Raw genomic sequence first — 142,677 nt, 5'->3', positions numbered from 1 at the left:
TGTAAGGCAGGGAAATGTGGTGGGTCAACTTCCACACCACCTTGGCTGTGGGATTATTTACAGCTCCCACAGCACCAGAGCTGGGGACTGCCACAGAGGGGCTGAAAACATGGAGCAGAACATAATTATGGTCAAGGGTAGTCTGAGTGTGGGCAGATTGCCTTCAAAACATGCTGAGAATTGTTATCTGTCTGTGCTGATCCCTAAAATGTTTTTCATTTCAGGTCCGTGTTGTCCTCAAATACCGACACTGTGATGGGAACCTCTGTATCAAGGTGACAGATGATGTGGCTGTAAGTACAGAGCACATTCCCCTTGCAGAGCTGCTTGTGCCACTCACAGACCTGTGCTTTGCTGTCAGTCACCTTGGGGGCTCTTGCACACTGCCTTGAGTGCCTGACAGTTTGCTAAAAACTTGTACTCAGCCTTCCCTCATTGCTGTGTCTGCATTGACACTGACCAGTCCAGGAGCGTTTTCAAACTGGTGTTCACTGGTGTGAGTGGGTCTTTTTTACCTGCTCAGAGTGGTGAAATCTTCCAGCCATAGGTGAAGTTCCCTCTTTGTGATTATGAGGCTGAGTGACAGCAGTGTTACAGCTAAGGAGTTGTTTTTCTGCAGTCCAGGCTATTCTGGTATTCTGCAGTCCACACAGGGTATTCTGCCCTTCTCTTGCCTTCAGACTTGGAAAAGAGTCAAATTTCTTCTTTCCAGGAAAAGTAGTCTGGCATTGGAATGTCAAGTGCCTGGAATGGATGTGAAACTCCAGTAAAGTCACTTCTTGATAGGGGAATGGGGCTTGACATGGGTGAGCTGCTGGGTGTGGGGCACTGATAATGGGGAATTTAAGGGTCATTTTGTGGAAATCTGTAGGGGAAGTTGGGGTCAGGTGATTCACAAGCATAAACTCTTCTGGGGTATTAACTACCTTACCTGCTTTAAATCAGAGAAGGATGTTACACCAGGTGGGGTGAAATGGGGACTGGTTTCAGGATTTTGGTTGGGTTGTTTTAGTGATTGGGGAGTTTTTGTTTGTTTGGGTGTTTGTTTATTTTAATGAGATTCTGTGTTCCCTATTTAGGGCTGTCTTAGAAAAATAGGTTTTGCTTGGGATAGGAGAACCCCTTCAATGGGAAACACTGAATTTTATGTCCCTGGCAATGTAACATTAAGGACTGTGAAGGGCAAAGTAAGCTTGCTTTCAGAATATAAAGAATTGGCAAGTAACTTCAGGTTTAAAATCTGTTTCTATGTTTAGACAACACAAAAAAAAGAGTGCAGCTTTAAAACCTAAGTTTCAACAGCTTTTTGGAGCTGGAAGAAACTAGAATAAATTCTGAGTTTCCCTGTTTTCAATATGGGAGTCATGAGCATTAGGGAGAAGCTTAAAAGCAAACACAGATAATGTTTGTGCTCTGAAGCAGGGTGGATGTGTTGGTGCTGCCTCCTGGTAACTGCTGAACACTTCAATGCTCTCCTTGTTTTGTGTGCTCCAAGCACAAATGAATACATAGCAGCTACAAACAAGATAAAAAACAGCAGAAGTGAGATCTGATATCAGCAACTTTGTCTTGCAGTGTTTGCTGTACAGAACAGACCAGGCACAAGACGTGAAGAAGATTGAGAAATTCCACAGTCAGCTCATGCGACTCATGGTGGCCAAGGAGTCCCGCAGTGCTGCCATGGAGACAGACTGAAGGGCTGCCAAGAAAATCACTGCTCTGCTCATATTTCACTGGAAACAAATCTTTGGGATTGCAAGAAAAAAAAAAAAACAAACTGGGGCAGGAGATGCTTTTATGTACTGAAGTGGACTGATGGCAAGTCTGAAGCATTTTCACCCCTCAGACTCCACTTTGGGAATCTAGGAGAATAAGTGCTTTCAATTGAAAGCTTATATTTATTTTTGGGTATTAAGCAACTATTCTTACACGTTAGGTATGCTAAGAAGACAAGTAAATATTTTAAATCTACAGTATGTTAATGCTAGACCACAGGCATACTTCTGGAAAGTTACTGTAAAATCTCATATAGACTTCATTGTGTTCATACCTGGTATATTCTCAAAATGAGAGGGTTTATTAATCAGACACTGTAGCATGGTGGCTGGGTTTAATAAATACTTACATACATTATATAAATCTCTTGGGTTTAGAATAACAGATGTTTTCTGAACTGAAATGTTGAAATTGCCAATTTGTATTACCACTGCCGCTGGCAGCACTCAGTCACAAGATGTGCAACATTATCCATAATGCAGCTTGCAGAACTCCTATATTGGCTAAGTGATTAAACTTCTGTATCTTAAAAATTAAAACAGAACTTCACTTGAATATTCCTAGAGATCTGTGAGAAGCTGGGAGGGTTTTTTTCTGCTTGTGCAAATACTTTTACTGAAAAACAGTCAGTGGCTTTTTTACATACTTGAACTGTTTTGTACTAGCAGGGGTTTGTTTTCCCATCCTTGCTTCAGACAGAGTTGAAGTATATCAGCAAGACAAATTCTAGAAGCTATTGCCTGTTATGCTAATAGAAAATATCCAGCTGAACAGTACCCAGATTCCTTACTCCAGCAGCTTGTTAACTGCAATTGCAAATCTTACATGTGGCAGGTGGATGTCAGCCAAATGGATAAATGGATGCAAACACCTTAATAAATACTTAAATACCACTGTCAGAAATAGACCAATGCTCCTGTAGCTTAGATGTGTTTCTTTCAGTAACCTCTGGTAGGCTGATGGAAGCTTTAATTGTGTCTTGTAAAAAAGCTTTTTGTTTGAAAACCCAGTAGCTAAAATTGATACTTGCTTTGACTAGGTCTTGCATACTTGAAAACAGAGAAGCATTTTCATGTAATTAGGCTATTGGTATAACTAGGTGCTTTCAGAACTGATTTTTTTGGGGTTAAACCAAGCCACAAAAGTAAAGCAGGACCATACTTGTAGTGGCATTTTTATGTAACAAAACAATCTATTTAGGTAGCTACCTGCTGTCACATAAAAATAATGGAGCTACTGGGAAACAGTAGACTTTTCCACATTTGCCAAAAGCTTGGAAAAAACCCACCAGGCTTGAATATTGCATTAGAGTACCCTTGCAGCTGAACAAAGAATGTTGCACGTTGTTGGAAAATTGCAGCACTAAATTCCTGGTGACTGCTCAAAATTCTGGTCTGCAACAGTGACTGGTATGTGTGTAACATTTTTGTATTGGCTTTTGAAATATAAATAAAGCTAGAGAGAAGGCTGGACTTGTTAATTGTTAAGCTTTCATGAGATACTGTAATACTGAAATTTTTATTTGGTGCTCCAAATAACTTTGCTAATATTTGCAATAAAGTAGTAGAGAGACTGGGTGTAGCAAGTGGCTGAAAGGCTTCATCTTTATACCCCAGCAGGTTTTAGAGGAGGAGCAATTACAGCACTGTATGTTAGAGCAGCAGTTTTCAGGCAAAACAGGCAAGGGAATGAATTTCTGCTTTTCTAAATTCAGTAATTATTTCCCCAAAACCCTGGGGAAATACTATTGCCACTTTTGTAAGAGTGATGTGTTGTTAAGCTTGTTCTCCGTATACTCAGAAAAAAACTGGAGTGGTTCTGTGCAGCCAGAATGCAAAAGAAAATATTACAAGGCTGCTGCTTAAGAAAATGAAATGGTATGGAAACTTGTTCAGAAAAATAGAAGTGCTTCATAACTTAGTCCTGGAATTTCAGCCACTTCCATACTGTGTCCATGGAGCAGTAGAGAAGCTCTGAATTCCAAGCTCTGTCTCTTTCCTGCCTATGCTCTTGCTGAGAGTTTGTGTGCTTATGTACACTGATCCCATCCCTAATAAACATCCCCTGAGCTGGTCCATCATGTTGCCAGCTCCTCGAGTGTCTCCGCTGCTTTGTGATTAAAAATCAGTGTATTGTGGCTGCTGCAGCAAAGGGGGGCTCACAGTCCCTGAACCTGCCAGGGACTGCTGCTCTCAGCCAGGAGCTGTGCCAGTTTCAGGCTGCAGTCAGGCAGGAGACATGGGCAGCCTGTGCAGTGACAGACAGGTGACCTTTGCAAAAATGGAATGATGGAAAAAATAGGATGCTTTTCCCTGCTACAGCCAGTTTTGTTGCTTCCTGTTAGTTATCTTCAGTAATTGTTCTGTTTGGTGAGAGGAGTTGAGTAAAAAGAAGGGGCCTTGTTATTGCTCCAAGAACTTGGGTTAGTTTACCCATGGAATTTATTCTGTTTCTCTGGGGTTCTCACCTGCTGGGTTCCCTGAGTGTCTTGATTTCAATTCTTTGTGCAAAGCACTTCATAACTGAGCTCTCTCTTATATTCAACTACTTACATGCAATCACTTCTGTTTCCAATATTAGGGGCTTGAACCCTGAGCTGCTCCATATGTAATCCATTGTGGAAGGGTATTCTGGAGTGCAGGAAGATTTTTAAATTATCTGGAGAAGTGAGAAACGAGAAGTTTAATCACAGATCTTTGTTTTAGAGAGCGTTTTGATAATGGCCTTCCTATTAAAGTCCTGACCTAACTTCTAGGAGTGACAGGTTTATTCTGGAAAACTGGATGCTTTGGTGCTGGAGTCTGTCAAAATGGGAAATGGAGCCAAAGCCAAGCAGGTGCTTTTAAAAATGTTTTAACTTGTCAAAAGAATTATGCTTCATCTCAGTAAGTTTCTTCACACAGTATAAAAGTGGGTAACACTCAGCATTTTGCTGGAACAAATGTGAGGAAACTGTTTTCTGTCAGTAGGACTGGGATGATCACTTGTTACTGTAGGCTGATCTTAAGGGATTAAGTCATTTTAGATGCTCTTCTGTGGTATTTGCTGGGTCTCCAGGATGAAGGAGGAATTGAAAATTTGACTCTATGTTCTTAGAAGGCTGTTTTATTATTTTATTATATTATATTAAAGAATGCTATATTAAAATTATACTAACAAATAGAGAAATGATACTTACAGAAGGTTTAACAAGATACTAATTAAAACTCGTGACTGAAACAGCTCGACCTTGATTGGTCATTAAGTAAAAACAATTCACATGTTGGATAAGCAATCTTCAAACCACATTCCAAAGCAGCAAAACAGGGAGAAGTAAATGGGATAATTTTTTCCCCCCTTTTTTCTGAGGCTTCTCAGCTTCCCAGAAGAAGAAATCCTGGCAAAGGGATTTTTCAGGAAATATAACAGTGACATTCTGAGGTGTCCATTCTGCTCTAGGGAGAATGAATCCCCTCACTTTGATCACCTGGAAGGACAGAACCACAGTTACCAACTCACCTGTGCTTTCTCACTGCTGGCCTGGGGCAGCACAAAGCTCTCACAGGAATTACTCTGTAACACCTCTTCAATGAAGTTTGCATCTGAAGTGGAAGTACAGAGAGAATAAGTGGTTTTTTTTCTGTAAATTTATTACCTAAACTGCAGATTATGCACAAGTCCAGACCCTTGAAGATTCTGTGAGCATTAGTGGGTGTCCTTAGGGAGAAGAGCTTAGTTGGAAACTGATATTCCTTGTACAGTGCTGTGTGCTGAGGGACCTTCAATTGACTGAAGCAAAGCTGTTTTGATCAAATAAATCCAAGGAGTCCTTTTGTTAGATAACTGTCTTAAAGGAGCTTCACTTTTTAAAATTTTTTTTAGGAAAAACTAGTCTATGAAGAACTACATCTAATTCCTTGCTTGTGTTAATAGTGATTTGCTTTTCAAGACATGGGGGTGTCTTGAAATACTACTTTAAGGGTAGATGCTGTGTGACTCAACACAGCTTTTGTTTATAAAGATATTATCTGTTAAAAAGAGCTTTGGCAGTTCAAGGACTGGTATTTAAATACAAGCAACGGTTGAATTGTCTTTGTTGCTGGGGATGACATAAAAACATGCCTTTCATCTCTCATTACTTTCACATAAGCAGATCTTTAGTCTAAGTGGACTCTTCAGGCTGGCTTTCAGATAAACCTCCCCACCCTGATGCTGGGCTGAAGTGTTTGAGTCACTACGGACTGGAGACAGATGTGGGCTTTTTAGTCTGCAGAAATGTTATTTTTGAGATGAGAATGATGCTTAAATGCATTTTAGCAGCAGATTAGTTACTCAGCAGAATGCAAAGCTGCTAGTTTGTTAACCCCTGCTTGTTATGCAAAATGTGTGTGTGCCCAGTACCAGCTCCAGCAGAATAAATGCACCTGGGAGAAAGTGGGCTTGAACTGAACCATGTAACACTGAGATCTGTGGGAACTGAGCAAATAAAACCATGGTCATGGCACGATAGCAGTTAACTGCCTTCCTGCAAGCCCAGGCCCATGCTGTGGAGCATGATCTTTGTTCCTGGTGAAGGTGAGTCCTTATGTTCCTACACTGTGCCAAGGTGGTTGTAGGGGTGTGTTCCTGGAGCCCTGTAATGGGAAAGCAATTCCCTTCTGCCATTCTAAAAGCATTTTAAGCCCTGGGTGCCATCCCTGAGTGCTCTGGTTTTCCAGCAGGAGCCAGTGTGCTGGACCCACTATGACTCCTCAAACAGACAGTTCCTGGCTGCTGGGAATATTTGGATTACAAAACCAAGAGTATAGAGTTTCTCCTGAACTGTAATGCTGGTATTTATGAAAGTGTTTTCCATTTAAATCAAGACCAGCTCTGAAGATATTTTGCTTTGTGTAGCAAGTTTTGGTTTTGTGCTCACATTCTTTTGCTGCCTTTTTGGTGGCAATTCTTGGTATTTTTTTTTTTTAGAACTTAAAACATCAGTCATACCGTGAGATATGGGATAGATTGGTTTGGTTTTTTATAATTTCTTTTGAAGCTGTGTGTGCGTGTTGGGTTCTTTTTCTGTCTAGAAGACGTGTTCTGTTCATGAAAGGACTGAGCTGCATTGTCCTGCCTTTACTGAGAACCTTCCTGAGCTACAGGCTGTGCTTCCAGCCAGATTCCAAAGACTGGCTCCTTGGAGAGGGGCTTGAGCTCTCTGCACACCTCCTGATGGCTGTGCTGGCTGGTAGTGAGCAAAGGAGAGCTCAGGCAGCTGAAATATGCATTTTAACTGGGCTGCTCATGCATGTAAATGCAGCCAGCTCCACTGCAGCCCTGCTGGCATTGTGTGCCCGGGAGATGAAAGGCTCGCCCCGGGCGCTGACAAATGAGCCCTGGCAAAGCCAGTGCGGCTCCAAATGCTGCTCTGCAAAGGCATCTGCTCGGGAAGGAGTCAGCCAGGCAGGGGATGAACCAATGCCTCAGACACGTCCTGTGAAATTCGGGGTCTTGCTTTAAGTTGCCTCAAAAAAATAGATTTTTGAATTTGGGGGCAGGAGGCAAACTGAGACGTAATTCTCTCTCCCAGAAAAGTCTGCATTGTGGGCTCTTTGGGATCAGTTATTGGATTAAAAGGGAAAATAATCTAGGTGTCAGTTCTTTTTTCCTGGAGAAGCACAGAGAGAAGAAAGAGAAAACAATTCTCATCTCTACTTGCTGCTCCTGTTGTTTTTGCACATGTGGAATGTGTTAGGAAGATTGTTTACCTGAAGTGATTTGTCAATTGGATTCTGCTGAAGATTGTTTTGTTTCCTTAACCAATTGGAAAAAGCTGTGTCCTGGCTGTCTGGAGACAGTCACAAGTTTTCTTTAGTAGTATTCTTTATATTCTTTGTAGTATAGCAGCTCTTCAATATAGTATAGTATAAATAGTAGAAATAAAAGTTTAATAAAGCAATTATTCAACATTCTGAATCGATGGAGTCAGATACCAATCATTCCCTACATTACTATGGGTGGGTTTTTTAAAAACACATTTTCTATGGCAGTGCTCCCATGTAGCTGAGGTCAGGAACCAAAGGAATAAACAAATTTCATCAGGGATTGTTGGTTTGTGCCCAGAGGCAAACCTTCTGTGCTCACTCACACAGCAGAGCCGGGTGACCCGTGAGTAAAACCCTGCAAAAAAGCAGCCGTGGTTTGAGCAAACAGCTGCTCTGCAAAGAGCTCCTGACCCTCCACAGATGTTGGTGGTGCCATGAATGTGCAGGCTGGGATTCCACAGAGCCTTGGCTGCTGGTCCCCCTTGCCTCTAGCACTGGTTCCAGTGGGTCTGAGCCTCAGCTGAGCTGTTCCCATTCACCAGAGCATCAGAAAACCCCTTGATGTTCTGGAGAGCTGCTGGTGTGGTGTTCCAGCTGGTTGGTGTGCTGAGATGGGCAGAAAAGGTCAGCTGAGGGCTACTGGTTTCTCTATTGAAGGCACTTGAGAAGGTAGTTTGATGTTCAGACTCAAGTGTTTATTATTTCTTATCAGAAATAGAGGACAGAAAAAAGTGCAAATTTTCATTAGTTGAAATAGCCATTCTGCTGGCTTTGGCTGGGATAATTTTCTGTGCAGTGCCTGGTGTGGGGCTGTGGTTTGGGTTTGTGCTGGAAGCAGTGCTGATAACAGAGAGATGTTTTTGCTGTGGTTGGGCAGTGCTTGCACACGTCCTCAGGGCCTTTCCTGCTCCTCACCCACCCAGCTGGGAGAGGCTGGGAGGGGTCAGAGCAGCCCAGCTGACCCCCCTGCCCCAAGGGACATCCCACACCAGGGAATCCTGGCCAGCAGGTAAAGCTGGGGAGGAGCGGGAAGGGAGGATGCTGGACTCACTGATTCCCCAGGAACTGCTGTGTGGGATGGAGCCTCTCCTTCCAGGAGATGCCTGAACACCTGCCTGCCCATGGGAAGCTGGGAATTCATTCCTTGGTTTGCTTTTCTTGCATGTGCATCGTTTGCTTTACCTCTTAAAATGTCTTTATTTCTGTCCATGAGTTTTCTGACTTGTACTCCTCTGAATCTCACCCTGATCCTGCTGGTGGGGGAGTGAGTGAGTGAGTGAGTGACTGTGGTGCTTGGCTGCCAGCTGGGGTTAAACAGTGCCAAGTGTCTGTGTGGAAGCTGTAATAAAGGGTTGTGACCCTGGCACACAACACAGTTGCGTTTTTAACTTTCATCCCATAGAAGTTATGTTTACTATGAAATTCAGCACAGTCTTGTTTGTATGTAAGTGAAATCTATGTAGTCCTACAGAAGAAAGATGGACTGCTCCTAATGTTTTTGGTGTCTCAAGAAAAGTAGTACAGAGTAGTTTGTGAAGTGAGATGCCCCAAAAGGGGTAGAACACATATTTGGTGTGGAAGAAGAAAACTACAAAAAAAGACAAAACTTACAGAACAGTTTAGGGACCTGTTGCTTTAAAGAAGACTAGGTTTTGATTTAGGTACTATTGCTGCTCAAAACAAAAGAGAGTGAGAGCTACCCCAAAGGCTCTGGGCAAAGGACTGCTTGAGCAGACTGTGATGGTTTGGGTGAAGAGATTGAAAGGTATGAAAGGAATCTTCATCTGTGATCACAGGTCTGTCTGTCTGTCAAGAGCCCAGCAATCCAAACAGGATGGCATGGAGGTGATGGAAAAGGAGGATTGGATCTTAGGAGTGAAGTAACAGCTGAAAACTGAGACTGAATGGTAAAACCTCAGAGATGATGAGGAGTTTAATGTTTGCTTGTTTTGTTTTTCCTGGTGGGATGAGCTGCTACAGCTTGACCTTCTGAGGCTTGTTTAGCTCTCTCTGTCCAAGTTTGAAGACAGGTCTTGGAGAATACAGGTTCAGAGACAACAACACACAAAAATCTAAGTTAGATGCATTTTCAGTGTTTTCCCTCTGTCTGGCACAGTCTGTCTTTCTCTTGAGTTCTGCCATCTGAACTCTTCAGTTCTCGGTCTCAACGTTGTTTATTGTGTCTTATCTATAAAATATTTTCTACTGTCCTGCCAAGGTCTGTTCAGCAAGAAAGTCTGAGGCACTCAGCCTGCCCCTGGGGGGGTGTTATGTCTTTATACTAAAAACTTCATGTACAATATTTACAGTTACTTTCCAGTACCTATCACCTGTGTTAGACAGTGAGCTTCTCCTCTAAACCAATCCAAAAGTGCCAACATCACAGCAGAAGATGGAGGCCAAGAAGAAGGAGAAAGGCTGGACACACCCAGATTCCTCCATCTTGCCCCCTGAACCCCCATTCTAAAAACCCCAAAAATCTATTTTTTCACCCCGTGATAAATTCACTGTCATTCTACTTAAACTGTCGCGGCTTGCAGGTCTTCATATAAGGTTGGTAGTTTGCTCCATGGGTCATAAAACCACAGGCATCTTGGGCTCTGTGCCTGGGTTTCCGAGTCCCTGGCAGGGATCTTGGCAGTCCAGGACAGCCAGAGGGATGTCCTGAGTTCCGACAGGCGGATCCCGGCTCCCAGCAGCTCCCGGCCGTGCCCTGACCCTGCAGGCGGCGTTGGCAGCCCGGGACGCTGCGGGGACAAACCTGCGGTGCTCCGGAGCCTCTGTGCCCGGACAGAACGACATCTCCCGGGGGCTGCGGAGCGGGGACACGGCCCCGGAGGCTCGGGGGGCTCCGTGCCCGTTCCGGCCCCGCAGGTGAGAGCGAGCGGCGGGCGCGGTCCGGGATGGGTTTGGGACGTTCCCCGAGGGATGCGAGCGGGGCCCCGGCGGGGAGAGGAGCTTCGGCTCCCCATGCACTAAAGGAAAGCGATTTTCCAAGCCAGTCCGTGTGTCCAAACCTGCCGGCGCTGAACAGAAGGTCCGTAAATGCCAGGGATCTGAAGAGGGCGCAGGGCTCTGCTGCTGCTCCAAGGATTCCTGACAATGGGAACTGTTCCAGTGTGGATGAAGCGCTGGGACCGCTGGGGGCTTTGTGCTGATTTCGGGAACAGCAAGGTCCTAGTCTGCATTCCTGGTAGGGGAGCGTGTGTGGCATCCCCAACAGCTGGAGCCAGAGGTAAGCTGGAATAAAACATTGAAAATAAAAAAGGTAATGGAATAAAAACATTAAAAAAAAAGTTTTATTTTTTATGGAATAAAAACATTAAAAAAAAAGTTTTATTTTTTTATAAATAAAAACCATAAAAAATTTACCAGTGCTTATGGAATAAAAACATTTTTAAAAGGTTTATTTTTATAAATAAAATTTTAAAAATGTTATATATATAACATATATATAGAACATATATATAACACACACATATATATAACATATGTATATGTGTATATATATGTATATATGTATATATACTCATATATATATACATATACATATGTTATATATATATATATGTAACATATATATAGAACATATATATAAAACATAATTTTTTGTGTTTTCCATAAAACATAAAAAATTGTTTTATTTTATTATTAAACTTTCCATAAAATTTTTATTTCCATAAAACTATGATGGAAATAACAATTTTATTTAGCGTTCCTCGGGAACGTGGCCAGGTTTCCCTGTTTAGTTAAAGTAAGTGGCTTTAACTATTGGCATGTAAATGGTTTCTGTATGGTTTATTTGCTTATTTCTAAATGGGGATGTGAAATTGAGGTTTTATTTATTTATGGATAATTTTGCCAGACCTGAGGGTGATTTGATTGAGTACTTTATGCATAATTCCCTTTGCTGAACAAGCATTTTAGGCATGAGAAGAAAACCTTGTAAGTTTAATGCCCATACTTTGTTGCATAACTGAGAAATCTGCAAAGACTAAGGAAATTATGTACTCTGCTCAAGCTGGGTTTAGTTTGTCAGAATTCAGCTGGGATTTTGATTGCCCAGGAGTTAAAACACACCATTTTCGAATGCATTGCTTAATTTTCTAACCCTATTGAATCAGGATGCTTTCTCTTCCCTTCTTTTCCTAGCCTAGCTTTACCTTAAATAAGAGAAATTAGTAATTTTAGGTGAACCTACAAGATAGGATCAGTCTTAGAAGCCAATGTCTCAGAGTTATCAGAGAGCCACAAAAGCAGGGTTCATATGTGGATTGGCCCTGCTCTTTGGGGATGCTGTTCTTCTCCCCTGAAGCAGATATTGCTCTGTTTGAAATGAGCTAAAGCTGAGGCCTGAGTGCACAGATTGCTAATGCACACTGAAAATCGATGGAAGATAGTCCCCAAAAGCAATTAAGCAGCTTTGAAAATCAATCCACAGTTGAAGTTGTCCAAGGACAGGGATTAGATCTTTGTCAGAGCTGAAGTCTTTGTGGGGAAGGTCCTGGCACAGTGTCAAGTTCATGGCTCTTTGTTCTGCATCTTTTCCAGTCTGAATTCATTTCCAGTCAAAAAATCGTTAAAAATTTGTTGAAACTTGTGTGTGATTTGCTAAACTCTGCTGGCTTGTTATTTTTCCCAGAATTTGTCGTTTTATTTCGTGTGATCATAGCATTGAAGTAAATAATTTGAAATAGAGCATGGTGGGTAATAACCAGTGCAGGCAAAATCCACATGCAATTTGTCTGTATGAATTGCCTAAAATAGGCTTTGGATTACTGGGTGTTTTAAAAGGCTTTTTTGCCCCCTGTTGATTTACTGTACTTTAAGTATTTGGTCATTCTGCAGGGTAACACCGTTCCTTTCAGCCTGCTTGTTTATCCAGGGTTTCAACAAAGCTTTCAGACCTGCCCAGGATTTTTAGGCATCAAATGGCAATGTTTTAATCTTGTAGGCACTGTGAAATAAGCTCAGGCTCCTTAGTGGAAGGACCAATTTGTTCTGAGTAATTACAACAGGTAAATGAAAGAGTTAGGGGTAATAATTCTGGAATGGTAACACTCCCAGAAATTCCTGTTGCTTCAGTAATAGTTTGTCAAGTAATTTGTCAGTGGAGAAGTGGCAAAGCAGAGCTGGGGGTAGTAGGTGAAGCACAGCTTATAGCTCTAGGCAAAATAAATTGATTATTTTACCTATATTGCCTAAATGTTGCCTATGCACATTTCTTGTTGGAGTATTCAAATTCTGTGGGCAGATGAGCAGAGGTAAAGCCTTGCCTTTGTGGCAGAGTGTGCACTATTTCATTGAGCCTGCAAGAGTATTTTCTCCATGCCACGCACAATCCCAGAACCAGGGCAGACTTCTGCAAAGTGCAAGTTCCAAATGTGGCAAATAGAGCTCTAATTACTGTCTAAGTCCCTGAAGAAAAGTCACTTGGAAAGTAGAGCATCTTACTTCTCTCTGAAGAGCTTTGGTCTGCTTGTAATTAATGTTGAAAATACTTTTTTCCCTTCTGAATACTACTGCTGGAAAAGTCCTGGATTCTTCCTCTGCACACATTATTTTTAATTAAAAGCATCACTGTGTGTGTAAATGGGTATTTACATAAATGGTAAAGCACAAAACATCATCTTCCAAAGTGGCATTTGCTGTAATATCTTGGTCATGCTAGACATGGCAGGATGGCTGGCAGTGGTTTGAATATACCCTGGGGTTTATGGCTGGTTCTTTTAAGCAGCACTCTGAGTTTTTTATATCTATTTGAGCATGTTGTTGTTGATTGAATGCTTTCTGATTGGCAGGGCTGGGAATATTTTTGTGGGAATTGTAGCAGCCATGCTCTGTTAGTTGCTCTCTCTGATAGTGCATTTGCCAGAATGAAGGAATGGCCTGTGATCATGTTTATGGAGGGATCCTGCTGGATTCAAGAACAGGAGCTGATTGCCAGGTTTCCTCTCTGAAAATTGAGCTGTCACCTGACATTTCTCCAGCTTTTTTCTTTTTTTTTTTTTTGAAACATTTCTGCAGGAGATCATTAGGTGTAGTCCATGGGACAAGAAAGGGCTCAGCAAACTTTTGGGTTTTGTTGTTTCTTTGTGTCTCAAGCAATTCTCCTCACATTTATTGCACCCAGCAGTCAAATCTTGCTCATCTTGTGAATTCTGCAGTTAGAACACACAGCTCTTGCTCTCCCTGTTTGTTCTGTATCTGCAGCCTGGGTGGGCTTTGCTGTCTGATAGAAAACAAATCTTCCTCTCAGGTAAAACACCCATGTTTGATGAATCAAACCCCAAGCTCTGTTGGAGGACCAAGCCCTCTTGGGAGCTTCATCAAGAGTGTTAATTGCTCTCAACTGGTGGGTACAGGTAGTGCATGTTTTTAGAAATCTAAACAGAACTTAAATATTGTTATTAAGGGAGAGATAAAGTAGCAGGAATTGTTCTTGTTACATGTTTACTCTGGAACATCCTTTTGGTGTTGCAGTTATTTGACAGAAAATGATGGCTACCATCTGTTCCCCTCCTCTGGCATCATTCAAAGTTCCTTTCCTCATTGGGAATTAAGTTTTTGTAGAGAAACAACAAGTTTTGATCTCTTCCTGTTTCCATAGTCACATTTAATATTCTTTATTCTATTTGCATTTATAGCTCTAGGCAAAATGAGTTGATTATCTTATAGATTATTTTGCACATTTCTTGCATTATACTTGGAGTATGCAGGTTTTGTGGCCAGGGAGTCTGGTGTCCCAAAAAAAGAAGGAAAACTGAAATAATAGATGAAAGAAGGAGTCTCTCATGCAGATAGATATCATTGAGGGAGGAGGGATATCATCAAGAAAGGAGGGATTGTGGCATCATAGAAAAAGGAGGAAATGTGGAAAAGTTGGACATCACAGAGGGTTGGGGTCGTCTCACACTGAAGAAGGAGAAAGTGTCACACACGGGGAAGAGAGAGTCTGGCACCATGAAGGAAGGAAGGAATCTGGCATCAATGAGGAAGGAAAGAAGGAGTCTGGCATCACAGAGCTATGATGGATTTGGACATCTCAGGGGTAAGAGGGAGTGTGGCATCACACAGGAAGGAAGGAAGGAAGTGGCGGAAGGAAGGAAGGAAGGAAGTGGCGGAAGGAAGGAAGTGGCGGAAGGAAGGAAGGAAGTGGCAGAAGGAAGGAAGTGGCGGAAGGAAGGGGCGGAAGGAAGGGGCGGAAGGAAGTGGCGGAAGGAAGTGGCGGAAGGAAGTGGCGGAAGGAAGGAAGGGGCGGAAGGAAGTGGCGGAAGGAAGGAAGGAAGTGGCGGAAGGAAGTGGTGGAAGGAAGGAAGTGGCGGAAGGAAGTGGCGGAAGGAAGGAAGTGGCGGAAGGAAGGAAGTGGCGGAAGGAAGGAAGTGGCGGAAGGAAGTGGCGGAAGGAAGTGGCGGAAGGAAGTGGCGGAAGGAAGTGGCGGAAGGAAGGAAGGAAGTGGCGGAAGGAAGTGGCGGAAGGAAGTGGCGGAAGGAAGTGGCGGAAGGAAGTGGCGGAAGGAAGGAAGGAAGGAAGGAAGGAAGGAAGGAAGGAAGGAAGGAAGGAAGGAAGGAAGGAAGGAAGGAAGGAAGGAAGGAAGGAAGGAAGGAATCTGAGGAAAGGAAAGGTCTGTCATCATGGAGGTGGGAGGGAATCTGCTATCACAGAGGAAGGAAAGAGTGTTGCACAGAGGTAAGAGTGAGTCTGGCCTCAGGAAGGAAGAAGAAAATGTCATCACTGAGAAAGGAAGAGAGGGGTCTGACATCACAGGGCTGGATATTATAGAGGTAAGAGGGAATGTGGTGTCCTGAATGAAGGAGGGGGTCTGGCATCACTGAGAAAGGAAAAAATCCTCAGAGATAAGAGAGAGTCTGATATCGCAGAGGAAAGGAATAATGTGATGTTACAGAAAAAAGCAGGAAATCTTCACTGCTGGAGGATGGATTATCATCCTAAAGGTCAGAGGGAGACTGGTGTGACAGAGGTAAGAGGAAGTCTGGCATCACAGATGGTGGAGGTCATCTTGCATCACATGGAAGGAGGGAGTTTGGCATCACAGAGGTTTGAGGGAGTCTCACATCATGGGGCAAGGAGCACATTCTCATTCGTGCTGCCCTTACCTCATTTAAATTCACAATGTGCACCTCATCTGTCTTGCAGTTTGCCAGAAAATTCCTCTGGCAGTCTTTATATTCATCGTTTTTATCTCCACACCTTCTTTTAACTGAAGGGTTGTCATGTACTTTGTTCTTATGCACCTCAAACTGCTTGCACTCTTTTTTTTTTCTCCTCTAAAGCACCACATGTACATCAATTCTGCATGTTTTAATAATTAGGGGTTTCAGTAACACAGTTTTCTAACAGTGCTAATACAAAAAGCTTGTAAATCTGCTAGCTGAAAAGATCTTTCCCTCCCTGATTCCATGGAAGAATCTTAAGAGACTCAGACTGATGGAACATCCTGCAGTAAACAGGAGGGGACGTGCTGTGCTGTACCACCAAGCAGCTTGGGATGAAAACAAGTCTTATCTGGAGATCAGGGCAGGCCAAACATTGGCAATAACACCATGGCAGGGCAGGAGGGCAACCTTTTACTGTGCACTGCTGGAGGATTTGGTGAAGCTAAAATTAGAGCCCAAATTTGCCTTAAGGCCTGAGGAACAATTACCCCGATCTCATTTCCTTATCTGTAATATCTCACTCCTTTGGTTCATTTCCACCTCCTCTGTAAAATGCAGATGCTGGCACAGGATGAGGAGGTGAACCTCATTACTGCTAGAAGTTCTAGTGGAAGGCAAAACAGAACCACGTGCTGCTCATAATTTCTTTTCAGGCTCTAGGAATGAAATGTTGAAGTAAAGCTCAAGATGTTGTGGCTAAGAATTGTTTAAAAAATTTGTTGCTGGCATGGTATCCTTTCCTCTTTTAACTGGAAGATGGGATTTGAGAGAGCTTTCAGCTGTCTTCACCCTCCATTGCATGCCAGGCTCTTGTCACTTCTCTGCACCTGTGCAAAAAACCTCTTCTTACTGGGATTTGAGTGTCATTAAATAGAGTAAAGGCTGGATAGGGTAAATAGGATAAAATCTTTGCATTATCTCACCTTGATGCATTATTATGGTAGTTTGAACAGCTCTTTCACTCTTAATTATCATGAACAGTGCTGATTTAAGAGTTCTTTCGTGGCTTTTCTGCCTGTAGAGTCTGAAACGGAAATTATTGCAGATGGAGAGTGTATCCCTTTTCTCCTGAATCATGCACACAGTCATTAGATCACATTTACGGGCATCACACAAATCCCAAGCTGGATTCTGTCAGTTTGTGCTTTTTTAGACTCTTGAAAGAGAGTGGGTTTGTTCAAACATAATAGAAGCAAAATAAATAAAATTGAGATAAACAAATCATGTTTTTAAGCAGCACAGAATAATGTGTAGGACATGGCTTTAAAAGAAGAAGTAATGTTGCTCAGATATGTGTTGTTGTAAATTGAGTCTCTGCCTCTTAGGAAAGCAGTGATTTGAATAATGATTGGGGTCTGAGCTTTGGCTGGCCAGTGGTTACAGACATTCTGCCCCTGGGTGAGGCAAAGTACATGACAGGGAACTTATTCCTGTGCTACTTTTCTGTTATGCTTAGTTAGACTTGGGTCTCAGTGCCTGTAGGCTTTCAGTGTTGTACTGGAGAGTTCACAACAGATTGTAATTGCAGGAAAAACGAGGTGGGAATGTGTTGTGCAAGGTTCACAAGCACTCCTCTGGAATAACGTGCCTGGAGGGACAAGTGCTGTAAGTGCCAGCTCCGGGTGATGCAGAGGTGAGAGATGAGAACTGACTCCAAGTTCTCAGAAGGCTTATATTATATCACATTATATCATATCACATTACATTATACTATATTACATTACATTATATTTACATTACATTATATATACTATATTTTTATATCTTATATACTATATTTTATATTATATAATATTCTATATATTATATATAAAATATAATATATAAAAGATATTCTATATTACATAAATATAATAATATATAATATATAGTATAAATATATATAATATATAACATATAAATATACAAAATATATTTTATATATTTTATATTCTATTTTAGATTATATAATATCCTATATGTCATATTATGAATTATATTATATTATATTATAGTACATTATATTATATTTATATTATATTTATTATATTATATTTATAATATAATATAATATAATATAATATAATATAATATAATATAATATAATATAATATAATATTTGATGTATTATAATTATTATATAATATAATATTTATTACATTATATTTATTATGTTATATATTAAAATTATACTAAAGAAAGAGAAAGGCTACATCAGAAAGCTAGACAGGAATGATCATAAAAACCCATGACTGACCAGAGAGCCAGACACAGCTGGACTGGGATTGGCCATTAAGTAAAAACAATTCACATGCTGGGTAAACAATTCTCTAAATCACATTCCAGAGCAGCAAAACATGGAGAAGCTGAGGCTTCCCATCTTCCCAGGGGAAGAAATCCTGGTGAAGGGATTTTTCAGGCAATGTCACCGTGACACAGAGGGGCACCCCAGAGCCTACCCTGGCCCTGCTGGTTGTTCCTGCTGGCCAGGGCACACAGCAGCTGAAGAGCAGAATGGGAGCAGTGCCTCAGTGCCAGAGCTGTGGGTGTTCCTCAGCAGGGAACCCCCAGCCTGGCTGGGAGCAGCATGCACACTCCTGGGGGAGCCCTGGGACAGTGGGCTTCACTGCTTTGGGGACGTGACCTCACTCCTTGCTCGCAGCCTTCTAATTAATTTCCTTCTGTAATGGTTAATTTCTGATTGTGAACAGTCTAGGGGAAAAAAAAAAAAAAGTAAAATGGGATGATATCATCTCTTCCTGCTGTTTTGGAGATAGCATTGTGTGCCACCTCCCTGTGGCAATAAAAAATGTAAATGCTAAATTTCTTATCGAGACAAGGCAGAAACTCTGTTGGATTTGTATTTCCTGTCTTTGATTTGCTTTGCTTTATTTCATCCCGTGCCTGCCTCTCCTCCTCCCCTCCAATGTTAATACAGCATTCCATGCTCACCTGGGAAATGTTATCACTTGTAGGCAAAGCAATTTCTGCCTTGCTAAGCTATTTTCAAGCTTGTCATGATGCTCCATAAACTACAGAAATAGGAAGATTTTCTTCTATGAGCGACTTGGTGGTTTTCTGTCTGTTTCTGATGGCAAAAATGTGGTGCCTGGAGAGGGTAGGGGACAGACTGAGGGTGAAGCTGTGGGGACTGTGCCATGTCTTAGTTCCTTGTAGGCTGTGGCAGTGCTCAGGGACTCTGTTCCAGGTGCCATGAGTTTTTGAAGTCCTCCAGTGGGGTCATTTTTCCTTCAGGTCTCTTGGGAAGAGTAACTTGTAGTTTCTGCTCTTTGGGCAAAGCAGGGTGTGAACAAAGGTGCTGCAGCAGAAAGATGCCTTTTTGGTAAAGCCTGATGTGGGATTTTATGTAGGGGAACAAAAATACACAGAAAAATCACTTCCAAATGGAGCTGTTATTTCTCCTGCAGGGTAATTATTAATCAATAAACCTTGTGTCTCTCAGAGTGTGCCAAGTGCTCTGAGCTGCCTTGCAGTGTGCTGGTAAACCAGTCCTGGGGAGAAAATGTTATTAACCCTAAAGCATGATTAGCTCTGAAAGCAGCAGAGTCACAAGTCCTGCCTCAGCCATGCAGCAGCAGTTTTGCCCTGGCAGGGCTTGGTGGCACCCCCAAAGCTGTGGGTGTTGTGCATCATTTGTGGCAGCTGGATGGTGTTTGGGCCAGAATGCATTTCCTGCATTAAACTGAAGGTCTGCACAGTTGATTATTTCTCCAAAAACATGTTTCAGATGGATTCTAATGCTGCAAGGTTGAGATGGATGGTTACTCATAGAAGGAGAGGGGGATTTTACCATTGAGCTGTTTCATAGATGACCTCTGAAAATGAAGAGCTCTGTTCTATGAGGCATCTCTTCCTGTGTATTGATGAAGACAAAGCAAGAGACAGGACAGAGCTTTGATGTAAATAATAATTGCTCTGTTCCTGTGGACCCCTTAGCTCTGATGTTAATGCACAGATGGGGGACAAATCAAAATGCAGAAAGGTGCTGAAAACCAGGAGTGTTTCCAATAGGAAGCTGTAAGATACTGTAAGGAATTTCTGGGGTTTTCTTGCAGAAGTATTTAATGAGATATTCTTGGCCTTCTTCAAGAGGAGCTTGGTTCAGGGCTATTTACTGGGCCCATTGCATTTCAATATTTTTCTTTGAAAACACGTTTTTAAAGCAGCAAACCAAGAGCATTCCTCCTTGAACTCTTTAGGATAAAAGTACTGTCAAAGGTATTTAAGTGTTGACTGCAAACAATATCCTCCCTGGGGTACAGCAAAGTCTCAGAGCCTAAGGACCATGGAATAAATGGAAATATTTCCTTCTAAGGTCTTGCCTTTGGTCACATAAAAAGAGGAAAAAGCCAAACCAAAACATGAACTCCCTTTGAAGCCCTCATTTATAAAGGCATTGTGCCAGTGCAGTTGCATCAAGAGACTTCAGACAATAAAACCTCCAGCACTTTGTTGTTGACATCTCTGAAAAATAGGGGTAGAAAAGTGTTATTGTACCTGTTTGTCCTTCCACATTCATGGTGCTGTATTGCTGCATCGTGGAACAAGTGTTAAGGAGTTGATCACTTCCACTTCACCACAGATCCCAGCAGTCATTAGCGAAGGAAATTCTGGAGCAGGTTTGTCACAACTGTGGCTGCTTTGTGCTGCTCAAACAACACACCAGAGCTCCAGAGAAGCAGCCTGAATGGAGAACTTGGGAAATCACTGCTCTGAGTGGCCTCCTCTGGGCCCAGGCTGGAGCTGCTGGCAGGAACATGCTGCATCCCAGCAGCTCATCCCTCCCAAAACAATCCCCTTGGATGAGCTGGTGAGGTTCAGATTCTGCTGACGCACTTGGTCCTTCCCTTCCCAGGCACTCACAGAAAAATGTGACACTCCTGGAGCTCTGGGGCCCATGTTCATTATCATCAGGAATTTTACAGGCACTTTCAAGGCAACTGGGAGAGATTGAATACAGAGAGTCTCTCTGTTAGCAAAAAAATAACACAACCAATATCAGAGGTGGCTTCTTCCAAGTCAGGATGACATCCCATGCAAATCAATTTGTCACCAGCCCCAGCTCTCTGCAGCGGAAGTCAGGATTCTTGTGAGACCTGAAGCTGGTTTTGGCACTTACTACTGGATGGTAAACAAGCTCATCCTCCAGTCTGAATTCATTGCAAAAAATGGATGTCTGTTCACACAGCCTCTTCTTTCCACCTGTGGTCCAGGGTGAATGCGGAACACACACGTTTGCACACAATCCCACCCCAGACCTTCTGCTGCAAAAATTCTGCTTCTCAAGTGTCCTTGAGAGGAGATGGTGGGGAGCTGAAATGGTTCTGTTGCTCAGGGCGTGGATATGAGGGTTTCTGGCTCATGGAGGTTCAGTTCCTGGGCAGAGCAGCTCTGTCTCTGTGCTGGCAGGTGCTGTTTATGCAGGGATCCCTGTGGCAGGAAGGAATGATGAATCTGACTCCATGCTCTCAGAAGGCTAATTAATTATTTTATGATACTATATTATATTAAAGAATACTAAACTAAACTATATTAAAGAATACAGAAAGGATACTTACAGAAGGCTGAAAAGATCATAATGAAAACTTGTGACTCTTTCCAGAGTCCCGACACAGCTTGGCCCCAGTTGGCCAAAGTGACCACTTTGTTTTCACTCTGGTGTGAGTGAAAACAACTCACACCAGAATCCAATGAAACAATCACCTGTGGATAAACACTCTCCAAGCACATTCCACATGTGAGCAAAACACAGGAGAAGCAAATGAGATAAGAATTGTTTTCCTTTTTCTCTGAGGTTTCTCAGCTTCCCAGGAGAAAAATCCTGGGCGAAGGGATTTTTCAGAGAATGTGAATGCCACAGGCAGGGCTGTGGTGCTGATGCAGCAGGAGCAAAGAGAGCTCTGGTTTTGGAGGTGGCCCAGCCTGAACAACAGGGCTGGCACTGACAGCAGCTCTTCTGTTTGCTGGGGTCTCTGTAAACAGATCAGACTGGCCCAGAGTTGGGATTTTCTGTGTGGTGTTCACAGTTATGGTGGTGAACCTTTCTAGCCCAGACATGGCCCCAGCTGTGTTGTGATTTTGAGGAAGCTGCTGTTTTTCTCCATGAAGGCAGAAGAATAGAAATGTTATAAAATGCTGTGGTAGGTATCATTTCTATGTAAAGTGCTCTGAGGTTTCTAGAAGCCCCTCCAGTTGTGCTTTGCAATAAAATTTAATTGTGCTCAGGATGCTCCTAAACTGCATTGGTTTGTGTGCTGAGGCAAGCTGAAATTGGATAAACTTTTTCATTCTGGGGAGAGTTATAGCCTGGGTGTTGTAAAGGTGGGAAAGGAGTGTTGTCTTGTGCTCCAGATAACAAACATTGTGAAGAAAAACAATGGCAGAAATTGTGGAAGCACCAGTGGAACAAACAAACAAATCAAGTTTTTTCAGTGCCTATCATCCAATAGCTCCATTCTCTGAGGATTCAGGCACTTTCAAGGCTGTAGCATTTGCATGTGTAAAAAATAGAATATTGTTCTTTTTTCTTCTTTTTTTTTTAGCTTGCTCAATCTGCACAGTGCCTGGACAAATGTTCAGTCTGCACAGGTGTTTTATGGGTGCTTACCTTGACTTGTGTATTTATTTATTTGTTTATTGTCAGCTATTAGAAAATTAAACTCAAGAAGTTGAGTAAAACATGTCCTGTCACATAAAGGCACTTAAGCTATTCCATTCAGTTTCATTCCTGCTCTAATCCTGTGAATTCCTGTTAACTTGTGCTAAAATTCCTGGTTTGATCCAGGAGTAAATTTGGTGCATTCTGAGGACTCTTTGAGCCATTCCAGAGCATCAAATTACTCTGCAGCAGCAAAACCAACAAAACCTTCTGGCTCTAGAGAGAATGGAGATGTTCTGGGTCATAAACAATCCTTGCCCTACAGAAGTTTTGAAACACTTGATGTCTTAGTAATTCCCCAGCAAATTAGTGTTTGAAGCATGACATTCTTTAAAATTATGCGTTAAAATGATGACAGTACTGTTCCCCAAACCACCTTGCTAAGGTTTCTTACACTTAAAGGCATGCTTGAAAACATTAATTATTAAAGACAAGTCTAAGTGGTTTTTCTACTTGCAGCACGAACTGTCCAAATATATTCAAGATATTTTTTTGAGTGTTCTGACTGAAGCACAGCCCTGCAGCTGGGTTATGCAGATGTGCTGTGAAATCAGGTTGCTCTGCACCTTGACAGAATTTTGTCACTTTTTTTGGCAATGTGACCACATTTTAGAGCATGGGCTTTTGTTTCCTCTTTAAAACAGTTCACAGGGAGAAGGAAAGGGAAGGTCTGACTGCCCTTTACTCTGCTGTTCAAGGGTTGTGCAAATATATCCCTGCTCCACTTCCTGGCTGACTGGGAGCTACAAGGTGGCTGCCCTCACTCACACTGTTGGCTTTTTATTCTGTATGTATAATCTGCCTTGCTTTTCTTCCCCTCTGAATCTGGGGCAGGGAACATGTGAGCCTTGCTGAAGAGATGCTCTGCCCTGGGATTTGTGGGGAATCTAGAACTTCAGAGGAAGAGAAGACATTAAATGTCAATTGTATAATTGTAATCATTAAGTTATATTTATGTCATATTTTCATTATAATGATTATTTAATTGCCACATTATCTCTTTAACTTACTTCGAGCTCTGTTTTTATTATGTGCCTTTTATTTAAAATAATTCTTCCTCATTTGGGTAGGTTGAAACATTCTGTTTCAGAAATTTCACAGAAGTGTTGATATCCTGTGAGTGCCAGAACATCCTGCAGCTGGAATCCTGTCTGAAAAGGGAAAAGTCTCCCCAAAAATGTGTGTGTCTCTCTGAGCTGACTGGGCTCACCAGAGTTCTGCTCTTCCCCTGCAGGCATTATGCTGCTCGAGGTGTTCCTGCTCCTGGGGACACTCCTCATCTACTACTTCTTTTCCAAGAAGAATGAAGAGACGCTGCCCTTCAAAGATGGGTGGTGGGGCAGGGGACAAAAGCCTGAGACCAAAGAAGACTCCAGTGTTAGACCATTTAAGGTGGAGACTGCAGAGGAAGAGCTGAGTGTAAGCAAATCTCTGTGCTGGGGGAAGGGAAGGAAGAAATGGCCAAATGATGTAGAATGTGTTTGGAAGTAATTTTTAAATTGAACCAACAGGGTGCCAGTGATGGCCAGGTATTGAGGGAAGGGATTTTTCAGTACTTCAGAAGATAGGTAGGAATAGGCAGATCTCAGTGTACAATTTTGTTCTCAGCTGGCTCTTGCATGATTGCTGGTAAATAAACCTACTCTGCAAAGCCTAATAAACATAAAAATCATATTACAGATTACTCAACAACTCTGTTTTTCTGTTTGTGCATTTTCCTCAGTTTGTGTAGACCAGAATAAGAACAATGTCTTGTTTTTTTCCCCTTTCTTTCCAAAGCAATTACAAATACCTCATTTTCTTGACTGCTTTATGTTTGCAGCTGTGTTGGATGCTGATTCTTCTGTAATTAATAGTCTACTTTGGTCAACACTAAATTACTGTGGTAATTACAGTAAACACATACGTTGCAGAATTTGTTGCATAGAAAGATTTTGATTGTGTGTGTTTAAGGCAAGGATTGAACAATTTCACAGAGCTTTGTGGAGTCATGGTTCAAACAATACTCCTGGGATTGCTCACATTATTAATTTATAATAGATTCCTAATTTCTCAGCAAGGCCTGGGTTTTTTAACACTTTGCTTACCCTTCTTAGTAATGTCAAAAGACATTGCTCTCCATTCTGCTTTCCCCTTACACTGCAGACACTAAGATGGATCATTTCTAACTTTAAAATGATTGAGCAGGATTAGATTTCCAGACCTGTCTTTCAGCTGCTCTGTGGTTCTGTTTGCAGTAGGGAGGAGCTCTTGGCTGTCCTTCCCTGCTGAGTGATTTTGGAGTGATCTTGCTGTGCCACCAACATCTCCTGTAGTGCAGTGGGAAGGTGACTGATTGGCAAACTTCAGTTTCAGTCTGGTTTCACCAACTTTCTGTCTGTGCAAAATCCTTCTGAGTGTTTCCTGGTGAAAGACTTCCCACCCCTGGGTTTGGGCAGGAAAGCAAAAGGTTTGGGCCAGATCCATGCATTGACTGTGAGGAAAGCACCCAGGAAAGGCTGCAGGAGTTACCCCTTGCAGCCACAGCAATGCCAGCAGAGCAGCTTGCCCAGCTCTGAGGTTCTCAGGTCAGGCAACCCTGCAGAACAAAGGCCGAGAACAGCTGGAAATGGAAGGGGAAGGAGGCCACCTGCAGGAGGAAAAAATACTGGGACAGCAGATGGAGCATCAGCAAAAGGCACAGGTGTCTAATTAGAGATGTTATTTCCGTAGTTCTCATTTCACGTGGGGATAACTAGAAACACACACAGCCCAAGACAGCAGACACAAGGGCTTTTAATGTCTCTTCCCTCTCTTTCCCTGTAGGATTTGTTTAGGAGACTGGACCAGGCTCGATTCACTGAGCCACTGGAGAACAGCTGCTTTCATTATGGAACCAACTCAGTGCACCTCAGGAAGGTGGTGTCCTACTGGAAAAACCAGTTCAATTGGAAGAAACAAGTTGAAGTCCTCAACAAGTACCCACAATTCAAAACAAAGATTCAAGGTGTGCTGCTTTTCCCCTTAAAATATAACCAGCAATAGATAAATTTTTCTGCAAGAGAAATCTGCAATAGACAAATAGATTTGTCTGCAATAGATAAATTTGTCTGCAAGGAAGAGAAGAAGGCTCTGGCCTTCCCTCCCTGGCTGCCATAGTCTGGATCCTTGGCATCACTGCTGAAGGAGCAGGGAACTCCTTGGCTGTAACTGGAGCCTTCAGGACAAGGAATGACAAATGGAATTCCCTGTGCATGAGCAGCCTGTCAGCTGGTGTTAGCAGGAGCCAAGCACGAGTGTTTGGGAGCAGAAGAGGATCTTAAGCTGTACACATGTTCCCTGCCTTGCATGCAGCCATGCAAAAACTGCCACAGATGTCTCCTCGTGCTCTGTGGAGCTGCCCAGCTGCTGCTGTCACAGTGAAGCATCAGCCTGGCAGCCCTCCTCAGCCTGGCAGGGCAGATGTGCCCTGCTGCACCTCTTCCAGCATTCCCAGGCCCAGGAGAGCACAATGCCTCTCCCCTGGGGTTGATGTGCTGCCAGCTGTGAGGGAATGGTTTCTCTTCATTCATTCTTTCCAAAGAGTTCATTCAGCCAAGGTGTGCTGGTGCTGGACCTTGGTCAGGCTGGGCTTTTTAAAGTGCCTGATTTGGGGTGGTGCTTGGGTCCAGTTGTAGGTCTAGAGCTCAGCAGGCAATTGTCTCCCATGATGGCAAAATTTAACCTTAACAGGTATTTTGTTCTGTTTTTACTTGCACCCATAATTGTGTGTTATTTCTAAAGGTGCAGTTTGCCATGGTATTTTAAATGGATTTGGGACAATAAATGGTGCTACATAGTGGTTAGAGCTTAAAGTACTTATTTAAATGATGGTTAGTGCTGAAAAAAATAAAACCAGAAAGGCTTCCTTGGAACAAAGAAGAAAGAAGCCCCATCTGAGACAAGAAAGGGAGAAGCAGCTAAGGACAATGCACTATGTATAGCAATGGAAGGGAAATCTCAGGGCTGGGAAAGATTACAGAGAGCAGATATGAAAAGACAAGGTCAAACATGCTGTGTATCAGATTCCTACCTTCTGTCATCACTTGAAAGCTTTTCAGAGAGTGCAGAGATTCACAGAAGTGTCAAGGATGGGGAAATCTCAAGTCAGTGAAAGATGGTGGGATTGCTGGTGAGCTGGAGTTGATGTGAGTAAAACAACCTTAAATACACCCAGAAATGAGGAATTCAGGGAACAAATTCCTGTTTCCTGGAAAACAAAGCCCTGAGTTAGTTTGAGCGAGAGCAGCTCACCTGAAGCAGGTGGTGCAATGCTGTGTGAAGCTTTTAAAATGGAAACTACACTGCTGATTTTACCTTTTACTGGTCAAACTGGAGACTGGTACTAGAACAGAGGTTCCTGGTTTGGTTTATTCACTTAGAGATACTGAAAGCTTTGGACAAAGGGTGGGAAAGAACTACAAAAATGAACACTTTTACTCTCTTTTAGGAGGTAATTTCAAATCCTCAATTTGGCGTGATTGGTTTATCAGCAGTTAAGATGGTGTGACCTGATTACAGGAGGCTTCCACAGACAGAGAATATTTAGTGAAGGCTTAAAAAATTCCTTTTGTGCAGCATTTAGAGTCAGTGGCTGGGGACAGAAGCCAGACATATTCAAATGGAAAGTAAGGCATGCACAAAATGAGGAAAGTGATTCATGCCCCCAGACAAACAGCTGCACCTTGTGATGGATTCCCTATCTCTTGGTGCCTTCAAGCTGCAATTGCAGGCCTTTCAGGAAGAAAAATCTCTGGCTGACTGAAGCTTCTCCCGTGCCATGTAGGGACATTTGGGTAAAATTTAAGGGCACTTGGACTAAATGATGTAATTGTCTCCTCTGCCTGCAAGCTGGGTGAGTCACTGTGTTACCGTTGGAAGATTGCTTCACTCCTATGTCTTAATTTGCCCATTTATTTTAAAACAGAAATAGCCAACCCCATTTGGCTGCTGTGGTGCTTAATTGCCCATTATGAAGTACTTTAAGGTCCTTGGATAAATGTATCCAGAGAAGTGCAGTGTGTTTGCATGCTCACCAAAAAAAAAAAAAAGACAGGAAAAAGCTTTATTCCTAATCTGTTCTGTGATTAGTTTCAGTGTCACGGTAAATTTGGCTGTGCTAATTAATGATTTTCCTTTTACAGGCATTGATATCCATTTTGTTCATGTAAAGCCTCCTCATTTGCCTGAAGGCCAGGCTGCAAAGCCACTATTGATGGTTCATGGCTGGCCTGGCTCATTCTACGAGTTTTACAAAATCATCCCCCTGCTGACGGATCCTGCAAGCCACGGCCTCGGGGATGAGCACATCTTTGAAGTCATTTGCCCATCCATCCCTGGTTATGGTTTCTCAGAAGCACCCCACAAGCAAGGTATGACACAGGAGAAGAAACTGAACCCCCACAAGCCCAGCCTCACATTGAGACTGTAACTCTTCTGTTAGCAGAACAGCAACTCCTGCTCCACACTTCTTGTTTTCCCAGTGAGGAAACAGAGATCCTGTGTGTGGGACAAGGGACATAAGGGGGTGACTTCAGGTGACATCACTGACTAGTTCCTGGAGCAATGAAGTTACAACTCAAGAGTTGTAATTGCATCCATGAACTGTCTGTGAGTGAGCAGGCAGGGGAAATTTATTTTATTACTGTTCCTTTTTGGTGTTTTGCACCCATATTCAACAGCATTGAGAAGGAAGAGTTGAAACAAAGCAGTTCTGGTGTCCACATGGCAGATTGCAGCCAAATACCTGCTTGCTCAGCTTGTGCTCTGAGTTATACAAACACAAACTGCAGCAAATTGAGGAGGTGGTGTTTAAAATGACACTGAGTTTAGTATTTAATTGCATGTGCAGATGTGGAGAAGGTTGGATGTGGTATTTGCTGGGTCGCCAGGATGAAGGAGGAATTGAGAATCTGACTCCTTGTTCTTAGTAGGCTAATTTATTACTTTATGGTATTATATTATATTGAAGAATACTATACTAAAAGTATATTAAAGAATAGAGAAAGGATACAGACAGAAAGCTTAACAAGATACTAATTAAAGGATTCAGACAGAAAGCTTAACAAGATACTAATTAAAAACTCCTGACTGCTTTCAGTGTCCCGACACAACCTGACTGTGATTGGTCATTAAGTAAAAACGATTCTCATGTTGGATAAACAATCTCCAACCCCATTCCAAAGCAGCAAAACACAGGAGAAGCAATCAGATAATTATTGTTTTCATTCTTCTCTGAGGCTTCTCAGCTTCCCAGAAGAAGAAATCCTGGCAAAGGGATTTTTCAAAAAATGTGACAGTGGCAGTTGGGTTTGCTTTTCTCTGCTTCCCTGGCTTTAAGTATCTGCTTTAAGTATCTGAGTATTCTATTTTAAAAACATCTTTTATGACTGAATTGGACAACTGAGTTAAGAGTACTGAGTACATTTTAGTTTGGTGCAGCAGCAATTCACTGATGGATTTTATTAAAAAAACCCACAATTTTCGTGGTCAGCCTTCAGAGCAGTGGAGATGTCTGCAACAAAGCCTGGAGTTTGTTCTCCTCATGGATTCTGCTTGCTCTCTGTGCTTGGATGCTGAGCAAGGGCTTGCAAACAGTCAGGCAAGGAGAAAGGGACTTGTAGCTTTTGAGGAGCTTGAACATTGCCTTGATGTGGAGAATCAGTGCTGCAGGGTCAGAAGTGTGGGTGGAATTAATGCAACAAAAGTGTTCTTTTCTTTAAATGCAGACTTCAATTCCGTGAGTGCTGCTTCTGTATTTTATGAATTGATGCTTAGACTGGGATTCAATGAGTTCTACACCCAGGGTGGTGATGCTGGCTGTGTCATCTGCACCAACCTGGCCCAGATAGCTCCCAGGTAAGTACCCCCTTGGTGCAGCTCTTTTAGTCTGATTAGTGAATAGTTATCTCCTGTGCACTTGGGAGCTCCTGCCCAAGTCCTTGCTGTGTGGCATTCATATTTTCTGAAAAACCCTTTTGCCCAGGATTTTTCTCCTGGGAAGCTGAGAATCCTCTGAGAAAAAGAAAAACAATTCTTATCTCATTTGCTTCTCCTGTGTTGTGCTCACATGTGGAATGTGTTTGGAGATTGTTTACTCACAGGTGATTGTTTCTGCCGTGAGTTATTTTCACTCATTGGCCAATTAATGCCAAGCTGTGTTGGGGCTCTGGGGAGAGTCATGAGTTTTTATTATTATCTTTACAGCCTTCTGTAAGTATCCTTTCTGTATCCTTTAGTATAGTATTCTTTAATATAATATAGTATCATAAAATAATAAATTAACCTTCTGAGAACATGGAGTCAGATGCATCATTCCTCCCTACATCGGGGCACCCAGATAATACAATAAGTAGGTTCTCCCTTTGGTGCTCAGTGTTAAGCAAAGATCCAAAATGACATAACTTTAGTTTATATTCAATGTTTTTTCTGTCAACAGTTGTGCAGCATTTTGATAGTGGCCTCACTACAAAAAGTCTGGAGAGGGACAAGTACTTTTAAAGAAAAAAAAAGGAGGATTAGTGTGTGCTGATTACTGAGAGTTGTCCCTTTGACTTGTCATTTTTGTGTGAAAAGCCACACTACAAAGGGCAGCTGAGGTCATGATGTAATTAACAGGCTGGAATTCAAGTATGTTCATTCCTGTTAGTAACATTTTAAATGTTACAGGTCACAGCACCAAGCCTGGCAGAGTTCAAGAAGCGTTTGGGCAACACTCTCAGGCACATGGTGTGATTTTTGGGGCTGCCCTGTGGAGGGCCAGGAGCTGGACTTGGATGATCCTTGTGGGTCCTTTCCAACTCAGGATAATCTATGATTCTAAATACACCAACTTTGAACTTTTGTTAACTTTTTGTTAATTTGTGTGTGGGTTTTTTTTTGCCTTTTAGCCATGTGAAAGGTCTCCATTTAAACATGGTCCTGGTTTCGAAGCTGGGGCTCCCTCACCTGCTCTCCATCCTGCTGGGCCGGTACTTCCCAGGGCTCTTTGGATTCCAGGATGAAGATGTCAGGAGGATGTTCCCCTTCTTGAAGAAATGGCTCTACAAGATCTTGTCTGAGTTTGGCTATGCTCACATACAGGCTACAAAACCAGATACTGTCGGTAAAACAAACAAAAATAACCCCACAACCTTTTTTGAGCTTGGGATACCTAAAATCTCTTCACTTTAGTTGTACTTTCATAGAAACAAAATGTACTGCTTAAAATATGCAGAAAATAGGGGGGTTTTGCAGTGTATCTGCACATCCAAACTGAGCATGCTCCAAGTTCCACTGACCTAATTTTCCAATTTTCATAAATAAAATAGATTGTTTCATATTTTTCCACTTCTGCTATCACTGGGGACTGTAATTCCATTTCAAATGCAGCTCTGCTGAGAGCAAAAGATAATTTCTTCTCGGAGAATGGATCACATTCAAGTAATGTAAACTACAAGAAGCTTTTAGCTGTCTCAGCACACAATGCAGCTTATTTATTATAGTGATAAGTAATACCTGAGAAGTAAAATCAAATTTCACTTTCACTCATTGCTCTAAATTACTTGCAGACTTTCAAGGGAAAAAAAATTGTAGCTGTGAATGTTCTTTCTACATGAGCTAGTCACTCAGATGGCTTAACTGCTTTAAGTATCTGAGTCTTAAGTGTTTCTATTTTAAAAACATCTTTTGTGACTGAATTGGACAACTGAGTCAAGAGTACTGACTACCTTTTAGCTTGGTGCAGCAGCAATTCACTGATGGATTTTATTTAAAATATAGCTAAGGGAAATATTTCTTAATGGTCTTCCATAAGCTTACCTACAGAGGCAGGTATGTTCTTAAAATGTGTAGGCAAAAGGATAATTGTATGGATTTAAAAAAATTTTGCTTCTGTTGAGTTTTGGTTCCTAAAAATTGCCATTCTTTTGTGCTTTAGGAAAGAGAGGGAAGCTGATATCTGAAAGATGCTTAAGCCATGCTCCTTCTCAATCAGAATTTTGGCTGATTCTTATCCTTACCAGCCAGGTGTGGTCTGTCAGAGCAGACTGGGAACCAGCAGCCAGTTCATGCTTTGGGAGCTGGAGCATTTCTGCAGTTCTCCTAAGGACAAAGAAGGAGGATCAGGGCAGTGGCAGGTTCCTAAAAGGGGAAAAGCACTCTGAATGAATTTCTGGCAGAAATGCCTACATTCTACCTGCTCTGAGGATCAGTGTCACTTTTTCTCTATGTAAACAGATGCACTCTACTCACAGTGAGCAGCTGAGAACAGGCTTGTCATGCCCAGCACATCTGGAAAGTGCTCAACAGAACTTTTTCAAACACTTGCTATTCCACTTATCAATAGTGATTGCTTAATAGTTGAAATCCCAGTGTCATGTTTAAATAGCAGTTACCGGTGAACTTGTGCCAGCTGCAGTGTTAGGCACCTTCCTGGAAGGCTGGGTTGCAAGGGTGGAACTTCAAATTCCACCAAATTCCCAAATTCAACTTCAAAGCTGTTCCCAAGGAACTTGCTGTTCCCTTTCCTCACGTTTTCCTGAGAAGCTGGGACAGTTTACAGTCCCTGTATTTCACAGCACTAGGATGTGGGATCAAAGTTCCAAGTGCAGGTGTGTTCTTTCTGTCCAAGAAAAGCAAACTATAAAATCTGTAGGAAGGCTTGTTCTACATGAAGGCAGTTTGCTGTTGCTAATTCAGAAGATGGACCATTTAGCAGAGCCTTGCTGTTCCTTAATGACTGTCTAATAATCCTTAAAATGTTTTTGCTGTTAGATAATGCTGCAAATCCTCCTGGTCATGTGTAGGCATGTGGGGTTTGGCTCTGTAATGCTGTTTAATACATGACAACTTCCAGATTAATGGAAGCAAACCCTCCTTGGCACATAGAGCTTAATCTTATTAGCTTACCAGAAAAAAAGAAAAGCCAGCAGAAATCCAATACTGTTACATCAGTTCAAAAAATGTTCAGTGTGAGCTAATGTGGAGCCTGCTCATTTGCAGACACTTCCAGTTTATGATTTGGCATTAAATGGCTCCAGCTCATTGTATTATTTTATTTATTTAAGACAGCAGCTGATGGAACAGCTTTGTAAAGTTATATCCCCTGTATTATAACAGGCAGCTTCTCTAAGAGTTGTGTAGTTGGATATCAGTTACAGGTAAATTTCCCTCCTCCTTTACAGGCTGTGGTTTGAATGACTCCCCTGTGGGACTGGCTGCATACATCTTGGAGAAGTTTTCCTCGTGGACTGATATGGAATTCCGGAATCTAGAGGATGGAGGACTAGAGAGGTGAGCCCTTTCTCCATTTTGCATGGGGTAACTGAGCCCAGGGTCACAGCTGAGGAGGTTTGTCTGAAGTGGTCACCTCACCCCTCAGGGAGCCTGGAGTGACCACAGCTGGTGCTGCACACAGAGAGGCAAACAGGCCATGCAGGCTGAGGGATTCCCTTCCCACTTCCACCTCCTAGGAAAGAAATACACCCTGCAACCCCAGGATATTAAACACTGACTTATGGGGAAGAATCTCATTAGGACACAAAATCCAAAAGTTTAACCCACATTAAGGTGCTGGCAGCTCATGATTCGTTGTAATACTAACAATTAACTCCCTGTGGATTGGCTTTGGATTGATTGTTACAGCTTCATCTACCTACCATTTGCTAATAGAGGATTATGTCTAGTGGGCAGCAGAAACCAGAGCTGAAATCCCCTTTGAGAACTACCTGGCAGGAATGGAGAGAGGGGACATGCTATGGAAAGCAGATTTGCATGGAATGTTTGCCCTGCATACAGCTAATAACTTTATATGAAACATGCACTGTTTACAGCACATGTTGGTGTGTCAGGGCTCTGTTGAGGGCTCACAGTAGCATTTCAGATTATCATTAATAAATGGCACAAGCTGCTGCATGTGCTGTCTGCTCCCACCCTCCCAGTCTGTGGGCAGGAGAGACAGCCATGCTGGAGCATAAGGTGCTTGTTGGAACCTCTTGTATTTGCTTTATATCTTGTATTTGTTTTCTATCTCTTGTATTCATTCATTTCCTCCCTTCATCATTTCCTCCCTTCCCAGACAACGGGAGGAAATGATGAATCTGACTCCATGTTCTTAGAAGGCTAATTTATTATTTTATAATACTAGAATATATTAAAGAATACCAAACTATACTAAAGAATACTAAAAGGACATAGAGAGAAGGCTAAAAAGATACTAAAGAAAAACTCGTGACTCTTTCCAGAGCCTTGACACAGCTTGACCCTGATTGATCATTAAGTCAAAACAATTCACATGAAACCAATGAAACAACCATCTGTTGGATAAACCATCTCCAAACACATTCCAAAGCAGCAAAACACACGAGAAGCAAATGAGATAAGAATTGTTTTCCTTTTTCTCTGAGGCTTCTCAGCTTCCCAGGAGAAGAATCCTGGGCAAAGGGATTTTTCCAGAATATATGGCTGCTACAGAATCTCCCTTCCATGTAGGAGTTAAAATGTGACATCCCAGTTTGTGTCTGACAGCCTTTAGCATCCTTAATTGGTCACTGGCAGACAGAGGGGGAGTGATAACTTCACCTCTCCACTCTTAACCACTATTTATTTCCCATATATTTTTCCCCTTACAACCAAACCAAAGTCAAGTCCCTGCAAATTAATTTTCAGTTCTAATTAAGCAATCTCTTGGGCTTGCCTTTCCAGGAAGTTTAGCCTGGATGACCTGCTCAGCAATATCATGATCTACTGGGTGTCAGGCTGCATTGTCTCCTCCATGCGTTTCTACAAGGAAAACCTGCAGAAGGGGATAGGCACGCAGAAACATGAAAAGTAAGTGTGCCTTCTCTTTTAATATTTTAATTTTACAGTTGCATGCCTTATAGATTCCTGAACGCTGAGGAAAAACACTGTTCTCTCACAGTACTCCTCTGCAAGACATGCCAGGCTGTTGAGGTACTGTGCTGTGCTTGCAAAACACGGTGCTTAGGCAGGAATCCTGAGCCCTCAGTGAGGAGATCTGACTGGAGGCACTGCTCGAGGGCCTCCCATTCATGGTGTAGCCATCTACTTCCCGATTTTATTTCAGTTACTAAATCAGTCTGTGACTGAGTCACACAGTCAGTTTTGTTAATTTAGTTGGTTGTAGTTTTAGTACTTTTCTGGACACACTTTGCCTGCATCCTTGAGAAGTCAGTGAGACTGATGTGCCTGCTGCTGCTCAGACTCTTCAGGCAGCAGCTTGGTTGCATGAGTGAAGGCTTAAACCTGCCCTGAGGTATTTGCACCCCCAGCTTAGTGCCATGCTATTTATTTAGCTGTGAAATGATGCTCCCAGGAAGCTGACTCAGTTCCTGAAGCTGTTGTGGCTATGCTGTGGGCAGTGTGTTGCTCTGGTTCTGCCTGCATTGGATGAGCTGTGTGAGCTTCTAAGTGCCCAGAGGACAGAGCCTCAGAGTCTTGTGACAAGTTCTGACCTCAGCCCTCCAGTGGCTACATGCCCAACACTTTTTGTATCCACATTTTAAAGTTTGTCACTTCTGACAAGGCAGTTTATGTGTATGGGATATTCAAACCTAGAAAATGTGGCTCTTAGAACAAGCACAGATCATTCACACCCCTCAAATCCAGTTGCTTCCTTACACTTCCTAATGTGAAGAATGTTTTATAGTGTGCATTTGTGCCAGTTAAAAGCAAGAGTCAATTTACAAGGTATAGTCCTACATATAGAAATGTTGCTTCTGAGCTAGTCTAGATTATCAGTATTCCTCTCTTCTCCCTCCCATTAAGTAATTATTCTCCTGCCTACCCTCCAGTTGTCCTGCCAGGCTTAGTATATTTGAGTGGTTATCTCCTCTGTAAATCTCTCTCCAGCTCTTATCAAATTGTGTGCTTGCCCATCAATTTGAGCCCTGTGTGCAGCAAGAGGAAATCTGCTGCCCACCACTTCCTAGGGCTCTCCTCTCCCTTTCCTTGCTTCTGAGCCTCATGCCCTGGATCCCCTGCAAAACTGCCTTAATATCACTGTATGCAAAATAAAATAGAGGTTTTTCCCTCAGGAATTACAGTGTTGTCTTCAGTTTTAGGATCTGGAAGTCCAATTTTTAATGCCTAATAAGAGTGTGCCCAACTGCTCAGGACCATTTCCTTGGGACTTTTGATTTGTTGCAGATTTAAGTGTTTGGAAGATGACAATGTTCTCTCTCCTCCCTCAGACTCACAGTACAGGTACCCACTGGCATTGCTGCCTTCCCTAATGAAATCCTGCACATACCCCAGGCTTGGGCCAAGAAGAAATACACCAACATTGTCTCCTTCCACTTCATGCCTCGGGGTGGCCACTTCGCAGCTTTGGAGGAACCTGAACTTCTTGCCAAAGATATTCTGCAGTTTGTTGACAAAGTAGAGAAAGAGCAACTCTGGAAAAAGAAAGGGGAATAACTTCCCTAAGAAACAGGAGGGTAATTACTTTTAGCTTAGCACATGTACAGGGCTTACTTAGTCTGCTGTAATCCATGTAATTAGATTTTATTGTTGACCAGATGTGAGCAAGGACAGAAAGAAAAATACAGTGTATACTGCCATGGGGACCAACAGATTTTGGGCTGTTTTTTTTTTTTTTTGTTCAGCTAGGCTAAGAAAGTAGCATGAAGAGTGCTTGAGTATCTTCTGAAACATATTCTGTAGTATTTTTGACTCTTGCTTTGAGATTGAAAAATAGACCTCACAACTACCAACGTACCTAGTAACAGTAAAATTGTTATGAAAGGTTTTTTTTTTATGGCAGCAGTAAAATTTGAGTTGCTGTGAGTATGAAGTTCCTCACATAAAGAACAGAGAGCAGTCTGGCAGGACCTAACTTGCATGAGTGCATCAATCAATCAATCAATCAATCAATCAATCAATCAGCATTGATGAGCTTACAGTATCTTTAAACTGCCTTCTGTGGCTGCCTTTCTCTTCCAGCCTGGGCTGTGAAGGAGCTGGACTGCCCTGTGCCAGGCTCCTGGGAGATGTGAGGAGCAGCTGAAAGACACAGGTGCCTGTAGCTCAACCCAGGAGGTGGGGCTGGGTAGGAGTAATTGCAGGCCCAGCTACTTCTGCACTGAATTTGTACTCTTAAATCATAGCCCTAGGTAGGCCCAACACACTGTGGCTTTGCACTGTTTTAGCAGGGTGTTGTAAATACCTCTTGCTAAAGGATAAAAATATTATTAATTCAAAATTAAAAGTGAATTCAATTTTTGAATAATTCCTGTGTGAGTCTTTTAATTCTTTTGACAACTGAGATTTTGCTTGGTACCAGCTAGGAGAACGATCAGCTCAGAACTATCAATTCTGTACCCCATCTGCCACAGAGGTCAGATTGAAGACAAACTGCTCAAAGAAAATTGAAGGGCTGTATGGCTTTACCAGCTCCTGTCCCTAGTGTGTTCAGCTGAGCTTCAAACAGGTCTTAAACCATCTCCAGATGACTGATGTCAGTGTGGTTTTGTTCTCCAGTCACTTCTGATGTCCTTCTCTACTTCTGAAAGCACAGGGAAATACAATCTATCAATAACACTTGCATGGATTAGTATTATTTCACAACATCAATTGAAATGGAAGCTAAGATCAGGAGCTCAGCAGATCCAGGCTCCATCCCACAAGGCTTTAGACTCAAGCACAATTTGTTTCACAGGAGGCAATGGACTCTCCTGCTGGGCACATTCAAATCCTAGTGCTGAGAGCCACCACCAACCCTGACAGAAAATCCTGAGGGCAGAGGGACCAGCCTGGATCAGTTTTCTGAACAGAGGTGAGACCTTTTCCTCTGCCTGCTGCACCTGAGTGCCAGTAGAATAAGGCAAAGAAGCACTCAGCTCTCCCTGCTAGATTTGATCCTCAAGTTGTTCTGCACTTAAGACAGAATAGTAGTGACCACTAATTCCATGCTTAATTGGAAATGCTTTCTTTCAGTCAAAATTTGTCTTCACATTTGCAAAATGGTGTGTGATGCATGCCAGTCTGTTTTGAGCACTCTGGAAGAAAATACAGAATCATTCCCTTTGAAATAGACTCTGTGGAGAATATCCTTCACAGACTTGTTTCAGGAGCAGAATGGTGAAAGAGAGATCCTTATTCAGGAAACTGGCTCACCTCTGACAGGCACCACTGCACACCCTCCTGCACAAGGCTGTCCTGCCCTGCTCTGCACACCAGGTGCTTTTCTTCAGGGTTTGATAAGCTACTGTCTGAAAGAGAGACAAAGCTGGACCTCAAAGGTCTAGATTTTAGGAGTTTAAAAATGATAATTGAATACCTGATATATATCAGAGTTTGTTCTGAATTTTGGTGTCACACTTCTCAAACCTTAAGCCCACAGCTATCAGCAGCTGTTACTCATCACCAAAGTTACAGTTAGATAAAAATGCAGTGAAATGCTATGACAAAGTGAAAAAGTATGAAATTAGCTATACAGCAGCTGTAAAACCTGCCCTCAGGTCCTCTTCCCTTTTCAAAATAACTGTCTGGTTTTAGCAAAACACAGCCAATCCCACCACCTCTAGTGCAAGGTTTAACACTAAAGAACTGTCTGTGAGCCAATGGTAGCATCTGCATCTCATCCTGTAGAGAGCAACTCCCCCAGGAACCTGAAATCAGATTTGACAAGCACCTTGAGTGATTCCAGATTTACTTCTGATACTCTCTGCTACTGGCTACAGGCAATTATTTGGTTCAGGTAACCAAAAATAGTTTAACAGTTTTAACATTTAATGGTTTTAACATTTCTGTTAGCAAGTAGCTGCATATCAGACTGTTGCAATAATAATAATAAGCAGTACAAAATGAGTCCCTGCTCTGTTACAATTGTTCCTGTTTATGTCAGCCAGCTGAGGACCTGCCATTCAGGCAGGGAATTTTCTCTAAAAAGGTTAAATGTGATGCTCTTGGGCTGGTTGAGCTGTTTCTTGGGGATAAGACACTGAAAGAGTAGCTACAGCCTTCAGCATAACACAGAAAATTGTGGCACTTTGATGCTCAAACATTTTGTTTTGCTCCAGCGCCACTTCTTAACGAAGCTCCAATTTCTGGTCCAAAGTTGCCCCAAAGTCTCTGCTCAAAGAAACTGCTGTCCTAAAAGCCCTGCCACATTCAATTGCTCCAAAACATGCATTTATCCCATGCTGAAACCACAAGCAGCTGACCTAAACCCTGCTTTTTAATTATCCAGTCATAGGTCATTAAGAGTCTTGATAAGGGGTTTGGAACCATGGAGATGCCACTGAAAATAAACAACTTGTACTCTTCCTCCCCAGCTGAAGTGCTTTGAAAAGTTTCTGCTTCTGGTATGGAAAAATACAAGTAAGGTCATAATCTTGTCACACAGCTCCAGATAAACAAACTCCCACTACAACCAAATTTGACTTCTGATTTTTAAACTGCAAACCATAATGTCCTGAAAAATCCAAGTCACCATATGCAGCCTTTGGACATCTTACACAACAAGACAGGACTTCATATACATTAAACAAAAGTGTCAGGCATTACTCAGATCATGAATGGAAAAAAATATTAATAGAAATCACACTTTCATAAGAAAAAGGAAGTGAAACCATCATTTGATGGAAAATAGGATGTGTTAAGCCTAGCATCAGTTAGCTCTAGATCCATTGAAGGGTACCAATCATCACCACTGAGTCAGCTGCAATTGTTCAGGGGCAGGACTGAGGCTCAAGGCAGTCAATCAAATGCACAATTCTGTTTTACAGCAAGTGCAATACATAATATGCACTAAATGAAGACACATTTTTGTCTGCAAGAGCAGTGGAAAGCTCCTCCTGGTGCTGTGGAAAGAGACAAGGAATAAATCCATATTGATTTCAGTGTAGCTTATTTTAAACCACTGAGAAATGATGCTGCTTGTTTTACTTGCTGTAATAGCACTTCAAGGAACATAAGTCACACTAAAAGTGTCTTGCTCAGGATTAGTTTTCTTTCATGGAAGAAATACCCTGTGCAGTGCCAGACAGCCCTGATGGTGTTATGCCAGTGCTGCTGGAAGAATTAGCCCCATTACAATTGTCAGCCTGTCTTCTGGAGAACAGATATTTATAAACAGGTCTGTGCTGAGTGGTGACAGCTCCTTCCCCTGGCCAGGTGTGCTCCAGAGCTCAGGCTTCCAAATCCCTTCCTGGCTGGGTTGAAAGATGCTGAGGATGATGGTGCCCTCCCTGTGTTTAATAACTGAATGTCTGCGGTTTTGAGGATATGATGAGCAATAAAAGAGATGGAAATGATGAGTTTAATCACCTTTTAAATGAAAGATAATCCTTTGCAGCAGTAGTTCAAACCACAAACTGATCAGAGGGAGTGCAGCACAGGGAAGAGGTGAGCAGAAACACCAAGGGATAAACTCCCAAACACCCAAAGAACCAAGAGCTTTTTAGCTCTTTTTCAGCCAAGGCTGCATTGTTGGGTGGTTTTGTGTGCCAACACATTTGTACCCCATGAGTTCTAGGAATTCTTGTACAGGCTTAAGGGAGCTGAGGTCCAGCCCTGCATTTTTGTCTCAGTGGAAATTTTTTATCACCCCAAGTCTTTTGTGGCTTATTAAGCTTTTTGCACTGATCAGAAGGGAATTATTAATACTTCAGAGAAACCAGAGGCAAAGAGGGTTTAAGCAATATCTCACACAAACTGCGCAGAAGAACACAGTGCAGAACACAGATGATGTCATTCTCCTAATTTCATCACTCTTAAATGATAAATAACTTAAATGATTCCTCTTAAAGGTGCACAATTGATTTATTTCTCAATTTTTGTCCTTTTCTTCCCAGCAGATTCTGATTCCCCATCTCAAAAGGGAATTATTTTTTCCTATTTCAGGAACATTTTTGAAGTTACAGATTTAAAATATGAAAGAACAAGATAACCCTACTTCATTCTCTAAATCTAGAATTCTATCATAAAGAATTTCAATGCCTGCAACCAAATTATGGTACTTAGCAATTCTTTAAATCACTTTTTTCCAGTTTCATCTGTGGGGAGAGCTGCTGGTTTTATTTCTCTGTCTCTGTAGATGGAGGGGAAAAATACTGATAATTTGCCTTAGGGAAAAAAAAACCTATTTAGAATTCCAAATATGTTTTGACATGGAACATCTTCACTTGAAAGAAGCAACTTAGTGCTTTACATTTCAGGAGAGCAGGCTATAAAAAAGCCAAATCAGTCTGAAAATCCAAGCATAAACCAGCAGCAAATGCATGAAAGATTTTCCATACAGAAGGAAGGCCAGCTGTGTACAAAAATACATATCTCTTACATTTCCTCAGCTCTCAGTCTTTCTCCTATACAGCAATTAAAAAAAATTGAATGAACATCTAAGAAGCACAACAGATAGGTACCTTTCAAAACCAGCCCCTAACTTCTCTCACAAACTTTCACCCTTTTGGGAGGTTCACAACCACACAACAGCAATGATGAGGCAGCAACAAAATCTGGTTCCTGTTTTATTTAGGAGCATCTTATGACATACCATACATTGGACTTCTAGAATTCTATTTTAAACATCACTTTTGAGAAGAGTGCTTTCATTAATTATTAACCAGCACTTAGTTAACCACTGAGTCTGGGAGCAAATACAAAAATTTCCCTCTTTCCTTCTTGGCTATTTACAGCCCCACCTATTTCCACTTGAAGTTGTATTGGCTGCAGCTGAGATGCTCCATTCTAACCAACAGGATGTGGGACACAGAGCAAATGCCAGGACTTCACCCAAGAACCAAAAAATTATAGAGAAGAATGCTCCATTATAATGACACAATCTTCAGCTTCTCCACTTTTAGTTGTTTCCTTTCTGTTTTTATCCTTCAGACAGCTGTCCTCAGAAAGAAAAAAACAACTTCTGTACTTCTGAAATATCTGGAACAGGCACTTGCAGCTGTTACAGACAGGTGACAAGCAGAATCCTTCAAGAAGTTTTGTCTAGATGTGACAGAGAAGGAATTTATGAGACCACTTTCAGATTAGACATGTGACCCAGGCCATCATTTGGAATTAAAAGTGTGCATTTCCTTATATTGTTGCAGTTTGGAGACAATAAAGGGTGTATTTTCTTTTTAGTCAATAGATTTGGGATAAAGCTCCCTTTTCTCCAAATCTTCTGCCTCTCACTTCACTTTTTGCTAAAAGCCAGGTGAAAACTCTGTGGTCTGCTGCTTCTGGGATGAAGAAGCAGCAGATTTGAAGCCTTCTCCTCTTGAAGAGAAGGCTTCCAAAAGCAAAATGCTTCCAAACCCCTCATAACCAGATTATCTGTAAAACAGACACAAGAAAGCTTCAGTTGTGCTGCCAGCAGGTGTGGGCAAGCGGAGCTGGGAACTGGACCTCTGCAAAAAGACAGAAAGAACATGGCCTACTGCTACACTGGAGCACTTGGAAACTTAGCCAGCACAAAGATCTGCTTTTGGCTCAGGATATGGGAAAAGCCCAGAGGAGAACAAAGCACAAACGTGTGCACCTCATGCAAATGAGAAATTGCAATGCTTTGGGTGTTGAGGATGTGTTGTAAGGGGGCTGGAGGTGAGCCAGATGGGCCTGGCACACAGAATCCTGGCACAGAGCTCTGGGTATCCAAGCAAGCCAAGGCTTCTGAGCCTCAGCAAACCATGGAGCATTTTCCTCCCTCTGGAAGAAATTCATCTGCCCTGAAGTCTTTGCAGAAGTGTACTCTGTGGTACAGCATCAAATGAGCTTCATCCTTCAAAGTGTCACAGGCTGCCCTGTCAGCTGTATCACAGAGAATCCCATCACAGACCGAGCTCTGGGGCTTCCACCTGTGCAGGGAGAGTGTCAGCTTGTCCAGGATTCCTCCTGTGCAGGGAGAGTGTCAGCTTGTCCAGGATTCCTCCTGTGCAGGGAGAGTGTCAGCTTGTCCAGGATTCCTCCTGTAGGGGGAGAGTGTCAGCTTGTCCAGGATTCCTCCTGTAGGGTGAGTGTCAGCTTGTCCAATATTCCTCCTGTGCAGGGAGAGTGTCAGCTTGTCCAGGATTCCTCCTGTAGGGTGAGAGTGTCAGCTTGTCCAGGATTCCTCCTGTAGGGGGAGAGTGTCAGCTTGCCCGGGATTCCTGCCCCCGGGAGCGCGGCTGGAATGTCGGGAAGGACTCAGCCTCAGCGTGGGGGAGGTGCTGCTCCAACTGAGCAATGCGAGGCAAGCAGCAGGAGCTGGATCCCAACAAATATGGGAGCTTCTGGGAGCCACAGTCAGCAACTCCAGCTGGGCCATTTGCTTAGGCTGCCTGCCAAAAGGTTTATAAAAAGAACAGTGAAGAATGTGCCATGGCTTTAAATACGAATTTCAAATACAGTGTAGCCAATATCCACATTTGTTGAGGCTTCCATGCCTCAGCTTTTCTCTAAGGCTCCGTCAGGAATGCAAGGAGTTTCTCCTGCTGATCTAATTTTATTCCCCTGCAGATATCCACCAGCAAGAAGGAATCAAGCAGAGCCAGGGCAGTTTCCTAATTACTTTCAGCTCTCAGAAAGGGACCCAAAAGATAATAGTGAAGCAAGCATAGCACAGCCAAGATGCTAAACCAGCCTATAATTTGTGTGTTGCTGTGCACAGCTCTTGTGATAATTTATTAATAGGTGATCCAACTGGTGCCTCTCCTAATACCATAGACATTTCTATGAGTTTAACTGCAACAGAGCACAGTGGCAAACAGGAATGGCTGCTACACAATAAGTGAAATATGCAGGTGATTTCCTTATCAGAAAATAGTAGTGCACTTTTCAAATATTTTTCAAATACTACTGCAGTTTTCACTATGAAAAATGCTTTGTTGTAAAACCTGTAGAAGAAGCTAGGAATCTCTTAGGGATCATTTTTCCCTGTCTGTCACTGACAGACAGCAGAGAAGGGAAGGAGTACCCAGAGAAACTGAAGTCCTAGAGTAGGGGCTGGTTTCTTTCCATCTCTTCTCTTCAGGCTCTGTAGTCCTTCAGCTAGGCATAAACCTCTGACCAACACATCCTCTACATGGGACATGTTTTTGTAGCGTTTGGGGACCTTGTCTTTTACATCTCTTTGGAATACAATGAAGTGGGGCTCCAGGTATGGATCTGTCTAAGGAGGAGCACTGTTTTATCACTGTGATAACAAGATGGAACCCTTGACACATGAACTGGTTCCTCAAATGCCAACAAAGACTCTTTAGCAAGATGTAACTTTCCATATTCTATATCTGAAGCACCTTAGCATGGCTGGAGGTGAGTTTATTCAAGTTCACAGGAGAGATGGCCCTGCCTGTGCTGAACTGGTGCCAGCCACAAGGAGTGTCACCACCAAGGCTCAGCAACCTCCCAGAAACAAAAAGGAAATCAAATCATTAAAGGAGGTTTTGTCCTCAATATGACACATAGAACCTCACAGTGAGTATCAAAAGTCATCTGTTGAAAAAAGTGAGTTATATTACAGAGCATAAAACCAGCACAGCACCAGCACAGTAAACAGGTCAAGTGTGGTAGATGAATGATTTATTTGATTCTTCAATGAGCACACACATAAGCACCCACTGCTGCTGCAGACACCTGGGTGAGATGGGGAAGTGCAGCTAGAAACAAGTCAGAACAATCACAGGCTTCTGATCTGATTAACACAAGCTGCCTCCTCCCTGTGACCTCACATCTGTGTGAAACACTCACAGATGAGTAAAAAATTGGAGTCTGTTGGGTTTTTTTGCTTCTTGATTTGAACACCAACATGGAATGGCAGTGTGTGCACAAGGTACACAAAACCTCATAATGCCATGATTGCTAAAAATCAAAATGCACACACACATGCACAAACCCCTGACTAAACTGCACCACTGAAGTGAGAGTATAAAATGGTCTGATAAATTCATGAGTAGCCAAAGCTCCTCACCTGCTTTATAAGAACCAGGAGGTGCATCTTCAGCTAACAGGATGGGTTTGTAATCAGAGGGCTCAGAGCTCCACAGGATCCTTCTTGCAGCAGGCAGATCTCATGCTCAGCACTTGTCTGAGGGCTGTTCTTGGGAAGCTGGAGGCAGTCCTGCAAGACTCTGAACATCTGCACACATTTATGGCACAAAAATCTCCTTCAATCTCAAGATGTTGCTGCTTTACAGACATGCTAGAAAAGGTCAAAGTCAGGAAATAACAGTTTAACAACAAGCAAGGAAACAGAGGCCAAAGGCTTCTCCTACCCATAGGTCACCAAGATTCATCCCCTAGAGAAATCCAAAAGTATTCAAATTCCTCATGGGACATTCTGTCATCCTAAGGCTTGTGGCAGTGCTCCTAAGAAGAGTTCATGACCATGCTGTGAGGCAGCCAGAAAAAAGACTGTTTCAACACACAGAGAAAAGAATAAATAAATCAAGACAGCCTGAATTTTTTCTAAACTCAGTGTTTTATTGCTCCGTGATTATTAGTTACACTTTGACACATTGCACTTCAGAATAGATTAGCACCTACTACATAATTTAAAAACTTAGTATCTTACAACTCATATATTTGGTACTATAGAGAAAACCCAGAGATCTGTCATTTTAACCCAAGACTAAAAGAGATAAAATGTTTACATCCTTTACTGTTGGCAGGTGAGCTTTCATTGTGGAAGCCCTTAAAAATAGTGAACAAAAACTAAGAACCTAAATGCCCTCCAAAAATATATAAAAACAGTATCAGGTAAATCACTCCCTTCTTTACACCAGTCTTTTTGCTTTGGTACTTTTAGTACCCAAGTGCACAGTTATTCCCTCATCTCTTTCAAGGAAAAAAAAAATAACATGATCAAAACTATGCTGACTACTTTGGGTGAAAAGAGGAGAGACTCCCACACACCATTCTCAGCACCCACACAAACAGTATTTTCATCAAAAGTGGCATTGTCTCAGGATTTAACACATCCCAAGAGGTTTATAAATTATAAATTTGGGTGTTTTTTAAAAAGGGAACAATTATTTGAATAAATAAATGACAGCTCTAATAGCTGCATTGGCTTTGGTGACCAGTTATCTATATGCAGCATAAGTTATCTTCATAAGGCAAGTGGTGAGCTAGCAGAAGTGAAATCCCTGAGGATCAGCATCTCCACGTTCAACTTATTTGTTTCACAACGTGTGTAGACAGCCTGGAAAACAATCAGTCCCAAGGCATCTGCTTTTTAATCTCCCAGCACAGCTGCAGACCACACAATGAATTATTTCTGTACCTTTTCTGCAGGCAGGAATACATAAATAACGCCGAATACTGAGGAGGAGGCAGGGAATTAGTTCAGCTAAACCTGGGCCAAGTGCTCCACCTTGTGTTCGTGCTCACAACACAGCTCAGAGCGACGCTCCCGGTGCCTGCTCCACCCCTGCGGGTCCTGCGCTGTAGTTTCTGATCGCTTCTGCCTGGGATGAGGTGTTGTCCATGGTGCCGTAGGACTGCTGCTCCGCGGGGGCCAGCACGGTCCTTTCGGTGGGGTGGGCACGCAGAACCTGCGGGACGTACATCTGAAATCACAAGTGAGGGCTTTTAGTGGTCTCTCAAACACAGTGCTGTGACATGGGATAGCTGGAGGCAGTCCTGAAAGACTCTGAACATCTGCACACATTTATGGCACAAAATCTCCTTCAATCTCAAGGTGTTGCTGCTTTACAGACATGCTAGAAAAGGTCAAAGTCAGGAAATAACAGTTTAACAACAAGCAAGGAAACAGAGGGCCAAAAGCTTCTCCTACCCAGGAGAACTTTACCCTTGCCACTCTTCTTTTCATTCTTTTCCCATTCTTCACTTTAACACCTCAGGCCTTTTGCACCCTGCTGGAGACACTGCACTGCCCTGCACTTCTTGTCTGTGGCACTTTCCTCCTAGCTCAGTCCTAGGTCCTTCTTAGTGACATGGCTAGCAAGACCTGTCACAACATTCAGAACTGCATTTGGCAGCTGCCCAGATGTGAGGCTCTGTCTGGGGCAGGGCACAGAACACAGCACACAGAGCTGCTGGAAGCGGTGTGTCTCAGCTGCTCCTAAAACCAAAGGTACTTCTGGAACACCACCTGGGAGCATCAAGGAGCCCAGCTGCAGAACTCTCTGGTCCCACATGCACGTGGCAAATCCCACAGTCCATGCAGATAATATGTGCTACACAAGCTCTTTGGTAAGCAGGGTGAGAAATTAGGTTTTGCTAGGAAAAGTAAGGGAGTATTAGTAACTCTTAGCTTCTTACAGAAGATGTTGGGACTGTTGGTACATCTGTGTCTTTTCCTCTTTCACCTTGTGTTTCTTCAATCTGTAACCAGCAACAGGTGGGGAAAGAGAGAGAGAGACAACATCAAACTGGTGAGTGAAAACAACACACACATCATGAGCACCCAAAACCTGCACAGACAGATCTCAGTGCAGTTCTGGCACTCTCTGCACCAGTCTTTCTACACAGAATCATAGAAAGGTTTGGCTTAGAAGGGACCTTAGAGATCATTGAGTTCCAAGCCCCTGCCATGGGCAAAAACACCTTCCACCAGACCAGGTTGCTCCACATTCCATCCACCCTGGCCTTGAGCACTTTTAGGGATGGGGCACCCACAACATCACTGAGCAGCCTGTGCTAGTGCCTCAGCAACCTCACAGCAAAGAATTTCTTATGATTACCTGATCTAAACCTACTGTCAGCTTAAAGCCATTCCCTCTTTTCCTCTCACTACTTGCTCTTGTAAAAAGCCTCTCTCCACCTTTTTTTTGTAGCCTCCCTGGAAGGGAAGCCTTTTTTTGGAAGGTTGCAATTAGGTCAGCCCAGGCTGAACCCCCCCAGTTCTCTCAGCCTGGCCTCATAGCAGAGGTGCTCAATCCCTCTGGTCATCTTGGTTGTATCCTCTGGATTTGCTCCAAGAGGTCCCTGCCCTTCCTTGTGCTGGAACCCCAGAGCTGGATGCAGCCCTGCAGAGGGGCAGAATCCCCTCCCTCAACCTCCCCACACTTCTGGGGATGCAGCCCAGGATATTTTTCCCATACTGCTCTTTTCTCTCAGATTCAGTTCCTGCAGACACAGATTTCCCACTCTGCCAAGCAGCCCACCTGTACTACAGGCTCTCAGCAGGAAGGGAGGGACAACCCACCAGGAACAGCTGGTGCTCCATCAGGCACACAGGGAGGTGCTGAAAGGACAGGGATCCATCACTTACCCTATAATTCAGTGGGCTCAGGTACTTGAAACAGCCAAAACAAGTGTAAGCCAAGCAAATAACAATGGTGATGTTGACAACCAGCAAGGTAAACATTGTTGTAGGTGCTTTAAAACCTAGAAAAAATCCAAAGAATGCAATAAAAAAACACATAGTAGAAAAATCCAACAAAACCAAAAGAAGCCTTTCTTTATCTTCCTCGTTTTCGGAAGATTCATGGATTTTTTTTCTTAGAGGAATGGGCAGCCCACTTCCAGCCACAAACAAGAGAATGTCATTATACACTAAGTTCTCCCACTTTTCCTAGGGGACAAGAAATGTTGCTGTAATACCTAAATGATAGACAAGACTCAGAGTAATTCTTCTCCTCCCTCATTCATCCATTCTGGACCCACTTCTTAAGTATTTTCATTAATAATCTCTGAAATATATTAATTGTATAGATTAATTATGATGATGGCACCAAATTGGATGGTTTGCCATCAGCTCAAAGGGATGGAGGTGGGGCAAGAGAAGAATCAAAATGGTCTTGGTGCATAAAACCATCCCTCTTGCTTTAAAGGATCAAAACAAACAAAAGAAAAACAACAGCAAGCTAAAACTGTATGTAGAAAACAGGAAGTAAGCACAATCTGGAAGGAAAAATAAATGTAGATATGAGGGATAACAACACTGCAGCAGACAACTGCTGGAAAGCAGTCAACGGTGGGATGGTATCAAAGAACATGGGAAGAGAGGAAAATGAAAAAAAAAGACAAGTGGCAACTATACAAAAGAATTCAGTGCTGGATAGTCTTGTCTACAATAAAATATGAGCAGAACTGGGAAGAATCCAAGGAAAAAGATCAAGAGAAGGAACAATAAATATGAACTAGACTGATAGGGAAGTTTTAATTCAGGGAAAGTGTAATAAACTATAGGAAAGGACATGGGTGCCTAGCATGGAAAAAGTATTAAAGGTTACAGTGACTTCTTATTTTCCAGAGTCACTAGGGAAATATTCTAAAGAAATTAATCTCATTTTGCAGTAAAGATGACTTGAATGGAATATTAGGAAAAAGTAAACATCACTGCAAGCCCTGTTTCCAAGCTTCTTCAGACAAAAGAGGCAACACCAACTCTCAGACATTTTTGTGGTAACCCCAGTATATGCAGTGGCACAGAATAGACAAGTTTTACACTTTAGCAGGTTATAGAAGCCCTGCACAGATCTGTTCACAAGGGGAAAACCACCACACACATGCTAAAAACAGAACCAAAAAGGCCCTATGAACACATCATTGTTCAAACAAAAAAAAAAAGGAAGCGAAAAAACGTCCCTGGGGTATTGTGGAATGTCCTTCAGGGGAGGTTGTTTTTATAGGGATTCAAGTGACTGTGCCAGGAGATGGGGCTTGAACTGCAGAGAGGACCTCACCTCCTCTGTGGTGAGAGGCACAGTGGTGATGGATGGATGGATGGATGGATGGATGGATGGATGGATGGATGGATGGATGGATGGAGTAAAAGCTGAGAAAGAATACAGGCACTGAGAAGGAAAAAACTGAGTACAGCCTCTCACCTTCTGTGTGCAGTCAGGGGGTTTTTGATCCTGACTGAGAATGGGGGGGGAGGTTTTTCCAGCCTTACATTAATATTTGAGGAGTGAGAAACCAGAGTATTGTCACTGGACTCTGCAACCAGACTGAAACACCCATATCAAGCCAACCACAAAAGTCAATGATCAAGCAATCAAGCTTTACACCATACATTGATCTATTTTGCAGATAAGGAAGCAGAGCTCTCTTATCCTTCCTTCCTTCTTTTTGGCACAAGAAGCACCAATGAAATCAATGGCAAAGAAATCAAAGTATCAAATTCCTACCTCTCAGACTGCCCTGTGCACTGACAAACCACTGAACAACATCATGTAAACAGGATCCTCTACACTGATCAAGCCAAACATGATAATCCAGCCTGTGTTTTCCATTATTAAGGTCCCTAACAAATGATGGTTTTACCATGCAGAACTAGAAAACATTATAATAAAGATTTAATTTTTACTTCACCAGGATTTCCTTCCTAACAATTAAAGAGGTGTATCAGATGCTGAGTGCTTGGAGTTGATTTTTCTAAAGCATGCTCAAGAAATTCTCCTGGTAATTTAGAAGACCAGATTTATGGGGTCTTCCTGGTTGCAAAAGCAGCTCTCAAAACAAGGGAAAAAACAAGCTCTCAAACACACAAGTAATGCAGGAACATCTATTCAAATCCAATGACAGCCTGAAGTAATTGCTCCAAGTGCCTCTTGCATGCACAGGGAGTTTTCCATCTCCCCAAAGTTGGATGACAGCCTGCCAGCAATGCCTTTCTGACTGCTAGTCATAAACTGGTGGTCAGAAATGCTAAAAACCACAATGCAGATGTAATCATTTCTCATGAGGGCACAATGCAGTCAACTATCAGGAGTTTCCTTCTAAAGAAGGGGAACCCAACCCTTCCAGCACCACTGACATCCCCGTTCCATGCCAAATGCTTTCTCCTGTATCATGGACAAAAACCCATAAGGTGTTGCCCATCTTTTTCTGACCTCAAAGCTGTTGGTACAGCACAGCCAATACAATCATTGCCAAGTACAAGCAAAACACAGAATGTTTGTATTTTAAAGATAAATTACATATAAAACATGAGATTTTAAACTCCAGTGTGAAGAGAGTCAACATCTCACTGCAGTCTTCCTTGTAAAATATGATGGATGATGTAGAACACACAAGGACTAGCCTTAGCCAACATTTTAGCATTTTTTCCTAAGAGATGGCTGTACAAGCTAGGCAAATTAAACTTATGCCCAGGCTGCACAAATGCAGGTAGTGAAGCCAGTGATCATCTCACTATAGAGCTAATTCTGAGTAGATTTTTGTTCTATGTAATGATTTTTACTGTCTGTCACTTCACAGCCCAACTGGCCAATTCCAGGTGTACCGATTTAAGGAATACATGATCTTTTAAGGAATACTGATTTAAGGAATACATGATCTCCTGTGAAATGAAGGAACACAGAGCCTCATGCTAACAGTTTAATATATCAGCCATCTCCATCAAAGGCTCTTGTGCAAATCTTGTGTAGTTCAGTGCCACAGAAAACCATCATGACTCCCCCTTTAGGGAAGGAAATAGAAAAGTCCACAAAGCTTATGAAAGCCTTATGAGAGCTGCCATCTAATTCAGGGATGGTGGCAAGAGAGCTGGGAGCAGCTTCCAGGTGGAAACAGGTCATACTCACCTGTCACAGACATTTTCTGAAAAATCCTTTTGCCAGGATCTTTTCTCCTGAGAAGCTGGGAAGCTTCAGCTTCTCCATGTTTTGCTGCTTTGGAATGTGATTTAGAGAATTGTTTACCCACCATGTGAATTGTTTTTACTTGATGACCAATGACAGCCAGCTGTGTCGAGGCTGTAAGCAGTCACAAGATTTTATTATTCATTCCTTTCTTTTCTATCCTGATGTCTCCTTTCTTTAGTATAGTTTTAGTATATAATTTTCTTTTAATATAATATATATCATAAAATAATAAATCAGCCTTCTGAAACATGGAGTCAAGATTCTCATCTCTTCCCTCATCCTGGGGACCCTCAGACACCACCACACTTACCTAGCCTCACAAATGAGTAAAAATAGAGCCAAAAAAGGCAGAGGATGGGAGCTGCCAGGGCCTGATTGACAGCTGCAAAGTGCATCTTCTTCTCCAGCTTGGCAGGGAGATAGGCATAGTAGAGGTTGTGACGGTCCACCATGTGCTTCAGGAGGATGTAGATCAAACCTGGCAGGGGAAACAGCAGAGCCAAGCAGAGGCTGTTGGATGTTTGATAAAAAGCAGCAACTGTGAAGGGATCTGCACTAACCAAGTGAGTGGATCAGCCCAGACATGAGGGGGGTACAGCTGCAGGACAGCACCTGCTCCTAAAGCTTAGGAGCTGAGCTTGTTGTGTCTCCATCCCTCCCCTCTCCTCACACTTCTCTGTGGTGCCTCTTGTGCCCTCAGGGAGAGCCCAGAGCTCCTTCCAGTGGCTGCCACATGAAGCCAGGCCAGTGGGGAAGACTTCCCAGCTCCCCTTGCACTGCTGCTGGTAAGGAAGGCATGACAGTGGCTCAACATGTCCCTCTCAGCCCTCACCAGATTGATGACTGGATTTCAAGTCAGCTATTCCTTATCCAAACAAACAGCAACTGCTGTGGCAGCTATGAATTGCAGCAGCTCTGGGATGCAGTATTTACAACTGCACACAAAATGGAATGTAAGTAAATATCAATTACATTGTTACAGAAAAATTGGCCACATTCTCCCAATAATAAGGTTGTTGATTAAACCAGTTCTGAACAATATCTAATTCAGATAATTATCTTGTATCTAGCTCTGTAAAGTTTCGGATTAGAAAATGAAAATACCAACTATATAAAATTATTTAGTACTACTTATGTCTGATCTAACTACTAACGCCAGTACACTCAAATTTGAGAAATAAAATAAACATCTAATAGATATTAAATGTATTTTCAACTTCTAAAGGCAGTACAGGAGCTAAGTAATTCATCATCTTTTTCACTGTTCTTCCACAAGAAGGGAAGGAAACCTGGATCCAAGTCCTAAGGATTATCAGCATTTGAATGGGAATAAGAACACAGAGCTGAGCCTTCCAAACTTCCCACATGCCCCATGTCACTCCCACAGTGCCCACTGGAAAACTCACCAAAAGGGACAATGATAGGACAGGTGATGCTGTAGGCCATGATGACAGTGAACACACACAGCATCCAGGCATACATTGCTCCAAATTCATATTCAAATGCCTGTTGCTAGGAACAAAAACAAAACACCCAAAACTCTCAAGTCATCCATCAATGTGTCAGGAGTTAAGAATAGATTCCCTAAAGCAACAATTCACCTTATCTTATTCGTTCTGAGAGATCAGTTATTTCCCTAAGAGGCAGAAATGATATAATTAGAGGAAGTATTTTGTGTTTTTATTACCTGGACATACAGAAAAGATGTTGTTTCTTTCTTAGCCTTAAAGTAATTTCTCAGAGAATCTGCATCTACAAGAAGCAGCTCCTTAAAATCACAAGGCAGAAAATAATTGTGCCAGACTCAGAACCTTCACCTTACTGTGGTAGCTACATACAGGCTTAAGTTCCCATTGTAACACCTGGAATTTCAAGCCAAAGGATGACACTTCACCTGGAAGTGAAAGTCCATCTCTTAAAATGGAATACAGGCAAAAAGATTTATTTTGCTAGGTTTATGTTCAGTTTAAAGCAAGTTGTACACACCTGATGGCTGACAGAAGAAACTAACCCTGGGCAGTTTTAAACAAAAAATCCCCCTGAAATTCAGACTATAAGATAAAATCAAAACTATTCTATAAAATCCAAATCATAAAACTCTGACTTAGAGCTATGAAGAGATTGATACCTGAAACTCAGAGCCTGGATTTTGATTTTTGACCATCTCTGACTGGAATAAATCCCTCCCTGCTATCTGTGCTGTGAATGAAGGGAATATGAACCTGCCGCGGACAAGCGAAACAAAGGCTAAAAAAAACAAAAAACAAGTCAGGAGATGATAGTTAATGGTATGAAGGATGGGTGCTGCCAGTGTTTCTGACAAGGATCAGCCATTGAAATGCCTCCTGCTCAGGAGGGGCTCCAGTACCTGTTTGATGTTTTTCCTCTCTGCTGTGGATTTGGCCATGATCATGCGAATGGTGTAGAGGATGAGCCCCGGCAGGCGCAGCAGCTCCATCCCATTGCCCACAAAGGCTGAGGCAATCACATAGTTCACAAAGAAGGCTCCCTGGTCAGGCAGGAAAACACATCTGCCAGGAAAGACACCAGACACTGGCTGGGAGGAAGGCAAGCAAACACTGGAGGTGTACAATATATCCCTATTGCCTTTGGAAATCTCTTATGGTAAGGATAAGCACTATGTAGGTTAGGAAGTGGCCAGCAGAACTTGTGATAACCTTGCTGTAAAAGAACACTGCACAATGCACACTACACACTACAAATGCAGCCAGGGGAGAATTAAGAGCCTGGCTGAGTTGCAGTTCAGATGAGGAATAATCTGCTCACAAAAAGATGCAGCAGCCTGATGGGTGGCTGAGAGCAGACAAGAGCATCATCTGATGTCTGCAACAGCTACCTGACACAAGATGAGAAGACTGCAATAGAATAATTATCTCACCTAATTTAGTAACTCCTAATTGTCTTCCTGTTACCAATTTTGAAACGACATTTGGAAATCTATATCCTAATAATTGCATTCTATTTTTTCCCTCCAGGCACAGGAACTTAAAATAACCAATATCTGCAAATTTGCAATGTAATGTGTGTAAAAACATATATTTTTCAGAAAGAGAACTGCTGCAGCTCTTTGGTCTCACTGTAATCCTTGAGAAGATCCCTTGTCAAAGATATACAACAATCCTCATCCAATTCCAATGTCTTATCATCCTTTCTGTGAAGAAATTTTTTTCTAATATCCAATCTTATTGTCTCCTCCCCTTATTCAGAAGCTCAACATCGTCCCAAAGTAGCAACCCTGAGCAAATTTTAATAAACACTAACCAAGGACATTAAACAGCAAAAAAAAAAATTAAAATCTTAAGTCCTAAGTATTTCTTTACAAAGGAATAGCAAAGAGAGAAAATTATTTACTGATATTGGTACTTACTCCAGCCTAACTGCAGAATCAGAGGATTCTCTGTCAAAGAGCCAGCGGAAAAAAAAATCCAGACTGAAAGAAAGATGGTGAATGTAATTCAGTCTCCCACACCTCAGTTCTGTTTAAAAATGCTTCTCTTTTTAAGCAGCTTAAGTCAAGACAATATAGAAAGAATTTAGTATAGCATAGAAAGAATTTAAGCAAGTAATCTAAACACTACTTCAGCTTTATCACAGTTAATGATAGCTAGAAATAAGAAAAAAGGTACAAAATTAAATAGAACAAAAATATCTGTCTCATAGTAAAGTTTTATTATTAATTTTTAGATAGGACAAATACATGTCATCCAGGGAAACAGACAAAAACTGTAAAGGTGGGAAAAAAAGGACAACTCCAACTGAAGTATAAGACACAGTCAGGAAATTTGGCTCTCAGCTATAATGGTGAGTATGGGAAATTTTAAATTAGCCATTGATCTTACAAGGTCTTAAATCTCTTTATTAAAAGAAAAGCCAGGCTTTGGAAACTTTTAAGGGCTCTGAGGATCCCAGATGTAAGATGAATATTGAAACCTAGTGTGCAATGATAAAATAACCACATACACTGAGGGAGTGGGGGTACATTGGCTATACCCCACAACTAGAAAAGAAAAGTAAAATGTCTCATTATAAAAGCACTCAGCCAAAATCTCATTAAACTATAATTCTTTACCTGGTCAGGCCAAGGGAAGGCAGAATCAATACCATGAAGATCAAAAATATGTAGACTTTATGCATCATTATTCTGTTCTCTGCAGATCTATCAACATAAAAGGGCACTGAGTGAGAAACTCATACAAAATCTGCCATATATGAAGGATCTTTCCTGGACAATGCCAGACTTGTCAGACTCCCAGCTTCCCCTACCATATCACATTGCTACCAGATAAAAACCAAACATCTCTGAGATATTCACCAATATGGACCAAGCAGAATTTCAGTACCTTCTTGGGCAACAAAAATCTTGCTGAACGTTAATCCAGGAAGATTTTTTTTTGTATAAAAGTGTTGCAAGTGGTTTTTCTTTGTATAAAAACAAGCAATGACTACAATGTACAAGCACAGCTGGTCTCTCACCCAAAGACACCTTGGAAAGAAACTGCTCTTCAAGTGCCATGCCAGGAGGGATTAAGCAGTTCAGAAAAAGGCACCACTGCCAAGAAACCAGACACTTAGACAAGCTCCCTGTCAGGTGTCAAATCTTGGGGAACACCATGACACTACAAATGCTATACCCCCACTACAGCAGCAGGAACATGGATCCAGTGACAACTTGTTGCCAGAAAAGTGGAGCTCTGTGAACACTTCAGACTCCTAGAGGGGGGATCTGATAGGGCTTTAAAACCATCTAGGGGTTTTATTATAGGAACACTTGGGCACTGTGAAAGCCATCAGTGTAACTGAAATCAGACCTGTGATCTCTAGTGACTCCAGAAAATTATTTTAACTGGTGGAGAAGGGCACAAAGTTCATGTGTGCAGCACAGCTACCAAAACAAAGATGAGGAAAAGCATACAATTGTGACAAATAAACAATAGAGTCTAGAAATGGTGTCTTAGAAAAGCATTGTGGAAAAATTCAAAAGCAAAACCACCAGATTTACCTTAGAATATAAAAACAAACAATGATTACAAGGTTTATGGATAAAGACTGAGTGGAGTTGAGGTTGAAGTGCCATGCTTTTATCTGTGTGTAGGTAAACAGGGCATCAATTCTGGTACTCCAAAGCAAGCTGTGCTGAGTTCTCCAAGTCAGCAGTTCATTATTGGGCTTGACATCTCTGGGTTGCCCCAGCTCAGAGTGAAAACCTTGCACCAACACATCTGCTGGGCCTTTGGCCCTAAATCTTTTCAGATCACCACTGATGTCCAACAGATCTGAGCTGTGAACCAGGACTTACATCCAGACCATTTTGTCATGCCAAACAAAAAGATGCATGCCCTTTTTATAAGTTGTCAGCCTGGAGGGGATCCAAGCCACATGGCCAATCTTCCCAGAGAGCAAGTTAATGATGGGATTTGAGGCACTTGCCATGCTCCTGTTGAAGCTACACCTCCTGAGCCTGCTCTTACAATATTTTTTTCTGATTAAACACAAAGAGGAGTGAGGTGGGGAGCAGAGGAAAGCATAAGCAAATCATGTGGTCATATTAGATTTGCTGTGTGAGTTACACATTACCCAAACCCTGAAGTGTAGTTATAACACTAGAAAGAGACAAGAACAGGAAAGGTCTTGCTAGGAAAGCTCTGCAGATCTGAGAGCTCTGTGAAAGATCAGCACTTCATTTGTCTCAGTAGTTCAGCTGATAAGGTAAAAACAGAGGAAAAAATTGCTTACTTTGTCCAGTGAGATTCCAGCAAAGTTGAGTAATAGACAATTGTTGGTAACAAAGCTGAGAAGGACCAGAGCAAGAGTGTTGGGAAAAACTGACTGATGACAGGATTCTAGAGGGGGAGGAAATAAGAATTAGTATTAAAAACACTTTAATGCAGTCATGGTAGAACAGAGATGCTAATATTTTGCTTTTTGTAAATTATAACAGGATGAAGTGAAAAAAATTATATTCAGATAATCTTAAATTGAGTAATGAGTGCTTAGCACTGGCATGCAAGCCAAAAAACCCAAGAGAGATTTAGCATTAAATTCCATGAGAGTGCAGTCTCACAAGTAGTTTTTACGTAGCTTACACTAGCTTGGAGAAATATTTCAAAAGAACAGCTTGCAAGTTGCTTTACTGCAAGCAAACTAGGATCAGATATATAGGTCATCTTGCTTTGAATCCTATAAGCAAAATTAAAAAAAAATTACCTCAGTTAAAAATCTTATCACAAAAATCAAAATACAAGTTGGATTTGAAATTCCATTTTTTGCAAAGATTTTTGATTACAACATTTAAAATTATTTAAGTTTGGACTGCAAATTTTTACCACAAATACATAAACATGTTATAATAATATAAAACCTCAGATAAAAATTACTTCAGACTATTATCCAGGAACAAAAGAGGGCTAAACACCTGATTATGAACTTATGGTTTTAGTCAGCAGCTACATAAAACAGTCCTGAGAATTTCAACTGAAGCTGTAAGGCAGGAATTTCAACTGAAGGTAAAACAATGAAACCCTATCAATTTACCAAAATTTTAGTCTGATTCACAGCTATATCCAAACATATGGCAATACTCACATTAAGGTAGTGAATAGGTTTAGTGACATTGAACTTGTCCATGGTTGAGATGATTATGGAAGGAGTGGTAAGAAAAAACAGCACAAGAAAAAGAAGCAAATTAATGCAAGCCCATCTAAACCACCATTTAAATCCACGCACTGAAAGATTTTTCCTGGAGAAAGAAATAAAAATAAAAAGGGCATTAAAACAAGCAGCAAGCATTTGCTGTTAAAAAAGGATATATATAATATCTGTCAAATAACAGGTGGCACTGCTTTTTCTAAACTGAGCTTTCAAAGTTATATAACAAAGCACCACATAAGTTCCAGTTGCTGTTAGAAATAAAAAGAACTGTGCAAATTCTCTTGAATGATACCATAAATTGTGCTTGCAGAAGAACATATCTAATATTTCATTACACAAAAACAATATCTAATCTAGGTAAGGTTTGGGATGAAACACTTGCATTGTTCAGTAATACAGAAGTGCTAAAAAGAAATGGAACAAGAAGAGACAGAGACAGAGGACACAGAATTTCTTCAGGAATACCTATCAGAGGCAGAATCTACCAAAAAATTGTGGTTTGAAATAAAATTTCAAATTTGCAAACACTGAATCTCTTCTTGCCATATTAAAACAGCAACTGTAGAATTTAAACAAGTAAAGTTCTTAAATGTTATTTGAGATGGTTGCCAAAAGGACTGGAATGATTTGAGCACCAGGCAAAGTCAAATATTCAGAACAAACAAAGCAGGGATACAGAGGTTCAGTGACATCCCTGATTATGACAAGTCTTCTTGGAACATCCCTGGGTCCCTCTTCTTCAAGGTGAAGGGAAGAAAAGGAAAAGAACAGGAAGAAGACAGAGCAGAGTTTACAGAATGGACCAAGTTACACTCATCACATGGCAACTCAAAAATATATACATATTTTGAGGATACCCAGCACTAAAACCAAGTTGCTTCCCTCAGATCTTAACAGTAGATGTGCACTAGCCTCAAAAAAAAGGAAATACTGAGGGACAGACATAAACAGGATTGGGTTTTTTTAAATTTTGGGGTGGAAAAACTCTAGTCCATTACCCCAATAATATCCAAAGACCCCAAGGTCAATGAAGAACACCAGCAAGGAAAATAAAGAGGCAGATCAGCCACATTCCAACACCACAAAGTTTTAGTTTAGGGTTAAAAAAACCCACACTCATCCCTGTTTGTCCTGTGCCCATTCTAATTCTAGATTCTCACCAACAAATGGATGTAAGAGAGGAATCTTACCAACAAATATTCTCAGGGTAAGGAGCATATGTAACCTCCCAGCTGGATACACACAGCTCCCTGCTGTAGGGTGATGGCTGGGGCTCTCCTTTACACTTAATGCTCTGACATTTGCAGGCATTGAAGTCCTTAAGGATGCTGTAAGGAATAAAAGGAAGATTTTTCCATTTTTTTACACCTGAAAATGCTAAATATGTAATGAGAAAGTCTGGGAATAGTGATAAAGGATTTTGGGTTTTTTTATTTTAATAACCTGTGATCAAAATAGAGCTTATACAACACTGTAATATATTATGCATTAATGACCATTATTTAAACAGTTGCTACCACAGGCCTGAGATCTGTTTTGTTAGAAATAAAAAGCAGTCTTGGTTTAAACTGTTTACTGCTTCTACCAACATGAACAACAGCAATGAGTCATATTAAAAAAAAAATTAAAAAATCAAAGCCTAAGAGCATTGGAAAAAACAAAAGACAGTTTCCTAAACACATCTTTACATAATACAGCTGTCTTCAAATCAAAGTAGACTAATGAAATGAGCTTGCAGACTAATCTTTTACACTAGTATCAAAACCAGCCAATTTTGCCTTGAGTACCAATTCTCAGAAGAATTTTTAGCATGCTAGTATCCTCACAATTTAAAATATTAGCCTCTTTCACCCACTTCTAAAATAATCACAGTGCTTAATTCTATCTTCCAATATTATGAGTTGACTGACACTCAAAATTTAAAGAAAAAATTTAAACATGCCCAGAATAAATGCTATCAAAGATCTCTCAAAGGACAGCAGTAGAAGGGTGAGGAACACATTCAGAAACTATTTTATTGCAGCAGCATAGAAACAATATATATATTATATTTAGATGGGGTGATTCCAAAATCTGTGAACATGCTTTTTTCTCAGTTGTGGTTTTAACATAGACAGAGAACCACACACAAGAACACCAAACTAACAAACACAACCCTCAACCCCCCAGACCTTTTCCTTACCAGAATTCAAGCAGTGATGTCAGATTGCCAGCATCTTGCAGCAGCAAGTATTTAAGACAGTTGATTATTCTTTGATAGTTTATTGTTAAAAATACATTCAGAGCAAGTTTTAGCCATCATTAAAAAGCTTCTACAACCACCTGAGCCCCCAGAACCTCACTTTTGGTGTCCTGTTTCTCTCATCCTATTTCAGGGCTCTGCAGAGCAGAGCATCCTAAGGGCACCAAGTAACTTTCTAATTTGATGGGATCCTCAGCTTCACACATAATTTAATCTAATTTCCCAGAGAATGGAGTCCACCAGATTAATTCCAAGCTAAACAAACAAAAATATTTTCAGGTCTTGATGGCTGAACTCAGAGATGCCTGCAGTGCAGCTCAGAACACTTGTTCAAGGAGGGACTAGCACATCAAAATTATACACAACACATCAGTAGCTAGAGAAGGAACTTCAGTGCTTATTTCTTCTTTCATTTTCACATCTCCAAATGCTATTTCATTACAAATTTAATAGAGGAGGCAGATTTCATCACACAATCACTACTCAATGAAAGAATAGCAAGCAAAACTTTCTCTGATATACCAAATCCTTGCAAGAAATTCTACATCCTGGACTTCCTTGAAAAACAGCCTCAAAAACTGCCTCTCTAACATGACTTGAAGGCCAAAAGAATGCAGGCAATTTAAACTACATAGGCTAAGAACAGAAAAAAGCATGATGTGTTATGTTGCAATACAAATATTATCCTGCTTTCCTTTACCCATTTTATGTTAGCAAAAGATGTTTACAAAATGCCAACAGAACATGGGAGGCTACATATATTTTTCTCTGCAAATGACTGAATAAAAGCAAAAAACAACTTCTGCTATTAGGTCTAAACATGTATCTATAACAACAGGTAAGAGATTTACAGAATTTGTGTATCTCTCAGCTGTGGCCAGGTCCCTCACTGAGCCTACCCTGCTGAGATGATTTAACTGGCAGTGTAATTTGTACCCACTCTGATAATTTGGTAATTGGACCATTTGCACAGCAGGAAATGGAGTTGTCAGTAACTCATATTCAAGAACCAATTAGTCTGGCCTCCTAAAAACCTACCCTGATGGACTGGATCCCACACAGAAGAGAAAGGCTCTTTAGCCCATTAAATGTCACAAAATGCCATTTTAGTCCTTTAGGTAATTTCTTCATTCAAAGCATAGAGGCTAAAATACATTTATGGAAAAACTTACCAGGAAGCAAAGCAGAGAAAATCCACAGAATGGTGAAAAAGAAGAAAGGAAGAACCAACATAAGCAAACAAGGGACATAAACAAGAGATCAGTTGTACTATTTTAGTAAAAAGAGAGCAAACAAGACAATGGACAAAACTTACTAGGTTGCCATGGATTTCTCTTGAAATGTTACAAAGGCCATTCCCAGTGGGTTATTATGAACAGCTTGTTCCTCTTTTGAATATTCTTCCTCAAGTTCATTTCTAACTTTGGTATAATAATCTACAGCATCCTCCTGTGGGGAAATTGATGGCTGTTAGATGCAATGTACCAGATGGCCAATATCCTCAATAACACACAGCTTACACAAACCATGGCCACCCTTCCTCAGGCCACTCCCACAAATTACAAATCATGCCACAAGGCAAAGACAACAGGAAGATTTTCTTCTGCTTCAGTTTGTGCACTAAGATTACATTTCAAAATTTCAGGGAATTCCTTTTCTATGCAGTACAAGAACATGGCAGATAAGCTATGAATGAATAAAGAATTTTCTGTAGGTCAATGAAACATGACACAAACACTATTTTCTAGTCCTCTAATAACCTACTTAGCTATAACTAGAGAAGAACAGAATCTCTTACCCTTTCACATCCTCTCATTTCACAGCAGCAGAATTGACCACATGGCTTAGGGTTGATTTGGACTCTCTTGCCATACTTCTGATGCAGGTGCTCATAGTAGATCAGGCTTTTTTCTGCCTGTTTTCTGCACAAAAAGAAATACATCCATAACATTTTGCAAGAGAACAGTATCAACATCAAGCTTAAAAAGATTATAATCCCTGAGAGGAAAAAATTGTGCCAAGGACTGATAGCAAATGAATTAGTCACCAAAGATATTTGCATGCACTTTCTTTTGGTTACTTATAAAATTATTTGCAAGTTTGTATAATCATTATACAGCCTACATGTAGTGAAGTTCTAGGACTACTCACTACTTGTAGTGAGGGTCCAGGAAAAATAACAACCCAATTTTATTGAGAGCCCAGAAGACAACACTTGTCTCTCCTGTGATCAGCACCTCTGGCCAAAGAAGCAGGGTTAACAGTTATTAATTCAATAGTTCAGTTTTTCATTTTGCCTGTCTATAAATAACTAAGTACATGCATACATAAATAATCAGCAAGTCAAAACTTAATTTAGGCAACACACAACCTATCACACCAACAAGAGATGGGCTGAGCCCCATAAACCCCTTTAAAACACAGCTGAATCTAACTGAAATCCAGAACTTGAAGAGCAGAATCCACCTTTAGGATACACCAGGTCAGTACTGCTGGTGCATGTTGATTAAGCCTAGCAAAACATTCAAAGAATTATGCTAAATTTGTGTAGGTTACAAAAACAAGTACCTTTTTTTGAAAAGGTTGATAAGCCTGGCTACATCATAACACAGCTGGACCTCCAGCACAGTGCAGGTTGGGTAGGCATCCCTGAAAGGAAGCAGCACATGAGAACCATAAGAACAGAAAGTAGAGTGAAGAAACTGTTTCAAGAGCAGCACTGGTATCTAACTGACAACTCATCACTCATTTCATTTCTGAATGAGGTATCAGAGAGCACAGGCTTCCACAGACAGCCATTGGAAGTCACTCAATATGAGATGCACAGCTTTATTCCAAGTAAAAGTTGTGTGGGGGCATGACTGGAAAGTGTGGATACACAGACACTTTCTTAAATTCTGATTTAAATATCAGTTAACTATTGATTGAAATATAATCTTTTCTGAATTTTAAACAGTGCAAAATTTTAAAAAATTATCTGCTTGGACAGGGAAAACTATCAGGACAATTTTACATCTCCCATTCCTAAACAAAGATGGAAAGAAACTTTTTACAAGGGCATGTAGTGACAGCATAAGGGAGAATGAATTCAAACAAAAAGAAAATAGGTTTAGATTAGATATTAGGAGGAACTTCACTGTGAGAGCAGTGAGGCCCTGGAACAGAGAAGTTGTGGATGCCCCATACCTGGAAGTGTTCAGAGTCATGTTGGATGGGGTTCTGAGCAACCTGGTTTAGTGGAAGGTGTCCCTATCCATGGCAGGGAATTGGAACTCGATGATTTTTAAGGTTCCTTCCAAGCCAAACCATTCCATGACTCCAATGTTATCACTCAAGTGTGGGACTTACGTGAAATGGTTTTGCACGATCTCTTCACTGGCATTTTTTGGAAGACCAGTTATGAACAAAGTGCACTTAACCTGGGAGAGAAGATGTAATTACATTTTTATATACAATCAAAATTACATTTTGATAAAACACATTACAAAAGAGAAAACAAGAATATAAAGAAGGCCAAGACACAGCACAGTTAGCTGTGCAGTAGAGCAGGAAAAAAGGTAGGTAATTCTGATTTTGGTGGGAGCTCATCTATTTAAGACAGCACCTTCTACACTGGTAATAAGTTACAGCAAAATTTCACAAATCCCTCCCCAACCCCCTTCTCTCCATTTGTTTTCACAATTCACTCAGTAGAGCATTGCTTTCAGTCAATTCCTTCACTTTTATGTCACATTCTAGCATGCAGGAGGCACCTTAGCAATTTTCTTTTTTAGCATTATCCATTGGCAAATACACTTTTTTCACTCCAATACAGACACTTACTATGTTTTCTTCTTTATATGTGACATACTTCATGTGATGTCTCATGAAGACAACAGTCAGAATCAGGTAAACAACAGCAAAAACTGTGTGCAGCCAAAGCAGATTATTGCTGTCAGACAAAACAGAAAGATGAGAAACAGGAAGAACCAATTGTCCAGCTGATACAAGCAGCCATCAGAATGACAATGAGATCAAAACCTCCCACTGAACACAAAATAAGGAAAAAAGCTGGTAGTCAGTCACACCTATGCAGATGCCTTGGACAGCCAACAGGATTATTTGCTTCTCATAAAATTCTATGGGGCATGGAGCTAAGAAGAAAAGGGAGGCTCTATGACATGGGCATATTTAGGCAGTGTTTGGCTTTTACTTTCTCATTCAGATGACATATGTGACATATGATGCTATTTGCCAAAATGTTTGTTATTTACTTTATTATTTACTCTGCTGAGTGCATAATTAAACTCTCCTTGAACACAATCCTTACTCAAACTGAAAACAGCCTCATACAGGGAGGAAATTCTGCTCTTCTGATAACTCCTTCAAAGCTTGCAGAAGTTCTGTTCTGTGAACAGCTCTTCAGTTTTGTGAAGAGCATTAATAATTGCAATTAAACTAAAATACAGGAACCTATTTTACAGATTAAAAAATCCCCATTAGTTACTTGGTTTCATAACATGGTTAAACAAAACAGAAATTCTACTGGCCATGGTACCAGGGATGGATGTGGCTTGATCAAGAATAAATCAGAAGATTTGTGCAGCTTTGTACTTCAACTATTTCACAGACTTTTTAAAACACATTGAAGTAATTTTAATTGTAATCTCAGATGGGAGAGATATGCACACACATAAATTTAATCTAAGGGAATTTAAATCATCTCAGCTGCAGATTCCTTCTGAAGCATAGTTTCCTTTAATGAGGAAACTTCTGAAAAGAATATCCCTGGGTGTGCAGTCATTAGCCAAGAGAAACACATGGTGTAAGAAGTGAGAGCTGACAGACCAGAAGCCCACTCTCAGGATTTCTTATCAGCACTGCAAGTGCACAGCCTGAAGCAGAACATATCCCAGTTTCAGCTGACAGACAGGGATTAAGTTATTCCAACCCCATGAGCCATGCTGCAATATCAGTTCTTGTGTTTAGAGACCATGGAGGAAACAGACATCAACATAGGGGGACTCTGCAAGACTCACCTGGTTTGTAAATTTACTATAGTTGTTCTCCCAAAACTATAGGGATCTTTATCTAAGAAGAACAAGAACAAGTAGGAAAATTAATTGGTACAACACTTACTGTCAGAAAGTCATCTTTTATTCTATTTTTTAAAGAAGTTGATATATTTCTTTTTAATGCTGAGCAAGTTCATTGATAAAATAATTTAGAATCATAATCAATGCTGGTTTACTCTGTCCTGTGTTTTAAAGTTGGAAAAGACACCCCTAGATTATACCACATTCAAGTTCAAGAAAAACAGTAGAGTGTTTTGAAAATCTATACATTAGATCTTTGAAGCAGTTCTCTTTCTCCCTCCAATCTCCCTTCATGTCCATTAACAATACTGCTTAGAGATTGAACATATTTCCTTCACATTTTTCTTTCATCTTAACTGATTTCTTATCTCAGGCTTTTAAGGTGCATTAATTCAGTGCTGACAACCTTGGCAAGGTCAAAAATGAGTTTACATGACATTATTTCAATAGACTGCCAAGCATTAAAAAATTATAATGCAAGTGAGGGAAAACTGAGCAAATGATCACAAAGGAAAAGGAATTTAGTGTATCTAGAAAGCCAATCCTTCCAGCCCAGACTGTTAAACCACATTGCAAGTTAAGTCATCATAACTGAAAATGCACAAATCAGCTTACAGTGAAAGAGGAGGAAGAAGGGGAGAGATACTAAAGTTTGGTTCCTGCTGTATTTCCTAGACTCACAAAGGTTAATGCAGAAAAACAGAAGCTATATTGCCCTGCTTTAATAAAAACTCATTTTAATATAACAAGAGAATTGCCAAGAAAGAGCTCATAAAGGCGAGGTCAGAGATGGAAGTGCCGAAGGCAAACAATACAAAAAGGAAAAGCTAACATGTGTCCTATTACAGACAAGAGCTGTGTCACAAGGCTCTTAAAAACCATGAACAACACTTGAAACATGATCTTGAGGAGACTGATACAAGGCCAGGTATGAAATGGGATTCTAAGGGCTCATAGTCAAAAATAGAAGAATGTATGAACAGGGTTTAACAGAGATCTCACTGAAAGAACTCAGGTTTTCCACCAGCAAACTGAATGGCAGACTAGAGGACATTGGAGGTGCCTCACTGGAAGACAAAATGAGGACTAGACTGCAAGAAATATGAAATGAAATTTATCTAGTCAGCATTGACAAAGTCTCTGCAAGATTTGTCCAATTTTGAGACAAAAAGCAAGGCGTAAAGAAACAATGGCAGACAGTGTAGCTAGATTAAAACAAAAATTCAAGGCACGGCTGACAATTTTATGATCAGCCAAATGGAAAACATTTCTCATTAGAGACCAAATTAACTGGTTTGTTTAAGAGAAAGAGGAAAAAGCAGATTAAAAAATGTTTATCACTCTCAAGCAGCTACAAGGATTTTGTAAAGAGGAAAAGAATAATCTATTATCTCCAGTGACAGATGAAAAAAATTATTTTAAATTAATTGAAACAAAAGAGGTTCAGACTGGATACTAGAAAAAGATTTCTCAGCTGTGAAGATGTTTTCCATTGACTATCACCACCAATAAAAACCATAATGATCAACCCCAGTTAAGAGAGCATGGGTAAAGTTAATCCTGGCTTGAGCCTTTTTAAGTCTTGTCATCCAAGTCTTACCTGCAATCTTGTTTCTGACAACTGTTGAAAGAGCCCCCTACAACCACACAAATTCCACATCAGACTGAGGGGGTGTGCTGGGCTTGTGTGGCCAGGTTTAGGGAACAGGGGGGTTACAGGGGTGGATTCTCTGAGAAGCTGCCAGAAGCTTCCCCAATGTCCAAAAGAGCCAATTCCAGCCAGCTCCAGGACAGACCCACTGCTGGCTGAGGCCAAGCCAACTAGGAATGATAGTAACACCTCCATGATAACAAGAAAAATGTTCCTGTACAGATCTAACTGCAGGCAGAGAAGAGCAGAGTGAGAATGTGTGAGAGGAACAACTCTGCAGACACCAAAGTCAGTGCAGAAGGAAGGACAGGAGGTGCTTCAGGCACCAGAGCTGAGGTTTCCCTGGTGAAGAACCATGGAGATGCAGAGATCCACCTGCAGCCCATGGAGAAGACCCACACTGCAGAGACCTCTGTACCCATGGAGAGAGGAATCCATGTGGAGCAGCTTTCCTGGTGGGACTTGTGACCCTGTGGGGGACTCACACTGTGCATGAAGGACTGCACCCTGTAGAAGAGTGACTTATGGTGCAGCAGTTTGTGAAGATGGCATCCAGCCAGAGTCAACCCACTAGAGTGGTTAAAACACCACCTTATAAACTTAACCAAAAAAAAAAAAAAATCCTAAAGAGCTTTTGCTATTATATAAAATAAAGAACTGTTCTAAGAACACAAAAGAATAAATCCTTACCAAGCAGATCACCTGAGAGGTTGACAGGCAGTATCACACACACAGACAAAATGCTGATGGCAATCAGCAGGCAGATGATGTGGCGCTGGAAGGCGAGGTAATGGATGGCATCTTCCCCACACCTCTCATGAATCTCATCATCACTGCAGCAGCCAGAAAAACACATGGTCAGATTAAGTAATCTTCTTGGGAGTGGTTTATGAACACACATTAAATCCTGAGTCTACTCAGTGACATCCCCATTCCCATCAATCCCTACTGGCTTTCAAAATGGCTTCAAAATTTCCACGTGTTCTTTCATGTGGAAATTCAGGTTCCAAAAGTGTGTTTTCCTTGTGCAATGCCACTACACAAAACTTAACACTAGGGAATTTAAAATTGAAACAGTAATCTGAAAAGCAAATATGAATCCAAATTCTTTTGGACTAGAAGAAGACAAAGTCTTTTGCTGTGACTTCCTGCTTCATGCCAGTCACAAGCCTAGCTCTCCAAATTTAAGATCAGTGACAGAATCCAGTCATCTCCATAAAGGCCCCATGGGAGGCAAATTACAGCAGAACCACTTCACTCTTATGACACCCAGCTAACAGGAGATAGAAAAGGCTTTGGAATGAACTCTCACCATCTCTCCACTGCCAGCAGATTAGATCCTCAGAATAGGAGAACTTAGAAAAGGAAGGAACTGAACTAGCAAAAATGGTGGCTTAACCCCCACTCCTTTCATATTTCAATATATCCAAACTAGAAATTGATTTTTAAAGTCATGATCTACTAAGCCCCAAGAGACATAAAGAACACACATCACATGTCTAACATTCAGTTTCTGGGAAACACTGGGATGGACTTTCCTAGCTAGCCAGTTCCAGCCCCAACCAAACCACCAGTTCTCCACAGAAACCCCTGCAGGGAAATCCCACTGCCTGCCTGGGGCCCTGCTGGCTTCAAACATGGGAATACCCACGAGATACTCTTTGAAGAGTAAAATCCTAGAGTGTAATTATTAGCTCTGAATCCATATAAATGCTGTACATTCACTCAGATTCACACACTGTCCCAAGATTGGGAAGTCCCTGGGCTTCTAGCAGGACAACTGTATCCTGACAAAGCATTCCCATAATTTGACCTTGCTTTCACTTCCTTTTTTCAACCAACCAGAGGCACCTGTATCAGTGCTTGTATTAAAACTCTATCTACTCAAATGGGAAAATAACCCCTAACATTTTGGAATGGAAACCACCTTTCTAAATTAAAAAAGATCAAAGCAAACCACAGCTCACTATTTCTGTTTCATATACTTACTGCATCCGAAAAGCAGCTGTAATCCAAGAACAAAACCCCTATAAATAAAATAAAATTTGAAAAAATAAGTTTTTAGGAGCTGACATACAAAAAATAGAGTCTAATCCATCCAATTAAGATAAGTCTTTCTATTAAGACAATATCTTAGCTAAAAAGCTGGTAGCTTGTTCCTCTGAAATACAAGGGACTAGTACAAGTTAATCAGTGAAATGCTTGTTAAAAACACTGCTGTGATTACATTAAAAGAAAGGCTTCTCATATAGGTTTACAAATCCCCCAATGAAACTGGATAGCAGAATTCACATCTCACTGAGCATCCCACAATGATTCAAGAAAACCCCTTCTCTCTCAAAAGAGCTCCTCTTTCAAGTGAACATTGTTCAACTAAATAGACACATGTTACTCCACAGCTAAAGTTGCTTTATGGCTTTAAAAAGATGGAGTAAAGTACACAAATAGCAGAGCAATCCTGATCAACCACTAGTATGCTTTTGATGCTCACACAAATAATTAATTGCAAGGCTAGATATTAAGTTGATGCATGTACATATAAAATGTTGAAAACTTAAGATGCCACCACTGCACAACTGTTGCATGGCTCATTCTGAAGTTGCAATACAAAATTATAGGGGTGTACCAATTCAACAACTTCAGAAAAACCATGGAGGGAGCCAGTTATTGGCCAAAATATTACCCTCCACTTCAAACCATTTTGATTATTGAGAGTGCATAACATTATTGTTACCTCACACTTGCATCCAGTTTTCTCAACACTGTGAGGAAAACAATGTACTGTGAAGAGCAACTAGGTATTATTTGCAATGTGAACTCAATGTAACTTTTTGAACTGTCATCCCAGTACAAAATATCTGCTAGTCTTTTTTTCACTCTCCCCTCCCCCTTTGAAACACTTACATATAGACCCTCTCTAAATTAAAAAAAAAAAAAAACACAAAAAACCAAAAAAAACCAAAACAAAACAAAAAAAACAAACAAACAAAAAAAACCCCAAAAAACAAAAAACAAAAAAAGCCCAACAAAATAACAAATCAGGCTTAGAAACAATGACACAAGATACTGGTTTTATGATATGGTAATAGTTGGTCAGGAAACAGAGATTATGCATGGTTCTGTAAAAACACAGTTAAAAATGCATTATTAATTATTGCATAGAGATGAACTTCCAGTTTAATGATGGTTCATTGAACTGGATGGAATGGCAAATTCCAGCAGATTCCATTCAGAAAGCATTATCAGAACTTTAGAATATTTACCTTATCATATTCAAGATCTTCAGGTGCTGATGATGATGTTGACAGCCGGTTGTATCTTGATTCACTAAAACACAAGAAATGATGTATTTAAGTAGCTTAAACAACAAATGATGGAGTTTTACAGAATTATTTCAACTTTAACAATTCTGAATGTAGTACAAACACACTCTTTCACTTGTGAAAGCTGTGGTTTTCACCCTGTAGCACATGGCTGATTATAGAACTTGTGTGTGTCTCCTGCTGAACAGAGAGGACACTCCAGCTCCTGACATGAGAGCACAACTGAGCTTGAAAGAAAATAACATTTTATGAGGATATTAAAGCCACAGTGATGTCACAAAATGCAACACAGGTTTGGGAACCTAGCCAGGATCAGATTTGCAAACTGGCTTCATGTGTGGATATTCCTCACTAGAAGACATTACTACTTCTCCCTCCATTTTTCTTCCTTTATGGTACAGCCATTACTCACAATTTCTCTTCACAACTAAATCCCTGCAAAGCCACCTCCTCACACAAACAGTCCTGTAGTAAGGCTAGAAACATTTAGAAACTCTGTAGCCCTCAAAAGTAGCAGAGTGCCTGTTTTCAGTTTGTTGCTAAAAAGAAATGTTGCAATGGTAATTACAGGAGGACACCCGTCAGATTCCTGGGTGTCTGTAATTTTGGCCGGCAGACTCAGCTCACAGTCCAGCAGGACAAAAACAGAGGCTCCTGGGTGTCTGACTGCTCCAGCCTGTTGGTCCCAAGCCTCCACAGCACCTTCATGACAGCTGCCTCAGCCAGCTGGATTAAAGCCTGCTCAGTTATTGCTCATTCTATTTTACATCATCTGTCTTTCACAACTGTCCATAGATTACACCTAAAACCAGGGCTTGAGCTCTTTCCAGTAGCTCAGTTGTGAATTTACCACAATTTGATTGCACCAGGAAGAGGCTTGCTGTTAATGTTTCCTCACTTCACACGACAGTTTGAATTTTAAACATCCAAACATATCATCCTACATTAAAAAAAAAAATCAAATGCTCATTTGAAATATTACTACAAATCAGTGAAGAATTTCAGAAACCTGCAAAAGTCAGTTTTTCTTTTTGAACCCTTGGGAGATTTTGTGGCACAGGCTGTGCAAGGACCTCTGGGAATACACTGGGCTTGAGCCAAGATAAACAGAATGGTTCAATATCCCTCTGTACAGAAGCACACTGCAAACATCAATGTGCAGCATGTCAGCAGACAAGCAGCCTCTTTCCTTCTCTCCACTTCCTTAACTCAGCTGTAGGATGAAATCCATGGCAATGGAAACACAGAATTATGGCTGAAACCACGGACAGTAACTCTGAGGGGGATGAATTCACACAAAGCAGTGTGAGGGCATTTTTAACAAACATGTGCAGGTGATTGTAAGCATATTTAATTGATATAAATGAACCTAATATAAGCCACACTTACTGTACTTTCCTCCCCAAATGATTCAACAAGTCAGTCTGATTACATATCTTATTTACCTTTCAACTTCTGACACCAGAGCAACACGACCATAGTCCCAAAATCTCTTTCTTATTATGGAAAACAGTAATATTAAAATCTAAAAAATAAAAACGGAGATATTAAAATATTTCTTTTTCCCATTTCAAAATAATCATTCTTAGGTGTGTAAGAACTGACCAAAAATGCAGTCCTAGCTCGTAAATCAATTATAATTTATCAATCAACTATCATTTATATATCAATCAATTATCAACCAACTCAGTGGTGGCCATGCTACAGAGCAACCTATCTCTGATCTCTGCAATGTATTTTTATCTGTCCCCTATATTTTCCCTTTTTGAAAGGGGCAGAGAAAACAAGAAAAAAAGCTCCATCACTGAGTATTTCATAGCTTCATTTTTTTTTTTAAATAAGTTCCTCTACAAAAAGCAATGAAGTGACAGGGCCTGTTTTCTATGCATATGTAGCACACACCCTCACTTTCTGGTTCCTCCTGCATCCCATGGAATTCCTTATTCTGAACAACCTGTTTGGCTGGAAAGTGGTGAGAGTGATATAATTTACTGGGATCAAATACTGGCCAGATTATCTCTGTGTCAAGATTACACAGCTCCATTTCCACATTTCACAATTAATATAACCTTCTTATGAAAGCCTTCCTCCTAACAGGGAGGATTAATTTAGGTTTTCCTCCTTCACCTGGTCATTAAACTTGGTGCAAGCAGAAAAGTTCTCCAGATTCTTCACAACTCTGGTTGAAATTGGCTGTAGTATTCTACTGTTATTAGGCAGATAAAAATGGGAAGAGAATGAAATATATAAACCTCACTTCCTTTGGAAACCAACCTAGAAATAACACATCAGAAACCCATCAACTGACAGTTACTAAAAGGCTATGCAGTAAAAATGTCATGAAAATAAGAATACAGGAGCTGATAGATAATTTTCAGTACTTGATACTTGAAGAAAAGAGGAGTCTTCTGCACTGCACCCAACTCTCTACCTAACCCTGCTTGAGTGCAGAGTTCAACAGCAAGGAACTCAAAAGCAGACTCAGTGTCTTAAACCTGAGCCACAGCTTTAAAAAAAAAAAAAAAAAGGCAAACGTTTCAAGTGAATCTTATTAAATGCTGTGCCACTGGTGACACAGAACTGTAAATACTGTACATCCTCAGAAAATGGATTTATGGCAGCATACACCAAATCAACAGCAAAAATGTCACTAAATAACTTTGAGGAATATCCTCTACATTCCTATAAAAGAACCAGCTCAGAGCACAGCTACTTTACAGTTTCTTTACAGCAGATTTCTAGAACTCAAAAACTGCTATCCTTTTTGTCTATTTTATTACCACAGACCCTCTTCTCACGTTAATTTGCAGGTCTGCAGCCCTTTTCCTGGTGGCTGAAGACCACCTAGACCAAGCTTACAAAAATAACCACAAGTTTTAGTGCAGTTTCAGGCCTGTCCTGGAGCCCTCAGACATCAACTAATCATATTCCACTTCTTCTCAGGACTGAACTGGTCAGTACATTATTTTATCTACAGCTTCAGAAAATCTAATTTTAAAAAGCTGGTTTTTCAAAAGGCGATCCAGTGTGGAAAAACTTCACAACTGAGTTAGTAATGGTGTTCCCTTCCTGAAAATGTACTCAGTACTTAAACCCAAATGTTCTGGCAGTTAAGATAAAGCATGAAAAATTGAGCTGCAAGCACAAAATTCACTCCCCCCACAAACAGATGCTGTAAAACTGCACTCTCCCTACATCTACACATCCAACATTCAGTGGCATCACCATCCCATCTGTATGCAAGCATTTATCAACACTTGAAAAGCACTTTGATGTTCCCAGGATGGCCTCAACTCATTTCTTATTCTGAACATTCTCAGAAACCAAATTCCAACCCAATAAATAAGGGAATTCAGAGAACGATCTCACTTTTGAGAAGGTCAGAAGCACTTTCAGTAAAAGAAATAGAAAACTGGGCTTACAAAAAAGAAGGTTACATCAAGCAGCAGGACAGTTGGGATTCCACCAAAGGTTACTCCCTGGAGCACTGTGCTGCCCTGGGCAGTGCTGTAGCAGTAAGTCTCATTTGTTCTGTTGAAAGGATCACTCCTGTTCCCAAAGATGCCTAGATGAGAATGTCCAAAACCCAGAAAATAGAAAGGGTTCATTTTTTCTATCCCTTTAAAAGACAAAAAAAAAAAAAAAAAAAAAAAAAAAAAAAAAAAAGAAAAAAGAAAAAGTGAAACAAACTTGTGAAAAGCCTGGTTGGTATTTGTGAGATATACTAATTTTATAAGCATAAAAAGTGGAGGAAGATGCAACCAGAAAACTGTTTTGGGAAAGAAGGTGCCTTTGGCAATCTCTTCCTTTCACATGTGAAATGTTTTGCAATAACTGGCAGGTTCAGCTACCAGCAGTGCCTAGACAAGAATTCCAGACATCTAGGGAACCACATTCTCTACAGAGATCTGAGGAAATCTGCAGAAGATCCCTCTCAAAAAAAACCTTCCCTGTCATTTAATCCATAACATCGAACTGCATATTCCATCCAGCCTGGAGTGTGATTCTAGGAATCACACAGGGTATTACATATTCCAATAACAGCAGTTTGAAAGTTTTGCTCCTAGCTGATGAGCAAGTGTGAATGCAGCAGCTTGTGAACTTTGTATTTAAATGTCAAAGCCTTGAGATCATTAACAAATTCTAACCACTAATTCCACAGAAAAGAGCCACTACACAAATACACGTTTCTTTCTGTTCTTGGAATATTGGGCGATTTTCCTTTTTCAAAATAATTCAACTGAAAGGCCAGCACAGCTGGCCAGTTATTGCATGTCACAAACAAGGAGGAACAAAGAGTATTTCTCAGAGAACAGACATCTGCCTCATTTTAGTCAACTGACCTGATCAGATACCGTAGTACCATACAAGAATGCACGAGATTTGGCTATTGATACAAAGTTCTTTTTATCAGTGCAGGCAATTGCTCGTTTATTTTGGGGGTTTCCACTGGAAACATTTCCTTTCTTGGATCTTATTTACTTGCTGATTCCCAAGTATTGCTTCATGCAGAACACACTTCTGACTGATAAATTCACAGAAAAACCACTCCCCGAAAAAACTCAATCCTTCAAAAGCAAATATTCTAGGTCCTCATCACACAGGTCCAGGGACTTTACTTTCGGGATGTTTCGCCTCTAACAGAAATGGACGTGTCTCTGACGAGATGCTGAAAACGAAACAAACGACAAAAAATACAAATAACTAAATATTCTCGTTTTAAACAGCGGGAAAACAGCATGGAGAGCGCTCCTCCCAAAGCAGCATTTGCTAAGTGTTGGGCAGTGCCACGCGGTGAGGAAGAAACTTTGTCTCAGCTGATGTGTTTCATCACAGGGAAGGGAAAAAAAAATAAAAAAGAGAGAAAGAAAAAAACCCCAACAACGCCCATAAAAGTTGTGCCATGACTCTATCCTTGCTTTTGACGGACTGAAATTTAGCCCTGCCGGAAAAGAAAGCGTTTTTGAGGAGCCTTGGGGAATCTTCAGCACAAGCCTGCACGCTAAACTCCAAGCAACACGCTGGAGTTTATCAGACACCGCTTCCAACTCTGGAAAGCTGCTCTTTTTAAACAAGCCGGCCGCCAGGCAGATAAAGGGCTCGGGAAGAGCTCCCACGGGTGGGGCTGCGCCGCAGGAGCACCGGGCGGGCTCCGGGAACAGAACCGGCTCCGTGTGGGGCTGGAGGCCCCCGGCGCTCCCGGCTCCGGCGGGGACGCGGAGCCGCGGCGCTTCCTCAGGAGCGCATTGGGAAGCGCCGGGCTCGCCCCTGGAGGAGGGAGCGAGTCCCTCTGCTCCAGAATAGGGTGCTCTAAGCCAGAGTAGGGTACTCTGAGCCAGAGGGGGCTCAGCGCCCTGCCGAGAGGGTTCGCCGCTCCCGGCGCTGCCCGCCCCCAACCCCGCTGAGGAAGGGGGGGGTCCCGCTAAGGAGGGGCCGTGCTCACGTCGCCCACTCCCCTCCCCGCACAGCGCCGCTCCCGCCCTCCCTTACCTGCGCCGGGGCGGCCTCTCCTGCCCCCGCCCTTCCCTTCTCTGCCTTTCCCTTCCCTGCCGTCCCGCCCCGTCACCTCACGGGCGGTCCCGAGATCCTCGGCCCGGCCCCGGAGTTACGAGCGCCGGCAACAAGTCCCGGCGTCTGCGCATGCGCGCGCGGCCCCCTGTCGGTGCTCCCCCCTCAGGCCTCTCCGGCCGGGACAGTGCCACCCTCCGTGGGACGGTGCCACCCTCCCTGGGACAGTGCCACCCCCGCCGGGACAGTGCCACCCTCCCTGGGACAGTGCCACCCTCCCTGGGACGGTTCCACCCTCCCTGGGACAGTGCCACCCCCGCCGGGACAGTGCCACCCTCCCTGGGACAGTGCCACCCTTGCCGGGACAGGGCCACCCCCGCCGGGACAGTGCCGCCCCCTCGCCTCCCTGAGGAGCGGACCCTCAGCTAGCCGAGGGAACGCTGCCGCTATTATTGTCCAGCCTGAAGAGAAGGCTCCGGAGAGGCCTTCTAGCGCCCACCGGTGTCTAAAAGCAGAAGCGAACAGAGCGTTTTATAGCACGGGGAAAAAAATAAAAACCAAGAAATGTGAGATAGGATTTCCAGAGAGACTTCATCATTTCAGGTCTGGTGAAGCGGGCAAGCACGCAGGTGGAAGTGGAGCAGGTCATACACTGAGATCATAGAATCATGGAATGGAGTGGTTTGGGAGGGATCTGAAATATCATCAATATCGTCAATTTCCAACAATTATGATCCATTTCCAACCCCCCACACTGGGCAGGGACACCTTACACCAGACCAGGCTGCTCAGAGCTTCATCCAACCTGGTCTTGAGCACTTCCAGGGATGGGGCATCCACAGCTTCTCTGGGCAACCTATTCACCCTCAGAGTGAAGAATTTTTTTCCTGTTACCTAATCTAAACCTACCCTCTTTCATTTGAACCCATTCCCCCCTGTCCTATCACAACATGCCCTTGTAGAAGTCCCTCTATGCCCATGTAGAAATTCCCTCTCCAGCTTTCCAGAGGCCCCTGCAGGTACTTGAAGGTGCTCTAAACTCTCCCAGGAGCTTTTCTGCAGGCTGGACAATCCCAGCCCTCTCAGCCTGTCCTTGTAGGAGAGGTGCTCCAGCCCTTTGAGCATCTTCATGGTCTCCTCTGGACTCACTCTCACATCTTTTTTGTGCTGGCGGCCCCAGAGACAGACTCAGCATTCAGGCTGGGGTCTCACAAGGGTAGAGTAGGAGGGAGACTCACCCTCACTGGCCTGCTGGCCAAACCTCTTTAGACAGGTAGCTCTGAAATAAATTAACAAATTAATGGTAGTAGCATGAACATTCCATGAAGTATGCATAGCCCCTTGTCTCCACACACAACTCATATGCTGTGAATTGGAAAAAACCCCAAGACCTTGGGAGTTTAGGTTAATGAGCCTGTGACAGAGTTGGGATAAGACCAAATCCCAGATATCCCCAAGGACATCCTGTCCTTTAAGGGGTTCATTGCTTGCAGACAACAGGTCAGAAACACTGTACAGCATCTCCCTGCCTTCCACCTCTTCTCTACACTTCATTGTAGTGTTCCCTCCACAGCCATTTGATACCCAGCATTGCCAACCATCCTCATCCTCCTGTGCCTTCATCCTTTGCTCCTGACTGGCAGGACTGCCCTCAGTGAGCAGCAGGCATGTGAGGAAGAGGAAGATTATGGTAATGATGAAAATGTGACTGTTCAGAGGGAACCAGGGACCACTTGCCTTCAAAGGTTTGCAGTCTCATGGATGAAGCAGCAGTGACGTCTTAGAACAGCAACCCACTCTAAAACCAACCAAAAATAATTAATTGCAAAGTTTAGTCTGATGTTACATTGATCAAAACCTTGGTGATCTGCTGACTTTTATGTTTAAAAGGGATTAATGTCCCAGCTGCCAAGAAGCCACTATCTGCTCCATCTGACAGTCCTGATCCTGCCTCTCCATCTTTAACTCCTTGCGTTCCCATGTGCTCAGACTCCATGGATGACAGGGCCCTGCATGCATGGCTGCTCTCCTGCTCCCTGCCACTTTATTCACCCCACAATTGTTTTACTCTGCCAAATCCTTGTTTCCCTTTCCAGGAGTGCCTGCTCAGTGGAGATCAGCATCTGGCTGTACGTGTGCTATCTGCCTTCTCCCACTTCATCCCACAAAAATGACAAAGTCCTGGTTATCTGCAGTCACTGAGAGACATTTCAGGACAGAATTTCATCACTTACCTAGCAGATGCATTGTAGATAATCTGTGATTTTAAATTGGCTGTAATAATTGTGCTAGTTGGAAAATGACATTAAATTTCTCAGCTCAGAGTGGTTCAGATTCACTGCTGGAATAAAGAAATCCCACTGGTGTTGAAGGATGTTAGTTTTACCTTTACACTCTCTCTCCTCTCTAGGACTGCGTTGGTGGGAAAGTTGTTTGGCATGAGTGTTGTAGAGCTATTGTTCCATCCTGTCTTTTCTGGAACAACTCTTCCTGTGGAGAACTTATTTCAAAACAGGATTTCACAGTGGAATAATTGTAATTACTTTCTTTTAAATTAAGCAGATCGACCACGTAGGTGAAGCCTCAGTGTGTGCTTGCAGCTCTTCCACTTCTAGGACCAAAATCTGCTCGGGTGGTTTTCTCACTGATTTCCTAAGCTGTTCATACTCTTGATTCTTGCCAGGTTTTTCTAAATTAGGAAGACCTTGCTCTGGTTAGATTATCTTACTCTGTAGTGTAAAATAGGTAATTTTCAGTGATCTCAACATTGTAGTCTTGACATTCTTCAGTGTGATGACTTTTGCCTAGCTGCAAAATAATTTTTCCCTCTCTCTCTCTCACACAAGAATAACATCAAGCTTTTGTCATTTGTTTTTGTTCTTCCTCTGTCTAGACAGGCTCTTTAGCTAAGTGGTGTGATTTTGTTTATCTCTAATTTCAACAGCAGAGTCACATTTCCCTCCTCCCCACCTCTTGTAAATAGGGTTTTGTTTACCACTGTCTGTTCTTTTGGTGACAAAAGCCACATACTGTCATTAGTTCACAAACGTTTAATTATGTTGCTAGAGCAGATGGAAAACCACCCTCAGGACCTAGGGAGCAGGTCAAGAGACTCTGAAATCCTTCCACCTTTCTTTTATTTTGCATCCTCCATATCCACTTCAGCAGCTCTTTAGCACCAGGTTGAACAAGTGTGCAGGGTATTTACACTTCCACGTGTGACTCTTCCCTTGCTTTATTAAATGACCTTATGGCTGGAGAGCTCCCTTGTCACTTTAGTTTGATTTATCACAGCAGGATGTCCCTTGATGGGTGAATTCCCAAGAGGACTTCAATGGTCTCTGGAGGTGAGTAGCAGGTGGCCTGAGCTTTGCCATGCATGGCAACTCTCAACATGGTTTCTTCTCTCTGAAGAAGCTCATCAGCCCAGCTTGCTGCTCCCTACTTATCTGCCTATTCAAATATACCTTAATGGATTTAATTCAGGCTTCCAGCCTGGCAGCCCTTTGCTAGCTTTTAATCTTTGCCTTCATCTGGAAACCTGTTTATGAGCCTCAATGCACCACAGGACACGGTGTGGGCATTGTGGGGTTTTCCTTTGAAAGGTCTGAGCATTAAAGTGTTTATAATATAGACAAACAAGTAGAAAAATCTAGGCAGATACACGGATTTAAATGTCATCATACAGATCAGCAATCAGCAAGCCTTGATTTTAATTGACAATTTATCCTTCTTTTCTCTTTATTCTTTTTAATTGTTTTTGGCATGCTGCTTCTCATTCATAGGTAATAGGTTGACTTTCAAGGTAGAAAATGTCTTGCATTAAAGCTGGAATGTATTTTTATTAATCCATACAACAGATTATTATACAACATATTTAACCAAATATATCTAGCAATATATGATAGAAATTTTCTTTTCTTTTATATTTTATGTCAGATAGGAAATGGTGAATGTAGCATTGGTATTGATGCCTGAGCATGATTCATTTTCCATGTCATCTTCATCAAGTTATACTTGGATAAAAACTGGAATTTTCTTAAAACACACAGGAAACTGCAATCTAAAATAGCAATGCTGAAAAGTACAGGAGGAAAAAGTAGGCTTATTGCCACACACTTTGCATAAGCTTGATTTATGAAGTGGTGAATCCATGAGCTTCCTCATCACACCTCTGGGCAGGGTGAGGTTTTTAAACCTTGGTTTCTTTGGAGTAGTTGCAGGTGTGGAGAATCCCTTGCTGATATTGTTAGGTTTATTGTTAGCCTGTCACAATGCAACCACTGTCAGTGTGACACACCTTGGTACAAAACTAGGGCAGGGTGGCCTGCAGCGTGGGTGACTTCATTGTTTCCTGAATGTACACATTATCTTAATGCTTATCCATGCTTTAACTCCATGTGGATGGAACCTGAAGGGATTTAATGCATAGGTGGCACAGCACTAACTGTAATTAGGGCAGCTCCCTGAGAGAGAGGGGGAGATGGAGAAACCATCTGGCACAATCTGGTCTGTCCCACTGAAGAGGAGATCACCTGGCCATGTGAGCCATTGGATTTATCAGGCACCAGGTGTGCTTGTTACCAGTATGAAATATCAAACCACTCTGAGCTTGTCAAGTTTTCCCATCCCCAGGTACAGCACACATTAGTTTTCCTGAACCACTCCAGTGTCCTCAGGAGCCTCTCTGCTCCACAGGTGTCTTCACTGCACACAGTGACTCCTGTTGCAGCAGTACTGAGAGCAGCCCTGGACAGATTTTAGCATCCTTGCCTCGGGTTCTGCTTTCCCTGGAGCACAGAGATGATCCTGCACAGGTTGTTTGTGCAGGAGCCACAAAATGCACTAGGAATTCTTGCAGTCTAAACCATTGGTGAGTCAATTCAGCTGGGTTTGCTGCAGCCTTGGATTGAGAGTAAATTTTTGTGAAGCAAGCTCTGAAATCCTGGTTTTAATTCAAATAGGATTAAAAGAGGAACACTAGTTTTTCCCTCCTTTTTTTTTTTTCTTTCCAAACACCACTCAGTTTGACAGCTTTGAAGAAACTACTCATGGCTGGTCTGCTGTATCCACACTATCTGTAGAGAGTGCAGTGAGATTCCCAGCTTTTAGACATAAGAACTGTGTTCCAAGGCCTTGGCACAACACTTTCTGGTTTACTGGCTTGATTTCCTTTAAAATGTCAGCATCAAACATGCTGCTTGATAAATTTATAGATTAAAATAATTTTTATAAATTTATAGATTAAATAGTTTTTTTAAAAGACTTCCATAATGAGCAGTCTTTCTTTTTTTTTCTGTTAGGCAAGAATTCCCCCTTCCCACTTCTGGATTTGCAGATGAAAAGAATTCAGTGTCCAAACTGTGAGGATTTCAAAGAGATGGCAAGGCCTGAGTTACAATTTCCACAGCAGCAGCAGCTTGGCTCCTTTGCAGACAGGGGGCCACTAATGACAGCAGGATGATCCTGGTGAGCCCAAGCAGGGGGTCAGGTGCCAGGGATGCAAGGGGCAAGTGGCTGGGGTGACTTGGTGTCAGGATGCAAAGTGGCTTAAGCAGGAAGATGTGAAGAGCTGTGGCCATGGCAAACAGCCACAACCAAGGGCAATGAGGCTTTTCCAGCAAGGAAGCTCCTGAATCCAGGGGAGCATGGCTTTAGTAGAGTGTGACTGGAATTGGAGGGGAGCAGCAGCATCCAGCCAGTTCCAAGTGCATGACTGCTGCCTGAGGATCCACAGGCACATGGATCCTCACTGTGTGCTTTCTGCACCTCCATTTTCGGGAAGCAGGGTTGCCTAAATCTGTCCATTCCTCAGTGTGCGAATTCCTGTTGGACATATTATCACCATACTTTCAGATTTTCCCATTCTTGTCCCTCCTTATCCACTCTTTCTTTTATGTAGTATTTTATTTCTTCCCCTCATTCATCCTTTCTCATATTTCCTTTCCTGTGATTCTTTCACTCTCTCTAAATCACTTTCTTTTCTTTCTGCTTCATCTTTCTCCTTTCAGATGTATGCAACGGATATAAAGGTATTTCCTCACATCTCTTCCAGCTGGACTTGGCATGTCTGACATTGCCTCATGAGTGGGAGTGTGGCCTTAGCCGTGTGAAAAGGGAAAGTAATGTAGTCCCTGCAAGCTGAGCACCTTAGACACACAGGTGATCTATGGATCAATGGGGAACTTTCTTCCCTGAAACAGATGGCTAGTTTTATCAAGATACTTTAAGTACAGTAATTGTTAGAGTCTATTGCTGATTAGGGTTTTGTTGGTAGAAGCTGTGGTGCCTTTGAAAATCAGCTTATTTATTTTGGTGTCAAAAATTTTGGCCAAGGCAATTTGTTCAAGGTCATAGTCCTGACTCAGGGACAGAACTGGGAAAAAGAACCCAGATGTTTTCAGCTCTCCTTTCCTACTGTTTCAGTAAAGCAGATGTTTATGTTTAGATTCACTGAAGTAGATGTTTATATATTCAGGTTATGTATCAGTTACTGATAGAGCGAGTGATCAGAATTAATCTGGGAGAAGTTAAGAGCAGGTCCTGTAAAGTGTGATGATTTCTGGCATGAGATGAACTCCAGTATGGAAGAAACGATCAGTGTTACATGGGAACACCTAGGCAAACTACTCCTGCCCTCACAACATGGTGCACCTTTTCTTTTACACCCTGTCAGGGTCAGTTCCTGGGGCTGTACAGCACAGCTCAGAGAGCAGGTGCTGCATGCAGAGCTCTGGCATGAACAGAACTGAGGTTTGGGCCCCAAATTGCCAACTGCCCTGGGCAACAGCGAGCCAGGGTGATTGGGATTCCCTTGGAGCCATAGTTCCTGTGAAAATGAGAAGAGTTTCATACATCAATGTAAGAACTTGAATTTATTATTCAAATGATCGTAGTGAGAGCATTTCTCAGTGGACATGAAATTGTGTTCCCATCCCCTCAGGAAACAAGACAACTGTGTTCTGTTATTGCTGTTGTTTCTAGATCAGTTTCAAGGCAACCCAAGCAGCAGTATATTTTCATGTCCTATTATGAATCACAGCATTTTCTCATTTAGGACAGCAAGTGTTCAACAGTTTACCAGCCTGGGAACACGGTGGAGGCCAGAGGTAAGCTCTGCTACCACAAGGGACTGAAAACAAATCAAACAATTAAGCTTTCAAAGAGTTTTAAGAGCCAAATTTCTAAGTCTGCTTCGCATAATGATTTTCAGATTCCTCCCATTGGATTTGCAGAAATTGAACTTCCTTGACAACATTGTTTTCCTGTAGTCTGCCTTAGAAGTTTTCCAACAGAACTGGTCAAAATGATCAAGCATTTCAAATTAATTCTCAGGTCATCTATATCTCAGGTCATCTATATATCTATATACAGTAATTATTTCTAGTTTTGCTGTCACAAGGTAAAATATTCCTTGCTCTATTTTATAATCAAAGCAGAGAAAAGGGACTAAGCACCCAAGTTTTGCTCAATGAGAAATAAGACTCTAAATTCTAATTCTTGTACCTTTGAAAAATCTTCTCCACATGTATGATTTGTCAAGAGATGCTGAATTCTGCACTGGCAGCTGCTAAAGCTAAGAGCCATGCTGCATAGATAAAATAAATTTTAGTCACCATATCTTTAGTTATTCAGCCTGGAAAGCTGACAGATGCCAGCTTCAAATGCATGGCATTTCCTGCAGAATCACATGTCAAAGCCAAAATTAAGGTTCAGAAATGCATTTGGTTGCTCTGTGGAAATGTTGGCCACTCCTGGATTAATGGTTTTGAATAAGCAAATGGTAAGGTAAGAAAAGGAAAAAAAAAGAAAAAACTCAAAGAACTGAAGCTTGTGTTTCACGCTTCAAGTGACCTGACCAAGTGTGGCTAAATTCCCTTTTAAAATCAAATGGCCACGATGCATCTCCCATGGTGCTGCAGTATGAATGCTAAAAGGATTAAAACTGGTCAGGTCACAGAGCTTTATTTTTTGCTCTTTTAAGGGCCATGTTATATCCGAGGCCTTATATTCCTTCTTTACATAGATATGAGTGCATGTCAGGAAATTACATAATTTCCTGTGCCATGAAGTAAAATACCCTTTACTGTTCTGTTTTGGAGTCAAATACACAAAAAACCAGTCATTTTTTCAGTTCTTTTCTTCTGAATTCTTTTAAATTAAATAGTAATATCATTCAAAAATGTTAGAAATCAATGCTATGAGAATATAAATATTTAAGTGAAAAGAGCTTTGTAGTAACTTCTTGAGTAGGAGCAGTCTATCCACACACCCTCCTTTCTGAACATTGTAGCATTATTTGAGAACAAAAAAAATTATGGAGCTATTTTGGTATTTGTTACTGTGCAATTCTCAAAGGTGTAACAAACTACTCAATCTAGACAGAAGAGGATGAATAATAAATCACCACTAACAGTAACCTCAACAGATTACTGTCAGTTTAACTAACAGTAAATCTCAATAGATTTTAAAAATGAGTTAGGGATTTGAAATTTTATTAACAGATTTAAAATATTTTAAAATGTATTTCCAATAATCTACAGGCCTTTAAGACCATTCTCTGAACAGGCATCAGCACTCTGAGGACTCTGAAGAAAATTTTCCTGCAAAAAATTCAGTGCCGTGCTTACAGCCTCTTTCTGTTTCAAAAGAATGAACATCAAGCATCAGGATGAGGGAATATAGTCTGATCCAGATCATCATTTCCAAGATGGTTTTGTACCTCTTGGAACTCCCAGCTTCCAGATATGTTCTCCCTGTATGAGCCCTGCTCACCCAAAACCCAGACAAGCAGGCCTGGAGCTGTTGCTGGGCCCATTCAGGATTCTACCTCACCATCCTTTTGATTACAGCCCCAGTGTGCTGTTGACATCAGGGACAAAAGCCATGTGCAGGTAATTATTTTAGAATCTGAATACATCAATCAGTACAATCTCAGTTCCATGGGGTAAAACCCACTGACATGCAATAGCCCCAGAGTCACTTCAGCAGCAGATGTTACAGATGGAAAACAACCATGTGAGTGGTAGTTTAGCTCATTTTCCTGTTGTTGCAGGTATCTTTTTGCCAATCAGTAGATTTGTTAAGGCACTGCCCAAGCTAATTTTGAATAGCCCAGTGAGGACTAGCAGAAGCCTTTGGGCAGCTGCTCCTCCCTCTATCTGATGTACCAGATTAGAGAAGTCTAAACTGTCAATTGTCTTGTCATCTGTGTGTGTGTTATCACTTAATTTTGCCTTCTACACCATTTCATTGGGTTTTGTAATTTTCTGTGCAAGTAACAGGCATTTTTAGAGTTCTCTTGAACTCCACTAACAAATTACTGTTTTGCACAACAGCTCATAAGTTGCTTTTTAGGTCTCACTCATCTTGGCCTTTCATCTTTAGTTTTGGCCTGCAGAAAAAAATATTTTCCAGCAAAGTTAGTAATGCAAATTATTCAACTTACATTAACACATACTTCATAATCTTTCTGTCTTTACAGCTTCTCCTGGCAATAGAAATAAATTACAGCTGCTAGAATATAGTGTTATTCTTTCTCCATCTGAGTTGTGGAAAAGTGATTCATTTTCTCTCTTTCTTAGCAAAAGAGGACACTCGGTTCAGTGAAGCAAAACTTATTAGAGCTAAAATTAACTGGAGGAAATACAATCCATAATTAAGCCAGGTTACTTAGTGCCACAGATGCAGTATTAAGAGTATTCCAACTGTATTAGCATTACAGGGAAATGGGGACATCCCAGGTTTTGGAATGCCAATTGCCACACAAACTTGGCACAGAATCAGTGAAGGCTGTGGAACATTGAATCTGCACAATAAGGCAGAAGAAACTTTTAAATAAAGCTGATAAACTTCTACACTATAAATACAGTTGCAAGGGAAAAGCAGCATTTTAGCTAGGCTGATAAATGGGCTCTGATTAGAAATTAAGTGGTGCTCCTACAGAATTCAGCCATTTCTCAGTAATTAGGACATTCCTTAATGAAGTGGACTGTGGTGCAAAGCAAGCAATTCAGGGCTGTATGCTTATTTATCTGATTCAAGTGCATTAGCTAAATGTCAGTGTTTTTGCCAGCAGCCCGTGCTGCAGCCATCAGAGCTGTGACGAGTCCTGCTCCCCAGCTAACAAACAAGGAACAGGCTGGGGCAGTGGGGAGGAGACTGCTGAAGGCATAGAAAATGCTGTATTTAAACAGTTGTGTTTGCTTTTCTGTTTAAAAAAAATAAAAAAATCTTGAAGATCTCCTTTCTGCCAGAACACAGGCACTTTGCAAATGCTGCCAACACAAACCCCTGCGAGCCAGCCAGCTGACATCAGCTGACCAAGGACATGGGGGGACTTTGGACATTTTATCCATTCCTCCTCCTCAGACAGACTGCCTTTTGTCCTGCCCATCTGACCAAAACAAGCTCATGAGTGAAAGCAGAAGCTGCCTATGGAAGATGTGCTTGTGTCAGTGCAATCAGGGATGCACAGCACCAGGAGGGAAGGACCCAACAGGATGTGATCTCTCAGATATTTCCATTGGAGATGGCCAGTTCAGTCTGGCCTGTACTGGTGATGAGGAAAAAGAGTCTCATGTCCTTGCCTAGATTAAATGAACTGGACAATTTCTGTGCAGCTCAAGCAGGTAACAGTTTGGAGCACAAAAGTTGCTACTGCAAGGAGAGCAAACCCTAAGGGCTGAGGCTGAGGTTGCAGCATCTTTGGAATGAGATCTGTGCACTCAGAGCAACCACAATTCATCTCAGACATGGGACAGGAAGTTCTATTTCCCAGAGTCAGGTTAGCCAGAGCTCACAGCACAGATCCAAAGTCCCTTTTATGGCTTTGCACCCACTGGAAGGAGGAAGGGAATGCAGGAGAGGCAAGTAAGTCAGGTGATCCCTGATTGACCACAAAGCCTTTTGGCACAAAAATTAACAAGGCCAAGTCTTTGCAAAAAATCCCAGCCATCAGAAAGATCAACACAACTGCATTGAGTGGCTCTGCTGAAAACAGTAATTTGCAGTCTGGCCCTGAGAGACACCCAGACGTCTTGTGTTATCAGGCCTTACCTTCTGGAAACTTTTCCATGCCAGACACTTGCAGAGCAAGCTGAGGTCACAGGGAGCAATTCCAGGGAGTTGTACTGGCCCACAGAAGTTGCTTTTCACATCACTCAAGCAAGGGCTGTTTTAATGTGGGGCCAGCTCTAATACAAAAGGGTTATGTCCATGGCATTTGAAATCTGCAGCAGTTTAATATTCAGACCCTCAATACTGCAAATACATTTCAAACATTCTTGTGTCCCTGGATAATAGCTACATAATTAGGGCATGCCTTTCACACTTTCTCTTTGATCCCACTGGACTTATTTACCAAAAGTCATTGCACGGATATGCCCAGCAAATGTCTTACAGAAGTGCTTGTAACAAAATTAAAAGCTTAAATATAGAGATCCTCTCTCCACTAAGTACTGGGTTTTATTAGAACTGGGAGTTGCTCATACTTCACCCCTTGCAGCCTCTTTGAATCCTCTGTTTGACATTTCAAAAGTGCCATGCAGGTTCTAATACACATTACACAGAAAGAGCTATTATAAAATTCCTGACTTTTTCTTGTTTGCACGACAAAGGGGGAATGGCAAATCCTCCAACTGGACCAGATAATCACTCTCCTGTGAAAAGCCTCCAATATACATCCTCTGTTTTCTTCTTAGCTGAGCTTCAAGTGTGTTTGGTCAATAATTTTATTTTGGGTGTGAAGCCCATAAATCACCTCCCAATACACATTGGACAGTGGAGAGTCCTGGTGGATTTGGCATCAGCCACAGGAGAAATCACATTCGGATACAGGAAAGCTGGGTGCTGCTGGAGCAATCAGACATTTTCATTTCATGTTGTCATGGTCTTTTGAAGAACACTCACTGCAGAGTAGGAACACTCTCTGGGGCAAAGACTAATTGGATGGATAAATAATTATAGGATTGTGTCTTCTGACATAAGAGAAAGACCATTACAAATCCTTGGACTGCAGTTTTATCCAGGTGACCATATAAACCTAACAAATTCCCTGTTGGAACTGAGCCGGCCAACATTTTGAGTGCCCACGTGCAGAAAGCTTTGTCAGACATCTGAACATTGCTCAGGTGGTTTCCAAGCCTCTGACACAGCCCATTGTGTGACCAGCTCTTTTGCCCCAGCCTCTAGGAATACATTTGGCTGGAGAGACAGTCCTGAGGGAAGAGCTGGGTGTATGGAGCTTTCCTAGAGGGATGAGGGAAGTCACAAAGATTTCAGGAAAAAACCTTCCCTTTTATTCACAGGAGTGTTTGACATGAGCTGAACTCGAAGCTGACAAATGAAGTGGATATTTTTCACTGCTGTTTGTGTCTTGGGAATGGATGTATTTTGAAGTAATACACAAACGCATGTCTAAAATTTATCTCTGGAGAAAGATGCTACACAAAGTGCAGGATTAAAGAATGCACTGCCTTGGGCCATGCACAGGCTATTACTTTGTAGTCTGTTCCATTTTCCTCTTAAAACTCAATTTAGCTAAATAAGGTGCCCTTTTAACATCTAACAGGGGCTTTATCATGCTTAAGAAGACAAGTTTCTTAAAAGGTTGTAAAGACAAAGTGAGCAGTAACAGAAGTGTTGAGTGGGGCTCTTTCAGACGGCTTTATTGCCTTCCCCCGAGTACAAACCAGGCTGCCTCCCTCAGCTGACACTTGTTTTAATGAGGGATGAGCCACAAAGGGGTGATTTTGTACAAGTTCATTACATCCATCCTCCAGCCAGAGTATCCTCAGGGCACACCATTCAGCCTGGGCACTGGGTGAAACTGGGCCAATTTAAAATCATTTACAGAGGCAAATAAAACCCAAAAGGCCTTTGATGCTGAAGATATTTGTCTGTAGGCTCAGGTATGTGGCTGCTGGAGAGGATGAGAGTCTGCCCCAGGTGCCATGCTCCTTCATGCTTTCATCAATCACATTTTATTCCTTCAATTCAATTCTCCTGGGATTGGTGCCAAAAATAGATTCCACACCTTATGCCAGCAAATGCTGGGGAAGAAAAAGGTGTAAGTTTCCAGTTTAAATGTTACAAGGTAAACATCCAACCTTCTCACCCCAGCCTTCAGATCAGCTTCACTCTCCAGAGCCAGTGCTCTGTTGTGGCTGTTAACAGCATTCAAAATACTGATATTCTTCATCCATGCTGGGGAATAGTGCAGTGGTTTCTCATGTTCACTGAGAGGTGATTTGCCTTTACATAAACCCTCTTCTTCTAGGCATGAGTATTATGAAACCCCCAGGAATCCAGAAAGAGTGATGGGGAGTTTTTCTACCATGTCACACCCGTACATCTTCCACCTTCTGTGATTCAGGAGCATCACAAAATCCCATAAATCATTCAAGTGCTGTGACTCACTGCCCTGATTCGTACACTTGATACAAATATTCAGAGATCAAAGTGGAACCTTAGCCCCCCACCCCAAAGATTAAAATGATTTTTCAATGCTTGCCATAAAAATGGACTTCCAGCTACAGCTAAAGCTTCTCCTGATCGTTATTGGCAAGTTCTCTGCAGCAAAGATTGATGCTGCCTTGAGGAATCATATGGTGTGGCACACAAAGCAATGTATTCTGCAGTTGCGCTTCCTCCCTTCAGGGCTGAGCAGGGGACATTCATTGCTCAGGGGGCTTCTGGACAAATATTTACAGAGAATTAAAAGAGAAAAAAGAAATTTCTTCCCCGTGATGGAATCTAGGAGCCCCGTAAACCCTCCTGTATTAACTTTGCAGTGGATGAAGGTGTTAAACTGGCATGTGTCTACCAACAGGGGAGTGACCCTTTCAAGTCCTTTGCTTCGTCCCCACTTGTGAAATTTGTTGTGCCAGTGGGACGAGGCTGGCTATAAAACCCCAGCGCCGGGGACCTCCACCCAGCTCGGGCAGGCTGCCAGCACATCTCTGCCGAGAGCAGCCCCGGGGAGATCCCCCCTTCACCTCTGCCGGGCCGGGAGCCGCTTCTCTGACCGAGGAGGATGGACCTGAGGTGTGCCTGGATGCTCTGCGTGCTCTGCCTCGTCCCCACCGCCCGAGCCTTTACCCAGGAACGCTTCAAGGAGGCGGTGCTGAAGCAGCTGGGGCTGTCCGAGGTGCCTAAACTCCCTTCGAGAGACTTGGTGGATGTGGTTATCCCAGAGCACGTCAAGAACAAGTACATGTCCATGCTGAAGCGGCAGAGGGTGAAGCGCCGAGCCCTGCCCAGCCTGGCTGGCATCCTCAGGGGCATCCCGGGGCACACAGGTAAGGTTTCTGCCGCTGGGAACATCCCAAGCATCCTGCTGCCGCCAGGGGAATCTGCCAGGGCTCTCCCGGCTGGCAGCAGCATGGGCAGAGGCAAAACCCCGAGGGGAAAGGGGAATGAGGGTCGGATTTGGCTCCAGAGCTCAGCTGGGCAGAGGAGGAGCGTGCAACAGCATCCTAAAGACTAACAAATCACCCTTTGCACCTGGAGAGGGAGTCCCGCAGTCCTTCCAAAGGACAGGATGCTGCTGGAGCTTGACAGAAGACTTGGTACCCTGGGAACAGGCTGGGCAGGTGGGGGCAATAAAAAAGTGCAAGCCAAGGTTTTGGGTGAAATCTACAGCAAGTTCTCTAATGGGAATTACACCTCTTGGAGAATGTTTCACTCCTACTCGTCTCTTTTTTGTTTAGTTTTTTTTTTTTTTTTAAACAGGAAAAATTACTTGAAAATTACCTCCAGAAAAAGGGGGGAAAATAGCCATACAGATACAATAGTAGCTGTACAAGGGCACTTAGAGCTTATTGTGCTTTCAAAGGACATACACAGCACCCTGGGCAGCAAATGAAAATACTTTTTCATTCCAAGTGGTGCAGTTTCCTGCTTTCATGCCCAGCACTGGCACAGAGGTGCATGCTTTTTGGGGTCTGCTCAATTTGGAGTCATATTATGCCAGGGACTTGGTTCTTCCAGGCTGCAGAGGCTCAGACATGGGAGAATAATTAGGGCATTTGCAAGACATTGATTCAAGCATGCATTAGAAAAGGTGTGTTTAGTGGCTGTCTCTGCCACTGTGAGCATGGAAGGAGTGTGTTGTGATGATAATTGTGCATGAAACGTGCCAGCTTTTCCCAGCAGGGTGGCAGTGACAGGCCATCCTTTTTGTCCCCAACTGCACAGGTATGACAGGGGAAGTCCTCTACTCTGACACAACCACACGCCAGAGGCTGGTGTTCGACATGGAAGGCAGAATACCCAAAAACAGCGAAGTGACCATGGCTGAACTGAAACTCTTCAAGAAGCCTGTGGACAGGGCAAAGCTGCCTGCCAGGCAGTCCCACAGGCCCGTCTCCAACGCCAGAGTCAGCGTGTACTGGGTGCAGCAGCAGCACGATGGCACCAACAGCACCTCCCTGATAGATTCCAGGTGAGAAAGGGGCCTCTGCTGGAGTTACAGAGTTTGGGTCCTCTGGGGTGCTGTGGGCATCGTGTGGGTGTTCCTCAGCTCAGTCTGATGGGGTTAGCATCTGTACAACTGTGTTATATGGCCTCTGAACCCACAATGAGCTTTTAAGAGCAGGTATCATGCTGAGATGGCAATATATGATGATTCTATGAAATGATATCATGTACTATTGCATCTTCCTCTCTGAAATCCCCCACTTGGTTCAATTCTGTGTCACTTATTCAACTGGGTTACTGGCTGCTGGTCTTCTTTCCCCTGGCCATTTTATTAGCTGGTTTAAACAAGTAAATGATGCAAAAATAATCTGATTCTGTAGTGGTGAGCTCTGTGGAAGTTTTGCATCAAGGCAGAACTAGACTGAACTGGAAACTTATGGCCCTGGTGCAGCTCAGACAGGAGCAGGTGGGAGCCTGGTGTTCACCAAGCATTGTCGCCAATATTGAGGCTGCGCATGACCCTGCACCACCATAGTTTTTTGTATGAGCATGTAGAGAGGGTTTTTTCTGACCCTTCAGTGTCTGTTAGATCTGCATTTGTCTTTTTGAGGTGGCAATTAACTGCTGTGGGTGCTTGCCCAGAGCAAAAATGATCATGTACTCAAGGCATGTGCCAATCCACAGGATGTAAACTATCTTGCGCTGCGAGCCCGGGATTTATCTGATGGGCTTTTCTAACGCCAAGCCCTTGTCGTGCAGGCTGGTTCCTATCCGTGAGTCGGGCTGGAAGAGCTTTGATGTGACCCAGGCCGTGCATTACTGGCTGCGGAGCGAGGGGCGGGGGCCGATGCTGCTGGAGGTGCGGATCGAGGGGGAGAGGCCGGGCAGCCACGCCTCGGAAATGGCCAGAGCCGTGCGCTTCACCTCGCAGCACCCCGGGGACAAAGCCCTGGGCAAGCCCTACCTGGAGCTCTACACCCTCGACTTGGACGACTACGGGTATGTAGGAAACCTAAATCTGCATGCACTGCCTGTGAAAAAACGCCAATCGTTTCTTTTAAAAAGTTTAATAGTAGTAAAATGGTTATAAAAAATAGTAATATAATTAGAGTAATAACAATTTGGACAAATTGAATTAGGACAATGTAAGACAATAAATACAAAGAGTTATGGACAGTCCGGGTGCCTCTTTCTGGGCAAAATAAGCCTGAAAAAGGACCCACGTTAACAGAGGATTAACCCTTAAAAGCAACAGCCTGTTGCATATTCATATACTTCATCCATGATGCATAAATTCCATTCAAACACAAGATTCTGTCTGGTTATCATCAACTTCTTCCTCTGAATCCTAACAGCACCTTTGAGGTGGAAAGAAGTTGGTTTCTTCTGATAATAGAGCAATAAATTCTCTTTCTCTGTAAGGTTTAGGTGTCCTGTGGCTGCTATCTCACTGCGAGTCCTTCCTTTAAAAAAAAATATCCTACATAGCACAGTTTCTATTTTAACATTTTGTTATAACCTAAAACTACATTTAACACACTACTTCAGAGAATTAATACAGCATTACTTTCTAACACAACACATATAATATTCATTTTAATATTTGCGAAAAGCCAATCATAAAATGCATGCATTTTTCACACTGCCTCTGGTGTAATTTTGTCCTTGAATTATTGGGGCGGGGGAGAGGGCAAACCCCAAATTACTGGGGGGGGAGAGGGTAGGAAGGTCTTACCATCAGCAGTGTCCACCAGCTGTGAATGGAGAAGTTAGAAAGCTGCTGCTGAATCTCACCTCTCCTCATCCTATATCTGCTGTCTGACTACCCAAGCAAGCCCTGAGCAGGTTGCATGTCTCAGGCCCACCTATGCTATCAGCAGCAAGGATGATTTCTCCCATTCTTCAGTTTCCAGTTGCAGCACCCATTCCTGTTTCTCTCTTGATACTCAGGATCCCTGGGGACTGCAGGGATGAGGCAGAGCCCACCTGTGCTATCAGCAGCAAGGATGATTTCTCCCATTCCCCAGTTCCCAGTTGCAGCACCCATTCCTGTTTCTTTTTTGGCATCCAGGAGCTCCGGGGACTGCAGGGAGGAGGCGTTGCTGGGGAAATCCACCTGCTGCCGGCAGCAGCACTACATCAGCCTGCGGGACGTGCCCTGGGTGCTGGAGCCGGCGGGGTTCCAGGCGTTCCGCTGCTCCGGGCCCTGCCTGCAGCCGCCGCGCCACTCCGGGCAGCGCTCCTGCGCCGCGGCCGCCAGCTCGGCGCTGCCCATCATCTACCTCGTCAGGAGGGGCAACCACACCGAGGTTGAGGCGGCCGAGCTGCCCAACATGATCGTGGAGAGGTGCAGCTGTGTCGCAGACGGTGTAGCGCTGGTGTGACGGGTGATGGGGTGGCCAAGGGTGTCATCCATTCCCCATCCATTCCTCTTGCAGCCCCGCCAAGAGCCACCCCAGCCCCGAGCCAGAGATGAAGGTCCTGGGGGGTTCTGCCTGCACTGGGGCCCTGGTGCCAGTGTAGATGAGCTCAGAGGAGCATGCATTTCTCATATGTGAGGGGTACCTTAGGAGCCTTGTGCTTCTCGGGGCCTCCTTGGTGCCAGCTAAACTTCACTGAATTTATTTCAGCCCCCACCCTGGAGTAATGCAAACAGCTCCAGGCAAAAGAACAAGATTCCATTCCTTCACCATCACCAGGTGAAGAACAAATTCGTGGGCTCATTCTTAGGCTGCTGGGTTTGGTCCTTGTCTGCCCAAGCTGTGTTTTTAGTGAGCAGAAGCACTTACATGTATATAAACTGTACACACACATGCACACATGGACAGAGTGTATGAATAAATGTGTGTATTGTCTACATACTGAATAGCTACATATTGATTACTTACATATATATATATGTACACAAAATATTGCCTAGAGCTCAAAGGAGCATATTTATGTGCATATGTATTACATGTACATATACATATCAACATGTACATAAAATATTATCTTAAACTCAAAGGCTTATATTTTTTGGTCCCTGCACCACGGGCTTCACATAGTTTTAGGCAGAATTTAGAGTCCTGGAATCAACAGGAACATTAGGACTTGCTTGTGTGAGTAACAGTTTGTTTTTCTGATTCTGTATTACAGTTATTTCAATTTAGGGATATTTTTCAAGTTGTGTGTGCTTTCAAAATCAAGGAAGCAATAAAATACAAGTATTAAAGTCACCATGTGTGTGCTTATATTTATTCTTAGATCTAAAATGGAGGGGGAAAGGACTATCATGTTTCTGTGAGTATGCAGTGCCCAGCTCCTACAAACATGCACACAGGAACAGCTCTTCTCAGCTACCTGTGTGATTTTATCTGCTCCCCAGGGGCTGGGCTGAATCGGCAAGGCAGAGCAGGGCCTACACTGCCAGTGTTTCACCCTGAGCTGCTGCGGGGTGTAAGGCAACACTTTCCTAAAGAGAAAACCCAGAATCTTTTCTGCCAGCAGGAGGTGATGCTCTCCTCGTGAACCTGCAGGGCTCAGCTGCAGCTGCAGCGCAGGAAGGGATGAGCTGCTCCCATCCCCTTCCTGCCCATCAGGAGCATTTTAACCCTGACCCTTCCTGTTGGACGTACCCTGGAGAAACGCTGTGATCATGTGGTTTAATCCCTTTATGGACTGCTCTGAGCTGCTGGCCACGGTGTCACCTGTGCTCATTATTCCCACCTTTGTGTCAGACTCCTCTCCTCGGTTCATAACCCATTGAGGTGGCTCTGGGGATGCAGCATTTGCTGCTGACGATCTGTGGGATGGTGGGATGTGGTCCCTGAGGCTGTGGTTGAACCTGCTGCTGGTGCAAGGCCTCTGAAATGTGTTAGTCTGGCTAGACAGAGTGACCACGGATGAGGGGGAAAGAGGGACCTGTTTGACTCTGCAGTGGCTGTGTGCTATCCATCAGGAAATGTGAGTGTTCCTGCTGCTCTGCAGGACTCCAGCTCTGAGCTCACCCAGGCATCTCTGCCATCCCCTCATGGGTAGGCTGGCACCTCTCACTTGTGTAAATACCTGCGGCAAAAGAGCTTTAAGGGGAGGGGAAAAGGCAAAAGCACAGACTCACCATTCACCAGTGCTGGGCTACAGCACCATGAGACACTGGAGTCAGAACTGCAAGAGCCAGGACGATCTCTGGCATTCCCTTCTCATGACTAAGTATCTACCCAATGGCATCGGCATTCCGCCCCAGGTCCTCTCCACCCAGCTGGGGCAGGGCGTAGCCTGAAGGGCAGGAGCTCAGCCATCACCAGGAGGAGCAGAGCCGGTGATCCAGCCACACATCGAGCCTGGGGAACAAAGTGTTTGAGCTGGGATACGAAGTATTTGAGCTGGTTGCTGCCTGAGAAAGAAGAGCATTAACCCTGGTTTCCCTCCAACCTCCAGCACTTGCACTTCAGCCATCATTCATCCTCCATCCCAGGGGAAATCCCGTGCAGTGCAGTTTGGGCAGGCTGTTGGGGGAAATGGGGAGCAGAGCATCCCAGGAGCTGCGGCATGGACGAGGCTTCTCCCTCCACCAGGATCCTGAGCTGTGTCCCTGTGCTGATCCCTTGCTTTGAGTCTGGCTGCCTTGGCTGGGTGTCCTGAGGACAGGAGGGACTCAGAAGAGAGCGGTGAGTCTGTGAGCGTGTCTGTGACACCTGGAGGGAGGGGAGGGGAGGGGGAGGTGGTGGCCAAAGAGACCTGGTGTTGTTGTAGGGAGTGTTAAAAATAGGTTAGAAACTGATGTAAAATAGTTGCTAGATCGTTAAGTATGTACTGTTAGTTTCGTTATTGTGAAAAAGTTATATTGTATGATTGACTTTTTGCAAATATTCAAATGAATATTATATGTGTTGTGTTAGAAAGTTATGCTGTACTAATTTTCTTAGGTATTGTGTTAAATATAGTTTTAGGTCATAACAAAATGTTAAAATAGAAACTATGCTATGTAAGATACTTTTTTTAAAGAAAGGACTCTCACTGAGATAGCAGCCACAGGACACCTAAATCTTACAGAGAAAGAGAATTTATTGCTCCATTATTGATTTCTTCCTGCCTCGCTCAGCCCTGAAGACACAGTCAGGATTCAGAGGAAGAAGTTGACACTGACCAGACAGAATCCTGTGTTTGAATGGAGTTTATGATTCATGGATGAGGTGTATGAATATGCAACAGGCTATGGCTTTTAAGGGTTAATCCTCTGTTAACGTGGGTCCTTTTTCAGGCTTATTTTGCCCTGAAAAAGGCACTCGGATGTCCACTCTTTGTTTCTGTTGTCTCATATTGTCCTGATCCTAATTGTCCAAATTTTTATTCCTCTAATTATATTACTATTTTTATAACAATTTTATTACTATTAAACTTTTAAAATTTCAAGAACAAGTGATTGGCATTTTTCACAGTTATTATTTTGTAAAAGGGGCTAAAAGGGTAGTTATAAGAAATAGGGTACTCAACGTACCATAACACACCTCAGTAAAGTGCAGCACCCCCGAGCGAAACGAGCCAGCCTGCACAGAACTGTAGTGGGCCAATCAAGCGCCCTAAACCTTCATACAAAGGAAGGATCCAAAAAGAAACCAATCCAAAGGGACAAAAAATAGGATAAAAAGGGGCATCTGACCCACTGAATTGTGCCGCTCCATCTGGGACATTGGGGACTGAAAAGGAGCCCGAGCGCTGGCACTGTAGCATCCTGGATGGGAGCGCTCCTGCTTGGCCCTCAGCCCCCTTGCTTTAGGCCTTTATTCCTTATAATAAAAGCTGAAATCACTTTAGTACTGGGAGCCTGCTCTCGTTTTTAACAGGGAGAGCTGTAGGTATTGCAGGGTGCAAGTCTGTGAGAGATAATGCCCTGCCTGCCCTGCTGCCTGCATGGACACTTGGATTTACCGCTGGGGCAGCTGCACGGATGTCACAGCATCTCTGCTGGGGCTGGTTTAGAACTTACACTGGGATTGAAGCTCCCCACTTTTGGGGAGACAGGACACTGAGGAAAACGAGAGCAGGCTCCTGGTACTAAAGTGATTTAAGCATTTATGATAAGAAAAAGAAAGGCCTGAAGCAAGGGGGCCGAGGGCCAAGCAGGAGCGCTCCCATCGAGGATGCTGCAGCGCTGGGGCTGCTCAGCAGTGATGTCCCAATGGAGCTGCAGAATTCAGTGGGTCAGAAGCCCCTTTTATCCTGTTTTTGTCCCTTTGGATTGGATTTGGTTTCTTTTTGGATCCTTCATTTGCATGAAGGTTTAAGGCGCTATGGTACCTTGAGTACCGTATTTCTTACAACTACTCTTTTAACCCCTTTTACAATATAATAACCAAACTAACAGTACATGCTTAACAATCTAGCAACTATTTTACAACAGTTCCTAGCCTATTTTTAGCAACACTACTCCTCTAAACTGCAGATGGCTTTGCCATGACAATGTTGCAGGCTTGGAGGCTGGGCTGATGTGGAGAAGGCTCCAGAAACTTCTACACTGCAACCTCCTGGCTAGAAGGCTGTGGATGAAATACTGCCACACCTGGGAATTTTTCAGACATCAGCCCGTGCTGCAGGTGATTGTCTCCCAGCCTGTCATCCCCAATGCAGGCTGCATTTGCTGTGGCACCTTCTGTGTGCTGCTTGCACGGGTACAACTTGTAATGCACACGGAGGCTGCCAAGCTGTCATGCTCTGCTTTCTGTCTGAGCAGCAGCACAGTCTCTGAGGGCAGGCAGAACATCTCACATCCCTGGCAGCAGCGTGCTCAGCACTGCCATTGATGCTGTGCTGTAATGCAACAAAAAGGAAGAGCAGTGCAGGGGAGTAATGAACCCCATATAGCCAGAAATTATTTTTAAAAAATGGAAAGGTTGTTTAAGGCAAAGTTAGTGTTAAACCATCAGGCATCCTCCTTGTGAAAAACGCCAATCACTTGTTTTTAAAATTTTACATGTTAATTAGTAATAAAATTGTTATAAAAATAGTAATACAATTAGAGTAATAAAAATTTGGATTTAAAATTTGGATTTAAAAATTAGGATTAGGACAACATGACACAATAAAAACAAAGAGTTATGGACAGTCTGGGTACCTCTTTCTGGGCAACATAAGCCCGAAAAAGGACCCACATTAACAGAGGATTAACCCTTAAAAGCAACAGCCTGTTGCATATTCATACACCTCATCCATGATACATAAATTCCATTCAAACACAGGATTCTGTCTGGGCAGCTTCTTCTGTCAGCTTCTTCCTCTGAATCCTGACGGCATCTTCAGGGCTGAGCGAGGCAGGAAGAAGTTCGTTTCTTCTGATAATGGAGCAATAAATTCTCTTTCTCTGAAAGACTGAGGTGTCCTGGGGCTGCTATCTCAGTGGCAGTACCTCATTCCTCTCTTTAAAAAAGTATCCTACATAGCATAGTTTCTATTTCAACATTTTGTTATAACCTAAAACTATATTTAACACACTACTTAAGAAAATTAACACAGCATAACTTTCTAACACATATAATATTCATTTCAATATTTGTGAAAAGCCAATCATAAAATAGGCATTTTTCACACTCCTGCACTACTGAAAGCACAGAGCACCCAGGTGCTGCTCAGGGAGCAGGAGGTGTGTGCTCTTCACCTGGAGGACTCCAAGAGCCCTGTTAGCCCCACTCCAGGTTAGGTTCATGTGTGAGTGTTCGTGTGGCAGCTCAGTCTTATCAGAAACATGAGCTTATCAAGAGTGCCTGCTCTGGCTGGCAGAGTGCTCACAGGGTGCCCTTAAGGGCCTGCAGTGGCTGATGGAGGTGGACTTGGGGGCTGGAGCTGCTCCTGTCAGTCTCAGGAAAGCTTTCCTTTAGAGAGAGGCTTGGCCATGCCAGCAGCACTTTCCCTCTCCCTTATCTCTACCCATTATCTCCATTCTAGGAGAGAGAACAAACGTTTCAAGCCACATTAAATGCCACTGCTGGCTGGACTACATTGCCCTGTGTGATCTTTCCATGGTTTCATTTAAATCAAACCTGCTTTCCCCTTTCCTTTCGAAATCTGTGAGAAGTTGCAGCTTTTCCCAGCTGGCGAGGCCTTATTTCCTCTCCCTCTCTTGTTTTTTTTCCCTTTTGCACTTCACAGACTCCTACCAAGGGTGTCTGACACTTTGCCTTTCAGGGCAGCCTCCTAATTGCCTGTGTAAGCCAAAGGGACGCCCAATCCACATCCCAGCCAAGGTGATAACCAGGGAGCTCCTCTGGCCTGGGCTGGCAGCAGCTGGGTCTGGGAAAGGGGAACCCAGGGCAAACAGGGCTGGGGAGGTGGTGGGAGTGGCAGGGAGGGTGACAGAGATTCTGCAGGGCTTTGAAGTTTTTAGAGGATTTGGGCTCCTCCATCCGCTCATGGAGCAGGTGTAGGAGGGCAGCGTGAACAAGCAGCACATTTCAGAATAAAAGAGAATAAAGATTTCATAAGGACTGCTGCCTCTGGCCTGTGCACATGCTCAGGCACTCCGGAGCTGCTGGGGTGCCTTGGTTTCCTGTGGTACCACCAGCAGGTGAGAATGGCCAAAAAAGAGGTTTTAACCTTGGCAGGAGATAGCAGGTTATCTGGAGATGCTGGGCACTGGAATGTCATGTAAGCAATCCACAGATCTCAGTATTCTATTTTTGATAATTGCTGAAAAGAGTGGGTTTTTTGTTTGTTTGTTTGTTTGTTTGGGGTCTTTGTACAAGCTATTTATTACTTTTGTTTTAAAGCTTATCCTGAAGTTTATTTATGGGTTTTCAGTTTACATTTTCCCCTCTGATTTTAGTTATTAAAAAAATCTGCCTCTTTGGAAGTCTGTATCCCTTTTGAAGGTCTGTTTTCTGTTTTGCTGAAAATGAATGCAATCAGTTCATGATCATTACTTCCCAGGTGACTTCCAGCTTCCAGCCCAGGGATCATTAGCCCTGGCACCCTTGGGAGATGCCAGGAGGTTGCTGGATGCTGGGTACAGCATCACACTGGCCATGATGTGCCATCCATAGCCACCAGACCTCAGAGAACTGTTTAGGTTGGAAAAAACCTCCAGGATCATGGAGTCCATTAACCCAACACTGCCAAGCCCACCACCAAACCATGGCCCACAGGGATGGTGATTCACTCACTGTTTGTGTTCTCTCTGAGGTGTGCAATGCTCCCAGCAGATCTTTCACAAGCTGGCTGGCTCCTTATAAACACTTCTCTTCTCTCCACAGAGCCCAGACAGGTCTTTCAAGAGCTCCTTGCTCCTTTCTGCCCTGCAAGTTTTGTGCAAATTCCTGATTCCCTGTGCCAGGTTAGAGAAGCAGGCCAGGCAGCTCCTGCGTTCAGGCCCCCGGGACACTTCCCAAGTGTGAAAAATGCCAATCACTTGGTTTTAAAATGTTAACATTTAATAGTAATAAAATGGTTATAAAAACAGCAATATAATTAGAGGAATAATAATTTGGACAATTTGAATTAAGACAATATGAGACAATAGAAACAAAGAGTTATGGACAGTCCGGGTACCGCTTTCTGGGCAAAATAAGCCTGAAAAAGGACCCACCTTAACAGAGGATTAACCCTTAAAAGCAACAGCCTGTTGCACATTCATACACCTCATCCATGATACATAAATTCCATTCAAACACAGGATTCTGTCTGGTCAGTGTCAGCTTCTTCCTCTGAATCCTGACTGTGTCTTCAGGGCTGAGCGAGGTGGGAAGAAGTTCATTTCTTCTGATAATGGAGCAATAAATTTTTTTTCTCTGAAAGATTTAGGTGTCCTGGGGCTGCTATCTGGTGCAAGTACCCCATTCCTTTCTTAAAAAAGTGTCACATACATAGTTTCTATTTTAACATTATGTTATAACCTAACCTGTATTTAACACACTACCTGAGAAAATTAACACAGCACAACTTTCTAACACAACACACATAATATTCATTTTAATATTTGTGAAAAGCCAATCATAAAATACGCATTTTTCCCACAAGCATGCACAGCTGCTGGCTCTAAACCCAGACTAACTTCCCTGGCTTAGCCCAGCCTTTAGCAGAGCTGGGAAGCTGTAGTGCTGTCCAGCCCCTCCTCTGCAGCCGGGTGAGCTCAGAGCTGTCACCTCCCTCCCTTCACGTGTCATTAGGCGCGTTAATCTGCAAAGCCACCCCAAGTGCTCTGCTATAACAAAACCCAAACCAGCCGAGGTGGCGGTGCTAACAGGGGTGCAGGCATTACCATCTCCAGATAGATGTCTTGGAGAAAGGTTTAGGATTTAAAAACAGCACCTTCCTGAGAATACGCCGCTACAAACCAACCTTTCAAATGCCAACATTGTCCAGAAAGCAAAATGTTGGACAAGAATGAGCTGCAGGGGGATCAGAGGGATTGATTGTGGCTGTTTCAGGAGCAGGCAGGATGGTGTAAAAGTGTGAAAAATGTGTATTTTATGATTGGCTTTTCGCAAATATTAAAATGAATATTATATGTGTTGTGTTAGAAAGTTATGCTGTGTTAATTTTCTTAAGTAGTGTGTTAAATACAGTTTTAGGTTACAGCAAAATGTTAAAATAGAAACTATGCTATGTAGGATACTTTTCTAAAAGAGAGGACTGGCACTGAGATAGCAGCCACAGGACACCTCAATCTTTCAGAGAAAGAGAATTTATTGCTCCATTATCAGAAGAAACAAACTTCTTCCCACCTTGCTTAGGCTTGAAGATGCTGTCAGGATTCAGAGGAAGAAGCTGACACTGCCCAGACAGAATCCTGTGTTTGAATGGAATTTATTCATCATGGATGAGGTGTACTCATCTATGCAACAGGCTATTGCTTTTAAGGGTTAATCCCCTGTTAAACTTGGATCCTTTTTTCAGGCTTATTTTGCCCAGAAAGAGGTACCCGGACTGTCCGTAACACTTTGTTTCTATTGTCTGGTATTGTCCTTATCCTAGTTGTCCAAATTTTTATTCCTCTAATTACATTACTATTTTTATAACCATTTTATTACTATTAAACTTTCAAAATTTTAAAACCAAGTGATTGGCGTTTTTCACAAAGGTGTGACCCACGTCCCTGCTCCTCAGCTATTACAGCGACCTGAGTGGGTGCGGCTGGTGATAGAGAGACGGTGAATCTTGTTTCTTGAATCAGAAGGCTGAATTTATTAATATATGATATAATACATTATGACTATACTAAATAGAATATAGAGAGAGTTTTGTAGAGCTGCTAGTTAAGCTAAGAATAGATAGAAAAGAATCTACAACAAAGCTGTGGCTAAGGATTCAGTTCTTTGGCTTGCACTGGTGATTGGCTCTTAATTATAAACATAGAAAATGAGCTAATCAAGGTGAATCTTATTGCATTCCACAGCAGCTGATAACAATTGTTTACCTTATCTTCTGAGGCTTGTGCTTTCTAGAAGACACAGAAATCTGAAAGAAAGGATTTCTGTGGAGAAATGTCTGCGACACTCAGCAGCACTGCAGGACCCAGCTCAGTGCCCTGTGAGGAGGGACGAGGCTTTGGCAGCGCTGCTGGGCTCGGACCCATCCTCCGTGTCAGCCCAGTGCCACCTACAGCAGCCAGAGCAGAATCTGCAGCGCCGGCAAAGCGATGGAAACAATTCCAGCAGCTCCAGCAAAAGGAGGGTTCACATCACCGGGTGCCCTTTGAGGAGCCCGGGCAGAAGCTGCAGTGCTGGCAAACCGATGGAAACAATTCCAGCGCCTCCAGTAAAAGGCGTGTTCACATTGATAGTAAAAGGTTTTAAAATCATGGAAAATTCGGGGAGTTAGAGAGAAAGTTAGGCTTAGTATGCCCTGGGAAAATGTTAGGTCTTGTGTTTGCTAGGTCATGTGAAACTGCCTGTGTTGTCAGTATATGATAAATAATTGTTAGATGTGATTACATATAATTATTGTTTAAAGAATAATGAGAAACTCTAACACACTTTAACAAACTACTTAAGAAAACTAATACAGCATAACTTTCTAACATAACACATATAATATTCATTTTAATATTTGCAAAAAGCCAATCATAAAATACGCATTTTTCACACAAGCATGCATATTTGCTGGACCATGTGAAACTGCACCTGTATAGTCAAGTATATGATAAGTGATATAATTGTCAGATGTGATTAGATATAATTGTTTAAAGAATCATGAGAAATTATGTTAGGGGCTTGAGGGGGATCACGAGAAATCCATGTTTGGATGAAACCAATGTATACAATAGAACAATGTAAGTTTAAGAATTAATATATGTTAATTATATTAATTAATTATATAACTGATATGTGTTATATTATATTAATAATTACAATATAATTATAGAATATAAAACCTGTTTGGCTCGAAACCATGTTGGGTCAAGTTTGGGTCTGTGCACCCCTGACACCCAGAGCTCTTCAATAAAAGCACCTGCATATAATCATTCTGTGATTATGTGTTTCTAAACACTAACAACATCACTGAGTAGCCTTTGAGGAACTTGTTAGCACTGTGCAGGTGAGGACCATGGAATGGAACCTTTTGGCAGCTGTTACTGTGTCTGCTGTGGTGATATTTCTAAACCTCCAGCAATTCCTTCCCTCTATGACCTGTCCTGTTCCCTGCTGTTTTGTGTATTAGGTGTACTCATCTTTCTTTCCAGGGAAGAGATGGATCCCTGTGAAGTGAGGAAAAGCCCTCCCTCAGGCTTGTGCCAGTGTTTTCACTCATGACTATTTTCAGGCAGTAACTGCAATGCCAGTGAAACACAAGGCAGTGCTTAGGTGCTTGAAATAAATGCATTTAAAATGACACTTCAGAAGTGTGACTTCTCTAACTCACACCGCTTGCTTTTTGGGGAACTGGTTCCACAGGAGAATGAACCTTTTCTCTGGGAAGATATTCACAGTTTTGGTGCATTTACAACCAGAAGCATCTTTGAAATCTCAAGCTACATAAATACTCAGGAAAAGAGACACAGGCTGCAAACTGCATTATCCTCTGGCCCTGGACTGGAAAGACCACATCTGTTCTGAAGCCTTTCTCTCCTACAGAAAGTGCCCATATAATAACACTGGAACTGGTTCAGTTTGTATTTTTTTCCCCAACTGTTGACTTTTCTGTTCTTGTCTAAATTCTTAAAAAGCTTCAAGCACTTCACCTACTTGTTTCTCTTCTGTTGAAGGATCAGACCAAGTCCTGTTGTTACCCAGCTGTTTTCAAAAGGATGCCCTTTGAGCATGTCAAAGTCCTGAATTGCCAGTGAGCACCCCTCTGGCTCTCCAGACACAATAATGCTCTAGGCTAATCCTCCATGTGGGAAGATCCTAGAGCAAATGCCTGTTCCTTTTTTAACTCAGCAGGAGCTAAACAATTCCAAAATAAAATTGCCAAAGTGTGGAGCTGGTTCAAGGTACAGCTGTTGCCCTCTAAAATAGATGTAGGGCATGTCTTTTAATTCTGGCACCACTGAGGATGCAGTTGGTCCTAACCAGTGTTTTTATGTAACCCTGCTTCTGTTGTGCTGGCACAAATTTGTTAGAGCCACATCAGGGAACTGATTTGGTTTCATAAGGAGCCCACAGCACTAAAGATAAGTGTGTGACACACGGGGTAGGCTTGGAAATGGCTGCATCAGTAAAACTGAAGCAAGAGAGAACTGCACTGAGGGGAAATAACTTGGGTAGAGTTGCTGCCAAAACACACCACTAAAGTGGCCACTTCACTTTTTGTCCCACACTCCCCTTCCCATACTAAAAAGGAGTGTGAGTGTGTTCAAAGACCTGGAGGCTCTTTTGTCCCACACATTGTCACTGCCTTTCACAGAGCTGGTGACATCAAAGCTTTGCCACCCGGGCAAGGACTGCCAGATTTAACATCCCCACCCTCTGGATTTACACCAGCAAAACTCCAACAGGCTGAGGTGACCTCCCAAGCACCCTGCATCCCAGTTTCCTAATGAAACAGTCAGTAAACACACCCATTTCCTTTCCACACAGAGTCCACTTGTCCTGCCACAACCTCCATGAGATGTGATTTGCAGAGCCTCAGTGTTTTTCTTCTCCTTCCAATACTCTGTGGAACAGATCCCTAAGCACTTTGTCTATGATGATATCCTTCCCACCTGCCCATCCTTTCCAAAACTCCTTGGGAATCTTGTGGATGTGAGTTCAGAAGCTGGGGATACTCAACTGAAAGGATACAAAGAGCTTTTATTTAATGACATCAAATACACATGCAAAAAAAGGTAAATATTCCCAAATCTAACCAGAGGCTTTCCCTTTAGGGGGCTTTGCAAATAAGGATGGCTTGATCTGGTCTCTAGACAGACCTCTCACTGAAAAAAGCCTTGCTGCTCTTTCCTTCAAAGTGCCTCCACATTTCAGTCCCAAAGACATCAATCCCATCTTCAGCTTCTCTAAACCCAGGGCTTCCAGCTCAGCAGCAGAGTTGAAGGCCAGCAGGTCTATTGGTTCTACCTCCTGAAGAGAGAAAAACAATTGAGGAAAACATTCAAGAAAAACAGGAGTTCAAGAAGCAGTTGGACAATGCTTTCAGGTACATGGTATGATTCTTGGGGCTGTCCTGTGCAGGGCCAGGAGCTGCACTTTTGACTCTTGTGGGTCCCTTAGACCTCAGAAGATTCAAAACTGAATGAAAAACATCAGCTTGCAATCTTGCCAGCAGTTCAGTAGCTTAACCTTGGCTTCCAGAGGCACAGCAAAGCTGACAGCCCCTTTTTAGCCTGATGCAGAATATAACCAATACACCTCCAGCAGGAGCAGGAAGGAGGATAAAAGTTATTTCTAATGCAGTTATGCTGTAATTAAAGAAATTTATTAAGAAGCATCTCTTTTTAGTAAGATTAACCCCAAAAAAACAAGTTGTGAAGATCACATCTCATCCTGCCAGTAAAAAAAAATGTGGGTTAAAATTTCACCTTCAAAGGAAATTGGTATTTTTGCCAATTGACTGAAAGTAAAAAGGACCCCTGCAGACAGTCTAGTTCAATCCAGAGCCTTGTCTACAAAAGACCATGGAATAGATGGGATAATTCAAATGCTGGAATTTACTAACACACTATAAAGGACACCAAAATCTAAGCCCATTTTGTTCAATATTTAAATGCACATACTGCTCTTATAGTCTGTACCCAGAGCAAAGAATAACAGCAGTGGGAATGAGAGAACTCCCCTTATGCACTTGGCAAAAACAATTCCTGCCAGTAAAATCAGAGCCTTTGTCCTGCTAAGCATACAAAAACCCAACTGGTTACCTCATTATTCTCACCCTACTTCTAAAAAAGAAAAAAAAAAAAGGAAAAATTCATCAAGGACTACTATAAAAATATTTCCACCTGCAATAACAATCTGCCACAGCATTGGTGGAGTTTCCTGTTCTAGGAATAGAAAGTCTCACAAATACTGAGCAAAAGGTAAACAGTGAAGAATGGTAAACATCCTGTTTAAAACTTGCCAGCTCTAATAGTACAGTAGATGACAAAGTTCTAATTGATCAGATTACATCCTTGGTCTTTTCCCCACTGAACAGTAATGAACTTTCACACATCAGAGTTCATTTGTTGCCAGTGGCAGACTTTACACCCAAGGTGAAAAAAGGCAGAAAATCCCAGTAACTCCCTAGCCTGAAAAAAGAGCTACACTTTTTTTTTATTGCTAGAGTAAGCCCAGATTCATTATCCCCACAAATCTGTAACAGTAATATTATGCAAGGACCCATAAAGCAGAAGTATTGGCTGCCAAGTATCAGTTGGGCTTTCATCAATCCAGTGGGAAAAGCTACATTGCTGGAGCTTGTTTGCTTCTTCAGCTCTAAAAGCAGCTGAAGACACACCACATTTTGTCCTGCTTCATACTTACTGTGCTCTGGGACTGATTTGTTTCCTGTGCCTTAGCAGGAACATTTTCTTGCTCTTCTTTCTGAGCTTGAGTCACTCCATTCTTTCCTTGGGTGTCTTCCTTTGGGGCCTCTGTCATTTTGCTGTTTTCTTCAGACAGAATTCCAGCCTGCCCACCTGTGCACACCTCTCCTTGCAGATCTCCTCCAGGACCTTCAGGCTGCTCCAGTGGTTTCTCACTTGCACTGGTAGATGGACTGTCCTCTGCTGAAGCCACAGAGCTGCTTGAACACTCATCTGAATTCCCAACACTTCCATTAGCACTGCTGCCTGATGGACAACTTCTGTCAGATGTACAAGGGGAGTCATCCTTATTGTCATCCTCACAGCCTGAGCCCGAGGCCTCATCCAACCCTGGCCTGGCACAGGGAATATGTTACAAATTAACATGCATCTATCTTCACTTTTTGTCTTTTAAATAATTTTTTTTTAATTGCCACATTTCTCTTTCCAAAACCATCTTCAGAGAGATATAAGGAGCTACTCCAGCAGCTATTTAGGTTAGTTTAGTTAATGGAAGAACTATCAATATTGAAAGGAGCTACAAATGCCCAAAACAGGTATTACAGCATTCCCAATACAGAAATGACTGGAATCTTTGACTTCTCTTCCATGTTACATCAGATGAAAGATGCTAGGGGAGAAAACCAATCTTGTTAGGTTCATTGTAAATTATAATTAATTTATGAAGAAAAGGATAATAGGAAGTAGTAGAATATAATCATTTAGAAGGGGTGGGGGAAAAAAGTGTCTGTTTTTGCAAATGAAGTTTGTCTGCTCCACCTGGGACGGAATTATAGGAATGCAGAAATGTTTACTTTCAGTTCTTTGATTTAATCAGTTCACTTTTCTTATTTCAAGACTACATCTCAGACTAGACTCTGCTTACTAGTATGTATCTACCTTTACATCCTTTTTAAGGCTTAAGGCTGAAATATAAAAACAAGGTATAACTCTTACCAAGGACACTTTCTCTTTTCAGATTTTGTTTCGCTCTTCCCAGGCTCACCCGGACGTTTCCGACTCTTGCCACTTTCTGATGACACTGCTTTGCTGGCAATGACCTGCAAGCCTTCAAAACAAATTTGAAAGTGAACTTCATCAGGGCACAATTAATGTCTGGTGTAAATTCTACTTGTCTTCTCACTTCAGATGCAATTTAAAACACTAGTGGAAAGAATCACTATTGGTAACAGACTCAAAGATTGAACATAAACTGAGTAGCAGCAAAAGCTTTCCTACATGGATTTAGTAAGGCACAAAGTCAATTAAAATTGGATTCCTGAACTGAACTATCAGGTTCTTCATCCCATTCAGCCTCAAGTTTCACTATCTAGCTGACAGCAAGAGAACAATATAGGGATAAACAAAGTAACTATAAAGACCAGGAAGTGAAACAAGGTATTCTGCAGCTGGATCCAATATCTAGCTTTTATGTACAACCTCTTTATAGTTCCACTGGGTAACTCTTACAGCTCAACTAGCAACACCACCTTCACAGAATCTGGCTCTTAATCTCAATCTTAAACTCAGAAGCTGGCTAGGTGACCTAGCTAGCAAGGTGAAGCATCACTTGTATCATGTCATGCAGTTCAGTGTGTGAAAAATGCGTATTTTATGATTGGCTTTTTGCAAATATTGAAATTATTATTGTACGTGTTATGTTAGAAAGTTATGCTGCATTAATGCTCTTAAGTAGTGTGTTAATATAGTTTTAGGTTATAACATAATGTTAAAATAGAAACTATGCTATGTAGGACACCTTTTTTTCTAAAGAAAGGAGTGGCACTGAGATAGCAGCCACAGGACACTGAAATCTTTCAGAGAAAGGGAATTTATTGCTCCATTATCAGAAGAAATGAACTTCTTCCTGCCTCACTCAGCCCTGAAGACACAGTCAGGATTCAGAGGAAGGAGCTGACACTGACCAGACAGAATCCTGTGTTTGAATGGAATTTATGCATCATGTATGAGGTGTATGAATATGCAACAGGCTGTTGCTTTTAAGGGTTAATCCTCTGTTAACGTGGGTCCTTTTACTTGTTTACTTTGCCCAGAAAGAGGCACCCGGTCTATCCGTAACTCTTTGTTTCTATTGTCTCATAGTGTCCTAATTCAAATTGTCCAAATTTTTATTACTCTAATTGTATTACTATTTTTATAACCATTTTATTACTATTAAATTTTAAAATTTTAAAAACAACTGATTGGCATTTTTCACAAGTGGAATTTAACAGACACTGCAGACAAAGAGGAAAAATTAAATTTCAGCAAATTTCGCTGAAATTTAAGATTTAAGTGAAAAAAACCCAATTCTTGTTTAAATTTTCCTACTGGAGTGAGGCTAGAGAGGCTCTCGGCGTGCAGTGTGCCTCCGTACCGATGCGCAGCGACTCCTCCTGGCGCTCGGCCATCTCTCGGTACTGCCGCTCGTACTCGGGGTCGGTGAACGTGTGCCGCGGCTCCGCCAGCTTCCGCTGCAGCCGCTCCAGCCGCCGCTGCTCCTTCTCCGCCTCCCGCTCCGCCTGCTTCTTCACCCACTCCGCCATCCTGCGGCGACACCGCCCCACATCAGCACCGCGGAGCGCGCCCACCCGGCCAGGCTGGCAGGCAAAGGGAAAAGGGAACAGCGCCCAGAGAAATGACAGCACCCAGGGGAATGACTGAGGAAACTGCCAGAGACTCTGCTACAGAGAGGAGAGCAGGGTTGAGGGAAGCATTGGGAAATGACAACAACACCCAGCAGAATGATTGAGGAAACTGCCAGAGACTCTGCTACAGAGAGGAGAGCAGGGTTTATTTTGAAAACCAAAAACAGCAGTCAAGTTCACACATCCCCCAAGAGTGTGGTCTTGCAGCTTCAGAGAGAACTGTGAGAACTGCACACAGGGAATTGTGAATCTGCACCGAGAGGTGTGGAACAGTCTCTCAGACTCAGGCTGCAGTAAAATCACATCTGGTTTTGTAATAACAGAATTACAGTCAGGAAAGCCCTGCTGGCTTCCAGTCCATCTGCACTCAGGATTTCACTTCTGCTCTTTTTAGTACTCAAAACACCATTTCATTGCTACAACAGGCAGTCACTTGATCTCTTTTGTTAACAGTGAGCTACAGGATGAGGTTATTTTACAATTTCAGCCTCTGAGGAAATGCCTTACGCTTTCTCGTGATTGACATCCCTCAGTCTCCTCCCACTGAGATCCCGACACGCCTCTCTGTTCGTGGTCTTCTCAATCTGAGCACCCAGGGCTCGCAGCATCGACCCAAACCCTTCCAGAGGAAAAAAATAAACAGGAATTAGCTACACAGAAACATCTTGTCAATGTGAGGAGTCCAGCTTAGGTTGAATTCTGAGATCTTGGCATTTATATATATATGGTTTTTAAATAATAGAATATAAAGTCGCTACTGAGATCTTGGCATTTATATATATATATATATGTTTTTAAATAATAGAAGATAAAGTCAATTAGGGCACATAACACACTCAAATCACAGACTATTTGTACCTGAACTGTTTGTCCTAAGTGATCACTGAATGAAATGTGGCAGCCTAAGGTGACAGGTCCTTTTCAACACAGTTTCAACTCTGAAGTCACTTTGGTACATGCTACAGACTTCTACCAACACAGATAAGCTGAAAAGGGATGTGAGGAAGATCTGGACTTCATCTTCCATGGTCAATGCTCAGCTTTGCACAAACACTTGGATTTTAGTTCAGAGACTTTGTATCAGTCATACACACAACAAGAGGTCTGCCAGTATCTGAGGACTCCTGCTATCAGCACAGACTATGGCACAGTAGCAGTTTTTTAACCTAAGAATCTAATCACCAAGAAGCAGAATAAACAACAAACCTCCTTTTCCAGCACAGAGCCTTGGCTCCAGGCTATAAACAACTCCACTCTGCAACTCATCTTCATCGCTGACCAGTCGCCCATTGCACTTCACATACAAGCTTTCTTCTGGGATGTTCTAAAAAAAAGGAGCAAAACTGAGTCAGATCATTGAGCCAGAAAAATGAAACATTCTGACAAAGAAAATGATCAAGCAGTTGTGTTTTCTTCCTTCCAGAGAAGCAAAAATAAAATCAAACAATCTGAAAAGCATGAACACTCTCTAACAGTGCTTGTTTTAATTCCTGGTTACCAAAGGACTGGATACAGTCTAAATCAGCTTGCAAATATGAATGCAGAAAAACTACAATGGGAAAAAATCACAAACAACCTGTGATGATCTGACCATAACCTTCATTCCCTGTCCTCCAGTGCCAGTAGCGGGAAGGAGATAAGGGGAGAGAAAGAAAGAGTGAGGGGAGGAGGGAAGGCGTTTTTAGGATTTCTTTTACCTCTCATAATCCTGCCCTGACTTTGACTGGTAATAAATGAAGTCCATTTCCCCAAGTCAAGTCTGTTTTGCCTGTGATGCTGACTGTTGAGAGATCTCCCTGTCCTTATCTCAACCTTTGACCCCTTTTGTTACATATATATATTACACACATATATATATAAATACATATACACACATATATATGAAACATATATATTTTTCTCTCTCCTGCCCAGCTGAGAAGAGGAAGGAGAGAGTGCCTGGAGTCCTGCCAGGGTCAGCTCACCTGTGTTTACATATAGACACACACACATACACATATATAGATATGTGTGTATATATATGTGTATATATATGTGTGTGTATACATATGCATATATATATGTGCGTATATATATGTACATATATACACACATATATGTATAAATTTATATATATACACACATATATATGTGTGTATATATATGTATAGGTATATATACACATATATATGTATATATACATATATATATATACACATAGACATACACATACATATATACATATGTATACACACGCACATATATATAACACGTTGATAAAAGGCTACAGGGCTCTCTTACAGCAAACCCTGCTGCGAAGCGAAGCGACAGCACCGAAAGCAAGGCGCGCACAGGTGCGGATCGCGGCTCCGCGGGTGCGGGCGGCCTGCGCAGCGCCGCCGGCACCGGAAGCGCAGCGCCTCCCGAGGCCGGAGGGCCCCACACCGCTCCCCGCCGCCCCGGCACTCACCAGCTCCCGGGCGCGGTGGCGGCGGAGGCAGAGCACGGAGCCGCCCCCGGGGGGCAGCGGCAGCGGCCGCACCCGCGGCCCCAGCGGGTCCCGCACCCACAGCGAGTCCGGTCCCGGCGCCGCCATCGCTGCGGCCCCGGCGCTCACGTGACGCGGACGAGGGCGGGGCGATGCGGCCGCGGCCGCTCCCCCTCAGCCCCGCCCGGCGCCTCCCGGCCCGTTTTTATCGCATTTTACAGTTCGCGGTTCCTTATGCGAACGGTTCAAGGCCAATCCAAGGAGCCCCGCCGTTCTAATCCGTGGGATTCGTGCAGCCCGGCGGGTTGTGCAGCCTTTCCCAAGCCCGTCACGGGCGGAGCCGCGCCGTAGCTCCCTCCGGCGGCGGAGGGAGAGCGGGGAGGGAGCGCTCGCGCCCCCTCAGGGCCGGGCCGGGGTCACCGCCGAGCGCCGCCAGTGTGGGAAATGCGGCGGGGACCGGCAGCCCTGCATTGTCCGGCAATGTCCGGCATTATCCGGCAATAACACTGCAAATTTCACGCGAGGATTTGCAGCGCGTCCCTGTGCATCCTTCGCCTTGTTTACTCCCAAACGCGGTTTTGCACAGGGATGGGAACAGGCCCGGAACTCTGGTGCCCCCTGGGTCACGTAACACACTCAAATCACAGGCTGTTCGTACCTGCAATATTTGTCCTAAGTGACCACGGAATGAAACTTGGCAGCCTGAAGTGACAGGTCCTTTTCAACACAATTTCAACACTGAAATCACTTTGGTGCGTGCTGCAGACTGCGGGTGACTCCTGGGTGATCCCGGACATGAGGACAGACTGGGAGATAAACTCATCAGGAACTGCCCTCAGAGAAGAATTGGGGATTCTCGTGAGTGAAAATCTGCACAGGAGGCAGCAGGGAGTACTTCCAGTCCAGAAACCCAAACACATCCAGGGCTGCATCCAAGGAAGGACACCTGGCATGTCAGGGGAGGCATTTTACCCCCTTTCCCCTTGTGAGAGACGACTGCTCACTTTGAAAATTTAAAAAGGTTTATTAAACCATAACAAAAGTACAACAAAGGATTACATAAGGAAAAAGCTGCAGCGCTGGGAGCTGCCCCTGGAAAAGCTGGGTGCTTAGGCAACCTGCCTTCAAATATCCTCCGTGTGGATGGTTATGTCGAAGATGAAGACATGGGGGAGATAGTGTCACACCCCTGTCACTTTATCTCCCAATAACAATGTTTCCTGCAGTGCCTTTTCGTTTCATACCAGCATGGGCAAGGACTATTGCTCACAGTGTCATCTGCCCACTTCAGGTGTGTCCCCAGCCGAGGTGGCACCTGGAAAATCCCTGTTAGCAAGTGAGACAGGCTCCTGTGCTGGATCCTGCAGCTGAACCCAGCTCTTAAGCATGGTGCTGGTTTAGAAAGATGGGGATTGTGTCTGAGCTGCTTGGCTGTTCCTAAAAGTTTGGTGATGTGGCTGTCCCACTTCATAATTGAATGATTTTTCTTTAAAGTTCACTCTCTAAAAAAACACAAGGTTCATTTTTCATGTATTGAACCTTTTTAATTTTTGAAATTTTTTTCTCTGTTTTTTTTATTTATTTTATTTGTTTCTTCAGCCTGCTGAAGAGCCCTGCTGCCTGGCCAGGCCTGTACCAGCATGGGTGAGTGGTTCTCATGCTTGGCTGTCTTAAGCTGGTGTGATAAAGAAGGAGGAAGCTGGGAAACAAAGAGGCAGAGAGATGACTTGAAGTGGAGACTTCAAAATGTAAACAAATGAGTAATAACTTAATTAAGGGGGAATCTCCCCATGGGTTTGTCTTGGCCAACTCACAAATCAAACATCACCCACCATTTCTTACACTATAATTTTAGCTAAAATATTTTGGTAAAGGATTCTGACCCAGTCCAGACAATCCCTTACTGTCTTTATTTGCTACAACAGGTTGATATTTCTGAATGATGTGTCATGTTGACACAGTGGAGCCATTCAAACCCTGTGTGTCTGTAGCCTGCCTATTTTTTGTTGCATCAGGCCCAAATTCAGTTGATATTGCATTTTAAGTCATGTGGTATTGCCTGTTTCATGCCATGTCTCTGGCATGCCACCTGATGTTAAATTCCACCAAATCTGGGGTATTTTTATTTATTTGTGGTATCTAATTGAAATGTAATAGGTGAATGTGAGGTATGCATGTACACTTATGCAGATGAATAAGTATTTTCTTCTGATCTGTGGGATTTCACTTGCATTCTGAGGGCATGAATCATTTCCTCCTCTGAAACTCCTGTTCTTGGCATGGAGGGTGTGGAGCTTGCCAGTACAGGCCAAAGAGGTGGAGTTGTCCAGGAAAGAGTTGTGCCACAGAGCTGCCCTGTGGATGTTCTGGATCAGTGGCACCCACAGGCTGATTGAGCAGTGTCTCTGAATGTTTCAATCTACTCTTTTATCTCTGGGGTTTTGTATCACCTCAGTGAAAAGTGGACCTAAAAAGAGGGTCCTGAGACCCCCATCCTGAGAGATGTCCATCCATGACAGCAGCCCATCATTCCTAACTGTGACACCCTGATTCTGCTGCAGGTCAGAGCTGGGGTGAGCTGACAGCATTGGGGTGCTGCTGACACAGATCAGGCCCTTTGCACTCCTACACCACCCCCTTACAGCTGGTTTGGGGCTACTCTGCCATTCCCTGTCCAGTGCTGGGCTTTGTGGCTGGGTGATTGTACCTGCCCAGATCCCTGCACACGCTCAGACTACAGGCAAGCAGCATTTAACAAGCAGAGGAGTGGCTTTCTCTCAGCTCAGCCCCTGCTCTCAGGATTTATGCAACACCATTCAGCTGGTTCATGTCAGTGGGCGAGTGTTCCTGTGTCTCTTGTTCTTCATTATGCTTCTATTCCTAGAACTCATCAAAAGTCTATTGCCTTGCTCCTCACAGAAAAGTCTAAATAAGTCAAAAGGGCTGTTATTATAATTTCCCATTTGAAATGTATTTTATGAGAAGTGTTATTCTCTTGGTGAAACAATGAACACTCTCTGATTCTGCAGTGGTGCTTTGGACTTAGTTAATAAATCATGCTTGCCACTTTTCATTTAGAAAGGATTTCACAGACATAATTAATTAAACCTGACAGTATCCTTGTGGGATAAGTAAGTACTCTGACTATTTCAGCGGTGACACTCAGGCAAACTGGTTGTTCTACCTTATCAAATCAGTCAAAGGATCAAGTCTAGAATTTAAAACTTTCTACTATCTTGACATAATTTAGGAGAGGAGACCACTCATCCTTTTTGTATTTCATCCTGATATCCATATGTGATGGTGATGGTGGGTGGGGTTCTGTGGTCTGGCTGTGATCTGCTTCAAATCCATTCCTTGATCTGACATGGAACACAGATTTTTCAGTCTGTCTGGAACCATCAGACATGTTACTGTCATAACACAGCAATTCATTCACTTGTTCATTCATTCACCTCATTGTTTCCTCCAGTGTTCCATTTCAATGGTGCTATCAATGCTTTACAGGGTTTTTTTTTTAAGGTTTGTCAGGACCAGGATCACAGTAAGGTACTTGGTGGCCCTTGTCTTCTCATCTGCACCTGGAAGATGCTTGTGGGAGTGAAGAACACAGAACCAGTTCTTCACTAAGGGCCCAGACCAGCAAGGATGGGTCAAGAGTTGTTCTGTTCAAAATTCAGTGTTCTTCACTTCTAAAAGTGCTCCTAGACACAGGTTAGAGAAAGGACAGAAGACTTCACTAAAAGCATGAAACAGATATGTGTGTTCCTTTTAGAATACTCTAAGTGTGCAGAGATATTAACAGAGGTGAATTTTGTCCACTGAGGTAATTTCCAAAATTTGAAAACGTGTCCTTTAAAAGTGGGGGGTTTTGTCTGCTAGGAAGTCAGTCATGTACTATCATAAATATATGGAACTGGATCATCTGGATATATTTTCTTTTACATTTTAATGGTATCCCAAATGGTAAATTCCACATAATAATGTATTTGCAATTAAATGTGTTGCATGCTTCCATATTATTTTTAAATGGAGGATAAGGGATGAAAAGACATGTGTGTGTTCTTAGGACAATAACTGAGAGGCTGTGTGACATGAGGGAACACTTTTTGCCTCAGACAATATGATACTGTTTGACATATCATACTGTTTGAGAAAAATGTAATTAACTGTAATGAGCCTAAGCTGATATTTGCAAGAGCAGTTTCCTGCCAAATGTCAATAGTCAGTTGCTCCAGTTTCTGTGTGGTCGGTGCAATGGGGAGAGACAGGGAGCCAAGATACCTGATACTGGGATGGGAGCAGGTGGGGGAGAAATAGAAATGTTATTTATACACTGTATAAATGCAATAGCTAATGTTTAATATTCTTGTTGTCTCACAGGGAATGCCTGCATTTCAATCTCTGAACAAATCTGGGGCCAGTAGCTGGACTATTCTTACAACCCATAGTTGTTACTAGTGCAGATATTTAGAGATAATCAAGATTTTAAGGTAACTCTAAACCCAGTTTTACCCTCACATTGTGCTTAACACCTTTGCCTCCATCCTATTCAGGGATATTTAAACTTTGAGTTCTTTCAGGAGAGGAACATGCACTGCTCTGCAGCTACATATGCAAAGGACCTGAGAAACCATTATGACCTTTGTTTGGCCATAAATATCATGAGCACAGTCAGCCTTGTTAGTGTTCTTAATAGCAATTTGAAATTTGGAGCAATATTTGAAATGAATTGATTAATTAGACACCCAGGTAACACAGTAGAAGGTAACACTTCAGGTTCTAAGGATTCCTTAACCTTGTGTTTTCTCTGCTTTGCAGGTCTGAATGCCTGGATTTGCTCTGTTGTGGTTAATTTTAACCAAACACAGCTGGAGAGTGCTGAATGGGTCACTTGTAGTGAACAGTGTATTTTATAGGAAAATAATACCAAAACCAGGCCTCTGCCTCTTTACTTTTGCTCTCCCTCTAATGAAGCTTTTAATTACAGCTTGCAGACACACTGCAGAGACACTGCTTAATTACTAAATCTCTGTGCAGGGACTGGATTCTGGTTTCCTAATTATCACCTGTGTGTTTGACAACTTCATAAAAATCCACAGCTAAGAGTGAGCATAAGGTATGGAATGTGTATGTTACATGCAAGGTACATCTCTATTTTCTGTCAGACCCCTAAACCTTAAAGTTTTTAAAAAATAGGAGAGAGAGTGAACATTGTATGGCTTTGCAATGTGGACTTTTCTTCATGACACTGTCTGCAATAATCAGACCAAAGTTACACTCTTCTTGAAATGATCAGCTGAAGGGGAAAAAAAAACCAAAACAGATCAGGCATCCTCATTTGTTTTTCAACTGAGATGAAAATTGATTTGGAAATGTTCCCTGCTAGGACTGAAGTTGCATTTCCAGTAATTGGGAGGAGCTCCCAAATTATCCTGCCCCACCCACGTCTGCCTGCTTTCGGTTTACCTGAAGAGACTACAAAGAAACAGAAAGAGGAAAAGAGGGCAGCAACAGAAGGGAGAGCACCCAGGACAGGTGTGCTCTAAAAAGACAAAAATTTCAAGCAGAGTGGCTAAGCCCTCATTTTGGGTTATGTTCAGCAGAGATAGCATGGGCTCAGCAGTCTGTGGTGATGTTCATAAATCCTGTTTAGAGCAGATGGTGACACTGATCATTTGACCTTTGATCAAGTGTTATGAGTCAGATCTCAGCTAGTGTAAATTCTCAAAGGTCCTCTGGCTTGAGGGAGAGATGCCCCAAGTTCAGGATCCAGTCTGTAGTGCCTCATTCTTTGGGTGCTGAGTTTGACATGGTTGCCTATTGACTGGATCATACAAGCCCCACTTAGACAACATTTATCTTCTTGTGTAGAGAATGTTCTGCCAGCTGGCTGAGGACCTACAAATTAATAACAACACATTCACATTTGTTTCTCTTAGAAAAAAACATACAAATGTTGATTTAGTTTTTTTGTTGTTGTTCTATACCGTGAGTTTGAGTTGGAGAATACTGACATTATAAAATTACAGATATGTGTAGCTTCTTGTTGATTTGATATTGGAATATTTTGCCATTTTGTTTAATTTTTGCACCCGTGCAACTGAAATTAAATTGTTAGTGTGATGTTCAGGGAATACCATTGGTTGGATTCCCCTCCAGTGTTTCTTCTAATCCTTTCCAAAACAAGGTAATTATATGTCATCCATGAGGAATTTGTAATACAGCTCACTATGCCCTTTGAGGATCTTTCTTAAGTCATATATATGTGAGGCCTGGAAAAATCATGTCCTCACAAGGTTATATTTCAATATTAGAAACATGATGATGGTACAGTTGTGCCTTTGTTCCTTCGTGTTCCTGTCTGACTTGGGCTCTGGCCTAGAAGTGATGCTGGTGTCAGAATGTGCCAGATTGGTTGTTTCTCAAAGCAGGGCTATGAAGAAGTTCTTGCCAGTGTGTGAAAGTCACAGTTGGAAAATCTTGTTGATGATGGTTGTTTTGTTGTGGTTTTGTTTTTTCTCCCTCATGTTCTTTCACATCAGGAAGTTACAGGAGCAGTTTGTCAGGAGAAGCCTTCATGCCAGTCATACCCCCCACATCTGCAGACTGGGCATGGCTCTGACCTGTGTTCACTCCTGCTTTGTGCAGGTGTCCCCTTGCCTGTAAAGGTTCTATGGGTGACCTTGTGTTTCTCAGAACCAAGAACCTGAAATATTGCAGATGTAGCAGGAGCAATCTTCTGGGCCCTCTGAGGCACATCCCAAAATTCAGGACTGCCAGGCAGCCAGCTTGTCCTTCAGTGACCACAGGAGAAGGGTGCTGTGTGCTTTCAGAGGGGGAAGTGACAGTGACTCCAGGAATGCTGGCTCTCCTTTGGGCTGGGGAATATTGGTCAGGGCTAGGCCAAAGGGCATAACTTCAATATGGAATGAAGTGTGTAATGCCAACTTCAGGAGCATCTGATAAATGACTCCCTCTCACAGTGGGGGTTTGTCCTGCATAAGCACAGCCCCTCTGCTGAGTGTAGGACACAGTGCCAGCATGGAAAGTGTGCCTGGAAGCCTTGTAGCCCAGGGGAAGCAGGCTGGCAGCCTTTCCTGTGGTTCTTTGCTGCTGAGGTGTCAAGTGGTGCTGCTTCTCTGTCGCTGCCCTGAGATCCATGCCCTGCAGTCCATGTTTAATCCAGCTGATGTTCTCCACTTTAGCAGCCCAGGCTGTATTTTAACATCACTTGTACACTGTGAGTTGTAGTGCCAAGACTTAGCATGCAGGAGTTGTAGTGAGTCCCCACAGAACATAAGATTTGCCAGAATCATGCAACGTTAGCACATGCTAAATTTGTGCATTCTCATTTACCTTCTGCTGCTTGTTTGTTTTGATGAGTTTGGAGATGTTAGAGGATCAAGCTTGTGCCTGCAAATACTACTGTCTGACACTTTCTTTAGACTTCAAAAACAAAAGATGAGATTTTTATGTTATCACCTGTCTGGCTTTTGGTGAAACTCCTCAACCTCTGTAAAACCATAGCGGGGGAAATCTACAAATTTAATCTGTAAAATTTAACAGGGAATTTTGTCAGCAACTAAGACATACAAATCATATATGACAAACTGGTGCTTCCTGACAAATCCTTCTCATCACCAATGATCTCTGGGCTCCTTTAGGGCAGCTGGGTCCCATGGCAGCAGCTTTGTGGCACTCACAGAGCCAGTGAGGCTTGGCAGGCACTGTTTGATCAGAGGGAACCACTGTTGCCACATGGTTCCTGTGCACCCTCGCTTCCGGCCCCTCCTCTGACACATGTGTGCTCAGAGCCTGTTTGGGAGACAGGAACTTCTAATTCTGGCTCTGGCACCTTCTTCCTGCTGATGTGAAAGCAGCTCTGTGGGCACTTTAAAGGAGTTTTTAAAAAATAGCCTCTAATTAGGGTGCCCACACCTGGGTATGTAGTCAGAGGCACTCATTTTCAGAAGTGAATATCTGTGAATCCTTTTGTTCTCAGCTGGAATTGTAGATACTGAGATACTGAACATTGAGTAGTCAGGGCAAATTGTTCTTCAGTAGGTTTGTACATGAGCTGTGTTGCAGAAATTTCTGGGCATTAGGAAACTAATGAGAAGTGCTACTATAAAGTGCTTTTCTCAACAGCAACTGCAGTTTTCATTCCATGATGCCTTGTGAGATGTGAATTTGAGAAGAAGAGGAGGAGAAATGAAGAAAAATTACCTAAAAATATGGTACAGAAAAGTAGAGTCTGCAGAGTGTGTAACTTACAAAGAATGTTGGGAAAATAGAAAGCTTTCATTTCTTTTAAAAACCCCCAAAGCTCTGTAGTCTCATAAGACTGAAAATAACTTCATGTTCTTTGCTGAAGCTTTAAAATATAATGTCTGCTACTCCATCTTCTCTCTCCCTTTTCTGCTCTCAGGAGACCACTTTCTCCAGAAGTGGGTTTTGAGATTTGGGAATACTTGCTCAGAAAGATGGGACGTGTCAGAACACTTCTCAGCTGTCTTGGAGCCAGACCTCAGAACATTATTTTCATTTTTGAGCCCCTTCCTCAGCTGAGGCTTGAGGAAGCATCACAAATGAGGCTTATGAAGCATCAATGCCTTTTCAAGACAGTCTTATGTTTTTACAAGGAACAAGCAGATTTATTTTGAAAGCAAGCAGCCTACAGAATATTGTTCCAAATAAATGAAGATACAGGGTGTCATAGCTGGTATTTTGGTCTGCTGTTTGCTGCTGGAGCCTGGGTACTTTGGTCTGTGCTGTCTGCATTGTACTAAAGAGTAGCTGAGTTTCATTCTGCCTGCCATCCCCAGGGCCCTCATGAAGAAGAGATTCACATCTCATGAGATTACCCTACTGAGCAATGAAATGAAATAAATAATATTATCTTTGAGTTCTGTCAAGTATAGTAGCTCTCAGAGCCTTTCAAGGCAGTGTCAGCAGGGGCTGGAGCCTGCATCAGTGTGTGAAAAGGCATCCTTCACAAGAGCAATGCTGCAGAATGGAGCCAATGGGAGCCTAATGGGTGGTGGGAAAGAGTGATCCTTCTTTCCCCCTCCCTAATGCAAGCCTGTAGGGGTTTGTTTTCCAGCAGCTGGGAGCCTTGGGGCAAATCAGCCTGCTGGAATTCTGCAACAGTGGCTCCAAGGAAATCAGTGTACTTGTAGTAGGGATCTTATTTGGGAACCAATTAGGGCTCGTGTTGGTTGTTTCTCCTTGGCAGTTTTAATGAACTCATAACACAGAAGTTCTGGAAATAAAAGATTTTGCAGTAGTTTCTGTTAGAAAACCATGGGCTTCCCAATTCCTTCCACAGTACAATACAATGCTTCTAAAGACAGCAAAGGTTGTTATCATAACTTAGTCATGTGTGAAGAGCCAGGAGAGCTAAAATCAGTTAAATAATTTTATTCTGCTGTAATGTTGGGAAGAAATATTCCCCAGAACAATTGTTCTTCCCTGTTCTGCAAAAAATTTCTGCAAAAACCCACTTGAAATGTGTCTGTCAATGCAAACTAACTCAGGCAGCTACAGTAAATTTCAGATTCTTGCATTATCATTACAGAGGAAAAATTTCCTTTTCTTTTTACTTGTCCACCAGTCCTTTCCCCCAATGCCTTTAACATATTTCTATAATTAAATTTCACATCATGTCTCTGAAATATGTTATCACATTTGATCATACTTCATCTAAAAAAATCACAGCTACTCCTTGTCATCCCATCCAATTTCCAGGCTTTGGCAGGGCTGTACAATAACCTCACCATTATCTGTTGTGCCCTATTCCCTATCGGGTGCTAGGACTTGGTTTCTGTTTCAGTTAACCCTTTAGTACCCTCCAAACTGGCAGTATCCAAGAATAAAGCACAACACTGTCCTGAGAAATGGAAGAAGATTGGGCATAAGCTTAGAGAAGTCAATAGGAAACTGAAGTTCTACTGACAAGGGGTTTCTGTTTAGGATTTTTTATAGTGCCAGTGTAATAGGAATACAGCTTTTTTTTGGCATGATATTGCAAGTCCTGCTTCCACCTTAAGACATCGAACTGTTGCATGCCAGTCCTTCAAAGCTGATAAGAAATGAAGACTGTGGTTACAGCTACAATGCATTGTATGTACCTGCAACTCTTCTTAGCTCTGGATCAGGCAATTAAAGATATTTTTAACTTCCAGTCTTCAAAAGGTAATGGAGACTTCTTTTACTTTCTATTAGAAAGTATACTAAAATATTAAGCATATCTAAAAGGCTTATTATGAGCAAACAAATAAGCAAACTAAATAGGAATGGAGTTTCAGGATGTCATTATAGGGTGCCCATACAGGATTTTTATGACTCTTTCCACCAGAAGAAACTCACTAGACCACAGAAAAGAAAGAATTAGCAGCATTCTATAGTAATGTTATTTTCTCCTTCATGTTCTGGGGGACCTCATTAGAAGGATGAGAGATGAGTTCCAGCATGTGTGTTAACAATGGGCCATACAAATGAGATTATAAATAAGAAAATCCTGGATGATACATAAGGAATTAGAGCCAGGAGTCCCTATATAAAAGCAAACATATACTCAGTGAAACTAGGAGCTTGGGAAGTCTTTATAGCAGAGGATCTTACAAGTCAAACTCACCAAGCCTCCTAAAAATTAATGGTAATCCAAAAAGAGAAGCAAAATCCAGAAGTCCTGAATCTTATTCTCTGAACTATTGTAGGTTTACTTTCATTCTTTTAGAACTTTGTCCTTGAAATACCTTTTGGGAAAAACTTTTCGTTGAAATGGTGTTAATTACCAAAAAAGGTTTGGAGAAAAAACCAGATTTACTGCTTTTGGGTTATGAGACATTAGAAAAATGCACTTTGTCTCCAAAGTAGGTTGTCCTGAATCCCCTGGCCATGTGTGATGCTCAAAGTGTGAAAAGAAGTACCTTTGGACCTTGGATTTTGCATGTTAAAGTAGCTGTCTCTTTTAAGCTTTCCTGAAGAACCCAGGAATCCCAATGAAATTTTTGTGTGGCACATGTACACTTGCATTGTTATTTAAACAGGGAGAGTTTCCTTCAGGCTCAGTTTTCAGGGATCCACCTTTTTTACAGGCATAAATTTAAAACTATGAATCCTCCCCAGGAACCAGTGGAGCTTGAGAGTTGCTTAAAAGTAAACACTTGTGGAAGAGTTTTCTTTGAACAGTGGGGCCATAATGTCTGATAGATGTGAAGCATTTCAGAGAACTGCAAAAGGCAAAAGACACTATTAAAAGACACAATAAAAGTGAGGAAGAAGCTGTGTCTACTACTCCTGCTACTACACAACAAATTCTTATCTGTGTTTCCAGTAGGTGCCAATCTCTAAAGATAGGTGTGCTACACAGCTGCCAGTTCTGGCCAGTGTCCTTTTGGTGTCAGTATTGGCAGAGAATATAAATATTCCAAAGGAGAGGAAGGTGTCCTGTGTGATGGGCAGCCCAGCATATCAAACAGCTCTGCAGTGCAATGGCTGCTGTTACTGTGCTGTGATTCTGTGCTCTACAAACCCATGACATGGAAACCTTCAAAACAAATCCTAATAGAAAGCTATTTACACAGAGGCAAAATGATTGTAACTCATTTTGAGGTTTTTAGGTGACTTGTGCTTTCCTTAACAAGTGCCAGTGATTGCCACCCCTAGTAACTTCCCAGGAAAAACCAGCAAATGTGTATTTTTGTCTTTTATGTAGATGATTATTTAGGAATATGTTTAAATCTGCACAAAATGTACTGTTAATGCTAAGTTAAGGCTACAAATATTTTAATTCTGTCAAAAGGCATTTGAAGAGGAAGATAGTTTTAAAGCTTGTGAGCATTTTGTACTGACACTTAACTTGAATTTCCAGGAGAAATTGGAAGTGCATAGCAGGCCTGCCAGGACTGGAGTGAGGATGAAGCAACACAGTCCAGTGTTTTTAAAGGATGGGATTGAAATTGGCTCAGAAGGGCTGTCCAGCCTGGGAGCTGCAGAAGGGAACACAGCAGGTATGGGACTGGGGCTGGCTGAAAAACTAGGGGAAGGTGGGAATTGTTTGGCATCAGAATCAAGAGGATGAAAGACAGAGATAGAAAAAAGGAAACAAGCAGAAAGAAGAGAAAAATGCAACTCTCTGAGCAAATACATTGGGTCAAAGGCGTGTGTAGGGAATATGAAATAAGGAAATGGTCACCAGGCTGGGAGCTGGGGCAGGAAATAGGGGAGAACTTGCAGATCTGGAGTGCAAAGGTTGGTTGGAGGCTCAACGAGTCAGAGAAAGGAGATTGAGAACAGGAAGGGAGAATTGGGTCTGGGAGGAGGTGAAAGAAAGCAGGAGTCAGGTGAAGGCTGTAGGTAAATAAAAGTAGTCTTTTATACTCCTGCCATCACCAAAATGTCTGAGTAGCTTTTAGATAAAACTAATAACAACACCCAGTTTTCCCTGGGTGAGGAGAGGACGTTTATCTGTTGAGCTGGAACTAGACTAAGTAATTTAGATGTTTAGTTTTTGCTTTTGGGGGGATAGGAAAGAAATATTTCTTTTTTGATCAGAGACCCTTTGGAGTTTGGTGACAAACTGTGAATGTCCTTTGTAGTGGGAAGCCTTTCTCAAATGGTTCTGAAAGATTACCTGCAGTGTTGCTTGAAAACAACCATACTGTGATCATACTCTGAACTCCCTTTTTTATTTTTTAGTCCATTTAACCTCCAAAAAGGCAAACTTCATCTGCTCTGCTGTGTTTTGTTTGGCTTGTACTCTGTGCTGTTGCAAAGGGAAGCAGCTGCTGCAGTTTGTAGATGTTCCTGGAGCCTGTGATGCCACTGGGGTTGATCTGGTAGCTTTGGTCCAGTGCATTACCCTGGAAGCTGACTAGGAGCTATTTGGAAAGGTCCAAAGCAACAACGTATTAGTTTTGCTTGTTTTGTGTTTCATTTTGTTTTGTTTGGGTTTTTTTCCCCCCTAGTAACATTTTGAAACAGTGTTTTTAGCTTGATATAATAGTTGCAATGATTGCATCCTGGTGGGGGAGGTGACTGCCTTTGCTCAGTCTCCCAGGCAAGATGAGTTTCCCAGCAAGGGAAAGGTGGAAGAGTTTGTTTTGAAAAATGTCTGCCACTTGGACAGCCCAAAGGAGTACAAGCAGTGGAAATCCACCTCCTTTTTGCTGAATGAGGGCTGTCTACTTTCTATGAAAGGTGCTGAAAACAACTTCTGATTTGAGTGTTCCTCTTTTCTATTCATGATCATTTGAGTCTTCTTTGGCTCCAAGCTGCACCAGCTGTTTTCCACCCTAATCTCCTTTCCTGTAGCAATCTGGCCGCGGTGCAGCAGCGGTGGCTCCGCTGGGCGAGGATGAAGTACTGCAGTTGTCCTTGGCGTGTTCTTGCCGGCTAAACCAGTGGAATCTCATTAGGGTAGATTTCTTCATGGCCGCTTATGGATGCCTTAGGGTGGAAGATGCCTGTGGTCTGCAGAGATAAAGGCCTTCGGAAAGGAGGAGCAAAGGCTTATCGGTGCTGCCAGTGAAAGATGAGCGTCTGGAGTCTTTTTAGAGTCGGGCCAGCTCTTTCTGTGCTGCTCCGTAGGCACTCAAACAGCATTTGTGGCAAAGCTCAAAGGGCCGTACCCGTTCCTACAGCCCTGGAAAAGCACGGGTTTAATGGCATTAATGGCATTAATCAGCGAAGGTGCAGAACCTGATAACACTGGAATAGTTTTCCCTTCTCTGGGCAGACAACACCCCGTAGTCCTGCCTGCGGTGCTCCTCACGCGTTTGGAAGCAGCCGGAGCAGGCAGCGGCCGGGCGGGAGCAGCTCTGGCTGCGGCCCTGCGGGACACACGAGAGCTCCGGGAGGAAAACACGGGCCGGCCGCGGCCGGGACAGCCGCGCTCCCCGCCCCGCCCCGCCTGGCGTCATGGAATTCCAGGGCGCTCCCGCCAATGGCGGCGGGGGCACGGCCGGTGGCACGGGGGGACCGGCCCCGCCGCTGGCCTCGGGGCTCGGGCACGCCCGGCAGGCCCGGCCGCAGCCCGGAGCGCGGCGGAGCAGCTCCGCCTGCGGGAGAAGGGAGCGGGAACCGCCGGACCGAGAGCCCTTCCCGCACCCCCGGGAGCGGGCACAGCTAAAGCCGACAGGGATGAGCTATGGATTGTTAACCTCCGGCAGCTTCCTGCGGCTGGGAACTGGTGCTGCTGCCCTCTTCTAACTTTTCCATATGGGATGCGTGTGGTGTGTGGGGAATTGATGCCAGTTTCGGTGCCTGAGCATTTGCAAATAGTCTGATTGTATAATACTGAACAGCTCAGAGTTTGCTTTGGGCTGTCCAGTAAGGTGCTATTATCTCATAAAATACTATCCGCCAATCCACCAATACTTCTGCAAGTATAAATAAAATCCTTTGTGGTTTCTCTTTCCTGACAGCCACCTCTCATAAACTCACTGTAGGGGCAGAGGTGTGTGTGTGTGTGGCATATCTGGTCATGTCTGTATAGTGCAGCCTGTTGTTTTTATCTGAGCACTAATGCAGACTATATCTATTTTAGCAGGGTGTTCTGCCCACGATAACACTCTCTTTCTTGTCAGGTTTGATTAGCCCCAAGTGAATGCTCACATGGCTAAACCACTTCTGCTGCTGGAGGTAGTTTGGATGTCTCCAGGAAGAGCTGCATTACATCATAATGTGTAATAAAGATTTTGCAAATCAAATATGGCTCCTTCTAATGCCTAAATGGCAGACAAGATGGTGGCACCAGAGCAGAGTCTCTGACTTTGCAGTTGAGATGCACTTACAACAATTGCCAGTGGCTGTCAGTTGTATTAGAGTGCAGGTTACTTTCCCACAGAGCCTTTTGATCCTGACATTAATAGAAAATAAAGAGCAAATTTTCTCACTAAACATCATGGCAGCTGGTACAACTGGTTGGGGTCTCTGGCGGTGACAGTGCTACACTTACAGTTGCTTTTGCAATAGCTGCCTCTCAAACCCCAAACCGTGGCCCAGCAGTGATGCAGGAAATGAGGCTCCTCTTCCTTCCCCAACAGCAGATTTTCCTTGTGAACATCGTGCCTGCAGTGTGTTTCTGAGACAGAAGTACACCAGCAGCCCCCTCCTGACACTCAGCTCTCATTTTACACACCAAGCATGGCCCTCCCACAGCAGATTCTTGCTGGGCGAGCTCTGATGGGCCAGCTTACAGGGAGAAATTTTGTTTTGCTTCTATGTAAAGAAAAAAGCCACAGAATCACAGAATCAAGTAGGTTGGAAAAGACCTCTAAGGTCATAGAGTCCAGCCTTTGTCCGAACACCACATCCCAACTAGACCATGGCACTCCATGTCTAGTGTTTCCTTAAACACATCCAGGTGACAGTAACTCCACCAGCTCCCAGGGCATTCTGTTCCAATGTCCAGTCAGCCTTCCAATGAAGAAATTCCTCCTGATGTCCGAGCTAAACCTCCCCTGGTGCAATTAGAGGCCACTTCCTCTCATCCTGTCACTGGTTGCCTGGGAAAAGAGCCCAATTCCCACGTGGCTGCAACCTCTTTTCAGGGGCTTGTAGAGAGCAATAAGGTCACTCCTGAGTCTCCTTTTCTCCCGGATAAACACCCCAGCTCCCTGACAGCTCGTCGCAAGATGAATGCTCCAGACCCTTCCCCAGCTCCGTTGCCTTTCTCTGGACACGCTCCAGCACCTCCACGTTCTTCCTGTAGCGAGGGGCCCAGAACTGGACGCATCACTCCATGTATGACCCGGGGGCAAAATCACTCCCCTAGTCCTGCTGGCCACGGGGTCACCCCCAAACGAAAAGAACCCAGCCAGGGCGCATCCAGACGGGCTGTGGCGGTCGCGGCAGTGCCCGGCGGCGGGGCGGGGGTGGCGGCCGGGCCGTGAGGGGGACGCGGGGACAGGGAATCCCCGGGCGCGCGCGGCGTGCCTTTTGTGTTTGTACACACGGCCCGGGGGCGGGCCCGGGGGCGGGGCCGCGCCTTCCCTCCATTGTGCGCCATTGGCGGCCGCGCGGGGCCGGGGCGGGGCCGCCGCGCGGGGGGCGGGGCCGGCGCGCGGGGCCGGCCCTCGCCCGTCAGCCATCTTTCAATTGTGCTCCGAGCCGCCGCCAGCGCCAGCCGCAGCAGCTCCGGCTCCTCCTGCGCCCGCCCGCCTGCCCGCCCTCCATCCCTCCCTCCCTCCCTCCCGCACGGCAGCCGCGCTCGCCCAGCGGACGGGGTAAGTCTGGCGCCGCGCCCGCCGCCCCCCGCGCCCCGACACCCACCGCCGCTGCCCCCCGAGCCTCCCCACAAACTTTTGGGGCGCTCGGGAGGCGGCGGCTCCTCGCGTTCCCCTCGGCCGCGCCGCCTTCCCGGCGCAGCCGGAGCGGCTCCCTCCGCCGGCACCCCCGGCCCCGCTTGGCGCGGTCGTTGCCCCCCTCTGCTCCCCTCGCCCCCTCTCCAGACCCCCACCAGCGGCTTCCCCAGCCCCTCAGCTGCCTCCTGAGCCCGACATCCCCCGGATCGGGGCCGGGAAGCGGTCGCAAAGGGGAGCCGCTCGCCAGCCCAGGGTAACTCTCCTGCCTTCCTTCCCCTGCTCCCCACAGTTGTTGCTCAGCTTCACCATCTTGTCTCTTTTCTCTGGTCACCGACCATATTTTTTTTCCTATTGCATAAAAAACAATAAAAAGGGAAAGAAATTCGCCGAAGGAACGACCCAAACGCGACGCAATTTTTCGGTTTTCGAGTGCAAACTTTTCCGCTGCCTCCCCCTGCATCTGCACCCGCACGGTTTGGAGTTCCTGGCGATATTTTTGGCGTTATTTTTCGCAATTTATTTTTTCCTCCTTTGCAAAAGGACTAGGGCTGCGTTTCGTGATTGTTTCCATTTTGTTCTGGCTCTGGGAGCTGAGTTTGCCTGTGAGAGGCGCTTGGGAGCGAGGCAGCTCTTGGGGAAGCAGTTGCACAGAAAGAGAAAGACGGCACCCGAAAAACAACCCCCCGAAAACAAAGTTTGTTGCTTTCTCGCACTTTATCCGGCCCCTTTCCTTTTCGCACGATAAACGCCGGGTTGCCTGCGGTTGCTGGCGGCTGGGGGAGCGCGGGCGCCGGGCAGCCCGGGGAGGGCCGGCGGGGGCTGCCGCTGCTCCGGCCCCCGCTCCGCAGTTTCGGAGGAGGTTTTCCGGCGGGTGGGAGCGGCGGGTCGGTGCCAGCCCCCCGAGGTTTGCCGGGCTGTATTTGCAAACACTTGGCAGGTGACGGGCAGCCGGCGGGGGGGAGGCGACAGCCGCCTCTCCGCGCCTGCTGCCGTGCGGCTCGCTCGGCTTCAGCCGCCGCCGCTTTGATATTGAATTCGTGGGCAAAAAAAGCTGTATTTTAATATTCCGCGATCGGCAGGCGTTTAATTTCTAATTTAATTTTTTCCTTTTTTGGTGTGGGTGGTTTTTTTATTTTTTTTTTTAACTGCCCGTCGGAGGCGTTCGGCCGCCGCGGGCTCGGCGCTCGGGGCTGGCGGGGCAGGGACGCGTTGCGCGGGACGGGGGCCGCGCTGCCCGCCCGCCCCGGGGGCCGGTGCCGCGGGGGGGGGCTCAGGCCGAGCGGGGCGACCACCTCCGCCCTGCCCCGGCTGCCCACGTTCCTCCTGGCAGGTGTAAGGCAGCGACGTCGGCAGGAGCATGGCCCGTACCAAGCAGACCGCCCGCAAGTCCACCGGTGGCAAGGCGCCCCGCAAGCAGCTCGCCACCAAAGCCGCCCGCAAGAGCGCGCCCTCCACTGGCGGGGTGAAGAAGCCGCACCGCTACAGGTAACGCAGCGCCGCGCACAGGCGGCCGCGGGGCGCGACCGGGCAACCTCCCCCCCCACCCCCCAAAAAAAAAAAATCCCTCCTTACCCCCCCCACCCCGCGGGACCGATAGGGCGGGGGGCGCTTCTCCCCGCCTCCTCCGCACTCCGCTCCTCGAGCAGAATAACCAAAAAAAAAAAAAAAAAAAAAAAAAAAAAAAAAAAAAAAAAGAATAAAACCGCCAAAAAGAAAACAAGCGCGAGTCCCCGCCAGCCGCAAAAATAGAAATTCCCAGGGCGGCACCGACCCCCGGCGTTTGTCATCAGCTCCTTTCCGGGCGTTCCGGTGCTGGTGACTACAAAATCGACACCCCTCCATCCCCGCGGCGGACGCGGCTCGGCGGTTCTTTTAAATTTTTATAATTCTGCGCTCGCGGTTATCAGGAGGCCGCAGCGGGGCTGCGCCGCCGCCAAGTTTATTGTTACCGGCGCGTTCCGTTCCGCGCTCCGCTCGCGGGGCTGGAGCCGGCGGCGCTGGGCGGGCGCGGGGCCCTGCAGGGCGCGGAGCCGCCGCCAGAGGGAGCAGCGCACCCGCGGATGCGGCGGGGATCCCGCAGCGCCCGTCCCGAATCCCGGCTTTGGGATAGCGGAGCGGAGCCGGTGACAGAGCTGTCGCAGCCCCCCGGTGCTGAGCTTCTCCAGGCCTGGCTCCCGACAGAGCGGCGGCAGTCGTGGTTCAGCTTGCAGGATGGTGTTGGGCTAGGTGTAGGTCTTCCCCATCCATGTTTTCCCCAAGGAACAAGCGGGTTTTGAATTGGGGACTTAATGTAAAAGTCCAAGAGAGGTTTATTAATGTATCGAGGAGTATGAAGAGGATGGAGCCGGGCTTTTCTCAGTGGTGCCAAGCAACAGGACAAGAGGCAATGGGCAGAAATGCACGGGAAATTCCGCCTGAGCATGAGGAAGAACTTTACTGTGAAGGTGACTGAGCATTGCAACAGATTGCCCAGAGTGATTGTGGAGTTGTCTTCCTTGGAGATAGCCAAAAGCCATCTGGACACAATCCTGAGAAACAATCTCTGGGATGATCCTGTTTGAGCAGGGAGGTTGGGCCAGGTGACCCACTGTGGTCCCTTCCACCACTCCACCACTCTGATTCTTGCTCTAGGTGTGAGGCAGAATTCATCAATTGGGAGAAAAGTAATAAAGCTGGAGCAGGAAAAGACAAAGCTTCCACAGAAATAAATGTGGTATTGATTTCACAGATGGACATCACGTTTGCAAACATATGTTGCTATTCTGAATTTGTCATTCTGACACCAAAACTAACGTGGGGAAATACCCTGGATAATTTTGACTGTCAGTATAACAGAGAATACGCATTTTGTTGGTTCTGTGAATGTTGACAGTGGCGAAGAAGAACCAATTTCCCTTAAAATCAGGATTCCTGTCAGGCCTCTCGGGGGTACCTTTGGTACAGCTGAACTCATGGCAGCTCTGTGGTTTGCCACATCTGCACTGAGCTGTGCTGCTGTCACTTGGACAGCACATGTTGGCCAACTGTTCCCTTGGTGAAGTCGGGCCTTGGGAGCCTGCCTGGCCTGAGGGATCCCTGCTGAAGCCAGTGGGAGATGGCAGAGATTGGTGGTGAGGAGACAGCGACCCTTTGCCAGCAGAACTGATTCTGTGTTGTAAATGCTGGGACTCTCCTAGGGAGAACAGAAGTGCTTGGTTTAGTCTGGAGGATGTCCCTTATTTTTAAGGCGATGCAGAACATATTTTCAATACTAATTATCTTAATTTCCACTATTTTTAATTTCACCAGGCCGGGTACCGTGGCTCTGCGTGAAATCAGGCGCTATCAAAAGTCCACCGAACTTTTGATCCGCAAACTCCCCTTCCAGCGTCTGGTGCGTGAAATTGCTCAGGACTTCAAGACAGATCTGCGCTTCCAGAGCGCTGCCATCGGTGCTTTGCAGGTGAGCTTTGCCCGGGTCCCACTCCGGGCTGGGGGGATCCCCCGGAGCCCCCCAGGTCCCGGTCGGGATCCCCCGGAGCCCCCCAGGTCCCGGTCGGGATCCCCCGGAGCCCCCCAGGTCCCGGTCGGGATTCCCGGAGCCGCCCCCCGTCGGGATTTCCGGGGCCCCGCCCTGCTCCCCCATTGGCCAGGCTGTTTCCAGGCTTCCTCTAGACTCCCTCTGATTGGTGGGGCTGCCGCGGTGGGCGTGGCCCGCACCACTGGGGAGGGATGCTCACCTCAGCCTTGCCTTATCCTGGGAGTTCCTGTGGGTACCATGGAATAAAACAGCACAGGGCAGCTCAGCAGCTCCTCACAGAGCCTAAAAGTCTGGTTTATAGGTGATGCTTTGGGTGTTTTTCTTAAATAGCCCCTGAATTTGTTAGAGCAGTGCTTAAGATGCTCAAGGAAAACACATTTCCTCCACCTTTGAGCTCTGCAGTTGGAGAGGGAACATTGTGGAAAGCAGATTCAAGGGTTTCCTAATGGGGGAGGTCTTGGCGTCCTCAAATGCCCTCTAAAGAAAAACAGCCCAATAAGCCACATCTAAACACAGTTAGCATCAAACACATGGTAGGAAAGCAGCTGTTTCCCTAAGCACATTTAAAAATATATTAGTTATGTAATTTATTTAGATTATACAGAGAGAAAAATATTAATTACTCTTTCTGGCCCAAATTTCTGAATCTAAGTCAGGACCCCCCACCAGACTGAGTTCTTACTGTGGGGACATCTCCCTCTTGTGATAAAAGACACTCCTGGTTGAAGATAGCTGTTGAAAGATTGTTCCAGAACATATCTGTAGTTGTAGTCTGTCTGACATGCAGACAAAATGGTCTCTTTCTAGTTAATGACTTCCGCTTGATAAGGGGCCAAGACATTTGCCATGAGAGCCCATAAACTTGGGCATATGCTTAGCTTCAAAAGGTGCCTGTGTGTGTTTGCAGAGTTGCTGTTTTTACTTTTAGTTATTCTGTGTGGTAGTTCTTAAATCCTGAGGTTTATCTGTGTGTCTCTTTATCTAAATCTGCCCATTAAAATTTAGTAGCTGTTACACTTTCAGAAAGCTCCTGGCTTGAATGTTCCTGGTTTTGCATTAAGGAGTTGTTGGAATAGAACCTGGTCAGACAATTCCTAATGGGTTCTGCTTGCATATTTGAAAAAACAAACAAACTCAAAAAATATATACGTTTTAAAATTAACCCCTTGGGTACCAGGATGTTTGTGCCAGCAAGGCTATTTGGTGAATTGTCTTAATTTTAATGTATTAATTTGACAAAACTGCATTAGGAATTCTCATATCTTCCTGCAAATTAAATGGCTTAGTAATACCACAGTCCTCATCTGCTGTAGTAAATATTGGGTTTATTTCAAATTGGATAATCTTATGTTTTTAAACAGGATCTTTGAACCTAATAATTTGATTCCTGGAGTTCCTGGCAATGAAGTGGTTCACACAAGTTCTCTTGTGTGTACTGTAGAAAGAGTGACTTCACCCTTGTTTCTACAACTGAGCCCCATCATTTCCCCCTTCTCAGCCCAGGTGTGGCTGTGTCCAGCACTGGCACACTGAGATGCTTCCTAGGAGATTGACAGGGTTAGAATTCCATGTGTTATTGATAGGGTTAGAATTCCATGTGTTCCAAAAGTGTTGGAACAATGACCAGTGCTGTGCTGGGCTTAGCAGCAGCTAACTTCATGTGAGTCAGGGAAATATTTGGGTCCAGCTGAGCATCTGTCTGGCTCAGGGTCCTGCCTGCAGCTGTGCAGATACAGGGAGAGCCACTGTGCTCAGCTTTGTCCTTGTGCTGCCCCTGGCTCTCTCAGGTGTGAGCTGAGAGCTGTCTGTGATGGTGGGGCCAGTGCTGTGTCCCCAGGTGGGCAGGAAGGAAATACAGGAACAGGGAAGTGTCTGATGGCAATTCCCTGACTGATGCCTGGTTTTGATGGTTCAAGGAGCTCCTGAACTAATGGAATTCTCTTATTTCTGATAGTTCTCAGTACATTTTTTCTGCTAATTTTTGACTTAAGCCACCTCTTCAGTGTCTGTGGAAGGAGCTGTATGCCTGAGCTGTGTGTTGGGAAGAAATACATGTTCTTCTTTTTCCCTGGCTCTTGCCAATTTCACCTGATGCTTAGTGACTCTCTCTCTGGAAGAGACAACAAACAAGTCCCTCAAACAGTGTAACCCAGCCTTTGAAAAGAGAATTTCCTAAACAAACTAACCTGCTGATAATGTAACCCCTTCCTGTCTCGTGAGAGTCCCATGGGAGTATCAGTTCTGCTGTGCTCTGGAGGATGTCCTTACCAAACAGCAGCAGTACACTACTTTAGACACAGAATATTATCAGAAAGTGGAGGTTTTTCATTTCTGAACATCTAAAACTTTTGATATTTATGAGTAATAAAGATTAAAACCTCAATTTAATGCCACGTCACACTGTACTTTTAATCCTGAACTACGAATCTTTCTTTTCCCTGATGCTCAGAGATTGAAAATATCCTTACCTCTTTTCTTCCACACTAGGAGGCAAGTGAAGCCTACTTGGTTGGGCTGTTTGAAGACACCAACCTGTGTGCTATCCATGCCAAACGTGTCACAATCATGCCAAAAGATATCCAGCTAGCACGCCGCATACGTGGGGAGCGTGCCTAAAGCCTCGCCACCATGGGTCTGTCATCCTCCAAGCAAAATCTTCTTCCTGTTATTGGTAGTAATGAACGTTAGATATTTTTTCCATGGGGTTAAAAGGTACCTTAAGTATATGGTTGCAAGTGGAAAAATAGGGGACAGAATTGGGTATTGGCAAGTTTTCTTTCCATTTTCATTTGTGTGTGGATTTTTAATATAAACAAGGGGGACGTAAAAATAAACAATGCGGTCAAAAAAAAAAATAATAAAAAATGTGAATCGTTGAAACTTGTTCACCAAAACAACTTTATAAAAAAATTATAAATAAACATGTCAAATTTTTCTGGACAATGCCAGCATTTGGATTTTTTTAAACAAGTAAATTTCTTATCAATGGCAACTAAATGGTGTTTGTAGCATTTTTATCATACAGTAGATCCCATCCATTCACTATACTTTTCTAACTGAGTTGTCCTACATGCAAGTACATGTTTTTAATGTTGTCTGTCTTCTGTGCTGTTCCTGTAAGTTTGCTATTAAAATACATTAAATGATGCCTGGTTTTAGTCTTGATTTTTAAATATTACACATGGGTTATATTGATTCAAAAGTGATCAGCCTTTCCTCTCCTTTTGCTCTTCAATGCATGGCCTAATTCCTTGGGGCAGATCTAGGAAGCACTGGGGGTGCTGCCTTGGCTGAAGTGGTGTATATGTGAGGTTCTTTTAAGAGTGTAAAATTTATCTGCTCCACATAAAATGAGTTTTGTGAATGTAGTACCAGGTAGAGTCTGGAACTGAGCTGAGCTCTCTAAGTTACAGTGCTGAGAAGCAGCAATTTGTTATTTAGATTCCTTTCTTACTTGGTTTTGTGCTGAATTTAGAAGCATTTCTGATTTTTATGGTTTTTTAGTATGGTGTAAGTGGTGGAATGTAGCAGTTTGGGTTTTTCTGTTTGGGGGTTTTATTTTTCTTGGGTGTTTTTTTGTTTTGGGTTTTTTTACCCTTTTTTACTCCATTGGTTTCTTGGTTTGTAGGTGTTCCCTTTTTGCTTGACTACCTTTCTGTTTCCATCACACCCTCTAGCATTTTTGAGATCTTAGTCCACATGTGATTAGTTTCAGCTTGTACACTCCAATCTAAAAGACACTTTTCTACCATTTTTGTTACAATTCTTCACAGAAGCAGTACTTGGACAGGATCACACATTTCAAACCGACTGTGTTTTTATATTCTCCCACAATTGCTGATGGAAGTTCACATGAAGAAATTTACTGCTGAAATCCTGTCCTGTGGAAACCTCGTTTCAATTTTTCCCCTTGAAATTTGTTTAAGGGTTCTGGCAGACCAGTCTGGAAACGAGTTATGTGCTGGAGTTCTTGATAGCTCTTGCAGATAATGAAATGAGCTCCACAGAAAAAAAAACGTGGGTGGTGAACAGATTTCACCTCCATGCTAAGGCTCCTGCAGAGCTTATTTGCTGCTAACTTCTTTTGAGAGGTTTTGAGTGAGCTCTAAACACAAGTGAATTTGTCTGAAGATTTCCAAAGAGGATTAATAGAGATATATTATCTGCTTTGGTATCTTGAACAGAGAGCCAAAAATTACAGAATAAATCACATTATTCATAACTTGCTCGGCTTTGGTAATGAATGCTGTCTGCTGGGGTTGTGCAAAGTAAAGTCAATTTAAATGGAGTAGCTTGTCACAGGCAAGACTAATGCTAGACAAAAAGTGATCACATCCTTTTGATGCCAAGCAGTTCATAGCTATCAACTAAAAATTAAGGAAGTCTTGTCTTGGAGCACCCAGAACAACAGAAATATAAAAGGTGAGCGACTGAGATGGAACTGATTTAAGATGTCACTTCTGTCTACTTGACAACAAGCCTGTTAAACTTGCTATCAATGCATTTCAATATAATTAACTACTTGTTTTGTCCTGTACTTCAGAATTCTGTTTTACCTATCAGTCAGCAGTGCTGCAAGCACCTACACAAACAGGTAATTAGGCTGGGAGTTTTTTATTAATTAATCTGGGACTGAAGTATAGATAAGGAACTTAAGTTTTTTTTCTTTCTTAGGAATATTAGGAAACCAAATCTCAAAATGTTGGTACTCAAATGACATACTGAGTTCTCTGTCTCTTTGAGAGAATTGGAGTGAGGAATATCCCAGTTTAGCTGACAGTGCAGTTCAATAGTTCAAGGCAGAGAAAATCCTAATAGAAGATGAGGGGATCAGGAATCTGAGCAGATAACATTTTAGTGTTCAGTGCTTTGCCTCCAGCTTAGGGATAAACTTCACCTATTTGAAAGTTGTGGCCATAGAGATGCAGGTGAATCCTTTTAGTGATAGCTGTCTGTGCCTGAAGCAATGCCAAGAAACTTCAGTTTCCAAAATAGTTTAAGTCTTCCTGTCCTTCCCCTCCCATACCAATTTTGCTGTTTCCTGGGCAGTGCAGCTACAGCTGAGATTTTGGACACCAAAAACAAGTTCTGGTCCTGTGGATGTGCTTCTGTGGAGCAGTTTAACTGTTCTGAGTGGAGGGATGGATGTGAAGTAGCTCCTTGTTAGTCATATTCAGAACTTGAACATCTCTTTAAGACATTTGATGTATGTCCAGTGCCCAATTTCTGAATTATTTTGGTTAAATCCTTTATAATGTGTATGTGATAAATAGGTTTTTAGGTCTCTGTTTTACATTTGTATTTTAGCAGCTGTATTTACTTGCAGTTTCCTCCAGAGTAAGTACAAAACCTTATTTTAAGTTGGTCACTTTGTATCATAAAACCTTATTTTACGTTTGTTGCTTTGTATCAGCAACACAAAAAGCCAACTTGCTTACCAGAGCCAAAAATTAACGTAGTGGGAAATAATTTCAGACACAAGATCAATTTCAGACACAAGATCAGTCTCTCTTATGTAGCTTTAACAAATTGAATGAGCCATTCTTGAGAGCTTGACTGAGAGGGAGCTTAGGCCCAGCATTTCAGATTTTATTGGGGACAGTAACTTGCTGACTCTAAATTAACTAATATTGGTGTACCCATGTTTTAGTGTTGCCTCTCTGGGCTGTGTTCCTCCAGCCCTTTGTCCCACCTGGTAGTAGCTGTTAGGTGATCCTAATCCAGGCACCAGATTCCACTTTTTTAGGTGAAAGAAGTGCGTCTCACATCCATACTCCCTCTGCCACCATTTTTGGTCTCTGCAGATCCACTTGCTCTGAAGATCTGGAGCTTAACTTTAGGATTCAAGGTTTAATAAAATACAGGCAATGTTCTGGTCAAATATTTTGTTCACTGTGATTTTATTTCTTGCTCTGGCAAAAAAAACCCACATGACTTTTCTTGACCTTCATAGGAGTAAGAACTTAATAACACTTTTCATAGAACTTGGTTTCAAAGGCTGGAATCAAGAGGAGGAATTTTAGTGTCAGAATAGTTGTTGGGTTCTTTTTTTTCCCTGGTCCAGATCAGGAGGGTATTGAGGAGCTGTTTGCTCAGCTTTTACTTTGTGTAATGACTCACCCTCAGTGATGAGATGTTTTTACACTAAGTGGATGTTGCAGACCTGTTTGTGGCAGGTTGGCCTCTAAATATTTTGTTGATCAGAAAGCCGCTGTTTATATATTCCTTTTTTTTTAATCTGTGAGGAGGCTTAGACCTTTAGACCTTGGTAATACAATGTCAAAAAGATAGCTGAGTGTGTAAAAAGATTTACATCTGTAAATAATAGTGTTAAAAAAGGGATTGTTAGGACTGCATGGGCTTATAGGATCTTAATGTAAGGTACCTTTTTGATTGCCTTCCTGGGAATAGTACCTGTTACATGATCAAAAACTAAATAAATATACAAGAAATTACTTATTTTAATCAAAGACACTTGCCTAATTCTGGGAAATGGCTGCAAAACGCTGAGGCTCAGGAATGCTCTCAGCTGCAGCACATCTAGGCTGGAGCTTTCTGCTTTTTCCTTGGTGGTGATCCTTACAGTCTCCCCTGCAGCACTAACACCAAAGATCAGGACATGGGGGTAAAATCCCACAAAAAACAAGGTTGGGGTCAAAGGCAGGGGGTGTGTGCTCTCCAAGTCATCATAGTTGCTCCTCAGTGGGAAATAAGCCTGGGTTTTCTGTCCATCTCTCTTGAGAACACATTTGTAGGCTTCTATGTGGTTTGAGACGTGTGCTCACATCCTCTGCTGTTGTGTCCCCTGCCAGCAGCATCCCCCTCATCTCCTTCTGCAGGCAGGCTATTACACACAGCAGGGTCTCTGGCAGCAGGGGGGCTTTATGTTACTGAAAGCTCCTGGGATGTCAGAAAGATTTAAGTTTAAGAAAAAAAATAATCCTGGAAAAGAAAATCCCTACAGCTCTGGCAACCACTTGTGTCTCCTGATGGCGGCAGGACTGAGGGTTCTCACCCTGCTCCCTTGAGAGGAGCTGCCTTCACCTCTTTGTGATTATGTGTGTGCTGTTCCATGGAGGCATCCGAAGCAAAACCCGGCTGGAAAATGTCTGTGGAAAATGCCTCTAGACCCCAGAGTGAGTGAGAGCTAATCCCACATTCCTCTGTGATAAACGCTGACCCTTGGGTTTGCTCCTGAGCGATTGCCCTCCGCTCCTGCCAGCCTAGATTTGCAAGAAATGGTGTGATTGTGGAACACTTCAGTTGAATTGGTGAGGGGTAAATTCTCCCTTCTGCCTTCATCTTGTGCCTGCTTTGAGGAGAGGCTGAGACAGCACCTCAGTCAGCAGCAGGTGAGGGATCCTGAGACTTCAGTCATCATACCAGGTGAGGGACGCTCCTTTAATTTCCTGGGACTGGAGGAGCAGGAGGCCTGGAGGAGCTGCCCAGCCTCCCTCTCCCTGTGCATCAGTGCCTGGCAGCTGAGCCCTGCCAGGAGGCCGGGCTGGGAGCGCTGCCAGGAGAACACATGGCCGGGATGCTGCCTGAGGAGCCAGGCCTGGCAGGAGGGGCTGGGAACGGCCTCAGGACCGGCTCCCGCTGAGGGGCTGCGTGTCCCCAAGCCTGGAGCTGCTCCCAACAGCCCCAGAGCCAGGTCAGGAGAGGCTCAGGAGGTGCCAGACTCAGGTGGGCACATCCAGGGACCTCGGGCTTGGGATCGGCTGGGGAGCAGGGGAGGGAGCAGCACAAGGTCTGTGCTGGATGGAGGGAGGGATGGATGGATGGATGGATGGATGGATGGATGGATGGATGGATGATGGACGGACAGATAGATGGATGAGTGGATGTGGATGGATGGATGGATGGATGGATGGATGGATGGATGGATGGATGGATGGATGGATGAGTGGGTGGGTGGTTGGATGAGTGGTTGGGTGGTTGGATGGATGGGTGGATTTATGGATGATGGATGGATGGATGGATGGATGGATGGATGGATGGATGGATGGATGGATGGATGGATGGTGGGTTTTCCTTTGTGCCTCCTGCCATCTGCAGCCCGCTGGGCTGAGGGTGGGGAAGATGCTCAGAGGAGGGGAGGCTTCTCCAGCAGATCCTGGGGGTGTGGGCAGCATTTGGGGCATGGGTATGGAGGGGCTTCACAGCTGGCCTGCAAGAAAAGCTGAGTTACCAGAAGAAATAACAATTGGTGAATTTTGATTTTTTTGAGTGTATCCATAGCAAAGAAGAAGACAAGACTCAGCATAGAAACAGATTAGAAAAGACACATAAAAATTTCTGTAAGCTAGACTATGTGCATAAGTAGATGTGTATGCGTGCCTTATTAAATTTCTGTAAAACTTTTGCCAATTGTATTGACACTGATTGCTTTGCAGCAGTGAATATAATAAGTTATTGTGATGTAGTTAATGACTTTGTTAAGAATATATAACCTAGAGAATATATATAAAAAATATATGTAATATTATAATATATAATATATCTAATATATATATATATATATATATATATATATATATATATATAATATATTATATATAATATGTAACCTTTTTAAGCAGAGTAAAAAAATTTTTTCTTCTTAGACCGTGATCAGGTGTGAGTGTCACTCCAACCTAACAGTGACACACAGGGGGAGGCTGAGGGCAGCACTGCTCTGCCTGGGGGACAGGGTGGGAGCTGGGCCTTCAGCAGGCAGATGTGAGCAGCAGGAGCCGTCCCAGGTGCTGGTTTGAGGGATCCTGCTGTGCATGGATGCAGTGTTTGCCTGGCATTCCCTCTGATATATTCAAGTTTTAAGCAGTCCCTTATGATGACTCTTAGTGCTGATTTCTAATTCACAAAAGGGAGAGCCTGCTTGCTGACACAGAAATTACATCTCTCAATTTAAGGACAGAGTCTGGGTCAGAAATCCTCTCAGAATGGACCCTCCTCTTTCTCATTATACTGACTTAGCTAAATGGAAACTTGGGAAAAAGAGAGTGCCATAGCAGTAGGTATGGTCTGTTGTTGCAGGAGGGTTTTGCCATGTTCCCATGTTTGCAGTGCTGGCTCTTGGAGCAGCACTGGTGACACCAGGGAGCTGTGGCTTGCTCCTGGCTGGGCTGGAACTGAGCTGGGTGGGGAGTTCAGGTGTTTCCTGAGAGAGCACAGCACCAGCAAAGGAAAGAGTTACACAATGTGGGGACATGCAGTAGCTTTAGGCTCCCTCCAGCCCCCTCCTCGGGTCTGTGTGTGCCAAAAATGAGCAGAAGCATTTTTTCTTTGCATTGTTGAGGAAGAGGGACTCGTTATGTGGATCAGGGTTAGGGGCTTTTGTGGTGATGCCATCCCCACCCCCCTAAGAGAAAGAAATCCTTCCTCCTTCCCCTTCACTGGAACATGAAATGCTTTAAAATTATGCTATTTGACCTTGTTTTGAAGGGTGGAGCTGGCTCTTTGATAAAACCTCCAGCTCTGCAGCTCACACACAGAGGAGCTGAGAGATGTTTTCTGCCTGGTGTCACCGTGGAGCCTCGCAGACACTGAATCCCTCTAGAGGAGGGCACATCTGCTCAGGAATCTGAGCTCATTTCTGCCTTATAGGCTCTCCAGCTAAATGGACCATTTGCTCTCATGAAAGTAATTGCCTTGAATGCTGTGGAAAAGAGAAGCCAAAGCCACAGACAGCATCTAACCTCGCTGGTGTTTATTCAATAAATTAATAAACACCAACAGGGCAGTTCACGACAGCACACAGCCTATTTTTAAGCCATCCTGGGCACTGCTAGGAGAGCACAGAGTGCAGCAGCCACTCTGCAATATTCCAACCCTGGCTGTGGGTGCAGACAGGGGTCACAGTGCACCAGGAGCACCGTGGAGCTGGGATGTAGCAGCTCCATAGAAACACATCTGCTCCTGCCCTGCTGGAGGAGCTGCTCTGGCTCTGCTGCTGCTGCTGCTGCTGGCACTGGGCTGTCCCTGCTCTGCCCCCTGAGCCTCAGGAGATGCTGTAAACCACTGCAGTGCTGACACGGGGGCTGCCCAGGGAATGTGCTCCGGCAGCAGGGGAGGAACACAGCGAGCCTGGGAAGCCTGGGTCACCCAAACGCGGTGTCAGGGTGACCTGTGCGCTCTCCCCGCGCTCACAGAGGCGTCATTCCCTTCCTGCCATCCATCTTCTTCCTCTCTGCCCTGCCCCTCTCTGCACATCCTCAGCTCTGCTCCCCGGAGCCCAGGAGTGCCACAGCATTCCCTGTCTGAAAGGAGCACAGGGTCCTGCCCTGCACAGGCTCCCTCTCCTGCCACTGCCCCCACCCACAATAAAAACAGTGTTATATGTACATACATTTAATGTAAATACACTGTATGTAATGATATCTGTGCATACTAAATATATTATAATAATTTGTTATTATTAAAGTTATTATAATAAAATAATATAAAATAAAAATAGAAAAGATGTTATAAAACTAAAAACAGTGTTATATATGCATTTATTTATTGGAAATACATTGTATGTAATGATATACATGCATACTAAATATATAATAATAATATGTTGTTATTAAAGTTATTATATTAATATAATATAAAAATAAATAAAATAAAATATATACAATTAAATATGTTATTGTAAATATATATACATAAATTTATTGTAAATATATTGTATGTAATGACATACAATACAAAATATATAATAATATGTTATTATTAAAGTTATTACAATAAAATAATATAAAAATAAAATAAAATTTAAAATACATAAAATAAAATATGTTATTATAAAAATAAAAGTTCTATATATATTTGTAAATATAGTGTATGTAATTATATATGTGCATACTAAATGTATAATAATATGTTATTATTAAAGTTATTATATTAAAATAAAATAAAATAAAATAAAATAAAATAAAATAAAATAAAATAAAATAAAATAAAATAGTTATTATGAAAATAACAACTGTGTTATATATACATATATTTATTGTAAATATATTGTATGTAATTATACGTGCATAATAAATATATAATAATA

General features: G+C 43.1%; 6 protein-coding genes across 6 annotated transcripts in view; 4 read left to right on the top strand and 2 right to left on the bottom strand.

Annotated features, from left to right (window-relative positions):
- SRP9 (signal recognition particle 9) overlaps positions 1-3,248 on the top strand; it is a 5,638-nt gene extending 2,390 nt beyond the window's left edge. The window contains exons 2-3 of the mRNA XM_058801265.1: positions 225-293; positions 1,576-3,248. Coding sequence (XP_058657248.1) covers positions 225-293; positions 1,576-1,695 — 189 coding nt within the window. The 3' untranslated portion in view covers positions 1,696-3,248. The remainder of the gene's footprint in view (positions 1-224; positions 294-1,575) is intronic.
- A 6,107-nt stretch (positions 3,249-9,355) lies between these two features.
- On the top strand, positions 9,356-36,018 carry EPHX1 (epoxide hydrolase 1). Its single transcript, XM_058802056.1, has 9 exons — positions 9,356-9,469; positions 23,632-23,816; positions 25,203-25,383; positions 27,560-27,787; positions 29,144-29,273; positions 30,305-30,519; positions 32,579-32,687; positions 34,098-34,223; positions 35,606-36,018. The coding sequence occupies exons 2-9, from the start codon at positions 23,637-23,639 to the stop codon at positions 35,829-35,831; spliced, it is 1,395 nt and encodes a 464-aa protein (XP_058658039.1). The 5' UTR covers positions 9,356-9,469; positions 23,632-23,636; the 3' UTR covers positions 35,832-36,018.
- Positions 36,019-44,821: 8,803 nt separating this feature from the next.
- TMEM63A (transmembrane protein 63A) lies at positions 44,822-74,503 on the bottom strand. Its single transcript, XM_058801106.1, has 23 exons — positions 74,191-74,503; positions 73,270-73,466; positions 71,293-71,372; positions 69,788-69,851; positions 68,514-68,551; positions 67,215-67,357; positions 64,817-64,868; positions 63,621-63,729; positions 63,147-63,217; positions 62,367-62,447; positions 61,597-61,720; positions 61,114-61,247; positions 58,747-58,884; positions 57,491-57,644; positions 56,642-56,748; positions 54,978-55,064; positions 54,276-54,338; positions 53,256-53,418; positions 52,294-52,399; positions 51,198-51,365; positions 47,566-47,681; positions 46,614-46,676; positions 44,822-45,898 (listed from the first exon to the last, which is right to left on the bottom strand). The coding sequence occupies exons 2-23, from the start codon at positions 73,453-73,455 to the stop codon at positions 45,728-45,730; spliced, it is 2,418 nt and encodes an 805-aa protein (XP_058657089.1). The 5' UTR covers positions 73,456-73,466; positions 74,191-74,503; the 3' UTR covers positions 44,822-45,727.
- Positions 74,504-89,390: 14,887 nt separating this feature from the next.
- Positions 89,391-93,159, top strand: LOC131556213 (left-right determination factor 2-like). The gene is made up of 4 exons (XM_058802675.1): positions 89,391-89,655; positions 90,554-90,800; positions 91,535-91,774; positions 92,847-93,159. Exons 1-4 carry the CDS (start codon positions 89,391-89,393, stop codon positions 93,157-93,159), a joined length of 1,065 nt encoding a protein of 354 aa, XP_058658658.1.
- Positions 93,160-104,956: 11,797 nt separating this feature from the next.
- SDE2 (SDE2 telomere maintenance homolog) lies at positions 104,957-112,013 on the bottom strand. The gene is made up of 7 exons (XM_058802112.1): positions 111,783-112,013; positions 110,540-110,657; positions 109,841-109,952; positions 109,063-109,232; positions 107,643-107,754; positions 106,645-107,041; positions 104,957-105,246 (listed from the first exon to the last, which is right to left on the bottom strand). The coding sequence occupies exons 1-7, from the start codon at positions 111,906-111,908 to the stop codon at positions 105,028-105,030; spliced, it is 1,254 nt and encodes a 417-aa protein (XP_058658095.1). The 5' UTR covers positions 111,909-112,013; the 3' UTR covers positions 104,957-105,027.
- Positions 112,014-127,913: 15,900 nt separating this feature from the next.
- LOC131556214 (histone H3.3A) lies at positions 127,914-134,779 on the top strand. The gene is made up of 4 exons (XM_058802676.1): positions 127,914-128,035; positions 129,444-129,598; positions 131,402-131,555; positions 134,121-134,779. The coding sequence occupies exons 2-4, from the start codon at positions 129,471-129,473 to the stop codon at positions 134,247-134,249; spliced, it is 411 nt and encodes a 136-aa protein (XP_058658659.1). The 5' UTR covers positions 127,914-128,035; positions 129,444-129,470; the 3' UTR covers positions 134,250-134,779.
- Positions 134,780-142,677: the final 7,898 nt, after the last annotated feature.

This window comes from Ammospiza caudacuta, chromosome 3 (genome assembly GCF_027887145.1).
Source record: "Ammospiza caudacuta isolate bAmmCau1 chromosome 3, bAmmCau1.pri, whole genome shotgun sequence".
In the NCBI taxonomy this organism is placed as follows: domain Eukaryota; kingdom Metazoa; phylum Chordata; class Aves; order Passeriformes; family Passerellidae; genus Ammospiza; species Ammospiza caudacuta.
The sequence above is the reverse complement of the archived record's forward strand: the minus strand, read 5'-3'. Positions and strand labels throughout refer to the sequence as shown.

Coding starts and splice junctions, on each gene's coding strand:
- EPHX1 (XM_058802056.1), top strand. CDS start 23,637: ATGCTGCTCGAGGTGTTCCTGCTCCTGGGGACACTCCTCATCTACTAC. Junction 27,788..29,143: donor AGAAGCACCCCACAAGCAAG/GTATGACACAGG, acceptor CTTTAAATGCAG/ACTTCAATTCCGTGAGTGCT. Junction 34,224..35,605: donor GGCACGCAGAAACATGAAAA/GTAAGTGTGCCT, acceptor CTCCTCCCTCAG/ACTCACAGTACAGGTACCCA.
- TMEM63A (XM_058801106.1), bottom strand. CDS start 73,455: ATGAACCCTTTCTATTTTCTGGGTTTTGGACATTCTCATCTAGGCATC. Junction 63,730..64,816: donor ATAGTAAATTTACAAACCAG/GTGAGTCTTGCA, acceptor TTTGTCTGACAG/CAATAATCTGCTTTGGCTGC. Junction 51,366..52,293: donor TCCTATCATTGTCCCTTTTG/GTGAGTTTTCCA, acceptor TTCCCCTGCCAG/GTTTGATCTACATCCTCCTG.
- LOC131556213 (XM_058802675.1), top strand. CDS start 89,391: ATGGACCTGAGGTGTGCCTGGATGCTCTGCGTGCTCTGCCTCGTCCCC. Junction 89,656..90,553: donor GGGCATCCCGGGGCACACAG/GTAAGGTTTCTG, acceptor CCAACTGCACAG/GTATGACAGGGGAAGTCCTC. Junction 90,801..91,534: donor ACCTCCCTGATAGATTCCAG/GTGAGAAAGGGG, acceptor CTTGTCGTGCAG/GCTGGTTCCTATCCGTGAGT.
- SDE2 (XM_058802112.1), bottom strand. CDS start 111,908: ATGGCGGCGCCGGGACCGGACTCGCTGTGGGTGCGGGACCCGCTGGGG. Junction 109,233..109,840: donor GATGTCAATCACGAGAAAGC/GTAAGGCATTTC, acceptor GTGTCGCCGCAG/GATGGCGGAGTGGGTGAAGA. Junction 105,247..106,644: donor CAAATCAGTCCCAGAGCACA/GTAAGTATGAAG, acceptor TTCTCTCTTCAG/GAGGTAGAACCAATAGACCT.
- LOC131556214 (XM_058802676.1), top strand. CDS start 129,471: ATGGCCCGTACCAAGCAGACCGCCCGCAAGTCCACCGGTGGCAAGGCG. Junction 129,599..131,401: donor AAGAAGCCGCACCGCTACAG/GTAACGCAGCGC, acceptor TAATTTCACCAG/GCCGGGTACCGTGGCTCTGC. Junction 131,556..134,120: donor CTGCCATCGGTGCTTTGCAG/GTGAGCTTTGCC, acceptor CTTCCACACTAG/GAGGCAAGTGAAGCCTACTT.